Source organism: Rhinolophus ferrumequinum, chromosome 2, assembly GCF_004115265.2.
Source record: "Rhinolophus ferrumequinum isolate MPI-CBG mRhiFer1 chromosome 2, mRhiFer1_v1.p, whole genome shotgun sequence".
Classification (NCBI taxonomy): domain Eukaryota; kingdom Metazoa; phylum Chordata; class Mammalia; order Chiroptera; family Rhinolophidae; genus Rhinolophus; species Rhinolophus ferrumequinum.
The window spans coordinates 29,655,622-29,766,305 of NC_046285.1; the positions used below are offsets into that span (position 1 = coordinate 29,655,622).

The 110,684-nt window shown below is 39.3% G+C and overlaps 1 protein-coding gene across 7 annotated transcripts; it reads left to right on the forward strand.

The window, feature by feature from the left end:
- The first annotated feature begins 12,737 nt into the window (after positions 1 to 12,737).
- Positions 12,738 to 99,688, forward strand: TMEM45A (transmembrane protein 45A). Of its 7 annotated transcripts, none has more exons than XM_033121956.1 (7): positions 12,738 to 13,047; positions 37,379 to 37,462; positions 79,243 to 79,437; positions 80,709 to 80,921; positions 82,364 to 82,548; positions 86,811 to 86,956; positions 96,070 to 96,565. In XM_033121956.1, exons 2-7 carry the CDS (start codon positions 37,444 to 37,446, stop codon positions 96,218 to 96,220), a joined length of 909 nt encoding a protein of 302 aa, XP_032977847.1. In that variant the 5' UTR covers positions 12,738 to 13,047; positions 37,379 to 37,443; the 3' UTR covers positions 96,221 to 96,565. The 7 variants fall into 7 exon arrangements, with proteins under 7 accessions (XP_032977847.1, XP_032977869.1, XP_032977846.1 ...); XM_033121955.1 differs by lacking the exon at positions 12,738 to 13,047 and adding an exon at positions 37,027 to 37,170; XM_033121996.1 differs by lacking the exons at positions 12,738 to 13,047; positions 96,070 to 96,565 and adding exons at positions 37,028 to 37,170; positions 99,157 to 99,688.
- The last annotated feature ends 10,996 nt before the right edge of the window (positions 99,689 to 110,684 follow it).

The following is a 110,684-nucleotide window of genomic DNA, read 5'->3' on the forward strand; positions in this document are numbered from 1 at the left end:
GTTCTCTTCTCTCTTTCTTCTCCTTCTTGTATGCCCATTATTCTTATATTGCTTTTTCTGATGGAGTCAGAAAGTTCTTGTAGAGTTCTTTCATTTCTTTTAAATCTCAAGTCTCTTTCTTCTTCCATCTGTGTAATTTCCAGGTTTCTATCTTTGATGTCACTGATTCTTTCCTCCATCTGGTCAACTCTACTACCTAAGCTGGCTATTTCATTCTTAATTTCTTCTATTGAGTTCTTCATCTCCAGAAATTCTATTTGGTTCTTTCTTAAAATTTCAATCTCTTTCGTAAAATGCTCATGTTGTTCTTTGATTGCGTTTCTGAGTTCATTAAACTGCCTTTCTGTGCTTTCTTGCATCTCGTTGAATTTTTTCAGAACTGCAATCTTGAATTCTCTGTCATTTAAGTCACATATTTCCATATCTTTAAGTTCCTTTTCTGGAGACTTTTCACTTTCTTTCTGAGCTGTCTTGTTGCCTTGGTTATTCATGGCAATTACTGATTTATTATTTCTCTTCCTAGACATCTACAGGAGTGGCTTCTGCAACAGGTTGATAGGAAGAGGTCTTTCTTTTGTTTTCCAGTACTTGTTAGTAGAATGTTTTATTTTCTCTCCGACTGCAGCCTTTTTTTTCTCTCTCACACGGTAGTGCTATGTTTTCTCTGCACTATTCCAGCTTCTCACACAATGGGGGGATTCCCTGGGAGACCGGCTTCTCCTCTGTTAATAGTTCGCCTGGGTGACAGGGCGCAGTGTCTGTGTGGGTATGCGGAGAGCTTTTGAAGTTACAAAGCTCTTCCTGCACCAGATTCAGAGCCCGTATGTTGCAGCAGTTCTGTTTACTACTGCAGGGATCCGCCCAGATAGGTGGGGCCAGGGGTGTGGTGAGTTGTCAGAGGTGGCCCAGAGCAAAGGCGGCAACCACCACCACAGCCTGTCCTGCTTCCACAGCTCTCTCCACTTTGTGGGAACTAGTTGGGCTACGAATCTGTGTCTGTGGTCCACAGTTCTCAGAACAGCAAATATTCTGTTCTTTTGATCTGACATTGCTACTGTTCTGCTTCTAGCACCGGGTAGGTGGGGGCGGAGCGAGCTCTGGGAGGGTAAGGAGGGGGCGACTAGTCTCAGTGCCTAAGGTTTCCATTCTCTGCTGGCAGTGAGGGCTTAAACCATCGTTTTCAGCCTTCTTCCCTCAGTCTTTTCTCCGAGGTCTCTGCTCTGAGCGTTGGGTTCAGCCGTGTTATATGCTGTCCCCTCAGCCCTGTGGGCCACAAGCGGAGCCCTAGCAGTCCCAGTTTTTCCCTCTCTGGCATCTGCCGTAGTTCCGGGATGCAGCGAGCTCGGGGCACTGAGCTAGGTCTGCGTACTGCACCTGCGCAGCTCCGTCTCCGCACTTCTCCCTTCCCTCCTCCCCCACTCACGCAATTCACCCACCTTTAGGTGAATTCAGTAGTGGGCCTCTTCGTCTTGCCTGTCTGCTGTGCAGGGAGTCCTTTGTGGAGTTATTGTTGTTTGATTAGTTGTAAATTCCAGGGGAGCTTTACAGAGGCTCACCTCACGCCGCCATTTTGCTGCCGTCTCTAACATCGTATTCTAACCTTGCATTACATAATTCTGTTTTGGCTGAATTCCTGCTGTAGCTTTGGAGCCAGTTATCATAGTAATTGGCTGAGCAGAGTTGTGTTCCATCTGCACATAGGGAGATGTGAGGGGGGAAAAAAACAACAATATGAACAGAGAAACTTCTATTTTTCCCAGCCTTTTGGCCCCAGCCTGTGCATACGCATGTGCCCAGCAGCTAGCAAGTGGTGTAAAACCCAGAGTGTAGCCACCTTATCTTGGCTGACGATCCCTGAGTCTCTCCCATGCTTACTGATTGCCAGGATCCATGTGTTCATTCAACAAAGATGTTTTGACGGCCTGCGCTGTGCTGGGGCTACAACAGTGAACAAAACAGATAAAAATCCTTGTCTTCCAGGAACTCACATTCCAGCGATAGAAGACAGATAGATAGTAAACGAAAATCTACACATCCCTGCCTCAGGGATAACTTGTTAAAAAAAAAAAAAAATTAGTGTGTCACTCTTTATCTTGAAGTCCTTGGCAGGCTCCTCATTATTTAAAGAATTAAATCAAAACCTTTTAGCATGATGTCAAACACCCATCCAGCTGGTTTTCAAACTTTAATGAAGAAAGACATTGTTTCAATCTCGCTTCCTCCCTTTGTTCTCCCTCCTCAGTGTTTTATGTACTATAGATCTTTCTTCACAGCTCATGTTTTCATTGCTATTGTGTAAATTGCCTTCGAGTGTTTTGGTGGAGGGATAAGTGCAAACAAATGAAAACTTTATAATGACTATTGTGTCTATTTGTTTAGATTTTCCGTTTGGGATGGGCACTGGTTAGCCATTCATTAAGGGGTAATAATGATGTACAGGTCATGAGCCGTTTCCATATGATTAAGGTGCCAACCAAGTACTTTCCCAGGAATCTCTCTTCTCATCTCTGAAATACATCTCCCACCTGTGATTAGTTAATGTGTTTAAAGGCGGCTCACTATGTTCTTATAAGCAAGTGGCTTACTTTCTCACCCCTCAATTTGCAAACATAGTAAGGTAATGACAAGTCAGTATTTCTGGGAAGTGCAGGAGTGAATAGAAAAAAACCCAACAACATGTTAAGGAGGGGGTATGACAGTAGCGAAATCGCAGGACTTTTAAAGATCACCTGATAAATAAATACTAGGGATATAATGTACACATGATGACTATAGGTACCGCTCCTGTATGATATATATGAAAACTGTTGAGAGTAAAACCTAAGAGTTCTCATTACAATAGAAAAAAAATTATCTTTTTTTCCCCAGTTCTTTTTATTATATCTATATGAGATGATGGATGTTAACTAAACTTATTGTGGTAATCATTTCACAATATATGTAAGTGAAACCTTTACACTGTATACCTGAAACACATACAGTGATGCATGTGAATTATATCTTAATAAAACTGGGAAAAAATAAAGATCATCTGATTCAAGACTATCACACTCAAATTCCTAGTCGAGGCAGGCACTCCTTTGGCAATGGGTCTGGCAGGTGTGCTTCAGACTCTTCTTGATGGCTGCCAGGGCTAGAAGGCAGCCTATTTCATTGTGTTGAAACTCTCATAGTTGATGCTGTTATTATCCTGCCATCCCTCTCCCCACCACCACAAAAAAGGTCCTTTCTCATCCTGAGCTGCAATCTCCCTTTTGTAAGAGCTCCAGCCACATGGAACTTGGTTTTTTTTCTTTCCCTCGAGTACCCTTCTGAATAGGTCTAGTCCCTCTCCTGAATGATGTCACTGCACTTCCTACAGGAGAGCACACATGCTCCCTGGTCTCATGGGGTTTCCTCAGGTGAAAATTCTGTGCCATCCATCATTTCTCGTGGAACCTGAGTTCCGCAGCCCCATCACCCTAAGTGCCTTCACTTGAACCTCTCTAGTTTGTCAATTTTCTGTGTAAAATATGGTATCCATAATAATAACTAGTAGGTGGTGCATAGTAAATGAAAATAAGAGGCTATTTACAATTCAAATTTGCAAATGTTTTAAAAAATTAATCCTTAGAGTTTGAGGAGGGTGAGATGTGATACTAAAAGTAAAAATTTGTTCAGCCTTTCTTGAAAGTACTTTGTGTCTTAAAAACATTAAAACTATCATTATTAGTTGACCTAGTAAATTTCCTTATAGGAATTTATTCTTAAGAAACAGTGGGGGTGGCTGGATGGCTCAGTTGTTTAAAGTGCTAGCTCTTAACAAGATTGCCGGTACGATTCCCACATGGGCCAGTCAACTGCACCCTCCACAATGAGATTGAAAACAACGACTTGACTTGGAGATGAGCTGTGCCCCCCACAACTAGATTGAAAAACAACGACTTGACATGGAGCTGATGGGTCCTGAAAAAACACACTGTTCCCCAATATTCCCCAGTTAAAAAAAACCACAAACACAAAAAGAAATAGTAATTGTGGCACAAAGTATTGGTGCTCAATGTTTTTATAGCATTATTTTATTTAAAAACACCATTTTAAAACAGTTTTACTATGATATAATTGTCATGTAATAAACTGCCCATATTACAGTGTACAATTGGATAATTTTTAAAATTTGTAATGAAATATACATAACATAAAATTGGCCAATTTAATAAATTTTGACACATGTATACACTCATGCTCCTCAGTAAGCCTTCCCTCTTTCTTCTTCCCATAACCCTCCTACACTGAGCCAGACAACCACGGATCTACTTTCTGTCACTATAAATTAATTTGCATTTTCTAGAAATTTGTAGACATGGAATCACACAGAATGAATTTTTTTTGTCTGACTTTTTTCACTCTGCCCTATTATTCTGAGATTCATCCATGTTGATTATTGCTGAGTAGTATTCTATGGAGGAGTATTCTATGGAGGTGCCACAATCTGTTTATGTCCTCACTTATTGATGGGCACTTGGGTTTTTTCTAGTTTTTGGTTATTACAAATAAAGTTTCTATATACATCATTAGTTGTATGTGGACATACGCTTTCATTCATTTAGGGATGGAATGGCTGGGCCATATGGTAAATTTATGTTTAGCTTTTTAAGAAACTATCAAACTATTTTCCAAAGTAGTTGTAGTATTTTACATCCCCCCGGCAGTATTCTAATTATCCCACATCCTTACCAACAGTTGTGGTCAATCTTTTTAATTTTAGCCATTCTAATAGGTATGTAGTGGTATCTCATTGTAGTTTCAATTTTCCATTTCCCAAATGACTGAACAAATATTGAACATCTTTTCAAATGCTTATTTGACATCAGTATATCTTTTTTTAATGAATTCTGTTCCAATATTTTGCCCATTTAAAAAAACTGGGTTGTATTTTGTTAATTTTTGATTTTTAAGAGTTCTTTATATTTTCTGGATATACGTTCTTATCAGATATGTGATGTGTTGGGGAAGTTGGGTAGGGTAGGGTCACGGTGAGTCAGCAGGGTAGAGCTTCAAAGCTCACCAGACCAATCAGATTCAGATTTGGCAGTAAGCGTAGGGGGTGGGCTCAACACAGGAAAGATGGCGCTTGCCTGCTGGCTGCACGGGAGGAGGACCTCCTTGCAGGGAATTGGTGACTGTCTTCCAGCTCTCAACCTGATGTAACACAACTCAGTCTGCTCCCTGTATGTCTCCAACACCCCCTGATTAAATGTCCCTCTGCGGGAGCCCAAAGTGAATGACTGGGAATGAGAAAGTCTGTGTGTGGGTCTTTTAAGAGAATGCCTGGGTTTCCCGCCGCCTTCCATCTCACCCGAATGGTCAGAATACCCACTGTTTTTCACAGCCAGATGTTGTGGGGACTCCTCTTTCCAGCACCAGTACTCTGGGCTGGGGAGACTGGTTTGCGGCAGGTGCCCCTAGCTTCTCCAGAGGGAACCTCCATGGCTGAGATTTCCCTCCTGGTTTTCAACCGCCGCAGGGAGGTTTGGGGCCTGTTTCACGTCTCCGCCCCTCCTACCAGCTTCACATAGCTTCTGTATATCCTTAATTATAAAACTTCCGTTCAGCTACACTACAGATAATTCTCCAGGTTCATTGTTCTATAATTTAGTTGTAATTTTAGTGTGTTCATGGAAGGAAGCAGGCACAATAAAACAAAATTATTTTTAAGTGTAATATACTACATGTTGATTTTTGAAAAATTAGAAGATAAGAAGCAGATAAAAATCACCCAAAACCCAATTACCTAGGCATACATGTGATGCATATTTTGGCAATGTTTTTCGAGTCTTTCTTTTCTAAACATTTTTTTCCATATTTATTTTGGAAGAAGCCTTAAATCCTTTAAGAAATTATATAATAAGCCACCATATTTCCTTCCTTTCCCTTCCTTCCTTCCTTTCTTTCTTCTTTACTATCCAATGGATGACAGGAGCTAGTAAATAAATGCTCCAGCCTTTAAGAGGACAATTATGGGAAACATTCTGTAGGATTCTTTTTTTAAAAAAAAAAAAAAAATTAAAAAAAAATTTTTTTTATTGGGGAACAGTGTTCCTCCAGGGCCCATCAGCTCCAAGTTGTTGTTCTTCAATCTAGTTGTGGAGGGCACAGCTCAGCTCCATGTCCAGTTGCCGTTGAGAGGTCGGGCTCTAAACAACTAAGCCATCCAGCCGCCACTACAGAAGCTCAGCTGCAGCTCGTTGTCTTCAATCTAGTTGTGGAGGGTGCAGCTCAGTGGCCCATGTGGGAATCGAACTGGCAACCCTGTTGTTCAGAGCTCGCACTCTAACCAGCTGAGCTATCTGGCCGCCCCTCTGTAGGATTCTTAAGTGGTCATTTGTGTATGCCAGTCCCTATGACCAACAATGATGTCCTTAGTAACAAAACCTATCAATGGCTATTCCTCCTTTCTTGTCTTGCTCTCTCTGCTCCCTTACTCCTGCTTTCTGGAATCACCTAGCAAGTGAACTATCTGCATCCAAGTTTTTACCCAGGCTCTGATTTTTTATTGGGAGGGAGGTGGGAAAGGAAACCCAAACTAAAGCACGCTACTGGAAATGATATGGAAAACTGATAAGTAAGATTGGCCTCTAGAATCAGATCACTTACTGATGCAATGACACCAAGGATCTCCTCGCTGTGGAAAAGGAGCAGTGATAATCTCTGGCACACCCTAGCATCACAATTACTCAGATTCTCAACTTTCATGCATTGGATGAGATATAAATGGAAGAGGAAACACTGGAACGCAACAGGGCCAGAAATAGTATTAAGAGACTAAATCACAAGAATTATAGAGTTGGCAGGCTTTTGTTAATTGCCTCAAATCCTCAAAGAAGAGACAGACAGGCTCAATTCAGCCAACCATTAACTTGATCCAAGCTATGAAAGCTAAAAGACCTCAAAGGCAGTGTTTAAAGAGACCCTCATTAATTGCAGGGATCAGGGTTCTGGTGATGAAAATCAAGTTTGAAATTTAGTAGAAAACATAGTAGAACTGTGAAGGAAAGTGAACAAGTAGCTTTGATATGTCTCCTATGCTAAAACCAGAGCCCTGACCAAGACGTGATACTCTGAGACCTGCAAGGGAGATATTTGAGTAGATATGCCAGAGAATCTTGAGCTCTCGATTTCCCTAAACACTTAGGTTGGCAGAATCAGTTGCCTTTTCTTTGTTAGAGGAGAGTAGTCTCATTTTGCCTGGTAACCATGAAAGACCCTCTGAGGTGGTTGCTTCACAGGGCACTGTTCATCCTTCTTAAAGTTTGCCCACTATATTTCACTACCTCTAAACAGATAGTCCAAGTGGAGAAATACAGTTCTGTCACCAAGATAAAATATCTTCTTTCCCCCAAAGAATTGTGGGACGCAGCTAAAATGAACTAGCAGAAACCAGCAGACTATATGTAAACACTGGAGTACATGGGGTGAAATATAAAACCAGATAGGGAAGAGTTTATTGACATGGTAGCACTCTTATGGCTTAGAATTTAATAACCTGGTGAGGACACTTGGAGTCTGTCTTAGTAGCCTGCTGGAATGCCTCCTTGAAGCTTAGGCAAGATTGATAGTAAAAGAGTTGGAAATGCCAGAACTACCTTGGCAGAGGATTGAGGAAGGGGTCAGAGGGCTCAACAATTTGAAATTAGAGTGGATTTATGATATGAGACAAGAGAACCCATCCCTTGATCACGTTATCCAACAGGGCCCAGAGGACACTCCATTGATTAAGGTATTAAGGAATTTACTAGTAAAGGGATGGGGCATTTGGTGTCTTTGAGCAGTGATGGCTGTTCACTGCAGGCTAGGGCTGATGGTAGGAGATGCTGCCATAGTCCTGGGCTCCCTAAAAGCAATAATAGGATTTCAGAATATGGGAGTGCAGGTGAGACAACTAATCTCAGATGCAAGAGTGGATTTAATGACTGTAAAGGGAAACAAGGTCAGAGTCACAACCACAGGGATGGGTGTTGATGGCTAATAGACAGGGTGCTCCTGTCAACAACTGTGGAGACGCTGAGATTTTACCTCCATGTCATCTAACAAGTTAGTCTGCCACAGTGTCATGGATGGTGACAAAGAACACGAGACTCCCAGGTCAGAGATAAAGGGCAGTGAATTACTCAGTAATGACAGCAGCCAAGGTATCATTTGAGCTGGTTCTCAGAACCCCAAATCATACAGAATGGGAGACAGTTGATGCTTGAACATATAGTGTGTTCCTGAGTTTAGAAAACCCTAATATTTTAGAGTGGCTTACAAGCACACTTTTCTAACCTCCGCCCTGGAAGGATACATTATCTGTATTATCAGACAAAAATGCCCTCTGTTCTGGAAGAAGACATTATTTCTATTTTCCAAGGCTGTTTGCTCTGCAAACATTCTTGAGAAGATAGACTGGAAGAAAGGCTGTCAGTTCTTCTGCTCACAAGACATGCAGAAGAAACCTGAGGCATCCATGGAGAATTGTCTCCCCAAAAATATACATCCCTTGTTTCTACATCTTCTTCAGTTGGAACATATTTTCCCATGAGTATGCCATGCCATCGCCCATCTGATTAATCTGATCAACAGGGGCTGGGATGAGATCTGTTTAATTTGGCTCAGACATCATTTAAATAAGGCTACGATCCACAGGACTTTGAGCAGCAGGATTGGCTGCAACAGTAACCTCAAACCCTCCTCCGTCTCCACCAGGGTCCTGGATTCAACCAGCAGAATATCCCATAAACCCCATAAACCATCAGGGTCTACCTTAGACAGCCAAGAGGCTTTCTCTTTACATTTCTGTGTTGACCTTTCCACTTGGCCCGAGGCCTTAATCTAGATTCAGCGGTATATATTTGCAATTGTACAGACTCTGCCTTGGCCCATAGGAGACAGTCTATCATCCCTACCAATCCTGGCCAGTGAGCTGAAGCTGACCTGAATGCCTTTGAGGACGAAAGTGGTATCATCGTTTCCTTCGGCTAAAGTAAAGAGTAAATTTTGCACCATCTTTTCTACTCGGATGACTCCTATTGTAGGGAAAATTGCTAGCAGGGTGTGCATAAGTACTGAGTCACTTATCCTTCTGGGAAGTTTCTCCAAGTAACCAAGGGTAGTCTTGTTGTTTCAAATCACAGAACTCCTCTGTGATTTGAAAGTTACTGAACTGCTAGTAGTGTTCGTTTAGACACTTGTAGATCTCTTATGACCATTCCAAAGAGGCTACTCACGGTATTTTGGGGAGGGAAACACATTAATGCTTGGCTTTCATTTCAAGAATTACCTTCCTGCTGGACACACATGGTGTCCCTGGAAAGACCAGGGTGTTGATAATTATTGGGGCTGCTCAGGGAAGTCTGTATCATTGAGGGTTGGGGGTCACAGATTGACAGTGCCTCCAATGTGGCCTCCTGACTAGCTGGGAAGCCTTATTTTTCCCAGTTAAATTAGAGTAATTGAGGTTATTCCTTGTTTTTGTAAAAACTACCTGAGGGTAGTCAGTCTAATCTGTCCTGTTTGTCCGATATTTGAGTGGCAATTTTCTCATCTCAAGGGATGACTGAGAATGGGAGTGAAGAAGACATTCAGAGGTGTTGACAGGTGTTCTGTGGGCAAGGTACAGAAGCTGGAGCTATCTTTTGCTGTTTCCAATAGACTTTTTGGTAAGGGAAAGGGGAATGGCTATCAAATTAAGGTCAGAGCTATTTGACAGGGAATGACAGACCCACAGTGTTATCTAAGATGCTTGCAACACTTTGGGAGAGTTGCATCAAGGCATTTTCCTTGGGAACAAGGAAAGGCTCCAGGGGCAGCTATGAAAGACAAAATATAATTAATGTTCCCCTACTCCTTCCTATGTCCCAGGGTTTGCGGTGTCCCTCCTCAGGTGCCAGGGTTATTGTTCTCTATTCACCTCTGTAAAATCAGTGTGTTCATTCCAGTAGCTATAAATGTACCTCTTTCCCAATCATATTCTATGCACACCCACATCTTTTTGTTTGTTTTCATACCCACATCTTTTGTCCAGAGGGTAAGGTATAAGAGGGACAAGCACATTTTAATGAAACTTACAGAGATCCCTTGTTCCCCATTTGGACCTGCACAAGCTACTGTAGGAGGACTTGGTGAGCAGTGTACTAAACTGTTCTTTATCCTTATGATCTAAGACTGTGTCAATCCAACAAGAGAAGGCAGCTGGCTGAGCCAGAATTAAGTTTGAATCCCTAGACTCCCTTTGGGTCAGGCTGCTGTGTGGAGGATGTACCAGCTCAGCTGGCCTAGTGTTGCCATTAGGGAAAAGAATAACTTCATGCCCCCAAATGGTCAAGGCGGAATTCCCAATTTTTAAAATACTTCTGTATAACGCTCTACACATTTCATCCAGAACACGACCCAGAAAGTCTGAGAGGCAATTATTCCTTTCTGGAGAGAGCTGCATTCAGTGACAAAACTGCTTTACTAAGTAGTGTGAACAAGGAGGAGGTGAGGGAGAGAGTCAGAAACATTTTTTTTTAAATTAAACTTTTAATTTTGAGATAATTATAGGTGCACATACAATTGTAAGAAATAATACAGAGAGATCTTAGGTACCCTTTAACTAGTCTTCTCCAATGGTAACATTTTGCAGGATTATAGTACACCATCTCAACAACAGTCCATGGATCCAGTCAAGCTACAGAATATTTCCCTCATCACGAGGATCCCTTATGTTGCCTTTTTATAGTCACACTCATTTCCCTCCCACTCCACCACCTTTCTAACCCCTGGCAACTATGAATCTGTTCTCCATTTCTATAATTTTGTCATTGCAAGGATGTTATATAAATAGAATAACAAAGTAGGTATGGAAAGCATCTAGTCTTTCACAGTACATGTAATGTTAGCTGTATGTTTTTTGTAGGTGCTCTTTGTCAAATTATGAAAATGTCTCTCTATTCCTATTTTTATGAGCATTTTTATGGTGCTGAATTTTGTCAAATGCTTGTTCTACATCAGTTGATATGTTTGCATGTGATTTTTATTCTGTAGGCTGTCAATATCATGTTATATTGATTGATTTTTGAATATTGAAGAAGCCTGTTATCCCTGGAAAAAAACCCACTCGGTTATGGTATGTAATTATTTTTATATATTGCTGAATTCTATTTGCTAATATTTTGTTAAGATTTTTCATGTCTATATTCAGGAGGGATATTGGTGAGCAGTTTTCATGTTTTGTTTTGTGTTTCTTTGGTTATACATCAGAGTAACACTGTCTTCACAAAGTGAATTGGGAACTAGTCTCTCTTATTTTCTGAAAAAGATTATTATGTGAAATTAGTGTTAATTCTTCTTTAAACATTTGGTAGAGTTCTACAGTGAAACCTATCTGGGCCTGGAGATTTATTTTTTGGATGTATTTAAAGTATGAATTAAATTTCCTTAATAGTTATAGGGGTATTCAAATTATTTATTTCATATTGAGTGAATTGTGGTAACTTGTGTTTTTCAAGGAACGGTCCATTTCATTTAAGTCATATTTATGTGTTGAGTTGTCTTATTTTCTTCTTGATGCCTGCAAGGTCTGTAGTGAGATCCTGGTTCGTCCCTCATTGGTAATTCGCGTTCTCTCTCTCTCTCTCTCTCTCTCTCTCTCTCTCTCTCTCTCTCTCTCTCTCGTCTCTTTTTGTCAGTTGTGCTAACTGCCAATTATATTGATCTTTTTAAAAACCTAGCTCCTTGTTTTCACTTTATTATAGTCTTGTGAGGGTAAAAGTCTAGTTTCTCCTCTTGGCCTCTGCTGGTGGGGATGTGGGCGGAGCCACAGTTTTTTTGTGTAGTGTTTGGCTGTGGTATAGCTATTATTATCTTAACTATCCAATGAATGTGCTCTTGCCATCTTAATATTTCATTGACGTCATATATCTGTAAACATCCTTAAGTTATAATGGCAATTAATTTGCAAATCAACCAACCAGTCAATCCTTCCACGATTTCCCCAGGATCAAAACATTTTTTACTGCACTGCTGTTTAAATTATCACAGAACCAACTAACATTTTTCCTTTTCCTACCACTACCACCACCCAACAACAAAAAACCCAAACCAACCAAAGCACTGTAACCAACCCTGCGCTTCTCCGCAGAAACAACCACCATCTAGTTAACAAGGAGTTCAAGGAAGGATTCATTAAGGCTTTTCTGCAACAAAAGAATACTGTCCTCAGGAACAGACTCTTTAATTTTAAAATTCGCTCCCTGGAGAAAGTGGGGAGAAGGAACTCCTGAAGCGTGTCCTGCCGGCCCTGTTGGAGCATGGGCATCCCGGAGCCCAAGTCCCTTCCCCTCGGCACCGCAGGGAATTTAAGCGAGCGCCAGGCGCGCCTTGATGTCATCCCAAGAAACGATTTAAATCATGCTGTTTAAACAAAACAGCCTAACTGCCTAAAAGGATGGATACAACACGGGCCTGGGTGCGGAGGGCCCCCTTTCGGCCCCGGGCCCCTCTAGGGCTTGAGGCCGCCAAGTGCCACATCAGCGCCCGCGCTGCACTTCCAGGTTCCTGAAGAGGATGGAGCGAGCTGGCCCGGCGGGCGGGGGCGGGCCCTAGGCCGGCTGGAGTGGCGGGCTGGCGGGCCACTAGGCGGCGAGCGAGGCGCCACGGCCACCAATCAGCTGGAGGTTTGGGTAGCCGCAGCTGCCGAGGTTTGTGCCCCGCGGGGAACCAGATGAGGCACATCTGGACAGCTGCGCTGAGGAAGTGTGCAGCCCCTTCGCGGGCCGGACTTCAGCTGAGCACGTCCCCCACGTCCTCTCCTGGCCACTTATTATTTATTCATTTCCCCGCAAAAGCAAACAAGGATCCAAGTTTTAAACTTTCCCTCCCTCCCCGCTAATGCGAGAGGGGGCCAGATCCTATCCAACACACAGTTTAAGTTTCATGGGGCTCTGGGATCAAAAGAACAGAAACAGCAACAACAAAAGCCCAGCCGCTGTCTCATTTAAAACTGGCAAAGCGGGGGAAATAAAGTGTTGAGTAAACAGACCGAGTTGGGTAAGTTTTGGATACGTGCTGTCTCTCGTATTTCCCCTGCTGTGATTACTATTCTGTCTTTTTGCTGTTTTCACTAGTTTTCTCTTCATCAGGGAAAGGAAAATATCTCTTGCTGCCACAAACTCCTCAGATCCTTGTCTTCCTTTTCTCCTGCTTTGCTAAGATTGTAATTTAATTTAACTTTTTGGTCATTTGTATGCCACTTTTAAAATTCCTGGTAATTGAAATTTAATGTCTATCCTGTTGTAAGACTCTCCTAACTTCAAAGTTGAACCTACCGATAAATTTATTTTTCTATTTTTTTTCTGGGAAAGAGTATACATTTGTAAAGCCGAAATCTTTATACATCCTCCGCTCTCTGACTGTTTTGATGGAAGATTGAGAAATTTACCGAGCTTAGTCACAGTTAACAAAACTTTTGCTTCTGTTACTAGGATGTTTAGTATTAGATTATTTAAAACCTCAATTACATAGGTAATTGCTGTTTCATTTAATTTGAATGTAGTTGTAACCCAAATGTATCTTTTCTATATTCTCCTACCCATAGTGGGAGTCCCAAATTCCTTTATGATTGCTAAAAAACACCTTAAACGTGTGACAAACAACTAACAGTGTGTATCAATAACATATACCGTAGTTATATATTAATCCTATAAATCTATCAAAATAATATTCAGAATGATTGTTAGATGTGTATGCTCGCAGTTACTTCTGGTATATATTTCAGGATTTAGAAATGGAAATTATGGCAAATATTGAGCTAGGTGAATGGCCTGAGGCCCATTCCATTTGAAACATCTATAGTTCTCTCTGTTTAAGCAACATTTTGGATTTGAGAATTTGTCATATATTATTAATGTCATGACAGATCTGGCCAGAATTGATCTATAATTTTTGGTTCAGAAAGCAGTAAGTGAGAATATTTGAAGCAGTAGGTACCATAATTGCAAGTTACAGAGCATGTTTTTGATTCAGAAAGGCAATGCATATAGTGGGTAGAACCATCAAAATGGTTTTCAGGGATGCAGGGTTAGAAGGAACAGTGTTGTAGAGAAACAATATACAGGGCCAGCTGGCTTGGTTTAATTCATAACCACACCGTTTGACATTGGGCAAGTTACTCAGCTCGTCTGTGCCTCAGTTTCCGCCTCTGTAATGTGGAGATAATAGCAGCACCTACCTTGTGGGGTTGTCTTGAGGACTGAGTGAGTTAACATATGTTAAACACTGAGAATAATTCTGGCACATAGTCAGTCTGTGCTGTTGTACTCACCCTTCATTGCCTTTCTAGTTTCCTCTGCTGCATGTCAGTTTCCCAGCCACCATTCTGACCTCTGTGCTAGCAACCAGTGTTTACTGAGAGCTGACCACTTGTTAGTGATGCACTAACAGTATAAAGCTGTAAAGGAGAGAGTCTTGCGAGGGGAGTGAACTAGAATTTATCAAATGCCTTAGAAAGATCTAGAAGGTTCTGGGAGTGCAGAGGATGGAAAGAGGGCATCTTATTGTAGGGTGGCTTCATGAAAGGGTTGGCATTTCTGGGAAAAGATTTTTCCAAACAGTTTTAATGAGGGGAAAGGTATCATAGAATAGCAGCTAGCAGGCATACTACAGTGTTTCCCCCAAAATAAGACCTACGCTGAAAATAAGCCCCAATTGAGATTGTCAGCCAGACAGATGCATTTAGTACATATGACGATGCTCCAGAAGAAGATGACATGACTGTATTTGAAGAAATGTAGATTGATGTACATGAAACAATAAGACATCCCCTGAAAATATGTCCTAATGCGTCTTTTGGAGCACAGATTAATATAAGACCCGGTCTTATTTTTGGGGAAATACGGTAGGAGGAAGGGAAAGCCTGGGGAAAGCACTGAGGATCTATCTTCCCGGGCATCGGGTTGTGATGCAGGATAATCGGTGAAGGTTAGTGGGAAGAGAGGTTGGAAAGATGGGAGAGGTGGGAGAGGATGGCATGGAGAGCCCAAAGGGGAAGGAGAGACTTGGCAGGTAGGTTGATGGGAAATGGCAAGCTGAACTGGCAGCGGTTACATGTGGCATTGTTTCTGGAATGATCAATCTCTGGAGTCTGGTCTCCACGTCTTGCCCAGCGTACTCTAGTCATTTGCTCCACTGCTTCTGTGACCTGTCTTCAAGCTGTGTGGGCAGAGCTGACCAATGAGTCTGGGCCCCACTTTTGGACTCATTCTGTGGTGGCTGTCTTGGAGCTCTGTTGAAATGGTCTGTCATTCTGGACTATTATTTTTGAGAAATAGGCCAGGTCCTAAAGTGTTTGATATGGATAATTGTTTCACCCCTCCCCTGTCCCCAAACGACACAGTGTTTGCAGAATAGCTGTTTCTTATTCTGCTGAGAGAATCGTCTATTCACATGTTAATACTTACAACTTCATAATTTACAATTATTGAAGGAGATAAGACTTTTAGTATATACCTAAGTGGAAAGTCAGTTTGGAGATCTCTTGCTTTTTCTTCCTCCAGGGCACTGAGCTGTGTCAGACAGAACCTGAGTCTGGCCCTGGTATGGCTGCTGACCACCTGTGTGACCTCAGGCAAGACACTGAGCCATTATGGCCCTCTTTGTGCCATCATCTGTAAAAGGATTTCTAAGGTCCCTTCTCCCTTGGATGATCTTTTATTCTTCTCCCTTCATCTCTGGGACAGTCTGTTGCTTACAGATGGCTATTTGATACATCTATGGCTAATGTTTTCTGACCACTTAATTCATGGCAGACATTGTTCTGAGTGCTTTACATGTCTTAGCACATGTAAACCTCTCAACAAACCTGTGAGAGTTGGTACCTATTAGGTGAGGAGACAGAGGCACAGGCAGATTAAGAAATTTGCCCAAGGTCACACAGTGGCAGATGCATACTTGGACAGTGTTATGCCAGAGCCCAAGCCTTAACCACTGGTCTACACTACCTTAGGTTTAATACAGCGGGGCTGCTCGTCTCGTTTGTGGTGGTGGTGGTATTCAAGAAGTTCATGGAAGGAGGATCATTAGAGGAACTGAGTTGGTAAAATTTCCCTGGAAGGGAAATTCCAACATGAGTCTTGTTTATGGGATGTGCTGCACATGGAGACAGAAGACGTTTTATTTATTAGGTGGAGCTCATTGCAGATAAGCACTCTGTCTTTTCATCTTGTTTGAACAGAACCACCATAGTCCCTGGACTTATAATAGACATTCAATAAAGGTCAGTTGAGGGTTTGTCTCCTTTGAAAAACTGAAACAGAGTGTTCGAGTCAAAAGTAATGGTTTCCCTTTTATTTATTTACCTGCTTTCTTCCCATTCTACAACTCTCTGTTAACCTTTGTTCGTAGTTTGGTTAATATCCTTCCAGTCCTTCTCCAAGAGTCAACTCACAGGTGTAGAACTAAACACAAATATAATTAAAAATATAAATGGGACCACAGTGTTTTTATTTTAAAAAACAGAGTGACTATGAAATGTTCCCAGGCCTGTGGAAAAATGGGGCAGATGCCAGGTACACATTCTACTCCTGGTTTTTGGACATTCTGTTTTCTTGTCCTATTTCTGGAGATGCTCTGGTTTGGGGATAAGAACTTCTCATGGTGAAGGACCAATGTAGGGCTATTTTAGGTGTCCCATTATTAATCATACCCAGTCTGGATTTCACATCTTTTAGGGAATTCATTATTGAAGTTTTTAATGTATTGAATTAACTTTAAAATATTATTTGGGGGCCGGCCCGGTGGCTCAGGTGGTTAGAGCTCCGTGCTCCTAACTCCGAAGGCTGCCGGTTCAATTCCCACATGGGCCAGTGGGCTCTCAACCACAAGGTTGCCAGTTTAATTCCTCGAGTCCCGCAAGGGATGGTGGGCTCCGCCCTCTGCAACTAAGATTGAACACGGAACCTTGAGCTGAGCTGCGCCCCAAATGGCTCAGTTGGTTGGAGCGCGTCCTCTCAACCACAAGGTTGCCGGTTCCACTCCCACAAGGGATGGTGGGCTGTGCCCCCTGCAACTAGAAAATGGCAACTGGACCTGGAGCTGAGCTGCGCCCTCCACAACTAAGACTGAAAGGACAACAACTTGAAGCTGAACGGCACCCTCCACAACTAAGATTGAAAGGACAACAACTTGACTTGGTAAAAAGTCCTGGAAGTACACACTGTTCCTCAATAAAGTTCTGTTCCCCCCAAAAAAAAATATTATTTGGAAAATATTTTCATTTGCTTTTTATCTCATTACTTTAATGTAGTCACTCTTTCTAGTATAACACACTAAGCACACAGACTTTGGAGTCAGAATGTGAGGGTTTCAATCCCAGATCTGCTTCTTACTAGTGTACCTTGAGCAAGTCACTTTTTCTTTGAGGCTTTATTATCTGTAAAATGGGCATATCAATAGGCATTAAATGAGAAAATAAATATAAATTATTTAGCATAGTGTCTGAATCACAGTAAAGCCTATACATGTTAGTATTTCATTTTTTTTAAAGTACAATTTATCAAACTTTTTCTTTTTTCCCCCCTTTCTTCTGCCTCCCCGCACCCCCACCCTTTCAGTTCAAGCTGTTGTTTCTCAGTCTAGTTGTGTAGGACACAGCTCCCTGGCCCATGCTGGTATTATGACCCTTGCTCTTCCCGGGGCTGAGGGAGTCTGTCACCAGTCATCTGTCGGCTGTACACAGCGGTTCACGGCAGCTCTCGCCGGCTGCCGGCCGCTTACGCTGGCTGTGGGCCACTCACGCTGGCTGCTGGTCACTCACACTGGCCACTAGCCGCTCACGGAGGCACTCGGTAGCCCACAGCAGCTCCAGCTGACCTCTGGCTGCTCACGGCAGCCCAGCTCCAGGGAGAGCTGTTGTTCACAATCTTAGCTGTAGAGGGCGCAGCTCACTGGCCCGTGTGGGAACCTAACCGGTAACCTCGGTGTTAGGAATATGGCGCTCCAACCACCTGAGACACCCGGGCTGGCTCTATTTCATTTTTTTTATTATGGTAAAATATAACGTAAAATTTGGCATTTTAACCATTTCTAATTGTATAGTTCAGTGGTATTAAATACATTCACACTGGTGTGCAATGATCACCACTATTCATTTTCAGAACTTTTTCATCAAACTTAAACTTCATGCTCATTAAATAATAACTCTATTATCCTTGCTGTCAGCCGTTGGCAACCACCAGTTTACTTTCTCTCTCTATGAATTTGACTACCATCGGTGCCTCATATAAGTGGAATTATACAACATTTGTCCTTTTATGACTGGTTTATTTCACTTACCATAGGTTTTCAATGTTCATCCATGTTGTAGCATGTGTCAGAATTTCATTATAGTCATACATCCCTTACAGATGGGGATCCATTCCGAAAAATGCTGGTTAGGCATTTTCGTTGTGTGAACATAGAGTGCACTTACACAAACCTAGGTGGTATGGCCCCCTATACACCTAGGCTAATACACATGGCATAGCCTAATGCTTCTAGGTGACAAGTCTGTACAGTATATTACTGTACTGAATACTGTAGGCAATTGTAACACAATGGTAAGGATTTGTGTATCTACACATAGAAAAGGAACACTAAAATGTGTGTGTGTACCCATGCATGTGCCAGAATGCCTCGTGGGGAGCAGGAGGAGGGCTGTGGAGGGAGGAGCCATCTGAGTGAGAGTAGAGCTCAGGAGGAGGGAGGGAGGAAGGGAGAGAGGGAAGGAAGAGAACGGGAGAGAAAGGGAGAGCAGCAATCAAGAGACCCAGAGAGAGAACACTTGAGATGAGAAATAATAAAAGGGAAAGGGGTGGAGGAGAGAGGGAGAGAGGGATAGGCCTGTGAGGAAAGAGCTAAAGAGAAACTGAGGAAGGGAAGTGAGTTTGTGTGCATGGGATGCGTGTGCACGTGAGTGCGGGGGGCTCCCCTTCTCCCCAGCCCTCTGCTGCTTTCGCACTAACTCCAGGCCCAGCTACGCAGTAGGCATGGGGCAGACAGGCAGGATGCTGAACCCCTCATTGATTTAAACCATCCAGAGCTAGCAGTAAGGTCAACATCTTCGTGGGGTCCAGCCTTTTCTTTCAGCATCACAAGTAAACTTTTTGCTTATACTCCTTTTACTCTTATGGGACCACTGTCGTATATGTGGTCCGTTGTTGACAGAAACATCATCATGTGGTGTGTGACTGTTTTTAAGGCTGAATAATATTCTATTGTGTGCATACACCACATTTTGTTTATCTGTTCATCTGCTGATGGACATTTGGGTTGTTTCCATCTGTGGTGGGTAATTTTTGTTTCAACTTGACGAGGCCACAATACCCAGATATTTGGTTCAATATTATTCTAGCTATTTTTGTGAAGTTATTTTTTAGATGAAATTAACATTTAAATTAGTAGACAGTTGAGTAAAGCAGATTATTCTCCATGATGTGGGTAGGCCTCATCCCACCATTTGAAGGCCTCAATACAAAAGGACTGACCTCCACTGAAGAAGAGGGAATTCTGCCAACAGACTGCCTTTGGACTTGAACTGCAGCACCAGTTCTTCCCTGGGTTTCCAGGTCGTTGGCCTGCCCTGAAGAGTTTGGACTTGCCAAACTCCAGTCACGTGAGCTAATTCCTAAAATCTCTCTCTCTCTCTCTCTCTCTCTCTCTCTCTCTCTCTCTCTCTCTCTGTATGTTTATCTTACGGTTCTATTTCTCTGGAGAATCTGACAAATACACTGTCTTTTGGCTATTGCGAATAATGCTGCTATGAACAGTGGTGTATAAATGTCTGTTGGAGTTCCTGCTTTCAGTTCTTTTGGGTACATACCCAGAAATGTAATTGCAGGATCATAAAGTAATTCAATTTTTCATTTTTTGAGGAACTGCTGTACTGTTTTTCATAGCAGCTGCACCATTTTACATTCCCTTTTGCAATGCACAAGTGTTCCAGTTTCTTCACATCCTTGCCAACACTTGCTATTGTTTTTGTTTTTTTAATAATAGCCGTCCTTGTGGGTATAAAGTGATATCTCATTGTGGTTTTGATTTGCATTTCCCTAATGATTAGTGATGGTGAGCATCTTTTCTTGAGCTTATTGGTCATTTGTATATCTTCTTTGAAGGAATGTCTATTCATCTTTTGCTCATTCTTAAGTCAGTTTCCTTTTTTATTTTGGTGTTCATTTTTGGTTATTGAATTGTAGGAGTTCTTCATATATTCTTAATATTAACTACTTATTAGTTATATGATTTGCAGATATTTTCTTCCATTACCTGGTTTGCCTTTTTAGTCTGTTGATTGTGTCCTTTGATACTCAAAATTTTTTATTTTAATGTAATCCAATTAATTTATTTTTTCTTTTGTTTCCTGTGGTTTCAGTGTTACACATCCAAGAAATCATTCCCAAATCAAATGTCATAAGGATTTTCTTCTAAGAGCTTTATAGTTTTAGTTCTGATGTTTAGTTTTTTTTTGTCTATTTTGATTTAACTTTTATATATATATGATGGAGATAAGGGCCCAACTTTATTCTTTTGCATGTGGATATTTAAGCAATTCACTTATCAATCATTATAATGTTCATCTCTATATAAACATCATTAGCATAGATATAGCCATAGTATAAAAACATTGATTCATTCTTGACTTATTTTTTAAATTCTATCTAAACTCCTATTTTTTTCCTCCTAGAATTACTCAAAATTTCTACTCTTTTGATTGTTAATAGTCCCAAGGAAGAAAGATTATCCCTGTGTTGAAAAGACATTTGTTGCTGATAGCTTTTCTTCCTTCCACCCTTCTTTCCTTCCTTCCTTCCATCCTTTCTTTCTTCCTAGCCCTCCTTATCTTTCTTTGGCTTTTAGAATGAAAATAGTAATCTATGTATGTTGAAAAAATTGAAACAGAGTGTATAGAGTCAAAAGCAATGGTTTCTCCTTTATTTACCTGCTTTCACCTATCCCATTAATCTCCCCAGAGGTATCCTTTGTTAATAGTTTAGCCTGTATCCTTCCAGACCTCCAAGAATCCACTTAAGTATAGATCTAAACATAAATATAATTTTAAAATGTAAATGAGACTATATTATATTTATTGTTCTGCCTTTGCTTTTTTTACTCAACAATATCTGTGCACATACAAATACATACACATATACATGTATAATATACATATTGCAACTTGTCAGTTGAAACATACAGATCTTTGTGAGTATATTTTGACATGGAGAATAGATAATGGAACTCAAATGGAAGAATGTTCTTTTGCTGTAGAAGACCAAACCACTTAGAGTAACAGTGGCATTGGGCTAAGCTTGTCAAGCCAAGCTTGTTTGCACTGTTTCCTCTCTATGGACTTTTAGCTTCTCTGTAAGTCATCTGACTGTTTCCATTCTCCTATGGCTTTCGGAGCTCCTGCCATGGACTCTGACAACTCAGCTGCCTCAGTGAAACATTGGAAGATGAGTCCTTTCTCATGCACCTGCCACCACTCTGACCAGCCTGGGCCCTTCTGGTACCATCAATTATTCTAAAGTGGAAAAGGTCCAGAGACAAATACTTCCTTTCTTCCTCACTGTCTAGAGCAAATGTTGCTATCCTCCATGGCTTTGTTTTTTCCCGTTTCTTATAAAAAGTGACCAGCACTTTCCATGGCAAGGAAGTGAGTGGTGTGTCCTTACCTTTCTCCATGTTGCCTAAAATTCTATAGCTTCTAAAATATATATACATTACTTTCCTGAATTCCCTTCAATACATGAGAAAATTGATTTTTAGAAAAGTAATATTATATGCCTAAGGAAATCGATGTTAAGAAAGGTAAATTTTGCTATTTGTCTAGTAAATGAGGAATATGAAAATTTACCTGATTGTAGTGTTCTTTTCATTAAACATTTCTGCAGCCTTCAAAAGACAGCACACTAAATATAATCAATAATGTAAAGATTTTGTAGGGTGTCAGATGGGCACTTGTCTCATTAGGGAGACCACTTCATGGATGGTGTAGATGCCTGTCCACTGTGCTGTACACCTGAAGCTGAAGCTGAATAATATTGTATGTCAACTATAATTTAATATGTATGTAGTCACGGGATGTGGAGTACAGCATAGGGAATAGAGTCAATGGAATTCAGAGGGGTAATAGATTGGGGAATGGGGTTATCACTTTGTGAGGGGTGTAAATGTCTAACTATTACCTTGTTTTGTACACCTGAAACCAATAATAATAATAATAATAATAATAATAATAATAATAATAATAAAAAACACAGCACACTAGCCTTGAGAATTCTAGTCTAGTACCATGTTACATAACTAATTGTGTAGCTAAATCACCTGGGGAGCTTTTAAAAAAAACATGCCTGCTCTTGTCCCGCTCCTGGAGGTTCTTTTTTCAATAGGTGTTGAAGGAGCCCAGGCATCTGTGAAAAGCTTCCAGGAGCAAGCTGATGCTTGGTCCAGATTTAGTCCAGATTTTGGCTGGAGTTTCCCAGCCAAAGGTAGAAACCCTTACAGGTAGTCTGGGATCCTTTATTCCCAATGCTCAGAACTGGCCCAAGCAGTCACAGTAGGAGAAAAGCTCTTCATGGGTCATAATTAAATGAAGAGGTGTGATGATGGATGTTAACCAGATTTATCATGGTGATTATTTCACAATATATACATATATTGAATCATTATGTTGTATATCTGAAATTACTATACTGTTATATGTCAACTATATCTCAGTTAAAAAACAGCAAAAAATAAATTGGATGGGAACCTCTTCTTCTTGGGGATGTTTACAGTGGTTCCTTTTTCATCGTATGGCCTCATTCCCATGAAAACTCACTTCTTTAAGCTGAAAAGTGAACTCTTTCTCACCAAATTATGTAGTGTTCCCATTAACTTCACTTTTCTCAGAGCCAAAGTACCCTCAGTGCTGTAGGTATTTCCTGGTAGTAACTTAGGTGTTTAAGAGGCATCTGAATTCTTTCCTAATGATCTGAAAGTATAATTAGTCTGTTTTATGACTTGAGTCAACAACGAGGGTGGCCAAACAGACCCAGTTCCTTGTGCAGAGAGACAGTGTCTGTCTCTGGCCTAGAGTCTACCACCTGTTACATTTTCAGTAAAAGGTATTATATTTAATTTTTCATAAATTTAATAGAAGAAAAAAAACAAGTGAAATGTAAGGAATTTCTGAATTTCAGGTGGTAAATGTTTTTTAGAGGGTCAATTTTTTAAAAATATGTTTTTTTAGTTTTTCAATTACAGTGGATATACAATATTATATTAGTTTCAGGGTTACAACATAGTGATTAGACATTTATATACATTACAAAGTGATCACCACAATAAGTCTACCATCTGACACTAATACATAGTTATTACAGTATTATTATTATATTATTGATTATATTCCTTATGCTATATCCTACATTCTCATGACTATTTCGTAGCTACCAATTTGTACTTCTTAACGCCCCCACGCCCTTCACCCATCTCTTCAAACCACCCATCTGACAACCATTAAAATGTTCTCTGTATCTACAAGTCTGTTTCTATTTTCATTGTTTGTTTATTTTGTTCTTTAGATTCCATATATAAGTGGCAATATAACATTTGTCTTTCTCTGTCTGACTTACTCCACTCAGTACAATAACCTCTAGGTCCATCTAAGGTTGTTGCAGATGGCAAGATTTCATTCCTTTTTATGGCTGGGTAATATTCCACTGTTTATATGTACCACCTCTTCTTTTCCATTCATCCATTGATGGACACCCAGATTGCCTCCATATCTTAGCTACTGTAAATAATGCTGCAATAAACATATATGGATGTACATGTCCCTTCAAAGTAGTGGTTTGGGTTTCTTCAGATAAATACCCAGAAGTGGGATTACTGGGACCTTCTTCGTCTCTTCTTATAGCTTTTATTTTAAAGTCTTTTTGTCTGATATAAGAACTGCTACTCTAGTTTTTTTGTTTATTTTCATTTCCATTTTCATGAAATACCTTTTTCCATTCCTTTACTTTCAGTCTGTGTGGGTCTTTGGATCTGAAGTGAATCTAGTATAGACAGTATATGAAAGGGTTTTGTTTTCTTATCCATTCAGACACCCTATGTCTTTTGTTTGGAATATTTCATCCATTTACATTTAAAGTAAATATTGATACATATATCGTTATTGCCATTTTGTTATTCACATTTTTTATCTTTCTTCTTTTTCTTCTTAAAGAAGTCCCCTTAATATTTCTTGTAATTCTGGTTTGGGGGTGATGAACTCCTTTAGATTTTTTCTTGTCTGGGGAGCTCCTTATCTCTCTTTCAATTTTAAATGATAGTTTTGCTGGATAGAGTAATCTTGTATATAGGTCCTTGCTTTCCATCACTTTGAATATTTTATGCCAATCCCTCTTGGCCTGCAAAGTTTCTGTTGAGAAATCAGCTAACAGTCTTATGGGAGCTCCCTTGTAAGTAGTTAACTGCCTTTCTCTTGCCGCTGATTCTCTTTTTGTCTTTAACCTTTGGTGTTTTAATTATGATGTGTCTTGGTATGGGCCTCTTTGAGTTCATCTTGTTTGGGACTCTGCACTTCCTGGGCTTGTATGTCTATTTCCTTCACCAGGTTAGGGTAATTTTCTGTCATTATTTTTTCAAATAGGTTTTCAATTCCGTGCTCTCTTTTCCTTCTGGTAGTCCTATGATGTGAATATTGGTACATTTGATGTCCCAGAGGCCCCATATACTGTCCTCAATTTTTTGGATTTCTGTTTCTTTTTGCTGTTCTGATTGGGTATTTCCTGTTACATTGTCTTCCAAATTGCTGATTTGAACCTCTGTTTCATGTAATCTATTGTTGATTCCCTCTAACGTATTCTTTATTTCAGTTATTGTATTCTTCATTTTGACTGGTTCTTTTCTATTTCCATTTTTATGTTGCTTATGTCTTTGTTGAAGTTTTTACTGAGATCATTGAGCATCCTTATTACCAGCATTTTGAACTCTTCATCTGGTAGAGTGCTTCTCTCCATTTTGTTTAATTCTTTTTCTGGAGCTTTGTTCTGTTCTTTCATTTGGGACGTGTTTCTTTGTCTCCCCTTTTTGGCTGCCTGCCCATGTTTGTTTCTATGTATTAGGTAGAGCTGCTATGTCTCACAGTCTTAGTAAAGTGACCTTATATAATAGGTGTGCTGTGAGGCCCAATGGCGCAGTCTCCCTGGTCACCTAGCTGGATGCTGCAAGTATGTCCCTTGTATGGGTTATGTGTGCCCTCTTGTTATAGTGGAGCCTTGGTTGCTGTTTGCACATCAATGGGTGGGAATGACCCTCAGGCTGATTGGCTGTGAGGACTGGCTGTAACTACAGTGGAGGAGCTGTTGTGCAGGGTTGCTATAAAGCAAGATTGGCTCTGCTGCCTGCCCAGTCTGCCCTTCACGTGTTTCATCTGTGGAGGTGGCCTGGTGGTGCTCCAGCTTGGTTTGAAGCTGGCCACCAGTTGTTCCGGCCCTGGGGCCTCTTGGGTGGGGCCCTGCTGCAGGCCAAGTTCAGCCTCTGCCTGTGCCCTGGCCCAGGCGACTTGGTATGAGCCACAGAGCGATCTGCAGATATCTCCCACTGGCGCTGGACTTGGAGGCTCTTTGGAAATGCTAAACTGTGAACTGAGGCTAGCTGCTGCTAGTGCCAGGCTTGGGGTTGCTCAGCAAGAGGTATGGGATACACTGAGGTGAGATGCTGCTTGTTTGGGGTTTGTGAACTTTTGAGAGACTTTAGGAAAGCCTGCAGCATGAGCTAAGACAGGCTGTTTGTATAGAAAAGCCACTGGAAGTGGCTTGGGTGGGTCCTCAAGTTAAATGGAGGGTGAGGTGGGGCTAATCTTCTGAGGCTAATGGATGACTCAGAATCAGAGGCCTTAGTGAGAAATAAGGGCTAAACCAAGGAGGCCAAGATCTGCTGACAGGTGTAAGGAAGTGGGCTAAGCCAGAGGCTAGAACCAGAAACCTTTGAAAACCAACAGGAGGATACAGGGAGTGAAGTCAGCAAGGTCCTGTTAAGGCTTTGACCAAGGATGAAGACGCAGAACTTGACTTCATTAGCAGAGGTTTGAGGTTGGGTCAGAGAGTGGTTTTCTGGGGTCATGCATGGACTTAAGGCTCCAGAGGTCCATAACTGAGCTCCAAGCTTTGACTCTGAGCTGTCTATTGTCCCTCTGAGAATTGGTTTTTAATTTAGTTATCAGGTGTGTTTCTCTGATGCATCACCAACCCAAAGTCCGGTCTGGTGCCCTACCTACCGGATATCTCTATTTAGATGCCTTGCTGCTAGGACAAACAAGAACAAACAAGTTTTCTTCAGATTGGCTGACATTCTTTCTTACTCTGCCTGTGCAGATATGTGATTTTTTATTCATATAACTTGTAAATCTCTTGGATGCTGGAAAATTGTTTTTTAAAATATTACATCCCAGATCAATTCTTGGGAAAGCTCCTACTTGAAGATGGTGACAAAATATTATTACTATCATTTGACAGAAATTTTACCTTCTTTAAGGGATTGGGACTAAAGGATCAGTCTTTGGGAAAATTGGAAGTCTTTTGTCTCTTAAAGGAGGTGTCTTAAAGTCACTTTTTTTTTTTTCCACCTAGAAAGGAGGCTTTTGATCAGAGGTCTTGGAAAACTACTTTTATTCCCAATATAACCGTAGTACGGATTGGTTAACCACACCTGGGAGGTAGGGATGGATGCTGGTTAGTGTTCTCATAGTCACCACGATGGTTCCCATGGCAGAAAGGATTCACTTGCATAATAATAATAATAATAACAGTAATAATAATAACAATAACAACAACAGCAGCAGAAGCAGCAGCAACACTAGATGGTAGATGGAGTAAGTTTATCACTATAATTTCCTTCAAATTAACATTGATTGGAGGAGGTTCTGTTCTTCTCTGGTGTTTTCCATGGAAAGAGAGAGAGATACCTGAGAGATTAAGAGAGAATGGGTAAGGGGCGGCCAGATGGCTCAGTTGGTTAGAGCGCGAGCTCTCAACAATAAGGTTGCTGGTTCAATTCCTGCATGGGTGGGCTGTGCCCCCTGCAACTGAAGACTGAAAATAGAGACTGGACTTGGAGCTGAGCTGTGCCCTCCACAACTCGATTGAAGGACAACTGCTTGGAGCTGATGGGCCCGGGAGAAACACACTATTCCCCAATATTCCCCAATTAATAACAAAACAAAACAAACAGAAAAAACAAACAAACAAGGGAAATTGGGCTTAAAAAAAAAAGAGAGAGAGAGAGAGCATTCTGCCTCTCTCTGATAAGCTCAGTACTGCCTTCTGTACTCTTGAACATATCTGGGGTCATCAGCCTACCAGGAAGAGGCAATCAAAACAAAGATGGTTTCCAGAAGAAGTGCACAGAACACTTGATGTAATCTTATTGTTGTTTTGTTAATTGTGATAAATGTTGTTTTACTTTCAACATTATTTTAAATTATTTATGCTCTACAGTGGTAATGAGTAAGAGAAGGTGGGGTGAGTGGATGAAATTGCTTCCGTGCCCTGATAAGTGGTTGCATTCTGATTGGTTCTCAGATGGGACTTGATTTTTTTCCACAAGAAGAGAATCAGCTTGACAATGTGATTTGTTAAGGGGGCAGGAACCTTTTACTTTATCTCAGTCTCAGTCTCATTTCCATGTCCCCAATTTTGTCTCTGCCCTTTATTCTCATTCCACTTCCCTCAAAACCCATGATTGCCCTTGTCAACAACTTTCTCCAGGTCTTCATTTACACAGAAAGCACACAGGATTCAGAAGAGGCTATTATAAGAAGTTTCCCTCTTCTTTTCTGTAGATCGTTTTTTTTGAGCTGGGAATAGAATTTATATATCACTCTAACGATCTTACTTCAATTTGTTTTTTTGAAATTAAAAGAATCCAATTTTTTTTTAACTTTTATTTATTTAAGTGTGTTTTTCCAGGACCCATCAGCTCCAAGTCAAGTAGTTGTTTCAATCTAGTTGTGGAGGGTGCAGCTCACAGTGGCCCATGTGGGGATCAAACCGGCAACCTTGTTGTTAAGAGCATTGCACTCTAACCAACTGAGCTAACCAGCTGCCCCCAAGAACCCAAGTTTTTGCTAGTGTCTTAAAAGAAGCAGTGTTTGAAAACTAGGAAAGAGTCAACTGAGAGAATGTTTTGATTTTGAGGTGTCCTGACACTGGCATGAAGTTAGTTCTTATGAAAACAAAAGATTGGGGCTATCACTGGAAAAGCACCTCCCACCCTCAGACAGTACAGCCCTAACATTTTATGGAAAATAGCATTTACTCTCACACTGAGCCCAGTTTTAGCCTCTGAATTTTCCTTTTGGCACGTTATCAATCACAGATGATACTGAATCATGAAGCGTATTGTCAAATTTGGGATGGAATGTTTTTAATGAGGAACTTGGTAAGCCCTGAAAAAGTAAATTTTCAGGAGAAGTCACAGGCTTGAAGCATATAATTTTTCCTTTATCGTTTGGCACCTCATACTTTAGTTTTCCATGTTTTAATTATGTTAAAAGATAAACTGAGGTATATTAAAATTTTTCAAAGTTTATTTGAGAAAAAAATATCTGTCCAAATCAGGCAGCATCCAATCTAGGAGATAGGAAGGAGCTCCAAGAAGCTGTTCAAAATGAAAGACTTTTATAGACAGAAGGGAATGGACACAAGGAAGTTAGACCAGACAAAAACAAAGGTTGATTATTACAAAACACTTTCCTTTATGGGAGGGAAGGGATCCATCAGGCAGATTACCTAACTGGTGCTGATCAGTCAATTCCTGATTGACTGGTTTAAGATTCTATTTCTTGAAGAGTCAAAACTGTAGTTAAGTCTTGGTTTGGTGATTGTGGGGCGGGGGGCGGGGGTGGCTTAGAACAAGCGACTCCATTTTGGATCTGTTGTCTTGCTTTGTAACCATTAACAAATGATACTTAGAGATAGCCTCTCCGCTACTTTCCCCACACCAAAGTTGAATGACGCCAGAAAGCATGTAATTTTACCATAGTTTTTCTCCAGGTCTCTATCACCCAGAGGACAAATTCCCTATCTGTAGGGACAGCTTTATGGGTATGCAACCTGTACAGTTGCACAGAGCCCAGTTTTAGAAGTGTCCCATGCTTGGTTTAATGCTCTGATGTCACTACTTTAAAATTCTCAACAATTTATAAACAAGGGGCCCCACATTTTCATTTTGCTCTGGGGTCTACATATCATGAGGCTGGTTCTGCCTCTACTCTTTCAGGGTCACTCAAGTGTAACAAGAGTGAGAAAATAAAATCAAGGGCCTGTTTCACCACCTTTCCCCAAGTTTATGTATCAAGATGAGCATCTAATGAAATTGATGCTGATTCTCTTGTCTTAATTGATTTAATATTTAAACTCTTTTTTTTAAAATTAAAGTTTATTGGGGTGACAATTATTAGTAAAGTTACATAGATTTCAGGTGTACAATTCTGTAGTACATTATCTATACCTCACATTGTGTGTTCACCACCCAGAGTCAGTTCTCTTTCCGTCACCATATATTAGACCCTGTTTACCCTCTTGAGAGCCCCCCGACCCCGGTTTAAACTCTTTTAACAGGAGGTTTTCAGAGATTTCTTTTCCCCTTCTAGAACAATTTCCATACTGATTTTAACTGTAGTTAAAAAGGTAATTCAGGTCTAGGCAACATGAAGGATTTTTTTTTATCTTTATTAAATTTATTGGGGTGACATTGGTTACTATTAATAAAATTATATAGGTTTCAAACAGTTGAAACCTATATAATCCATCATCTGTATATTGCATTGTGTGTTCACCACCCAGAGTCAGTTCTCCTTCAATCACCATATATTTGACCCCCTTTATCGTCTTCTATCAAGCTCCCTCCTCCCTTACCTTCTGGTAACCACTAAACTGTTGTCTGTGTCTATGAGTTTTTGTTTCTTTGATTGTTTATCTTGTTTCTTTCTTGTTTTCAGTTTTATATGCCACATATAAGTGAGGTCGTATGGTTCTCAACTTTTTCTGTCTGACTCACTTCGTTTAGCCTGATAATCTCAGCGTCCATCCATGTTGTCACAAGTGGCAGTACTTCATCTTTTCTTATGGCTGAGTAATATTCCATTGTTTGTATGTACTACAGCTTCTTTATCCAATTTTCTATAGAAGGACACTGGTTGTTTCCATGTCTTGGCCACCATGAATAATGCTGCAATGAACATAGGGATACATATATCTTTATGGATAAATGTTTTCAAAATTTTTAGTTATAGACCCAGAAGAGGGATTGCTGGGTCATATGGTAATTCTATTCTTAATTTTTTTGAGGAAGCTCCATAATCTTTTCCATAGTGGCAGTACCAATTTACATTCCCACCAACAGTGTATGAGGGTTCCTTTTTCTCCACAACCTCTCCAACACTAGCTATTGTTTGTTTTGTTCAGAATACCTATTCTAGCAAGTGTGAGGTGGTATCTCCTTGTGATTTTGATGTGCATTTCCCTAATAGCTAGTGAAGTTAAACACTTTTTCCATATATCTGTTGGCTGTTTGTATGTCTTCTTGGGAGAATGTCTGTTCAGGTCTTCTGCCCATTTTTTAATTGGACTGTTTGTGTTTATTTTTTTGTTGAGCTGTATGAGTTCTTTATATATTTTGGATATTAGCTCCTTATTGGAGGCATTGTTTGCAAATATCTTCTCCCATTCAGTTGGTTGCCTTTTTGTTTTGTTGATGGTTTCCTTTGCTGTGCATAAGCTTTTTAGTTTGATATAGTCCCATTCACTTATTTTTGCTTTTCCTTCCCTTGCCTTTAAGGTCAAATTCATAAATCCTCTCTGATCCCAAGGTCCATATGTTTAGTACTTATACTTTCTTCTATGCAATTTATTTTTTCAGGTCTTATGTTTAGGTCTTTGATCCATTTTGTGTATATGGTGACAGATAGCAGTGTAGTTTCATTCTTTTGCATGTGGCTTTTCAATTTTCCTAGCACCATTTATTGAAGAGGCTTTCTTTTCTCCATTGTGTGTTTTGGCTCCTTTGTTGAAAATTATTTGCCCATATTTATGTGAGTTTATTTCTGGGTTCTTAGTTCTCTTCCATTGGTCTGTATGTCTGTTTTTCTGCCAATACCATGCCGTTTTGATTATTATCGCTTTGTAGTATAAATTGATCAAGAAGTGTGATACCTCCAGCCTTTTTTTTTTCTCTTAGGATTGCTTTGGCTACTCAGGGTAGTTTGTGGTTCCACACAAATCTGATGATTTTTGGTTCCATTTCTGGAAAAAATGCTGTTGATATTTAGATGGAGATTACATGAAATCTGTATATTACTTTGGGTAATAAATATGGCCATTTTTAACTATGTTCATTCTTCCAATCCATGAACATGGAATATCTTTCCATTTCTTCGTGTCTTCTTCAATCTCTTTTAATGTCTTATGGTTTTCAGTTTATAGGTCCTTCACATCCTTGGAACTGTTTTTAAAAATTTTTTTCCTGAAATTTCATTTTTAGTATGTAGGAAGGCAATGGATTTTTATGCATTGAATTTGTATCCTTCAACTTTACTGAATTTGTTTATTGTTTCTAATAGTTTTTTGGTGGAGTCTTTAGGGTTTTCTATATAAAGAATCATGTCTTCTACAAAAAGTAACAATTTAACTTCTTCATTCCCAAGTTGGATGCCTTTTATTTCTTTCTCTTTCCTGATTGCTCTGGCTAGGACTTCCAACACTATGTTGAATAACAGTGGTGACAGGGGCATCCATGTCTTGTTCCTGATCTTAGAAGAAAAGCTTTCAGTTTTTCACCATTAAGTATGATATTAGCTGAGGGTTTGTCATATATGGTCCTTATTATGTTTAAGTACTTTCTTTCTATAACTATTTTATTACGTGTTTTAATCATAAATCGATGTGGTATCTTGTCAAATACTTTCTTCTGCATCTATTGATATAATCATATGATTTTTATCCTTTATTTTTGTTTAGTGGTGTATTACATTGATCAAGTTGTGTATATTGAACCATCTTCATGCTCCTGGAATGAACCCACTTGACCGTTATATATAATCTTTTTAATATATTGTTGTATTTGATTTGTTTGTATTTTGTTTAGGATTTTTGCGTCTGTATTCATCAGAGATATTGGTCTGTGCTTTTCTTTTCTTGTGTTATCCTTACCAAGTTTTGGTATCAGGGTAATATTGGCCTCATAAAACAAGTTAGGGAGTACTGTCTCTTCTTCAATTTTTTGGAAGAGTTTGAGTAGGATAGGTGCTAGATCCTCTTTGAAGGTTTGGTAGAATTCAGTAGTGAAGCCATCTGGTCCAGGACTTTTGCTTTTGGGGAGGTTTTGTATGATTGTTTCAATTTCTTTATGGTTAATAGGTGCATTTAGATGTTCTAGTTCTTCGTGATTCTGTCTAGGAATGTTATATATTTCAAAGAACTTTGCCATTTCTTCTAGGTTATTGAATTTGGTTGCATATAGTCCCTCATAATATTCTCATATAATTCTTTGTATGTCTATGGTATCTGTCGTAACTTCTCTTTCATTTCTGATTTTGTTTGTTTGTGTCTTTTCTCTTTTTTCTTAGTTTAGCTAAGAGTTTGTCAATTTTATTAATCTTTCCAAAGAAACAGCTCTTTGATACATTAATTTTTCCTATTGTCTTTGTTCTCTATTTCATTTAATTCTGCTCAAATTTTTCTTATTTCCTTTCTTCTGCTGACTTTGGGTTTCTTCTTTTCTGACTTTGTTCTTCTCTTTCTAGTTCTTTAAGATGTAATGTTAGGTTGTTCATTTGGGATTTTTCTTGTTTCTTAAGATAGGCCTGTAATGATATAAATTTTCTTCTTAATAGTAATTTTGCTGCATCCAAATAATTTTGACATGATGTGTTTTCATTCTCATTTGTTTCTGTGTATCTCCTGATCTCCCTTTTATTTCTTCTTTGACCCAGCCGTTCTTTAGTAGCATGTTGTTTAATCTCCACGTACTTGTGTTTTTTTCTGCTTTCCTTTTGCAGTTGATCTCCATTTTCAAAGCATTATGGTCGGAGAATATGCTTGGTATTATTTCAGTCTTCTTAAATTTGCTTAGGCTAGTTTTGTGTCCCTGCATATGGTCTATTCTTGAGAATGTTCCATGTACACTAGAAAAGAATGTATAGTTTGGTGTTCTAAGATGAAGGGCTCTATAGATGTCAATTATATCCATTTGGTCTACTGTGTCGTTTAAGGCTGATATTTCCATTGGGATTTTCTGTTTGGATGATCTATCTATCCCTAGCTGTCAATAGTATATTTAGGTCCCCTACTATAATTGTGTTTTTGTCAGTTTCTCCCTTTAGTTCTGTTAGTAGTTGCTTTGTATATTTTGGTGCTCTCTGATTGGAGCATATATATTGATAAGTGTTATGTCTTCTTATTGTATTGTCCCCTTTATCATTATGAAATGTCCATCTTTGTCTCTTGTTATCTTTTTTATCCTGAAGTCTGTTTCATCAGATGTAAGTATGGCTTCAACCACTTTTCTCTGGATGTCATTTGTTTGGAGTATCGCTTTCCACCCTTCCACTTTGAGTCTATACTTGTCCTCAGAGCTAAGATGTGTCTCTCGAAGGCAGCATATGGTTGGGTTTTGTTTTTTGATCCAATCTGCTACTCTGTGCATTTTTATTGGTGAGTTCAGTTCATTTAAATTTGGGGTAATTATTGATATCTGAAGATTTCCTATAGCCATTTTATCTTTTGCTTTCTGGTACTCAGTGTGTCCGTTGTTTCTTTGCTCTTGTGTTTTTATCTGTTATTTTAGTTTGGTAGTATTCTATGATTTTTTCCCTCTGTTTCCTCTTTTTTTGTTATGTTATGTGTCTCAGTTCTGGATTTTTTTTTTTAGTAGTTATGATTAAGTTTATGTAAAAGAAAGTTTCATATATACAGTAGTCCTTTTTCCTCAGCATGCATTTTATCTCCATTTCCCTTAACAAATTCAGATGTTTATCCTCTCCCCTTTTATGTTTTTGTTGTCACAAATTATCCTTATTTATGCCGTGAGTTTATTTCTAAGTGCAGTAGCAAGTTGTCGTCTTCTTTTCTCTCTTCTTTGTTTTTAAGTTTTTATCTCCTTTAACCTTTATTTTATGTTTAAGTGTATAATACCCCATTCTCTCCAGGGGTTGCCATTTTCTACTTCTATCTGTCTGTTAGTAATCTTGCTCATGGTTTTGTATCCTTTTGACTTTTTGTTTCAGGTGAATGGCCTCTTTCAGTATTTCCTGTAATTCAAGCCTTGTGGTAGAAAATTCCCTCAGCTTCTGTATGTCTGGAAAGGGTTTTATTCCCCCTTCGTATCCAAAAGATAACTTTGCTGGGTATATCATTCTTGGCTGGTAATTACTCTCTTAAAATAGTTTGAATATTTTATTCCTCTCCCTCCTGTGTTGTAGAGCTTCTGCTGAAAAATCTGATGATAATCTAATGGGCTTTCCTTTGTAGGTTACTGTCTTCTTTTCCCTGGGTGCCTTGAGAATTCTTTCTTTGTCAGTAAGTTTTGATAGCTTCAATATAATGTAACTTGGAGAAGACCTGTTAAGATTGAGGTAATTAGGTGTTCTGTTTGCTGCTTCGATTTGAGGATCCAATTTTTTCTGTATGTTTAGGATGTTATCATCGACTATTTGTATAGGCTCGCTGTGCCTTTCTTCCTCTCTTCTTTTTCTCCTGTACCCATTACTCTTATATTGTTCTTTCTGATGGTGTCATATAGTCCTTGTAGAGTTCTTTCACTTCTTTTAACTCTCAAGTCTCTCTCTCCTTTCATCTGTGTCATTTCCAGATTTCTATGTTTGATATCACGAATTCTTTCCTCCATGTGGTCAGTTCTGTTTCTTAAGCTGGCTATTTCATTCTTCATCTCTTTCATCGAATTATTCAGCTCTAGAATTTCTGTTTGGTTCTTTTAAAAAATTCCAGTTTTTTTGTAAAGCATTCACTTTGATTTTATTTGTGAGTTCATTATACTGCGTATTTGAGTTTTCTTGCATCTCGTTGAGGTTTTCAGAATTGCAATTTTGAATTCTCTGTCATGTAAGTCACATATTTCCATGTCTTTAAGTTTATTTTCTGGAGATTTTTTTATTTCTGAGCCCCCTTGTTACCTTGGTTATTCATGGTAATTGATGACTTTTTTATCTTCTTGCACATCTACAAGAATAAATTCTGCAGCAGGTTAATATGAAAAGGTCTTTCTTTTGTTATCCAGTAGGTAGTGCTGGAGATTTTTGTTTTCTCTCTCCTTGTTTCAGCTTCTCGCAATGGAAGGTTTCCTATGGAGGTGGAAATCGTCTCTTCTGTAACCAGGTCATCTCTGTCTCAGGGCACCACCCCCATAGGAGGATTGGTGGGTGATGGGGTCCTGAGCCCCAAAATACCAGTGCTGCCCTGCAGCTAGATGCAGAGCTGTGCACCTCAGTAGTCCTGGGTGTTCCTGCTTAGGATGAGCCTTGAAAGGTGGGAGTGGGCTGGGCTGGGAGAGGCAGCTGGTGTGTTTGTGGCTTTGTTCTTCTCCGAATCATGACAACTTCCAGACCACAGCTGCCTTGCCCCAGACCGTACCTACTCCTTTGTTGCTGGGATTAGCCGCAGTGTGCATCTGCTGCTCAGGAACTGCCTCTTCAGTTCTCAGGGCTGTAGATATTCTGCTCTTTAATCTGACACTGGTACAGTTTCTTCTAGGGCCTGCTGCTAACACTGGGAGTGTGCAGGTGAGGCGAGCTCTGGGAGGGTCGGGGGAAACAGCCAGGTTCTGTGTCTTTGTTTTCTGCCTGGCAGCGAGGGCTGTTAGACCACATTTGTAGTGCTCCGTATTTGGTCTTTGCCCTGAGGTCTCCGCCTCACTGGGTTCAGCCATGTTATACGCTGACCACTCAGGCAGGGATATTTGGGCCACAGAGAGTACACCTCATTCTCAATCCTCCCCTCTCCTGGGAGTGCAGTGAACTTCAGGAAGTGCCCTGCAGCCCCCATGTCTGCACTTCTCTCTTCCCTCCTCCGCTGTTTGTCCCGATTTGCCCACCTTCAGATGTTTTGATGACTGGATCTCTCAGACATGTTTGTGTGCTGTGTAGGGAGTCCTTTGTTGAATTATAGCTGTTCAATGTGTTGTAACTTCAAGGGGAGAGATCAAGGGGGACCCGTCACACCACCATGTTTCTGATGTCACCAGTACTTATCTTTTGAAAGAAGAGTTTTCTACAACTTCTTGGTTTACTATGTTTTATGGTACCTAGCGAGCACAACCTCACATTTCATAGGAGCTTGCCACACACACACACACACACACACACACACACACACACGCACACACACACTCCAGTAGGTCTTATTTTTTAAGAACAACCAAGAAATATTCTTATTGGCTGGTGGGTCTAAATGCTAAAACCAGCAGCAACGATTGCAAATATTCATCTCTGAGTTTCCTTAGGATTCATAGGTACAGCTCAGGTGAGGGGTGCAGACTAGTGCATTTATCTGCTTTCCTTGTGTAAGACTGGGTGTGAACAGGTTGGCTTGGTAGCTCGGTCCAGGCAAGAGAAGCAAAGTCATTGGTGGGCCATTCCCTGTGGGAGCCTTCTAATTTTGCTGTCTTTACACACGGGACAACCTAAGCTGGTTGGTTGAACAATTCCATACAAATGATAATCAAGAGGTGAAGTTGGTGAGAGTGGGAATAATTAGTGTGAATACTTAGTAGGTATTGGAAAAACACCTGCAGACGGTACTCAGTACTCCCGCCCTGATTGCACAGGACAGTGTCTTCTGCTAAGCTGAGAGCTTAGCAGAATGTCATGTCTCATGACATTAATTGCGGGGTGGTATGGGCCAGGTTTCTGTATATTGGGTGGAGGTGGAGGCTACTGGCTGTATATACAACGCCCAAGAAGAAACGTGAGTGGGAGGAAGGAAAAAGTTTTCTCTGGGCTGTTGCAAGGTTGATGCTGGTGTCATATGCTTGTCTTTTCTGAGCATTAAAGCAGCATCTGCCAGGATCGTTAGCTACTGAGCAGCACATTTTCAGTGTTCATGACCCCTGAGCAATTTGTGTGAGGTAAAAAGTGTGGTAAGTTTTAATATATATATATTTTTTCTTACTAGTTGCTTTTGGTGTGCATGTGGGCATGTATGTGTGTATAAAACGGACCGAAAGGTGTCAGGTTTCAGCCTGCTGATTTTTTTTTTTTATTCTGTTGGATAATTTTCAACATTAACTGAGAAACAAAGGCTTGGTTTTAGCATCTTCTTTTTTATCCCTTTTGCCCCAATTCTAGGTACTTGATCTACTGAGACCAAGAATGGTGAATGACTACTAGGAAGGGAGAATTAATCTGAAAAAATGTTCAAAGGTTTCAAAGGTTAGTTTATCTTTTCTAGAGTAATCTTTGGTGTGGAAAGAGCAAGAATTTTTGATTCATACAGACCTAGTTTGAATCCTGATTCTCCTATGTATTTGTGACACTGTGCAAATAACTTCATCTCTCTGAACTTCAGTGTTTTAAATTTGTGAAATGGGGGTAATTATGCCTGCTTCCAGGGTGGTATGGGTTTAATGAGATGTTAGCAAAGAGCCTAGTGCAGAGTCTATCGCATGGTAGAAACTCAGTAAATGTTGTGTTACCTTTAGTTTGTCAACTCTTACCCTAGCCCCCTTTCCTACTGTTGGAGTCATGGCCTGCCATTCTCGACTCCTATAATCATGAGTGTTTCCCCAGCCTGCCTATTGTGAGGTGTGGCTGATTGAGGCAAAGCTAAGACTAGCCTACTTCTAATGTTCTATGGATATTTCATTTCCTTCTATGTTAGGATCTAGCATTGTAGTTAAATAGGCAGAGTAGTTGTGGGAAGGTGTGTGTATACTGACCTATTTACTATATGCTAGGCACAGTTTTAAGCCCAGGGATTAAGCAGTAAAGAAAAATAGAAAAAAGAAATCCTGCACTCATGGAACTTTCATTCTAGTAAGGGGAGATGTAGTTAACAAAATAAGTCAGTAAATGATGGATGTGTTATGGGGAAAACAAAACAGGAAAGGGGGATGGGGTGTTGAAGCTGTTTGCAGTTTTAAATAAGGTGACCAAGGAAGGCCTCATTGAGAAAATATTTGAGCAAAAGCTTAGAGGAGGTTAGGGGGAAGAGAATTTCAAGCAGGAGGAGTAGCCAGTACAAAGATCTAAAGGTGGAGGGCATCTTGGCGTGTTCAAGGAGAAGCAGGGAGGCAAGTGTGGCTGGGAAGGAGTGGCTGAGAAGAGAGGATGAGGAGAGGAGGCTGGAGACGTGATGGGGAATAAATCACGTGGAGGGACACGTAGGCCCTTGTGAGGACCTGGGTCTGACTTACATTTCAGCAGGATAACACTAGCTCCTGTGTTGAGAATAGTCTGAAAGGGGCAAAGGCAGAAGCCGAGAGTCTAGTTAGAAGACCATTTTAATAACTCAGGTCTGTACCAAAGTGGTCGTGTGGGGGTGGGATCATGGAGAGGGTGGTGAGAAGTAGTCAGGCCCTGAGCATATTCTAGAGCCAATAAGATTTTCTGATGGATTGGATGTGGAAAGTAAGAGAAGGAGAGGAGTCGAGGACAACTCTAAAACTTTGGGTGTGAGTAACAGGGAGAACGTTGTCCTTAAGGGGGAAAAACTGTGGGTAGAGATCTGTGGGTCGAGGATATCAGGAGTTCTGTTTGGGACAGTTTTGAATTTGCAATGTATGTTAAACATCTGAGTGGAGATGCTGAGTGGGCCGTTGGCTATAGGAGTCTAGAATTCAGGGGAGAAGTCTGGGCTAAAGATGAAATCTTGGGTGTAGTGGGCATGTGGCATAGTATTTAACGCCGTGAAACAGGATGCGATCCCCCGGTACTGAGGGTACTGACGATAGAAAGACATGAAAAGAGTTCTAAACACTGAGCCTTAGGACATTCCAATTTTAAGAAGTTGAGAGATTAGGACTAACCAGAGAAAGAAGGAGGGGCTGGTGAAGAGGAAAAACAAGGGGGAATATTTTCCAGGGAGGAGACAATGATCAGCTCTATAAATTCTGCTCGTGGCTCAAGTAAGATTAGGGCAGAATTGGCCATTGAAGTTAGCAATGTGGGGGTCTTTGGTGACTGACAAGAGAGCTGGAATCACGGAGAACCAGTAAAAGAAGGAAAGAATGAGGTGGAAAAGATGAAGTTAGAGACCACTCAATTGCTGTCAGTTTTTCCCCACTCCCAATTCAGAATTTCCTAGCCCCTCAACTTCCCATTTTTCTCCTTCATCTTTATTTTATGTTACCAACACTATGAATTTTTGTAAGCAAACTTAAATTCTTTTGACATGGACTGGCATACATACAAGATGGGATGGTCCCCCAGATGGGTTTGTCTCCGGGTCTGTTGGGGTACAGGGTCCTTGATAACTGCCCTTCCTACTTGCTGGTGGAAATGTGGCCACATGCCTGGTCCCCAGAGGGGGTGCTCCCAGGTGCAGGTGTGTACATTACCTTAGCATGGGAGACACAGGCTCTTCCAGGAGGATGCAGTCAGGACATCTCCTAGTGTCCTCTCCTCTTGGCAAGGTCCCAAGAGTAACAGTGCTGTCTTGTTACAGAGAAGGGCAAACAGAACTCTTGAAATTGGGATAAACTAGAGGGATTTCAGAGGAGAGCAACAAAGTGAACAATGTGATGGTGCAAGGAGAGAAAAATCAGGGCCAGTGAGGAAGTCTCCTGAGCTGTGAATGTCCCCTTTAGGGTTATGACGATCCTTGTGGGCCTGCAGCGGGTGACCTACATTTCACAAGTGACTGTGGAATTTGGCAGGTATTTCAGGGAGGTTCTTTCTTGGGCCAGGGCCAGAGGATAACTCAGCTGGCTTGGCATAGCTGGCTTCCGTTGAGGTACCCAGAGAGCTCCCCTGCAGTGTGCTGGACACGATTTCCAGACAGTGCCTTCTTGTTATTACCAAGCAGCCGTGCCTGCTGCTTCCTTCACCTCCCTCCTTGTTGATTCACTGAGGCCTCTCCATTTTTGGCTCATAAAAACAAGGGTTGTTTGAGAGCACAGAATATGACATTTAGGCTGTGTGAAGATGCTCGTAGATGCCAGATAAAGGATAAATTGGTGGGCCCCCCTTTTTGATGCCCCTGCCAGGTGCTGGAAAGTGATACTGTCAGCTTTGTTGTTCACGTGGCTTTATATATTGGGCATCTACCTGCAGTGCCTTTAAAATAAATATTTTATTTTTTTAGAGCAGTTTTAGGTTCACAGCAAAATTGAGCAGAAAATATAGAGTTCCCATTACCCCCTGCCTTCACACATTTACAGCCTCCACCATTATCTACATGTTGCACCAGAGTGACACATTTTGACGAACCTACATTGATACATTATTGTAACTCAAAGTTCATAGTTTACATTACAGTTCTCTCTTGGTGTTGCACATACTATGGTTTCAGAAAATGTAGAATGATGACATGTACCCACGATTATAGTATCACATAGGATAGTTTCACTGCCCTAAAAATCCTCAGTTCTTTGCCTGTTCATTCTTCCCTGCTTCCTAACCTCTGGCAACCACTGATCTTTCTACTGTCGCCATCGTCTTGCCTTTTCTAGAATGTCATATAATTAGAATCCATTGTAGGTATACTTTTAAGATTGGCTTCTTGCATTTAGTAATATGCATTTAAGTTTCCTCCATGTTGTTTTGATATGTCTCCATAGCTCCTTTCTTTTTATCACTGAATAAAATTCCATTATATGATTGTATTTCACTTTATTTATTCATTCGTCTACTGAAGGACATCTTGGTCACTTCCAAATTTTGGCAATTATGAATAAAGCTACTATAAACATCTCTGCGTGGGTTTTTGCGTGGACGTAAGTTTTCACTTCCTTTGGATGAATACCATTGAGCATGATTGCTGGATCACATGATAAGACTATGATTAGTTTTGTAAGAAGCTGCCAAACTATTTTCCAAAGTAGCTGTACCACATTACATTCCCGTCAGCAGCGAATGTTAGTTCCTATTGCTTCACATCGTCACCAGCACTTGGAGTTGTCAGTGTTTCGGATTTTAGCTGTTATAATAGGTGTGTAGTGGTATCTCACTGTTGTTGTAACTTACAATTTCCTAACGACATAATGCTGAACATCTCTTCATATGCTTATTTGCCATCTGTGTACCTTATTTGGTGAGATGTTTATTCATGTCTTTTGCCCACTTTTTTATCCAGTTGTTTGTTTTCTTTTTTTATTGAGCTATAATGGACATATAACATTGTATTCGTTTTAGGTGTACAACAAAATGATTTGATAGATGTATATATTGTGAAATGATTACCATAATAAGTTTAGCGAACATCTATCACCATACATAGCTACAATTTTTTTTTGTGCTAAAAACTTTTAAGATGTAATTTCTTAGCAATTTGCAAATATACAATATTGTTAACTATAGTCACCATGCTGTCCATTACATCCCCAGGACTTATTTATTTTACAACTGGAAATTTGTACCTTTCGATCACCATTTCTCCTACCTCTCTCTACCCCTCTTGTGCTTGCCTCTGTGCTTGCTACCAATTTGTTTTCTTTGCCTGGGGGTTTGGTTTTATTTCGATTCCACATATAAGTGAGATCATAGAGTATGTGTCTGTCTGTCTGACTTATTTCACTTAGCATAATGGTCTCAAGGTCCATCCATGTCATTGTAAATGGCAGGATTTCTCTCTTTTTTATGGCTTAATAATATTCTATTGTGAATAACATACCACATTTTCTTTATCCATTCATCTGTCTATGGACACAGGTTGTTTCAATGTCTTGGTCATTGTAAATATTGCTGTAATGAACATGGGAGTGCAGATATCTTTTCAGGACAATGATTTTGTTTCCTTGAGATAAATACCCTGAAGAGGGATTGCTGGATCAAATGGTGATTCTATTTTTAGGTTTTTGAGAACCACCATACTGTTTTTCATAGTGGCTGCACCAATTTACATTCCCACCAACAGTGCACAAGGGTTCCCTTTTCTCCATATCCTTGCCAACACTTGTTATCTCTTGTCTTTTTTTATAATAACTACTTTAATAGGTGTGAGGTGATATTTCATTGTGGTTTTGATTTGCAGTTCCTTGATGGTTAGTAATGTTGAGTACCTTTTCATATTCCTGTTGGCCATCTTTATATCTTCTTTGGAAAAATGTCGATTCAGATTCTCTGCCCATTTTTAATTGGATTTTTGCTTTTTTTGCTATTGAGTTGTATGATTTCTTTATATAGTTTATAGTCACCATTTATCAGATATATGATTTGTAAATATTTTCTCCCATTGGGTAGGTTGTCTTTTTATTTTGTTGAGTTTCCTTGGTTGAACAGAAGCTTTTTGGTTTGATGTAGTCCCAGTTGTTTATTTTTTATTTTGTTGTCTGTGCTTTTGGTGTCAAATCCAAAATATCATTGCCAAGATATTGAGGAGCTTACCACTTATATTTTCTTGTATAAGTTTTATGGTTTCAGGTCATATGTTCATGTCTTTAATCCATTTTGAGTTGATTTTTGTGTATGGTGTAAAATAGTGGTTCAGTTCCATTCTTTTCTGTGTGGCTGTCCAGTTTTTCCAACACCATTTATTGAAGAGATTGTCCTTTCCCCATTGTATATTCTTGGCTTCTTTGTCGTAAATTAATTGACCATATTTGTGGTTTATTTCTGGGCTCTCTCTTTTGTTCCGTTGATCTATGTGTCTGTTTTTATTACTATATTATTTTGATTACTATGCTTTGTAGTATAGTTTGAAATCAGGGAGTATGCTACCTCCAGCTTTGTTCTTCTTTCTCAAGATTGCTTTGGCTATTTATGGTCTTTTGTGGTTTTACACAAATTTTAGGATTTTTGTTGTATTTCTGTGAAAAATGCCATTGGAAGTTTGAATCTGTAGATTGCTTTGGGTAGTATGGGCTTTTAAACAGCATTCTTCCAATTCATGAACATGAATTATATTTCCATTTATTTGTGTCTTCTTCAATTTCTTTCTGTTTTCTTATTATTGAGTTTTAAGAGTTCTTTTTATATTTTGGATAATAGTTCTTTATCAGACATATCTTTTGCAAATGTTTTCTCCATTGTCTTCTATTTCTCTTGACAGTGTCTTTTGCAGAACAAAAGTTTTGAATTGTAATAAATCTGACATCAATTATTTCTTTCATGGATCCTGCCTTTGGTGTTTTTCTAAAAAGTCATCGTCATACTGACGGTCACCTAGATTTTCGTCTGTATTGTCTTCTAGGAGTTTTATAGTTTTACATTGTACATTTAAGTCTATGATACATGTTGAGTTAACATTTGTGAAGGGTATAAAGTTTCTGTTTAGATTTATTTTTTTGCATGTGAATATCCAGTTGTTCCAACACCATTTGTTGAAAATACTATCTATTCTGCATTGTATTGCCTCTGATCTTTTGTAAAAGATCAGTTGATGTGTGTGTGAGTGTGCGTGTGCGTGTGTGTATGTGTGTGTGTGTGTGTGTGTGTGTGTGTGTGTGTGTGTGTATTTCTGGGCCTTCTATTCTGTTCCACTGATCTATATGTCTGTTCTTTTGCCAATCTTACACTGTCTTGATTACTGCAGCTTTATAGTAAATCTTGAGATCAGGTCCTCTGATTTTGTTTTCTTCGATATTGTGTTGGCTATATTGGGTCTGTGCCTTTCTACATACACTTTAAAATTAATTTGTTGACATCCACAAAAGTAACTTGCTGAGATTTTGATTGAGATTACATTGAATCTACTATAAATCAAATTGGAAAGAACTGATGTCTTGACAATACTGAGTCTTTCTACTCATGAACATGTTATATCGCTCCATTTATTTAGTTCTGTGATTTCTTTCATCAATGGTTTACTGTTTTCCTCATGTAGATCTTGTATGTATTTTATTAGATTTTTATCTAAGTACTTCATTATTTTTTGATACATATGTAAATGGCATTTTTAAAGTTCATACTGCACTTGTTCATGCTGGTATATAGGAAAACAATGGACTTTTGCACATTAACTATGCATAATGAAACCATGCTATAATTGCTTATTAGTTCCAGGAGTTCATTTGTTGATTCTTTCAGATTTTCTACAAAGATGATCATGTCATCTGTGAACAAAAACAGTTTTATTTCTTCCTTCCCGATGGTTACCTTTTATTTCACTTTCTTATCTTACTGTAATTAGTTAAGACTTCAAGTACGAGAAAGGTTGTGTGTCACACATTGCTTATGGTACATCAATTTCCATCAGATAAAAACATTATGGTGTGTCCTTATCCACCTTATTCACTGAATCTGGCACTGTGCAACTTCTGGTTCTTTCCAAAGTCAAAATGACCATGAAAGGTAAACGTTTTAAATTGACTCAGGACATCGAGGCTGCTAACAGTGCAACTGAAAATACGAAAGAGGACTTCCAGAACTGCTTCAGAAAGTGGCAATAATGATAGGATGAGTGTGTTCGAAGCAAGGGGAAATATTTTGAGGGGGATTAATGGCAATGTGTCTTTTACTGTAATAAGTTCTTTAAATTTAAACATTCACTGTATTTTGTGATCACACCTCATATGCTTTTTCTGCATCTGTTGATATGATTTTGTGATTTTTCTTTAATCTATAGTGATGAATCCCTTTAACTGATTTTTGAATGTTGAACCAGCTTTGCACACCTGGGATAAATCCCATTTTGTTGTGGTATATAATTATTTTTATACGTTGTTGTGAGTTTTTTTGCTAATAATTTGCTGAGGAGTTTTGCATCCGTGTTGCTGAGATATATTGGTCTGTAGTTCTGTTTTCCTGAAATGTCTGTCTGGTTTTGCTGTTAGGGTAATGCTAGCCTCATAGAATAAGGAGGTATTCCCTTTGCTTCTATCTTCTGGAAGGGATTGTAGAGAATTAGTAAAATTTCTTTCTTAAATGTTTGGTAAAATTCACCAATGAACCCACCAGAGCCTTGTGCTTTCTGTTTTAGAAGGTTATTAAGTACTTACTCAATTTCTTTAATAGATATAAGAGGTGTGATCAAAAACTATGGTGAATGTTTAAATTAAAAAAATTATTACAGTAAAAGACATATTGCCATTAACTCCCCTGTAAGTACTCCCCCTTGCTTCGAACACAGTTATCCCATTGTTCTTGCTACTTTCTGACGCAGTTCTGGAAGTTCTCTTTCATGTCTTCAGTTGCACTATCGTGGCTAACTCAGTGTCCTGAGTCGATTCAAAATGTTTACGTTTGATGGTCATTTTGACTTTGGGCAAGAGCCAGCAGTTGCCTGGTGCCAGATCCAGTGAATAAAGTGGATGAGGACACACCATAATGTTTCTATTTGACAGAAATTGCTGTATCAGAAGTGATGTGTGACACAGAGCCTTTCATTTTGATCACAAAATATAGTGAATGCTGCTGCTGAGTGCCATCCAACAGAAAGGCAGGGACCTTCAATAGGGAAGTGGCTATCGAAGCATAATAACCGTGTGTGACAAGTTTCAACTTGTTTGGTGCAGCCAATTGGGTTAAGCTATGGTTGAGAGAAGGTGTGTTTTAAAGTGTGCCGTAAATCATTCTCCATCATGACAACGCTCCATGTTGCACATCACTTCTGGTATATGGCAATTTCTGTCAAATAAAAATATTATGGTGTGTCCTCATCCACCTTATTCACTGCATCTGGCAATGTGCGACTTCTGGCTCTTCCCCAAAGTCAAAGTGATTCAGAACATCGAGGTAGCCATGACAGCACAACTAAAGTCACTCATGAAAGAGGACTTCCAGAACTGCTTCAGAAAGTGGCAAGAACAATGAGAAAAGTGTGTTCAAAGCAAGGGGGAGTATTTTGAAGGGGATTAATGGCAGTGTGTCTTTTACTGTAAGAAACTTTTAAAATTTAAGCATTCACCATATTGTTTGATCACACCTCATAGGCCTATTCAAATTGTTGTATGTGAGATTGGTCAGTGGTGTCTTTCAAGGAATTGGTTCATTTCATCTAGGTGGTCAAATCTGTAGGTATAGAGTTTTTCATAGTATTTCTTTATTACCTTTTAATGTTCGTGGGAACTTTAATGATATCCCATCTTTCATTTCTGATGTTAGTAATTTGTGTCTTCTCTCTTTTTTCCTTAGTCTGGTTACAGGCTTATCAATTTTATTGATTTTTTTTTTTTTTAAAGAACAAGCTTTTGGTTTTGTTGATTTTTCTCCATTGATTTCTTCTTTTCATTTTCATTTATTTATGTCCTAATGCTTATTATTTCTTTTTTATCTGCTTACTTTGGATTTAATTTGTTCTTCTTTTTCTAGTTTCCTAGGTGGAAGCTTAAATTATTCATTGTAGATCTTTCCTCTTTCTTAAGTATATATACTCAGTGCTATAAATTTTGTACTACACTGTTTTTGCTCTAATCCACAAATTTCTTTTTGTTTTGTTTTATAAGAGATATAAACAATATATTTGTAAATAATATGAATGCAATATAATTGAAATAAAAAATAAAAAATACTAATCAAATTCAAATCAAGAGGAAAAGTACTAATCAAATTCAAATCAATGTGCTTATATCATTATCAAGCAAAGTGAACTTTAAGGCGAGAAGCATTACTCAAGATAAACAGAGAGATAAAAACGTATTTCAATTCATCAGGAATATATAACAAATGCAGAGCCTGAATGCAGCCAAAAACATAGCCTCAAAATACATAAAGCAAAAACTGACAGACCTAAAAGTAGAAATAGAAAAATATGTAATTATAATGGAAGATTTTAACACAATATTCTCAATAATAGTCTAATCCACAAATTTTGATAAGTTATATATTTTTATTTTCATTTAGCCCAAAATATTTCAAAATTTCTCTCAAGATTTTTTCTTTGTCCCATGTGTTACCCAGAATTGTATTGTTTAATCTCCATGTATTTTGGGATGTTCTGGTTATCTTTCTATTATTGATTTCTAGTTTAATTCCACTGTGGTCTGAGAGCATATATTGTATGATTTCCATTCTTTTAAATTTGTTAAGGTGTTTTTTCTGGTCCAGAATGTGACCTATTTTGGTGGCTGTTTCATGTGAGCCTGAGAAAAACGTGTATTCTGCTGTTGTTGCATGAGGTAGTCTATTGATGTCAATTATATCCAGTTGATTGATGATGCTATTGAGTTCAACTATGTCTTTACTTATTTTCTGCCTGCCGGATCTGTCCATTTCTCATAGAGGGTGTGAAAGTTTCCAAGTAGAGTTGTGGATTCATCTATTTCTCCTTGCAATTTTATCAGTTTTTGCCTCATGTATTTTGATGCTCTGTTTTTAGGACTATGTACATTAAAAATTTTTATATCTTCTTGGGGAAGTGACCCCTTTATCATCATGCAATGCCCCTCCTTATTCTTGATAACTTTGATTGCTCTGAAGTCTGCTCTGTCTAAAATTCATATAGCTACTGACACTTTTTTTTGATTAGTGTTAGCATATCTTTCTGTATCCCTTTAGTTTCAATCTATTTGTATCTTTAAAGTGATTTTCTTGTAAATAACATATAGTTGGATCTTTTTTACTCCATTCTGACAAACTTGTCTTTTAATTGGCATTTGGACCACTGACGTTTAAAGTGATTATTGATACAGTTGGATTAATATCTACCATATTTGTTACTGTTTTCTATTTATTGCCTTTATTCTTTCTTCCTACTTTTGTCTTCTGCTCTTTTGATGCATTTTGTGGTTTTACTTGCAATTTTTCTTTTTTTTTTTTACGTAACTACCTGCCCTGAGACACACACATTCCCCAGGTACCTCCAACTCTGTGCAGCTTGATGTGAACCAAGGTGGGGCTGGGCCACTGGTTTCAGTCTTTTCCCTGCATCGCTTGGAGAAGCAAGAACACACGGGCTATCAAACTGACTTCATCCTTTTGGACAGTAGAAGCCTGTGCTTTCCCCATTTCCTGTCCTTAAGACAATGGCAGCAGAGTATCTCATTACCAAGAAAAACTCACTTTTCCTGTCTTGGCCTAGGAGGTGGAGGAATAATGGGAAGCAAAAAAGTTGAGGTCATCATGGTGTCACTGCCAGCCTGGGACTGGAGGCAGCCTTTGCAGTATCAGGGTAAGATTCACATCAAGGAGACACCCTAATTCTTCCTTAGCCCATGATGGATGATGAGTGAGTGAACATTTTACTAGCTTTTGGGAACGAAGATATTTGCCTTCCAATCATTTCCAAATATTGGAGAACTATTTCAGAAGTTGGGAGCAAAGTTTAGAGAGTACATATCAGTGAAGGCCCTGGATGACTTTAGTTTGGGATTTAGTAAAGCTTGAATTCCTCTTGCATGTGCTCAGCTCCCCACAGGTAGTGTTGCACAGAAGGAGTGCAGGTGACATCTGGATCTTTGGCTGAGTCTGGGTGTGGTGGGGATTAGCTTTAGTTTCTCCTTTTTGGTGTTTGCCACACCCAGGCAGGGTGGCAAACATCTCAGATATTTACATCTCAGATGTTAGCTTCTCCTTGGCTAGAGCTCTTAATGTGCCACGGTAGCTTTAGCACGTACACACACACCCTTGGGGCTGTCTGCTCCATATCACCTTGTGCCAGCTGGCTTCTCCAGCCCACTTAGGTCACAGAAGAGTGATAACAGCTGGAGCCACTCTGACAGGTGGGACTGGTCTTACACATGTTTAGAGTGACTAGACCTTCCTTGCCACATTCAGCTCCTGCCTTCCTCCTACACTCCGACCCCAATACAGCTCTGGGCCCATTTGCTGTGACTGTGAAGTATATTTCTGACCAGCTTAGTAATGTGGGGAGAGGTGTTTGTTTTGGTTTCCAATTGAGTAGAAGTTTAATAGAAGCCATGCTTTTCTGATACCTCTAGTGCTCTCTCAGGTAGCATTGTGGTTCTCTGGTTATGTGCATGCCCGCCTCTGTCCAAGACTGAGTTCATATCTATGCTTGGAAAGGCAAAGGCAAACAGTGGCAGAAGAGTAAATGTTGAGTATGGGAGTAATGGCCCCAGTTTCACTAACAATGACAACCCCTTCCCTCTCATTTTCCAGCTTGTCTATGAGGTTATAATGATGGAATGCATGAGAAATTCTGTCAGACTTTCTAATTCCTAAGGAGTAATTTCTCCCTGGGCCAGCCCCTGCCAGGGAGGGAGGTGGGGAGGTGCCAGGCACGGCCGTAGGGCTGACTCTGGCCCCTGGTCTGCCTCTCGTGACCAGGAAATATGGGCTATTTGAGGGATGTAGTGTCACCTGCCTTGATTTGTTTGTTTTTCAGGAGTGTGTTGAGGACCTGGGCCTTCGCCTTGTGTGTTACTGTTACCTACTTTTTTAAAATGGTACAAAACCCTAGTGTTCCATCTTCTATCTGAATTCACAGAAGCACAAACAAGTAGGCTGGCCTGGGTCTGTACTTACATTTGTGAGCTCACAATCCTGCAAGGCTATTGGGCCAGATCCTACTTACCATGGTATCTGTGCTTTCTGCCCACTTGGCTCTGTCAAAACAAAAGCCTTTTCAAAAGTCTTATATCTCTGGTGCTGCTCATTCATTTCTTATAGTTTACCTCAGTGCTTTCCAACATTTTCCATGTCACAATGTACGTAGAACCTGGCACTGTGTAGATGCGAAGGCTCATTCCCAGACAACAGTCCAGGAGGGTCAGGCTTCCTCAGGCCTTGGCCCCCACTTAGCCTCATCGGCCTGCTTCTGGGACGGAGGGAATTTGTATGTTCCTCTGACACACCTGTACCCACCAGGGGCACATCAGTGTGCTGTATCAGAGGTTAGAAGCTCTGGCCCAAGACTCACTACAGATCACAATCCCAGGATACAGCCAAGAGGCCCCTCTATAAAGATCTCTCTAAGTATTCCCTCTAAGAGACTGAACATCTTTGCCCAGGGCATGGTGAGTTAGGGAGAACTAAGTTGTTGTGGTCCTGCCTTTTGCTCAGTATAGTTACCACCATCTGCCCTTCCAGGGGGAGACAGATACCAACAACTGCACGTCCTCTGTCCCCTCCAGGTCACTGTTCCCCGGGCTCCTTGGCTCTGTGGCCAAATTCTCATGCTTAGCATGCTTCGTACCCACCACATTCCTAAGTATTTCACAACTTGCACACATTCCTGACCTCCTGGGGAGTACCAGCTTTGCTACATTTTCTGCACAGCTTAGAACATTGCTTCTTACGAAATGGTTGGAGGCATCACAGGGTACACTGCTGGTGCTGTCTGCTCTTGTCACTGTGGTCCACACCTTGACAACTGGTCTGAGTGAGATGCAGCTATTGCAAGAGTACTCTATCCTCTTAACTCTTTGGACTGTGTGGTACTGGGTATTGCTTCTTACACTTAAACAAGACTATGAGCATGGCCATCACACATCCATTAAGTTATCAACTCGTTTAACAACTCATTCAATAAAGTCTAGGCAACGGGGACATAAAGGACATATGTAGTTTTGACTTTCCAGAAGCTCACAGTCCAGTGAGGGAGACCCTAGGTGTATAATGATGATATGCATGAAAAATTCCTCGAGAACGCCTTGGGAACACAGAAAAGGGGACCCTCACACTTGGAGAGGGGGTCAGGGAGATTCCTTGGCTGAAATGAGATGACTGCTGAATTGAATTTTTTCCATCTCTTTTTCCTTCTTTTTTTCTTGAACTGAGTCGTGTAGGATGTGTATTAATTAGGCAAAGAAGGGAAGGGTTCCAGGCAGCGGGAAGACGATACAGAACTAAGGAGGAATGTTAGAAAGATTAGCATACTTGGGGAACTTCAGTATATCTGTGTCTATATCTCTATGTCTATGTCTATGTATTTGTTTGTTTATTTGTTTTGGTCATAGCAGAGTCCTAATGGACAGCAGCAAATGAGATAAGGGTGCCTCTAAACAATGTATGGAGGAGGAAGGGGAGACTCCCATGTTAGCCTGCAGTGGTCACATCATACTTTTGAAATGAGATTGTCTGTGAGATTCCAAACGATATCTTATAGGAGCCCTGCGAGGTTTCAGCTGGAGGAGAGAGAGATTTCAAAGCAGTCTGGCTTGACCAGACTTGTTATGTTGCCTTCGTGGGTGCAGGCAGCACCATTGAGAAAGGGAGACTGCATTCTCAGTCTCGCTTTCACTCACGAGACAAGTGATCTTGGGCAACAGGTTACATGATGTCTTCAAACCAATGTCCTCATTTATAGAGATGGTTCTCATAATGCCCACCTAACCATTTTTCCCATTCCCACCCTCCCTTTTTCATGAATCAGCTGTTCAGGAAGTAAGTAATACACGTCAAACATCTTGCAAGGATCTGCATTGTTCGCTATGGCAGCCAGTAGCCACATAGGGCGATGGGACACTTGACCTGTGGCTCGTCCCAGCTGAGATGTGCTAAAAGTGTAAAACACAGAAGCTGAAGACTTTTTACAAAGAAACAGGAACGTAAACTATTTCATTAACGATTTTTTTTCTATAGACCACCTGTTTAAATGATAACGTTTTGGATTATTTGGTTAAAAGAAATATAGTATTAAATTAATGTCACCTGTTTCTTCTTCTTCTTCTTCTTCTTCTTCTTCTTCTTCTTCTTCTTCTTCTTCTTCTTCTTCTTCTTCTTCTTCTTCTTCTTCTTCTTCTTAAATGTGGCTAATGGAAATTGCAAATTACAAATGTGGCTCACGTTGTATTTCCATGAGACCTCACGTTTGGGGATGCAATGGTGAAAAGAAAAACGGACTTTGTGGATCTTATCGTCTGGTGGGGGGAGGCAGGAAACCACAGCCGACAGCAACAACAACAAGAGGAAATAAAAATAAATTTCAACTATCCGAATACGGAAGACCACACTGTACTAAATACGGTGAATACACCGTACGTATGGGGAGGAAAAGGGGAGGACCCAATTAGGATGGTCTCAGAGGTCTCTCTGAGGAAGAGACGTTGTGCTGGGTCGGCAGGGAGGCCTCCCTACATAGTTTCCCAGCAAAGGTGGGAATAGAGCATTCCAGGCAGAGGAAACAGACTGCCAGTCAGTATTTATCGAGTCTGCCAAACACCCAGGGCAATGAGGGAAAGCTCTGGGGCTGCCAGACGCAAGAAGTCTCCCAGACTCCTTGGAGTTTGTGGTCTGGTGAGGAGACAGAGGGGGCAGGTTCCTGAGTGTGCAGGGCTGAGGCGACGAATGGCTCTGGGAATGTCTTTCCTGCTCTCTTCTCTCCTGCTGAGACCTTCGTGGACCATAGTCGTGGCTATATAGATCGCCAGCGCCAGTCAGTTCTTCTTCCTGTGTAGGTCTTTCTCACCTTCGTCCTTTTGCTCTGTTCCCACTACTCTGTTCTGACTCAGACTCATCATCTCAGAAATGAGTGTCTGCAAGTGCCTTTTAACCAGTTTCCTAGCCTCCAGCCTCTTGCTGCCTTTGATATCTTCTGTGCACGGCTGCCAAATTAAGCTTCCTGAAATACCATTTAGACCATGTAACTTCCTAGCTTTACAACTTTTACTAGCTTCCTGACACTGGCAGAAGAGCTGTGTGCCAGGAGCTGCAGCACCTCTCTCCCTCTTCACTGTAATGACATCGTTCCCGGAGAAGCATGACCTACAGCAGGATTGGCAACCTCTTCAGCTGACGGTGAATCTTTGAAGCCTCACCTCTAGCCCTCTTCCCTTATTTCTGCTCCTGCCCTGGGTCGCCCTCTGGGCCAGGCCTGCTGGAGTCCTCATTGCCCTTCAAACACCAAGTTGCATTGCCTCCCCGGGAAGAGCAAGAGCATATGAGTAGGAGCGTGGGTTCCTGAGTCAGCCAGACTAGGTTCGAATCTCAGCTCTGCCATTTAGCTGGCTGTGAGAACCCTTTTAATAATTATTTATCTTTTCTAAGCTTTAATTTCCTCCTCTGTTAATACCAGGAGGCTAAGAGTAATTTGTCTCCCTGGGAGATGGGCAGATAAAATGACACACTGTAGGTAAAGCATTTTTGCAGGTGCTTAGTCCATAGTGAGGCCTTAATCCATGGGCATTGTTTAAATGAATGGTAAGCCGTACACGTGATGATGAAGAGCAATGCTTCCAGAATCCTCTGGTCCTGCTTTCATTTTGCATCCCCCGTGCCAGTTAGCAGTCCAACTTTTGTATACCTTTGGTGCTGGCCAGAGCCCTGGATGGGGACACTGAATAGTGGTGTCAAAGACCTGGACAGGACCTCAAGAGGCAATTCCATGTAGGACCCCCAAGGTCCCTCAGTGTGTCCAAGTAAATCCAGAGGAGTGAGTTGAAAAACTGCCGTCAGCCTTTGCGGGGCTCGTTGTTTTTCTTGCACAGCAGTCTCCAGTTGTTTTTGTTTTTTTTTCCTACCAAAGTCCTGTTATTGCTGGTTTTTCACTTGCTTTGGGCTACTCTCATTTAGATGTCTTTTTTGATTTCTGTCAGTGAGGAACAGTGAAAAAGGCTTGAAGCCAGAAATGTGGGACACTGGGGTTTTAAGACATAACTCAGCTGTGAAAGTTTGGGTGAGTAATAGCCTCACTCCTTCCTGTCTTCCTGATCATACTCCTTAAGCACCGCTGTAGAATTAATCAGATATTGGACTTTGAAGGGTTAAAAGTCTCACACAAATTTAAGGTGCTGTTATTAGCCAGTCTTTCCTAACTTTTTTTTGGCTGGGACTTGGTATAAGACCCACTGTTAAAATGACTAGGAAACTTGGGGTCTTCTCATAGGAAACATTTTTTTTAGACAGCACTGCAGGTAGACTTAAGGTCAGTTAGCCATAAAGAACTCTATTATTTTAAATGGAAGAAAGAAATAAAGAAATCATCTTCCCAAACAGTTCTAGATTTTCGTAATTTTTTTTTTTAAGTCCATTAGTTTTGGATTGGAACAGACTACTGGTCACAACTCAAACAAATTAAGTTATAAAGAACACACTGTACTTCAGAGTGCCCTGAGTGATTAAGCAGGGTCTTTTTCAAACTAGAAAGCTTTAAGAAGGTTTTGATTTAAGGTTGACTTTTATATTTGCAGCCAAAGACAGAAAGTGAATTAATGTGGCTAGAATAATGTTCCTTAATTTTTTTAGACCAACACATAAAAATCTTATATCATCTGTTAATGTCAGTGTTTTAAAATACAAAATGTAAAATGCATAAATATAATTTAAAATTATATATATATTACATATATATATATATATATTATATATATACACACACGTACATATATGTGTGCTTTCTGGGGCATCATCTACATCGGACATCACTGAAAAACAAACTTCATCTTCCTTTTCATTTATCTCTTTGGAAGATGCAGTACTCAGAAGCTTGTCAACCTGGCCTAGAGGTTGTGCACCATAAGTATTTGTAAAGTGAGAATAAATGAAAGCAAATAAAAAAGTAAGTTTCCAACAACTCCTTTATGGAGATCAAAATGTCTGTAAATTACCCAATCTAAATCACTATAGTATTAAAGACTTAAATGTTAGACCTGAAACTATAAAACTCCCAGAAGAAAACATAGGCAGTAAACTCTTTGACATTTCTCATAGCAGTATCTTTTTGGATATATATCCTTGAGCAAGGAAAACAAAGAAAAATAAACAAATGGGACCACATCCAACTAAAAAGTTTTTGCACAGCGGAGAAAACCGTCAACAAAACAAAAAGACAATCTACTGAATGGAAGAAGATATTTGCAAATGATATATATGATAAAGGATTAATAACCAAAATACATAAAGAACTCACACAACTTAAACACCAAAAAACAAAAAATCCAATTAAAAAGTGAGCAGAGGACCTTAACAGACATTTCTCCTAAGATGACATACAGATGGCCAATAGACATATGAAAGATACTCAATGTCACTAATCATCAGACAAATGCAAATGAAAACAAGTTAGGTATCACCTGACACCTGTTCATCAATAAATCAACAAATAACAAGTGCTGGTGAGGATGCGGAGAAAAGGCAATCGTCGTGCACTGTTCGTGGGATTGTAAATTAGTGCAGTCACTATGGAAAACAGTATGAAGAGTCCTCAAAAAAATTGAAAATAGAACTACCTTATGACCCAGAAATTCCACTTCTGGGTTGTTTATCTGTAGAAATCCAAAACACTAATTCGAAAACATATATGCGCCCCTATATTCACTGCTGCATTACTAGTAATAGCCAAGGTATAGAAGCAAACTAGATGTCCATCAATACATGAATGGGTAAAGAAGATGGTATGCACACACACACACCACACACTGGAATATTATTCAGCAATAAAAAAGAATGAAATCTTGCCATTTGTGACAACATGGATGGACCTAGAGGGTATTACATTAAGTGAAATAAGTCAGACAGAGAAAGACAAATGCCATATGATTTCATTTACAAGTATATGTGGAATCAAATAAAACAAAATAAGTGAATAAACAAAACAAAACAGAAACAGACCCATAGATACACGGAACAAGCTGATGGTTGCCAAAGGAGAGGGAGTGGAGGACTGGGAATACAAAATATGTATATAAATTCTTACTCACATGGAACTGATATTCTAGTGGTGGGACAAGGCATGAACGATACATGAAGTAGGAGAATATATAGTATGGCAGATGGAGAAAAGTGCTGAGAAGAGTGCTGAGGGTGGGAGTGTGTTTAGAGTTTTAAGTATGGTAATAAAATAAGGAGGGCTTCACTGAAAGCTGACATTTAAAAAATAAAATTAAATAGATAGAAGATAGATAGATAGATAGACAGATAGATAGATAACTGTAGCATTTGCTTACGGGAAAAGGAACAGAACTCCAACAGGAATTCAAAAGCTGTCTTGACTATTAGGTCCTCATGTAGCGTGGTGCCAAAAAAAATGTATACACACGACTTGTGTTCATCTTTTGTTATCGGTATATATTAAGTATTACAATTTTAATAGTTTTTTTTTCCTTTCTTAAAATGTGTACACATATTTTTGGTTCCCTCTGTATATGTGTTAAGTCTGTGTGAAGAACAAGGTGAACATAGTGTCCCTCACACTTGGCCAACCTTGTGACAGTCCTTACTTTGGGCCCCAAGACTTTCCTATCTTATTTTACTTGCTCAGAACCAATTTTCAAAAGAACCAGTAAAGAACCAATGATTCAGTGGCTCTGATGTCGGGAGGCTGGGACTCTTGAAGAAGTTGGAAGAAACATTGGAAATCATCCCTGACCAGTGGTTGCAACGTTATTAAATATAAGAATGACCCACTTTTAACATCAGAGGATTTCTAGGTTCCCTCCCTACCATATCCCACAATTGGATTGTGGCTATACTTTCAGTATCTGTTGATTTAGAAAAAAAGACATACCCACACGAATTCAGGTGGCCTCTTACAATGAAATTTTGGCCCAGGCATCCTCAGTTTACTTGATGAAGCCACCAACTTTTTTAGACTAAATTTCTCATTGTATAAATAAGGTACAGGCGCATTTGTGGTTAAGAAATAGTCAGGGTGCAATTCAGAAAAGCACAGATGTTTAAATAGAGATTTGGGAATATTTAGAAGTTACAACCAAGTCAACTTGAGATCTCTTACTCAAAGAAACTTGTCAACCTCTGGCTAATGGATTTCATTCTTGGGGAGAAAGAAATATTCTTGGTTTTCTCTTATTTTCATGTGGCACTTCAGTGTCAGTTTCTTTACTAACTTTACGAGTATTGCTTGAGAAACCTCCACATTGAGCTGTTGCAATGTTCTTTACCTCAGGGAAATGCCTTCCTGGGTTGCCAGAGGAAACAAAGGATGCTCATTATTTGAATTTCAAATAAGGCATGCAATGTATAGGACATAGCTATGCTAAAAATATTTATCTGACATTCAGTTTTCACTAGCGTTCTGTACTTTTGTTGTTGTTGCTAAATGTGGCAAATCAACCTCCAGATGTTTAAAATGGTACCAAGTACTAGAGGGCAGGAACTGGAAACATGGGTGCCATTCTTGCACAGCTGTCAACCTTGGTTACTGACACAATTTCTGGAGTCCTTTCCGCTTTCTGTCAAAGGAAGGCTCTTTGTGTATGGTTTTCTCAGGGACACTTGCTGTTCTTCCTGGACACATAGTCCAACTCAGACACAGGCAGCTGAGGCAGCAGTTACTCATCCTCTTTATTCCCTTTGTTTATTCTCATTTACCTTGAGGTTTTGTCGTGAACTTGTATACCTGACCTTCTGTGAGGTCAGGTCAGAAGACAGGTGGAGATTTCTGTGAGATGAAGTAACGCCTTTCATGGTCAAATCAGGGGACAGGAGAGGAGGAAGGCAGGAATGAGACCTCAACTCACTCGGACCTCTCATTTTCCCATATAGGGGTCAGAGCATTTCCCATGGAGCATAGTGAGCTGAAAAAAATCCACTTTTTCTTGTCTGAACTTGAATTTAAATGAGGCTGGAGTTTAGATGCCTTTGCCTCATTTTTTTTCTCACACAGTTTCTGTCTCCCTTTATAAATTAGATTCAGAAGTTAAGCTGGCATTAGATTTTTTTTTCAGTTTTAAAATTTATAAGATAGGATATCCTAGGATTTTTCTCACTCCATTTGTAAAATCAATCAATTTATTCCCAAAACATGTGAAATACTATGACAAAGCCAAAGAAATAGCTCATTTGAACGAATATTCACATTGAAATTCTGTAAAAGAATGACATTTGTGACATGTCTTAAAGGTTGGAGTGTTTTGCTGTCTAGGAGGTTGGAAGGAAAGCACCGCAAATTAGGGTGCTTGTTGGATGGGATTTTGTTTCCTGCCCAGAAATGGGATTTTGAAGGTTCATTTTACAAAGCTGTATGATGGTGAATGCCAGTGTCTACATGCCTCCCCCAAGAAGGACCTCAAATATTTGGTTGGTAGGGTGTGAATATTTGAAATCAGAGGATATGAAAATGCCAAAAAAATGGAGCAGTTAGTGGTAGACTCTAATGATTAACAGAAGAAAATATGGGCTAGAAGATGATAGCACATGAGTTGGCTTAAGAGTAGGCATTGCTTTGATTCATGCATGAAATATATTTGAGTGCAAGCTTGGTGCTTGGATAAGTAAAGAGCTCTGGCTAGTGAGAAGAGATGGAGAGTAAAAGTGTGACAGAAGTGTGGTGATAAAAGGATGTGCTGTGGGGCCAGAGAAGGTGCAGTCTAAAATAGACTGGAAGTTCAAGGTGAAGAGAAGAGTCACCTCCAAGGCCAGGCCCTTCCAGCTTTAATTTCTCCCTTGTGAATATCGGGGTCGCAGCCTGGGTTTTCTCAGGACAGCTTTGATTTCCAATGTGCTGTTCTATCATCAGACCCTTGACAGAAAAACCAGCTTTCTTCCATTTCTTTTGGCTTGGCTCTTCCATTTCTTTTTTACCCTTCCCAACTTTTTAAATGGAAAATTTAAAAATAGAGAGAATAGTATAATGCAGCCATTACCTAGTTTCAACAATTACTAACTCATGGCCAATATGGTTTATCTATTTCCCTATCTACTGCTCCTCTCCCCTATATAAGTTTCGTAGTAGTCAGGGTTCTCCAGAGAAACAGAACAAAGCAGGTGTGTGTGTGTGTGTGTGTGTGTGTGTGTGTGTTTGTAAATACATGGAGAGATTTATTTGTTTGTTTGTTTATTTGTTTATTTATTTATTTAGGGACTTCGTTCTTGAGATGATGAGGGTTAGCAGGTCTGAAATCTGTAGAGCAGGCCAGCAGGCTGGAGACGCAGGGAAGAGTTGATTTCTCAGTTTCTATTGGGAAGACAATATGGAGGCAGAATTACTTCTTCCTTGGGGCACTTCAGTTTACTCGTAAGGCCTTCAAAAGATTAGATACCCACCCTCACCTCCCACCCATGTGGAGGATAATTTGCTTTGCTCACTATCTACTGATTTAAGTTTTGATCACATATAAAAAAATATCTTCACAGCAACTGGTGTTTGACCAAAAACTGGGTACCATGGGCTGAGCCAATCTGACGTATAAAATTAACCAGTATCATTTTGAAACTAATCTAAGTCATCATATTATTTGGTTCATAATATTTCAGTATATATCTCTAAACAATAAGGATTCTTTTACAAAACTTAAAGTCTAAAATTATCATTACCCCTATGAAATTAAAAATCCTGAATTATTTTTGTTTGAATTAAGATTCAAATAAAGGCCACACCAAATAAAGTCAATTATAGATATGACTCAGGAGTCTCTATTGATATACAGGTTCTCCTTTCCTCTCTGTTTTTCTTAGAATTTATCTGTTGAAAAACTAGTTCGTCCTTTAGAATTTTACATCCTCTGGATTTTACTAGTTGCATCCCCAGGTCATGTAACATGCTCCTCTGCTCCTATATTTTCTATAAATTGGTAATCTAGAGAGTTGGAGTACACACAGTTTCAATTTTTTCCCCCCCCAATACTTCAGACCCATTTTGTTGGTCGTCCCTTCTGGATGTCCGCAATCTTTGTTTATCAATGCCTGAATTTACTAATTCATTAGGGTTTGTAAAGTTCTAAATTATATAATTTCTTCTGCATTTACTAGCTGAAATACTTATACCAAGAGGAATTTTCCCTCATTAACTATTTGGGTACAGTTTTTCCAAATTCTTTATCCCAGTGTTTCCCAAGTTGAAGATACATTCCTAGGTGTCTGCTCATGTTCTTGGGGGCATGGAGGCAGGTCAGGAAGCTTTCTATTATAATCATCTAACTCTGCATTTTCCTCTCAACAGTAACTGAGAAATAAGCATATTCTAGAGGATGTGGATGAGCGTCTTGTATCGGAGTTCAGCCAATGATCTCAGTGCTGGAGCTTATGTTTGTTGTTAGGATCATGACAGAGGCGAACAGCACTGCTTTAATTATCAAGGGCTGAGGAGTAAAGAAGATGGGCTTAATATGCCAGGCAACATTTCAGTGGCGTTCAGTTTGAATAGAGAATGGAGTCAATTTGGGGGACACATAATATACAGACTCTGGACCAGAAAGAAAATAGGCTGTAGCTGTCAGTGCCCTAGTCATGCTGGGATAGGTGATTTATTTTAGCAAAAATCATTGTCTGCTATATTTGATTTGTATTACTTTATTTGGTTTGTATTGGTTTTATAGTTTCATTTATGTTTAATTTATAAATTGCTTTTATTTTTATAGTTGTCCAAAGATATATGCATTTTTTATTTCAGAAAATTTATAGTAAGAACAATTTAAGTCCACATACTGGCTCTGAAAAAAATGTTTTCCTTTTCAAAGGTCTGCACACAATTTGAGTTTGAGAAGAACTGCTTTATCCCATCTGGCTTTCATAGGGCTATTAGCTAATCCCACATTCAGTGTAATTTGTCCCGTGGAGTGCCCTCTTGCAGAGGGTATTTGCAGTCTAATGGTGTGTGCTGGAGACCAACCCCCAGGAACACTCAAAGAGAAAAAGTTGTGCTGAGGAAAGGGAGGTGGGGGCCTCCTGTCCTCTCTGACATCATCTCAAACCACAGCTTCTTCCTGGGGATCGTTCTCTGGTGCCTTGTCAGTTCTGGTAAATGGAGAATCTTAAGCCTTCTCCATGTTTGGTAAACCTACACATTACCAAAACAACTCTTTGGAAAGGTAAAAAGTAAGAAAAAGCCGCCCAAAGCAGTCTTCTCCGACTTAAGGTGCTGATGAGTTACCTGGGGATCTTGTTAAAATGCAGACTTTGACTCCATACGTAGGGGGTGGGTCCAGAGAAGCTGCATTTCCAACCCTCCCAGGTGAGGCTGCTGGCCCATACGCCATACGCAGAGTAATTATTTTGTCTTTATGTCACGATCACCTTACTTGATTCTTCTTAGATAATGTGTAGAAAGCTCCTACTATGGTATTTGATACAGAGTCAGGATTCAGTAAATGTTCTTGATTCTTGTTCTGGCTGTTACAATTCACTTTGGAGGCATGGAGAAAGGTAGAAGCGATGGAAAGAGGATGGGGGCTTAGAGGTGGACAGACTGGAGTCAGGATCCCAGTTTTACCCTTTATAAGCTGTTTGACCTGGGCAAGTTAGCCCCTCAGGGCTCTATCCTGTTCATGTAAAACGGGGAGGAAAATACCACCTTATGGAATTGAGAGGACTCTATAAACTCCCAGAGAGGTGGATACTCTACAAATGCCATTTTTCTTCCTTTTTCCCTTTTGGATGTAGACGTGGTGTTGAATCTTGTTTCTGTCATGGTACTATTGCGAGTCATGTTATCATCTTTACGAAATGCACTTCTTTATTGTTTTCTTTAAAATGGGGGTAATACTTCTGAGCATTAAATTGGTGTATGCAAAATCTGTTGACACTATTGGACGGCTCTTAGCAGTCCTCCCATTTGCACAGCTCACCACACCTTTCCTACCCGCAGTGTCAGCCTTTCTGATGGTTTCTTCTTACTCACTCATGTAATTTTTACACACGCCAGCATGAGGCGATCTGCAGCTCTGCTCCTAATGCGGCCCTTCCCGTGGGTGAGCACTCCCAGAGCCCATCACAACCAGACAGGCAGGGGAGACCATGCTTAGTTGCCTCCTAATCCCACTGTTCACACCCTAGACACACACAAATCATTTTGCGTTCCTGCCTGAGTTGGAATGAAACACGCCCCTGGAGAGCTTTGAGGCATTTAAAATAAAAACAACCTGTAACATTTATGCAGTATCTATTATGGGACAAGAATTTAGCTTGTATTATGTCAGCTTATCCTTAGCTTTGTCTAGAAGAGGAAACTGAGGCAAAGTTCAATAATTGTGACTCAGGTTAGCACACAGTGGCGGAGCTGACCTTTGTATGCAATGAGTCCGATTGCAGAAGCTGGGCTCTTATTCCCCTAGGGGGAATTTTAGAATGCCTGGGCTAACCTAGACTAACTGCAGCAAAATCTCTAGGAATTGGGGTCTAGCTTGGGTTTTTTTTTTTTTTTTTTTTTTTAAAGATTTTATTGGGGAAGTGGAGCAGAACTTTATTGGGGAACAGTGTGTACTTCCAGGCCTTTTTTCCAAGTCAAGTTGTTGTCCTTTCACTCTTAGTTGTGGAGGGCGCAGCTCAGCTCCAGGTCCAGTTGCCGTTTTCTAGTTGCAGGAGGCACAGCCCACCATCCCTTGCGGGTGTCGAACCAGCAACCTTGTGCTTGACAGCCCAGGCTCCAACCAACTGAGCCATCTGGGAGCTCAGCGGCAGCTCAGCTCAAGGTGCCGTATTCAATCTTAGTTGCAGGGGGTGCTGCCCACCATTCCTTGCGGGACTCGAGGAATCGAACTGACAACCTTGTGGTTGAGAGCCCACTGGCCCATGTGGGGAATCCAACCGGCAGTCTTCGGAGTTAGGAGCACGAAGCTCCAACCGCCTGAGCCACCGGGCCGGCCCCTGGGTTGTTTTTTATGAGCTCTTCAAGGGATTCTGTGGTGCAACCAGGATTGAGAAGTAGATAACACTATGCTCTGGAGTCTCCCTCAACGACTTGGAACCCGAGAGTCTGTAGACGGCTCCCATGACTATTCCTGTTCTCTTCTTTCCCCACCTGTCAGTGATTTAAAAAAAATTTTATTTTTATGATTGTTAGAGGCTCTCCTTCTAACTGACATTCCTAAGGAGGTGTGGTGAGCTGAATAACGGTCTCCCAAAGATGTCCATATCCTAATCTCCAGAAACCGAGACTATGTTACCGTACATGCCTAGGGGAGGCAAAACTTGACCTCTACCCGTGTTATGTTTTCAGCTGGGACTCTTTAACAAAAAGACAAATTAACAAGAGAAAAACAAACTGGTTTTTTTTTTTTTTTCAAATGCTCGCAGTACATATCATGTGGGATAAACCTCAACAAAACGTAACTCAAAGCAGAGACTCATAATTCCAGTTTATATAACATCTTCAGTAAAGAACTGCACATTTGCAGGAAAATAGTTTTAGGCTTCCAAGGATAGCAAACTGTGGGAAGGTAAATACATGGCGAAGGACTAAGGAGTAAGGTTTGCTTGCAGATTCCTCTGATGCCATCTCTGGGCTGGTAAGACTGTCTCCTGTAAAAGGAGAATTTATATCCTGACTTTAGGCAGAAAAGGGGAGGGTGGACAGAGCTTTCCTGCATTCACTGCTTTTTAATAGCCTTCAGCTCAAAATAATTTTTATGTCAATGAGACATATTTTGGGGTGACATATTCTGGTTTACTTCACATGGTAAAAGGGATTTTGAAGATTTGATTAAGTTAAGGATTTGGGGATGGAAAGATTACTCTGGATTATCTGAGTTGGCCCAATATAATCACAAGGATCCTTGTTCATGTAAGAGGGAGGCAGGAGGAGCAGAAGGCCACGTAGCAACAGAAGAATGAGTGATTTGAAGAGACTGTGCTATTGACCGTGAGGATGGAGGAAGCATCCAGGAGTCAAGGCATGCAGGCAGCCTCCAGAAGTTGGAAAAGGCCAGGAAATGGATCTCCCCCTCCTGCCTCTGGAGGGAGCAGAGCATGTCCCTGTTAAAGCATTGGTTTCACTCCTGTGAAACCCATTTCAGACTTCTGAGCTCCAGAACTGTAAGCTACTAAATTTGTGTTGTCATTTGTTAGAGCAGCCACAGGAAACTAAAAGCAGAGGTATTTGGGATATATACCTCAGAGGTATATACCTCAGAGATTTGGGTTCCTTTTCTCCCTTCTACCACTTACTGGTTATGGATATTCAGGCAAGACACCAGAGGTCTCAAACTCAGCTGCCTCGTCTATGAAATGGAACCAATACAACGGATGTATTTGAGGGCAGGACTAGGCAGATGGCTTTATTGGCTTCACAGAGGCGGTCCCTGCCATAGCCTTGCTCCTTCCGCTCAGCCCAGCTCCACCCACTTCCACAGGGGTGGAAGCTCAGCATTTCCAAAGGGGAACCACTGTCGCTGGTCCCCCACGTGGAGCCTGAGACCTCTCACATTGGCCTGGGTTATTTTCTCCATAGCTGAAATTATCTTGTTTCTTTCTTTACTTGTCATAGGTACTTTCCAAAATCAGGAATCATTATTTCCTAGATGGGGATTTTAAAAAATAATAATAATAATAATTAAAATAAACAGAAAGACATAAATTTTCCAACACCAAAGGACTGAGAGACCAAAGAATTATCCTGCTGGTTTTCTCCTCTAAGCAAAAATGCACATTAGTCAGATATCACTCTACTGTTTCAGCTTAGCTTATGGGGTTTGTTTTCTCGCAAGCTAGATATGAACATGATTTTTCGTCCTTGCCATCACTCCCGCTATGTGATGGTAGCATTATGCCCACACTGGCCATATTTTTCAAAATGGGGAGATGTTCCAGATAGACCTTTGTGTGCTTGCACCCAGGAAAAATATAATCGGCAGTGATGACATCCAATGACAAGTCCTTAACTTCATATATGTCATATGTAATACCAGGCCCCTCTTTGCCCTTAGTAGTAAGATTAAACAGAAAACTTACAACATTTTTTATGTAAAAGATCATGGGAATTTTGCAAACATTTTTCCAAATGATGTTTTGTTTCTTTTATTAGTTGCAATAATGTAACTTTATCTTTCTGGAAAAGGTACTACACACAATCTTGGTTGGACTTACTTTGATATAATAGTTAACAGCTAAATTTGTTACATGTCTCTTTTTCACAAGAGAAAAGAAAACAAAGTCTTTTTTTTTTTAATTAAGGGGATTTGACCAAGGGCCTTCGAAACCAGTACTTCTTAATTGGGGAAGGAAATGTGATTTTGCCCCTTGGGGATATTTGCCAATATCTGTAGACACTTTTGATGGTTGCAACCGGAGTAAAAGTACTGCCAGAATTGAGTATGTAGAAGCCAGGGATGTCCCACAAAGCACAGTACAGCCCCACAAATGATCAGGCCTGAAATGTTAACAGTGCTGCTGTTGAGAAATTCTACCCTAGAAAAGTGTTTCTCAAACTCTAATGTGCGAATGAATCACCTGGGAATCTGGTTAAAATGAGGATTCCGATTCGAGCTCATGTCCCCGGTGGACACAACTGTACCTGACAGATTGTAGTTATTTAATAAATATTTGTTGAAAGCATGGGTGAATAGATGAATGATGGAATGAATGAATGAACAGGCAACCAAGAGCACTAGTTATCATTTCCATACATATCTCTAATCAACTGTAGAGGCACTTATTCCAAAGAAAACCGAATTTCCTCTCAACAAAGCCAGATATTTTCCACAAGCCTTTCCCAGGGAAGCACAGTCATCCTCAGGTTAGAAATGACCTCCTTTTTCTGATGTCTCGCACTGTCCCTTCTGTCACAGGGTGAGGTTCAATGATTAATTATTCTGTGGTTGCCAAGGCTGCGCGTGTGTTAGATGGATACAGTGGAAAAAATATGGAGGCCCCAAACCTGGTCCCACACCTGAGCCTGCCCCAAGAGCAAAGGATCCAGATCGAATCATATTTATGTGTGTGTTGGCAGCAGGAGGGAAGGAGGAAGTAGAGAACCAGATTAGGTTTTTTGAATATAACCAGGTTAGACTGCATTTCGTGGAGTAGCCTGCTGGGGAAAAGACATCCACCAGTGGGCGCTATGGAGCTGAGGGTGGGGAGAACTGCATGCTTGTGTAGTCTGTAAGCCTGTAAACTTCAGGAACTCAGAGATTTATTAGCCTTATCTGGCAAATCATTCCCTTTTCCCTTATTCTTGGCTCTCTGGGCTTCTACTGATTACCGTCTGCCTACCACCCCTCCACACACAGAAATCCAAACCAAGCCAAAATATGAACTTTGATCTAGAAGTGCCTTTCTTTCCCAAGATGGTCCGCGCGTGCTCTTGGAGGCCATTTGCTTAGGATCCAGATGCATCTCTGCTGATAATTGGTTGTGGTAGAGAGAAGGGAGAAAAGGAAGGGGAGAGCAAGATGTAGGAAGGTGGGTAAAGATAGGTGAGGCAGCCAAGGCCATGGAAACTGAGTTACCGATGTTATCTATAGACAAGACAAAGAGTCATCCATCCAGATGTCTTTGTCAACAGAGTTCCTGACCGCAGCACTCCCCTGTGAGAAGAGAAGGTGTGATGTAAATGCAGGTGTCAGCACTGTTAATTCGAGTATGGTCACTGCACTTTGGTTATACGTTGCTTAGTAAGCTCTTGGGGGCCATGGGGTGCCTGTGCCTCTTTCCTGAGCCAGAATGACGTAGCTTTCTCTTCTGGGCAGACAGCGGGTAGTGGAATACTGAGTTTGGGTCATGTCTTTGTGGCAGCAGTTGATCAAGGCTAATGAATGTTCTGCATCTTCCCTGGGATCTCCAAGGCATTCAAGTTTGCTGTGAGGCAGGGTTCACAGGGAGTGATATTTGTCTGTCACCAGAATGGGTTTCTAAAGGTTGAAAGAGTCCACTTTTCTGGACATCTTTAGATAGAAACTGGATTCTTGTATTATGGAATGGTTTAAAGGGTTCAATGCATATCTGTGTTATATCCTTTCTTTGCTCAAAACATTTAGTTGTTTCTTATTGTATTGTCCATAGAATAAAGTTTCAATTTCGTAACCTGGCAGTTACGGTCCTCTGTGATCTGGCTCTAAACCACCTTTCCGGGTTTTGTTTTTTAAAGAAATTAAAAAACAAAAACCAAAAATAATCCCTTGAAAACCAGCAAACTAGAAATAGAGGGAAGCGTCTTTAATTTGACACAGAATAGTGACACAAAACCTAACTAACCAGCTAACACTATACTTAATGGTAAGAAACTAGATGCTTTCCCCCTAGGACTGGAAGCAAGGCAAGAATGCCTCCTTTCACCACTCTTATTCAATCTTATACTGGAAGTCTTATGTAATGCAAAGATAAGAACAGGAAATAGAAAATATACAGATTGGGAGGAAGAACCAAAACTGTCTTTGCTCAAACATGACATGGTTATATATGTATAAAATTCCTAAGAATCAACAACAACAACAAAAACCTCCTGGAGCCAAAAAGTTATTATGGTAAGGTTGTAGGTAGGATACAAGATTATGTGAAAGTCAACTGCTCTCCTATAGACCAGCAATGAACAATTGGAGTTTGAAATTAAAAATGTAACACTAATCACATCAGCATTAAAGAAAATAAGATAGAAGAAATACTTAGGTATAAGTTTAACAAAATATGTGTAAGATCTAGATAAGGAAAACTACAAACCTCTGGTGAAAGAAATCAAAGAAAATCTACATAAGTGGAGAGACATTCTATGTTTATGAATAGGAAGAATAAATATTGTTAGAATGTCAGTTCTCCCCAACTTGATCTATAGATTCAGTGCAATCCCAATCAAAACCCTAGCAAGTTGTTTTTGTGGATACTGACAAACTGATTCTAAAGTTTACATGGAAGGGCAAGACCCAGAATAGCCAACACAATATTGAAGAAAAACTTCAGAAGACTGACAGTATGCAACTTGAAGAATTACTATGAAGCTACAGTAATCAAGAGAGTGCAGTATTAATGAAAGAAAAGACATATGGATTAGTGAAACAGAATAGAGAGCCCATAAATAGAACTATATAAACATAGTCAACTGATTTTTGACAAAGGGTCAAAAGCAATTCTATACAGAGAAAGGATACAAATGGTGCTGTAAAAACTGTGTATTCATATGCAAAAAAAACAAACAAAAAAGGATCTAGACACAGTTCTTGTATCTTTCACAAAAAAATAACTCAAAAGGGATCATAGAACTAAATGTAAAATACAAAGCTATAAACCTTCTAGGAGAAAACATAGGAGAAAATTAAGGTGACCTTGGGTATGATGATGAGTTTTTAGATACAACATCAACTACACAAACCATGAGAGAAAAAATGTGTAAGTTATGCTACATTATAATGACACACTTCTAGTCTGTGAAAGAAACTTTTAAGATAATCAAAGACAAGCCACAAACTGGGAGAAAATATTTGCAAATCGTATATCTGATAAAGGACTGATACCCAAAATATACAAAGAACTCCTAAAAATGAACAATAAGAAAACAAATAATCCAATTAAAAAAATTAGCAAAAGGTCTGGACAGACACCTCTCCAAAGAAGATATACAGATGGCAAATTATCATACATCACCAGGGAGCAACAAAATAAAACAACAATAAAATGTCGCTATACACCTACTAGAATGGCTCAAATCCAGAACACTGACGACACCAAAATGTAGAGAGGATATGGAGCAACAGGAACTCTCTCTTGTTTGTTGCTGGTGGGAATACAAAATGGTACAGCCTCTTTGGAAAACAGTTTGACGGCTTCTTACAAAACTAATCATAGTCTTAATATATGATCCAGGATTGTGCTTCTGTGTATTTACTCAAATGAGTTAGGAACTTATGTCCACACAAAAATCTGTGCGTGAATATTAATAGCAGCTTTATTCATAATTGCCAAAACTTGAAAGCAACCAAGATGTCCTCCAATAGGTGAATGGATTAAAAAACTCGGTAGTGCTTGCATACAATGAAATATTATTCAGAATATATATATATTCTTTATATATATATAAAGAAATGAACTATCAAGCCACAAAAAGATATGGAGGAAATTTAGATGCATATTGCTAAGTGAAAGGATTCAGTCTGAAAAGGCTACATACTGTATGATTCCAATTATATTACATTCTGGAAAAGGCAAAACTATGGTAAAAAGATTAGTGGTTGCCATGGGCTCAGGGGGAGGAAGGAACGAATGAATAGGTGAAGCACAGGAGATTTTTTTGTGGCATATTCTGTGTGATACAGTAATGATGGATACATGACATTATGCGTTTATCAAAACCTATAGAACTATAAAGCAAATTGTGAACTGTAACGTAAATTATGGACTTTAATTAATAATAATGTATCAAGATTGGTTCATAAATTGTAACAGATGTACCACAAGTGCAAGAATTTAATAATTAGGAAACTGTGAGCAGTGGGGAAAGAAAACATGGAACCTTGTAATTTCCGCTTAATTCCTGTAAACCTAAGACTTCTCTAATAATAAAGTCTATTAATTTAAAAATGTAATGAAAAGCAGAAAAAATAATATGGCAAACACTTGTGTTCCTACCAAACAGAACCGACATTTTATGTCATTTGCTTCAAGTTTTTCTTTCTTTTAAATAAAAGAAATAAAATATTACAATTGAATGTCTCTTGACATCCCTCAGTTCGATTCTTCTTTACCCTTGCCAAAGGAAACCACTATTATCAGTGCATATCCTCACTTTTATATCTTCATATTCATATATGTACATGAGCAATGAATAGTATTATTTTTCAGGGGTTTAAAAGTAATACATAAGTTGCGCCAAACTATGGTAGTGTTTTGCAGTGTGCATTTTTCATTCAACCTAATGCTTTAAAAATCTACCCCCATTGCTAAATATAGATATGATGCTTTTATTAAAAATGTTTTAAAGTGTAGTACATTCTATTGTATATATGTTACTTCATGTTGTTTTTGCATTTCTCTATTGATGGATGTTCAGCTTATGTTTAATTTTATGTTACTACAACCAGTACAGCAATGAACTATTTTTTTTTTACATATCCAAGAGAACATGTATGTGGGTTTTTCTAGGGTACATACTACAAATGGAATTGCTGGGTTGTGGGGCATGTGCACTTTCAACTCTTCTAGCGACTGTCAAATTGTTTGGCAAAGTAGTAATGTCAATTTACACTTCCAGTAGCATCTGAGGGTTCCCATTTCCTTACACTCTCAGCAACACTTGACATACTAGATCTTTTTAATTTTGACAATCTAATAGGTGAAAAATACCTCTGCTCTAACTTTAGTTTTCTTTGGTTTCTAGTGGAATTGAGCATCTTTTCATATGACTATTGCACATTAAGGTTTTGCTTTGCGTTGAATTGTCTGTTCTTTTTCTTTGCCCATAGTGGGGCGGGGAGCAGTTTTTCTTTTTCCAACTGATTCCTAGTTGAAAATGACGTTCTGGCTCCTCAGCCTTCTTCAGTTACATTTATTGCAAATATCTTCTCTGTCATGTGTCCTTGAACTTTAGTTATGGTATCATTGTGGTAGAGCTACTGTCGACACAAGGCAGTACGAATCTGTGTCATTCCTTATCAGCTGCGTGACCTTGGTCACTTTAGTTCCTCTCTAACTTTGCCTCAGTTTCTTCATCTGCAAAATTGGAATTATAATAGTATCTACTTCAGAGGTTTCTTGGGAAGATTAAATGAGTTAAAATGCAAAACCTTTGCCTGAATGGAGACTGATAAACAGAAAACAATCAATAAATGTTAGCTATACTTTTAACATACAGAAACTTTAAGATTTTGTTGTTGTTATACAAAATTGATTTAATTTTTTTTTTGCTTTTGTACATGATGTAATTTTATTTCCATAGCACATAAAATAGGAAAATGGGGTATTCATGGATGAACTAGTAGATCCACAAAGTTGTCAAGAATAAGCCTATTTCATGTTCACGGTTCCTTCCCTTGGATATGGATCTTATTCTCAGAATCTCAAATGGTTGTCAAAGCTCTAGCCATCACAATCAGGCTGCAAGAGAGAAGGAAGGGCTGAAAAAGTGTCTGTTCTCCTTTTTCAATAAACTTCACTGAAGTAGAATTTACATGCAATAAAATTCACCTGTAAATTTTAAGTGTGTAATTTGATGAGTTTTGACAAATGTATACATTTGTGTAATTATTTTTTATGTTCAATAGAGTATATAGCTTATTTCCACCACCTTGAAGATCTCCGTCATGCTCCTCAGTCGTGCTCCTTACTTCTAGACAACGGCTGAACTGTTTCCTAGCACCACAGTTTTGTGTTTTCTAGAATTTCACACACACGAATCTGTGCGGTATGTACTCTGGTGTCCTGTTTCTTTCATGTAGCATAATGCTTTTGAGAGTCATCCAGGTTTTTGTATCAGTAGTTTGTTCCTTTTTACTTAGAGATGTATCAGTTTGATTATTCACTAGTTGGTGGGCATTTGGGTTATTTCCAGGTTTGGGTTATTATAAAATAAAGCTACTATGAGCATCCATGTACAAATCTTTGTGTGGACATAACTTTAATTTCTCTTGGGTAAATACCTAGGTGGGTTGAATTGTAAGGGCACGTTTAACTTTTGAAAAATGACAAACTGCTTTCCAATGGAGCTGTCCCATTTTGTGCCCCCCCCCGCAGTCCAGTGGGTCCATGTCCTTACTGATACTTGGCATTTATTGTCAGTCTTTAAACAGCCATTTTAGCGGATGTGTCTTGGTATTTGTATTGTAATTAGCTTTTCCAAAATGACTAGGGGTGTTGAACATCTTTTCCTGTGCACCCTTGTCATTCCTATATAAAAGTTTTAATTTTTGGTGTCAAATTTATCAGTCCTTTCCTTCATTATCTTGCTTTTTGTATCTTGTTTAAAAAAAAATCCTTTCCTATCCCAAGGTCAGAAGACACTTTTGAAATATTTTCTTCTAAATAGTTTAAAAATTGGATTTCTCATAATTAGGTTTTTAATGCACCCAGAATTTAATGTGGTGTGAGGTAGAGATCTAGTTTAATTTTTATCTATAACTGGAGACTTAATTGTAAAAATAGATTTTTCCTCTTATTGGTAATTTATATTGTCATTTCTGCCACTTACCAACTTCTCATGTGTGTAGGGGTTCCAGCTGTAATTTCTTTTGTCTCCCACTGCTGTGGTAGGAGTGACTTCATCAACTCCTGTATGTTTCTGCCACCAGGAGTTTATTCATGCTGTTCCTTATGTTTGGAGTGCTCTTCTCAGCTCCACCTTTCAAAATCCTACTCATTCTTCAAGGTCTAGCTCAAATGGCCCTAAGAGACCCCGTCGTATGCCTCTCTGCCATCGCTGAATTAAATGAAGGGGCTCAGCACACCGCGGGTATTTTACTCCTTTACCATAAATCTAGCTCATCTCTTTCGTATCACAGTCTTATGTGTTTGTCTTCTTTATACTGACACACTGTAAACCTTTATATGTTGTAGTGGTAGACAGAATAATGTCCCCACCCTGCTGTGTTCTAATTCCTGGAACTTGTAATATATTACCTTACCTGGCAAAAGGGTCTTCAAAGGTGGTAAAATTAATGACCTTGAGATAAGATTATCCTGGCAGACCCAATTTAATCACATGTGCCCTTAAGATTGGAGAACATTTACCACCTGAGTTACAGCAGTGATAGAAAATGTTCACCTTGGAGTCTCCTATAACTTGAAGCAGATCCATATATATAATGAAGTACCCAGTTGTTGTTCATTGACTTGAACTTGTGATGCAGCATGAATCCTGGAACTACAGAATGACTTCTTTAGGTTCTTACCATATCACTGACTTCTCTAGCATCCAGATCTTTGTCAAATGAAGTCCTTGCAGGCTACTCAGCCCAGCCTTCCTTTTGTTGGCAGCCCTGTTCACGCTGACCTTGACTGCAGTACTGGTAAATAAATAGGCTACGTGTGCAGCTTCACCTCCTTTATACCCGCTGATAATTCAATGGGAGAAAGTCCCAGGAGGAGAAGCCCCTTTCTCCACAGGGTTTAACGTACTCAAAGGTGATCGATGAAGACTATTTGATGAAGCTCTTCACAAACATTTTCTATTTGTTGCCCTTATCTAGGGGAACAGATATGAGATTTTGAATAACATATATAAGGAACTTGGAATCTTAGCTCTGGTCTTTACTAACTCTGTGACTTAGAGTAGCTTAATAAATCTCTTGGAGTTTCAGTTTCCACACACCTGTGGTGGAAATAATACTTCCTTGAGTTGTCTCAAAGATAGAATGACTGGAACGTTATTAGCAGTAGTAGATGTTTAATGATTGCTAACTCCCTTCCCGTCTCAGGTACAACACTACTGAGAGAAACAATCCAGGCTTCTATTTCCTTTGAAGAGTTGGTTACAGGCAGGTGATGCAACATGACATTTGTTCATACTTTCTATTTGTTGGTTTTATTTCTTAAGAAATAAGTCAGGATTGCCTCGCCCTCTTTCATATTTTCAAGTTGAGAGTCCTATTTGTCATTCTGGATGTTTGATTAAGACTTGTCCATATGACATGGGTAACTTTAGTTATTTAAAGATTGGGAATAAGAGGCAAGGATATAGAAAACAGATCAAAATAAAATAATGTCTTAATATATGATAAAATAAAGTAACTAGAATGGCAGCGCTCAAGAGCAATTATTATCTTGTGACAGTCACACTATTATTCTGGCCTCAGGAGCAGCTGTTGAGCCACCCACCTCTGTCCAATATAAAGCCCGAGATGAGCAAACACATCAGGGTTTACGACATTGATGGGTGACAAATGGCCTCTGGGGTATGCTGATGAAGAGGTCACATTAAAATCTTAGCGTCTTAGTGCTGCTCTGCTTTTCTCCACATACTCTAAGCTTTTGGCTCTACAAACCTCAAGAATACATAAAAATCAACTCATGAGCGCTTGTTAAAAAGGCAGACTTCTGGGCCTCCCCCTTCTTATCAATTTGGAAGATCTGAAGTGGGGCCCAGGAGTCAGCATTTAACTCACCATTACAGCTGTTTGTGATATTGGTTGCCACCCAGGTCAAGGTTTCAGGGAGATGGGGTTCCAGACAGGAGCTCATCATTCATTGGTTATTTATGGAGTGCTAGTTAGCAAAGCATTATAAGGGAGATGGCCCTTGCTCACCAAGGGTGTAACAGTGAGTGGAAAAGTGAGACTTGCATACAAACAGGATAATAGCTGTTGGTTAGAGTCAGATACTTGCTTCTTCTGTGTTCCCATTTTGCTCTGTGCAAGCTTCATATTGGTTTAGAATAGTTTATGTATTGATCTCTCTACCAGATTGAATATTCCTTTAAGGATCAGTGAGTTTCATTATTGACTTACAGCAATTTTGTTCCATCATCTTTTCTTATTCCTATAACTTTGGTTTTGGTCATGACTCCAACCCTGACACTTGCCGCAATCTCTTGCTTGAGGCACTGTATGTTAGGAAATGGTTTGTTTTTATAGATTTATCGAACATGGTCTATTATGTTACTGCTGCGATAGTCATTCCCTTTGTCTTATGTTCATCTTCATGGCCTGGAAGAGAGCTAGCAAAGCTCACACATGCTCCACTGGCTTTGATTCTCACAGTAGGTTGTACATGACTGAGGCTAGTAGTCATGTGGGTGGGATGACAAAGCGAATCTCGTTGGGAAATCTTCTATGACACAAGTTTAGACAGGAAGGTGTGATGTTCAAAAGGGTGTGGTCTGTAGAGTCACATTTATGCAGGCATTCTGACATTCTGAAGACTTAGCTGCTCGACTTCATGCTGAAAGTTATGAGAACCTTGATTTAGTCTCCAAGGAAGAAGTTTTAGATTTAGACCAATCAATACCTGCTTTTCCTTCTTGAGACCAGAACCATTGTAAATACTTGGAAGAAGAGAATTGAGTGGACTTGACACTGAAGGAAGGGTGAAGGTAAGGATAGTTTAACACTGAAAATTCTTTCAAAATGGTTGAAATTTGGGAGAGAAAATGCTGGTACAGAATGATGGAGAATCAGAAATATTTAAAGCAAATCTGCTTGTATATGCTTTGCTTTGAGTGTTAAGCCAAATAGTAAAGTGAAGCTCAAGAAATCGTTGAAATTGGTTTAGTGTATTGGAATTTACAAATGTATATTGACTGTGTCTCATAAGTCATTAATTGAAATTTAGGAATACTTTATTTTGGTGGTGGCTCAAAAAGAAATTTTAGTTTAAGGTTTTCCCCATGGTATTCATTTTCTATTGAAGTTAGCTATGTGATTGAGATTCCACCAAGAACACTATAGAGTGTCTTTCTCTGGCCTATTCTGAGTGCTTTCCTCTTTCTGTGCATAGGCCGGCTCTGTGGTTTATGCGGCTGTAACACTGAGAATTAACACCTGACACCTCATTTAGGTCTTGGGATTTGCCCAATATTATCTGTAAGTGATAGTTTTAAAATATTTCTCTTTTGTGTGGTGTGTGTGTGTGTGTGTGTGTGTGTGTGTGTGTGTGTCTTGGGGGATAGTCAGCAAAAAGGGGTCAATAAGAGTATTACGTAGGAGTCTTTTGCTCAGAGGACGATGTTTGGTGCCATTAGGTGCAGAGGGTTTTTTTTTTGGATGGGGGAAGCATATGAATTTTTAGGATGAACTGCAGCGGAAGCCAGTGGTGAATCTTGCCTTTTTTAGGCCTGGGTAGACCACTTTCACTTTGTGAGATTAGAAGTGGTGACATGAGGCAGAGAGGATATTGAGGAAGGACCTTTTTGTTTCCTACCCTGAAGATTTTCCCTGGGGTTTCTGCTGATTGTCTGGTAGGTATGTGCTGCTTTGTGGGTGAGAAAAGCCTTGTGTTCACCTTCCAAGTGCACTGTTCTTGCGATTACTCAAACTCAGGAGTATTTTGCATTTATAAGCAGTGAGAGTTGCATCTGCAGGCAATAATAAAGCCGGGGACAAAAAATAGATTTATGGATAATGGTGTTGTAGGAGATGACAGAGAAGCGATATTTGAAATTTTGGGCAATTGTTTTCCTCTCCACAATGGAAGTGGAGTAAAACGAATGCCATTTTCATTGCCAGGAGCCAATGGGTTTGTGGGGTTGCTTAGCCAGGCAACAATAGCAAACCTGCTTTGCCTTAGTTTGGTTTGGGCCTTTTAATCAGTGAATGATTGGAACCATCAGATTGTTTTAGATTAAGAGCCTAGAGATACAGAAGTTCTATAACTGAAGCAGGAACAAGGACTCGTTTTTTTTCCCCCTACTCTGATCACCTCTTATGCTTCTTCAAAACCCTTCAACTACTGTCCCTTGCCTCCCTGTCACATTCCAATGGCTGAGCTGAGATATACTGGTCCGCTCAGCCACTGGGGCAGCAGGAACATGTCAGCTGTTCATGGACGTGGGTCAGGAAGTTTATTTGACTCATAGCTACACATTTTGGAAGAGCCCCAAATTTAAATTTTCATGTTATCTTCAACATAAGCGATACATTTTACATGTGTTGAATATATTTATTAGGTAAACCTAAACATTTAAAAACAACCACAGTTTTTGTAATTCTGTTTTGGCATTTTCCTCCTTTTTTAATATACCAGGAGCCTCTAACCTCTGACAGTCCCCAGGTGCCTGCTCCATAGCCTCTCATAATATAGTCATGGACATAGAAGCGCATGAATAGGACAGACCTTCAATAACTAGTCACACAAAGAATTAATTACAGTGAGAACTGGGTAGCTTGAGACGACGTAAGAGGGCCTCTTTGCTGTCTGGGCCATCAGGGAGAATTCCCCAAGCAGACAAAATCGAAAGGGCTAGGGGAAGATAGAGGCAATAGATCTCAATGACTAGTTTTTAGGGACATAGGTGGACTCGAGGGTGATTTTCATATTTTGGATTTGGATAAGTCGGTGAATGGTGGTGGTGTTAACCAAAATAGGTAACTGGGGGAAAATTATTCTCTGGCAGTGGGTGGGTGGATACTATGATTAGTTCAATTTTGCGGTTTGTTGAGTATGAGTGGGCTTTGAGACCTCAGAGTGGAGGTATTTATAAATATATGATCCTATATTATAAGAAGGGCTTAGTTACTCTTATTAATTTAGAAGGTCATAGTGTATTAGGCACTATCCAGGTCCAATGTGGGAGTAGAAAAAATAGATTTATGGTCCCTGCTTTCAAGAAGCTTATTTTCAAGGTGCAGTCAAAGAATTAAATAACCACAGAAGATTCTAGTAACCCTGTAAAACAATAGCAGGAAAAATGTTATGGTCTGTACATGAATAATGGCCAAGAGAATTATATAGATGTTTCTTGCTTTTCGGCAGTTAGTATCTGAGTAAAATTACTCATCTGGGATTACTTTTGTTTTAATTTGGCAATTTGAGGTAGGTTGAGGATAACATGAGTTTTTTAATAGCACTGTGGGTTAGTTGCTTTGGAGTAACTTGTTTCAATTTTACGATGTAGGTACTGTTATTTGTCTCATTTTACAGAGGAGAAACCTGAGGCACTTACAGATTTATTAACTTGCCTTAAGTCATGTAGCTAGTAAATGGTCAAGTTGGGATTCCTATTTAGTCAGTCTGAATCCAAAGCCCCTTCTTCTGTTTTTAAAAATCCTATTATTTTCACTAAATATATCTCCTATCATTTAAGTTGTTTGAACATTTATTTTTAGTGGCTACAAAACTTACTTAATCATTGTTCTAATTTTTGACATATATTTGGTGTTTAATTTGGTGCCTATATTTATAGTTATATTTTTAGTATACATTCCTGGAAGTGGGTTTCCTGTACCAGGGAATATAAAACGTTTAAGGCTCCTTAAAACATATCATTTTTTTTTCCCCAGAGAAGTTCAAATAGTTTCCTGTCTGGATATATTTTTCAATCCTACATAGAAATATTTTTCAACCCCATAGGGTTTCCTAAGCCAAGACAAACAGGCGAACTCAGTAACACTATGAGGGGGATGGTGGTTAGGATAATAAAGAATCACAGAATATTAGAGCAGGCATTATCGAGGCCAACTCCTTCTTTTATTAATTAAGAACTAAGGCTCAGAGAGATTAAGTGACATGCCCCAAACCATTCCACTAATTAAAGTCAGAGTTAGGGCAAGAACCTGCACTTCCGTAGCACGATGCGATACATTGAGTTAGAGTCTCTCGGATGGTTTAGATGATTCAGGGCTGTGTTGAAATGTCCATCTGGGGTCTCGACTAGATATGTGAGGAACTTTTATCCTCTAAGTCAGCTTCACAGTTCCCCCTTGAAATCTCACAGTTGTGTCAGAGGGCTGTGTAAGTAAGCCAAATGGATCTGCCCTGAATTGAGAGGCCTAGTACCCCCCAAGGAGATAAAGAAGTCTGCCTGGCTAGGGAAACACTAAAACCCCCTTTAGTGGTAAGATCCACAAGGATGATTGTGACCTTTCTCTTCATTATTCCATTGAAGGTACAATACATTTGAACAAGGGGCTGCTCACATAATTCAAAACTCAGTTAACTCAAGACTAATTTTCTATAGCACTGACCAAAAATGGAGGACATGTCTTGTCTAACCACTTAGGCTGTACACCTGAAACTAATACAAAATAATATTGAATGTCGACTGTAATTGAAAAATAAAAAAGGAGGACATTTCTATTTATTATTGCGCCAACATGTAGCAATCATAAACAGAATTTACAGTTGAATTGGCTTGGTATCTATCTGGGTTACCAGCTGGGTTAAGCTGTTAAGCCTCAATATTTCAATGACTTAACCCAATCAAAGGTTGTTTCTTGCAAAATCTGAAGCAGGCTGGTTGGCCATCCTCTGTGTTGCAGACATGCCGTGTCAAGGTTGCCACAGCAGGGGAAAAGAGTCATGTGTGCTCTCAACTGACTCAGCCTGAAAGTGATACATGCCACAGTCTGTTGGCCAGAACTAGAAACATGGTTTTGATTGAACTGGAGGACAGACTGGGGACAGACATGGTTTTGATTGAACTGGAGAACAGACTGAGGACAGACAGATATTTGATGAGCACTAATGGTCTCTTCCACTTGAATCTTGATACTGTGAAAATACCTACTTAAAAAAAGTTGTAGGCAGTTTTATATCATCTCAAGTTTTAAACATAAAAGTAAAGCTTTCATATTACTTTCCTTCAAATATGCTTAAAGTCTAACTGTACGGTATAGTACATACTATCATTTTAAGAAATCCTTTTGGGCTTCCTGTTAAAAACAATGAAACTTTTAATAGTTATGACATTTAGGGAAGTTATTTGACTTCTCTAAACTTGTATCCCAATTGAAAATGGGATTTAATTCCTCATTTATAGGTATGTTGTAAAAATTACCGTAGAGATCTCATGGAAAACACTTAACACAGTGCTTAGAATAAGGTAAGTGTTCAAAGAATGTGAATTTTTCTTTGTATTGGTATTATTAATGTTATAGTAAAACTCCTACAGTTGACAGTAATATCATTTTACCATTTCCCCTGAATCAGTGGTGTATCCATAATTATCAGAAAATAGTGTACTTTATGGGAACAAGCGATGTTTGTCTAAGTTCTGGAAATGGAATGTCTTCATCTTCTATATGTTCTTATCTTAGTAACCATGGGGAGCTTCAAAGGCCATGCCCTCCCCGGAACCTTCTTTTTCATCATGGGTACTTGGTGGGCTATAAAGAGCATTCTGAAGTATACCTGCAGAAAGCAGAAGCGGACTTCCTACCTGGTTTCCAAAGCATTATTCTATCGAATTGAAATTTTAGAGGGAATCATAATAATCGGCATGGCTCTAACTGGTGAGTGGACTATTTCTGAATTCTGTTTTCTCCTTTTTTCACATGCAAAGAGAGGATTTAATATCAAATCAATAAATGGCTAAAATGAATTTTTTATTTAGAAATATCTCTGAACATATATTCTAGTTGTAATTTTTATCTGATACAATTGTTAGAAAGTGATACTTTATATACAAAGACCTGTTCCTTAATGAGTTAGTCATAATAATTAACTTGCCTGTCCAAAGCAGGTGAATTTCCTTTATAGAATTAGCTGGAGCCTCTGAAATAATTTTATATCAATTATTCTGATGCCTGAAAGAGTGAAGTCTATCAGAAACCATTTTTCAAAATAACACCAAATAATCAAGTAATTATGGGAAAGCTTCAATAATAAATCACTGCTGATAGGCTGTACAAAATTCAGGCCGAAGAAGACTTGCATTCATCCTTTTTGTATGATTTCTAAATTGCAGAGGGAGGTTAGGTCAGACGACTTCTAAGGCCTTTCCATTGACTATAAGAGTCTGTGAAATTGTTGTGTTTTTAGAGTTTCCCTTCAGTCTGTCCTTTATGAAGAGCAAAATTTCCTAAATTTTCCTTTGGATTTTTTCATGCTTAATTCATGGCAATAGGTCTTTGCTATCTATGGTCATCAAATTATAGAGCAACCATTTCCAAAGAGAGAAATTTCCTTGCCAAATCCTATAGATGAGCAAATAAAGCAGCATCTTTAAGATCGTTTAACTGTTGGTGTAGCTGACTAGACAATATGCTATAACTGTCTGTGCTTTCTCAGTTATACTTAATTGGGGAAAAGCTGAAATCTAGCATTTTTATTGGGAACCAAGTGAAACTCCCTACTTTGTGGCAGCTACCCAGAGATATAGTGTGTAAGAAGTCATCAGCCTCTATGGGACTCATCTTACAAATCCCAAACCCAAATCATTCAAGATATATTTAGTCATGAAATTAAAATAGGAACTAAGATCATTCGTGGAACTGACTATGGAACTAAGTGGAACTTAGATCATCAGCTTTAATGATCTGAATAGCTGTTTAACTAAATTGGTTCTCTTTGATTAAAAGTGGTTATCTAAACTAGTATTCGAACCTCTAAGACCAGCCTAAAGCACCAGCGTTTACCCGTGAGGGAATAGCTCAGAAAGAGGAATCAGTGTTATAGAATGATATTAGGTCAGACTAAGCAGGGGGCTAATCCTCCGGCATCTTCCTGTTTTCTTCATAAAGTGATGGAGAGGTTTGCTAAAACTTTAATTGTTCCTCTACAGGTATAGTTGGGGAGCAGTTCATTGTTGGAGGGCCCCACCTGTCCTTATATAACTATAAAGCAGGCCAGTGGGTCCAACTCCTGAGCTGGCATCATTGCACCATGTATTTCTTCTTTGGGCTGATGGGAATGACAAACATCTTATGTACCACCATCAGTTCACTGCCTGCTTCTTTAACCAAGTTAATGATGGCAAATGCTTTATTTGTGGAGGGTAAGTATGAGTGAGTATTTTTCTGTCCCTTTCACTATTATAGGGCATTTGTCTAGCCCTTTATAATAATATTCCTTTAGTGTCCTGGTGCAGCCTTGATCTACAGGGTTACCTATTTGGGCCACAGGGAACTATTCAGTGTCCTAGGCGGGATGCCAAAGATTTTCCTTCCCTACTGACTCATTTAGTAAAACTGAACAAGAACAGTCATTCAAAGTGTTTTATTCACATTTTACAACTGCTTCCTTTTACATAGCTGGTCTTGAAGAACCAGTTACCATGGTGGTTAATCTCTGGGCTATCCTGAGATTATAATTATTTCTGTTTTTAACAAGTGAAACTGAGCTCAGAATAGTGAACCATGAATATACTGAAATATAGAGACACAGCAGAGGTGCTTTCGGCACCTACTTATTAATTAACCTTTTTCATATTGAAATAGTAAAACTCCACCATTACATGATAAGTTGGGTGCAAAAAATTCAGTCACTTAAAAATATGAGGTCCTGTTTTTGAGAGATTCATGAAAACAACATTTTTTTTGGTTCAGCCGCTCTCCCCGTTACTGTATAGGGAAACACTGAAATCAAGTGTTCAATGATTTGCTTTCCTTTATTGCACTTGTAAGAAATAGATTGATTATGGAACTAAAAAAGCCCCAAATTATTAGGAGGCAGTTGTTTCCTAACTGTCCACCTTGCCTCTTACGTGTGAAGATGAGAACTTCTGCCAACCCCTCCTTGAGAACAAGGGCTCGGTCAAAGACATGCACCAGCAACCATAGTACGAGTCTCATGATCTCACGGTGTTATGAAATTCGGAACGAACATCTTTTCATTGTCATCTAAATGAAAAGGAAGAAGCTGAAGCTGGAATCTGTCCGTGGGATTAAAAACTGTAGTTAGTTTCTACATCTTGGGACCTTCCAGCGCATCTTGTCATGTGCCTCTAATTCCACTCCTAGGATTTGTGTATACCTGTCTTCCTCCATTGGACTGAATTCCTTAAGATGAGGCTTTGTCTCACTCATCTGTGTACTCACTCTCACTCCTGCTCCTCACCCCATCATGCTTAGTATTCAGCTTCCTAAGCTGCTTTGAAATATAGTTGCAAATGTCATGATGTGTTAGAGGAGAGAATAAAGGCTGCGGAAGGGAAAAACAGTGTTAGGTTTCAAAGATTCCATTCTAAAGAGGTAGGATGACTCCAAAAAATGCCATTGTTGTGGGAAGCAGTGGACAAGTGTGTGTATGTGTAAAATGTTTTGGACAGATGTATGTATGGGTAAAATTCCATGGAGAAAGAGAGAGAGAGAGAGAGAGAAAGAGAGAGAGAGAGAGAGATAGAGAGAGAGAGAGAGAGAGAGAGAGAGAGAGAGAGAGAGAGAAGAGAGAAAGAAACAGTGATTTCATTGAAAAAGACTATTTTACCCCCTCCATCAGCTTTTATTTTCTACAACCACACTCATGGCCGGGAAATGCTGGACATCTTCGTGCACCAGCTGCTGGTCTTGGTCATCTTATTGACAGGACTCATTACCTTCCTGGAGCTCTTCGCACGCAGCAACTTAATTCTGGAGCTTCTGCGATCAAGCTTTATCTTGCTTCAGGGGAACTGGTTCTGGCAGGTGAGTTGGCACCTCCAGTTACTGTACCTATTGTCTCTCTCCTGGTATCCTTCTCTCTTTGTTTGGTGGGCCATTTTGCTCTAGAACCCAGAGACTTCCTTCTGATGTGCTGCCTGTAGTGGAAATGTGGGGCTTGAGAGGTGATGCTTCCTGGAGCGGCCCAGCGGCCCTGAGAGGAATGTTGACAGAGCAGCAGGGCAGGAAGTGGGGTGTGTACAACTTCATTACACATCTGAACATCCACTATGTAGGAAGTCTGAGTTGGTACTTTTAGTTGGAAGCAGTTGTAAGATGCTAAAGCAATTTACGGCCTAACGGGTAGTAAACTCAAGAAATCTATGAAAGGCAAGAAATGGAGGAAACTATTATTTATTAAGAAACAACTCTGTGTCAGCCACTGCACTTTTACACACACATTGTTTCATTCTGTCCTCACAACAACTTGGAAGTTAGGTATTAACATTCCCAATATATACTGATAAGGAAACCCAGAGAGACCACGTTACTTTCCCAGGATCACACAATAATGAAATGAGAATCTAAATGCGGGTTGTCTGACCCCAAATCCCAGGTTCTTTCCATTTTACTCCCTAACCTGTGTGTGTTGTTGAAAAACTGGGTTCCAATCAGTGAACATATAGAGAATGAAGAATCATAATCTATATATAGATGTAAAGAAAGTCTAGGATGAAAGTTGAATGTGATTTAACCAGGGAAGACTTCTTAGAAGACTTTTTCAATCACCAGAAAACAGGGATTTGGGATGATGAGGTTATGTCAGGGTTTTGCATTGTAGCTGAGGAGTGATAAGACGGTCTTGGCAGATGAAGGGGGAGACACATCCTGGTCAAAATAGGGGGTAGGGAATATGTGATGGTAGAATATGTGATAGAGTGATGGTCGGGTTTGATTCCAGTGGAACTAAAAGGGTTCTTCTTAAGGTCGGGGGTGTGGGGGAGCAGAAAGCCTGTTGGAGCAGAGGCTAGTAAGGAGGGGCTACATTTAAGGGTTGTTTTGAAGGAAAAATAATAAAGAAAAAAACAACAAATATCTTATAATAGATGACTTAAAACAATGAAAATTTGTTCTTTCACTGTTCTGGAAGCCAGAAGTCCAAAAATCAAGCTGTCAGTGGGTTGTTCACTTCTTGGGGGCCCAGAGGGAGAATCTGTCCCATGCTGCTCTCCTAGCTGGTTGTCAGCAATCGTTCGTGTTCCTTGGCTTGTGGCAACATAACCCCAGTCACTGCTTCCAGAGTCACACCTCTGTTTCTGTGTACCTGTGTCTTCACATGGCCTTCTTGTAAGAACACAAAGCATTGGATTTAGGGCCAATTCTAACCCAGTATGACTTCATCTTGATGACATCTGCAAAGCCCCTATTTCCAAATAAGGTCACATTCACAGGTACTGGGGCTTAGGACTTCAACACGCCTTTTTGGAGGATACAATTTAACTCACAACTACTAATCCTTACCTCTGGAAAGTAAGCAAATCACTCTCCAAGATGGGGTGGATGGGTTGTATATCTGCGTTAAATTGGGGAAACTTTGGTGGAACTGATAGGTGGGAACTGAGGAGTAAGTTCATAGTTCATTACACTTCCCCTTCCTAAAAGGCCCTTTGTTGGCACAGAATTTCTCTGTCACCTTCTATGAGTTGCTGTGAGAACAGAGCATGAGAAGCAGGTTCTCACGGTCCTGACACCCAGCTTAAATGACTGGGTCCCTTGAATTGAGAGTTGACTGCATGACTTTCGTTTTCTTCTTGTTATTTCTGAACAGTGAGCAGAGAGGATCTAGAATTTCTTGCTTTCTTCCAGGTCTTTCAGAGATCTGGGCTCTGGTCGTTTTTGTCCCCAAATTGAGCTTTCCCAGCAGTATAGAAAAAGAGTATTACAAAACACCAACATGTCTAAGCAGCAGGCAAACAAGCGGAGTGGCGTTCTCCTCCTGCAGTCTCTAAATACTGTGGGCTCAGATCTCTAATTTGATGTCTCCTATGTCTTATGCCAGTAGTTCCAATGCCTCATCCCCTTAGAATGTTGCCATGTCCTCATGCAGAGGCCTCACTGTTGGTGGGTGGGGCACAGCAGCAATGAAGCCAATGTCTGCAACCGTTTGGGGATGGAGGGGCAGATCACGCATTACTTAGTTTTCTTAACTCTAACACAGAGACAAGTGTATTTTATCTCCTAGGCTGTAGAGAAGGGCAGGAAGAAGTTATAAAGTACCTTACTAATTTCAACTAATATGATATTTTGGAAAAATGTCATGTCTATAACACTGGTTGATAAATAAAATTCATAGCACCAGCACAAAAATAAAAACTCTCTGTCTTGCTTCACTGGGTCAGGCAAGTAACCTGAATGATGAATCAATGGAGAGTCCATTCTTTCGTCCATCCATCCATCCATCCATCCATCCATCCATCCATCCATCCATCCATCCATCCTTCCATCAGATTTTATTTTTTATTGGGGTAAAATTTACATAAAATTAACCATTTTGAAGTATACAATTCAGTGGCAATTCACAGTGTTGTGCAACTATCATCTCTATTTAGTTCTAAAACATTTTCATTACCCCAAAAGGAAAACCCCAGAGCCATTATGCAGCCACTTCCTTTTTCCCTCTCCTTCCAGCCCCTGGTAACCACTAATCTGCTTTCTGTTTCTATGGATTTACCTGTTCTGGATATTTCATGTAAACAGAATCACATAGTATATGACCTTTTATGTCTGGCTTTTTCCCCTTAACATAATGTTTTCAAGGTTCATCCATGTTGTATCATGCATTAGTCCAATGTATCTATTTTTTCTTTAGTTGATTGTACTTTTGATGTTATGTATAAGAAATCATTATCAAATCTCAGGTCATGAAGCTTTGCTCCTATATTTTATTTTAAGAGTTTTATGGTTTCAGTTCTCATATTTAGGTCTTTGATCCACTTTGAGTTAATTTTTGTATGTGGTGTAAGGTAAGTGTTTAAATTTATTCTTTCACATGAGCATATCCAGTTGTCTCAGGACCATGTGTTGACCATTTCCTCATTGAATAGCCTTCGCACTCTTGTCAAAACCAAGTTGCTACAGATATATGGGCTAATTTATAGACTGTCAATTCTATTTCATTGATTTATATGTCTATGATTATGTCAAAACCACATTGTTTTGATTACTGTATGTGGTATTGTAATAAATTTTGAAATCAGTCAGTGTAAGACAATGTTGTTTTTCTTTTTCAAGGTTGTTTTGGTTAATCTGAGTGTCTTATAATTTCATATGGATTTTAGGATCAGCTTTTCATTGCTATAAGAAGGCAATGGAAATTGAGGTTTTGATAGGGATTACATGAATCTGTAGGTTGCCTTCGGTGTCATTACCATTGTAACAATATTAAACCTTCCAGTCCATGAGCATGAGATGTATTTCCATTTATTTAGATCTTTCCACAATGTTTTGTAGTTTTCAGTGTAAAAGTCTTGAACCTCCTCCATTAAATTTATTCCTAAATGTTTTATTCTTTTCAATGCTATTGTAAGTGGAATTGTTTTCTTAATTTTGGGGTGGTTTATTGTATATGTATGAAAATACAACTGACTTTTATGTGTTGATCTAGGATCCTGTAAATATGCTGAATTCATTGTTAGCTCTAATAGTTTTTTTGTGGATTCTTTAGGATTTTCTATATATAAGATCATATCATCTGTGAATATAGTTTTACTTCTTCCTTTGCAGTCTAGATGCCCTTTATTTATTTATTTATTTTTCTTGCCTAATTGTTCTGACTATAATTTCTAATATAATGTTGAATAGAAGTGGTGAAATCAGACACCCTTGTCTTATCTGATGTTAGGGGAAAAGCTTTTAGTCTTTCACTATTGAATATAATGTTAGCTGTGGGCAATTATTTATTTTGAAAGCTTTTGTACTCTAATATTGAAGTAATTGAGTGAAACTGAGCAACTTAGAAACCTAGCACATTCTCTGAAAGCCCACCAATCCCCAGAGATGATTATTATTCATATTTTGAAATCGGTTTTTAAATGTCCTTAAAATTTTTTTTCCTCAAAAATATGACCTACTAGATACTGTCTATATTACTAAAACAGGCAGTAAAATCTGATGTCTTAACTGTAGCATTTCAGATAATGGGAGTTATCTTAGTTACCATTAATCTTGGAACCAAGCATTTTGAAATGCACCATCTTTGGAGAAGTGGCTGGTTATTCTAATATGTGCTTTTTTGTTTTATATTACAGATTGGTTTTGTCCTTTATCCTCCCAGTGGAGGTCCTGCATGGGATGCAACGAATCATGACAACATTATGTTTCTCACCATATGCTTTTGTTGGCATTATGCATTGACCTTTATCATCATTGGAATGATTTATGCCTTTGTTACCTGGTAAGTTAGTGATTTTTGTTCATGAAAGTTCTATTCCTTGCTATATGATCAACAAGCCTTGATAGTATTGAACTTAAAATTCAAAGGGGGATTTCATTCCTTAGCAGTGCACAAGATAGGGTAATATAGCAGAAAATTCTCTGCACACAGAAATTCCCAGTGAAAAGAATAAATGCTGGTTTAAAGTTAGAATAGCTCAGCAGTGTCTCTGCTGTGCCTCTGACCTATGCGTCACCCTTCAACTGTCTCTTCTGTGCCTCCATGCCTTTGCATATGCTGTTTCCTTTTCTGAATGGTCCTCTCCACACCTGTAGTGAGTGAGCCCTCCGTTTGCATACGTCCACATCAGTTATAGCATTTTACAACTGCTATAACTGCTTGGTGTCATTTTTTGACAAACATGTATGTCTCCTATTAAATTTAGGTACCTGGTAAATTTGACATTTACTCTAAATATTTCTAAAAATAAGCTTCAGTTAAATAATGCATACTTTTATAAGGACTCTGATATATTACATGATGGGTGAGGAGCAGTATAGCCGATTGATGAAAACACCTATTCCTAGCTCTGCTGTTATCTGTTGTATGTCTTTGGGAAAATTATGTAGCCGCATTACGTCTCAGTTTTGTTGTTTGCAAAGTGGGAATAGTAATAGAATCTAAAAAAGATCATATATTTAAACTGCTTAGGCCATAATAAGAGCTCAGTGAAAGTGACTCTTCTTTTTATTTTTTAATTAAATTTATCAGGTTGACATTGGTTAGTAAAATTCTATAGGTTTTAAGTGTACATTTCTGTAATACATTACTACATATTTGACCCCCTTTTTCCTCTTCTACCAGCCCTCCTCCCACCTTGCCCTCTGGTAATCACTAAACTGTTGTCTTTGTCTATGAGTTGTTTTTTTGTTTTGTTTTTGTTTTTTCATTATTTATTTATTTTTTAAATTAAAGTTTATTGGGGTGACAATTGTTAGTAAGGTTACATAGATTTCAGGTGTACAATTCTATAAAACATCATCTATGCATCACATTGTGTGTTCACCACCCAGAGTCAATTCTCTTTCCATCACCATTTATTTGATCCCCTTTACCCTCACTTACCAATCCCTCTCCCCTTACCATCTGATAACCACTAAGCTATTGTCTGTGTCTATGAGTTTTTGTTTTCTTGTTTGTTAGTCTTGTTTCTTTGTTGCTTTCAGTTTTATATCTCATATATGAGTGAAGTCCTATGGCTTTTGACTTTTTCTGTCTGACTTATTTTGCTTGGTGTGATAATCTCAAGATCCATCTATGTTGTCGCAAATGGCACTATTTCATCTTTTCTTATGGCCAAGTAATATTCCATTGTATATATGTGCCACAACTTCTTTATCCAATCATCTATCGAAGGACATGTTGGTTGTTTCCACGTCTTGACCACCATGAATAATGCTGCAGTAAACATCGGGGCACATATATCTTTACAGATAAATGTTTTCAGATTTTTTGGGTAGATACCCAGAAGAGGGATTGCTGGGTTACATGATAATTCTATTCTTAATTTTTTGAGGAGCCTCCATACTGTTTTACACGTACCAATGGACGTTCCCACTGATAGTGTTTGAGAGTTTCTTTTTCTCCACAGCCTCTTCAACACTTGTTATCATTTGTCTTGTTGATGATAGCCATTCTAGTAGGTGTGATGTGATATCTCATTGTGGTTTTGATTTGCATTTCCTTAATAGCTAGTGAAGTTAAGCATTTTTTCATATATCTGTTGACTGTTTGTATATCTTCTTGGGAGAAGTGTCTGTTCAGGTCTCCTGCCCCTTTTTTAATTGGACTGTTTGTTTTTTGTTGCTGTTGTTGAGCTGTATAAGTTCTTTATATATTTTGGATATTAGCCCCTTATTGAAAGTGTTTGCAAATATCTTCTCCCATTCATTGGTTGCCTCTTTGTTTTGTTGATGGTTTCTTTTGCTGTGCAGTAGCTTTTTAGTTTGATATAGTCCCATTCATTTATTTTTGCTTTTACTTCCCTTGCCTTTGAGGTCAAATTCATAAAATCCTCTTTGAAACAAAGGTCCATAAATATAGTATCTATGCTTTCTTGTATGCAATTTATTGTTTCAGGTCTTATGTTCATTTTGAGTTAATTTTGGTATATGGTGACAGCAGTCTAATTTCATTGTTTTGCATGTGGATTTCCAATTTTCCCAGCACCATTTATTGAAGAGGCTTTCTTTTCTTCATTGTATGTTTTTGGCTCCTTTGTCAAAAATTATCTGCCCATGAATATGTGGGCTTATTTCTGGCTTTTCAATTCTATTCCATTGGTCTGTGTGTCTGTTTTTCTGCCAATACCATGCTGTTTTGATTATTATCACTTTGTAGTACAAATTAAAATCAGGGAGTGTGATACCTCCAGTGTTGTTCTTTTTTCTTAGAATTGCTTTGGCTATTCGGTGTCTTTTGTGATTCCATACAAATTTGATGATTTTTTGTTCTATTTCTTTAAAAAATGCCATTGGGATTTTGATGGGGATTGCAAGAAATCTATATATTGCTTTTCTGGGTAATATAGCCATTTTAACTATGTTCATTTTTCCAATCCATGTTCATGGATTATCTTTCCATTTCTTTGTGTCTTTTTCAGTTTCTAAAAATAATGTCTTATAGTTTTCAGTGTATAGGTCCTTCACATCCTTTAAGTTTATTCCTAGGTATTTTATTCTTTTAGTTGCAATTGCAAAAGGAATTGTTTTGTTCTTTCATTTCTTTTTCTGAAATTTCATTGTTAGTATGTAGGAAGGCAATGGATTTTTGTACTTTGATTTTATATCCTGCAACTTTACTGAATTTGTTTATTGTTTCTAATAGTTTTTTTTTTTTTGGTGGAGTCTTTAGAGTTTTTTATATAAAGAATCATGTCATCTGTAAAAAGTGACAATTTAAGTTCTTCATTCCCTATTTGAATGCCCTTATTTCTTTCTCTTGCCTGATTGTTCTGGCAAGGACTTCCAAACCTATGTTGAATAACAGTGGTGATAGGGACATTCCTGTTTTATTTCTGATCTTAGAAGAAAAGCTTTCAGTTTTTCACCATTAAGTATGATATTAGCTGAGGATTTGTCATATATGGCCTTTATTACGGTGAGGTACTTTCCTTCTATACCTACTTTATTAAGTGTTTTAATCATAAATGGATGTTTTATCATGTCAAATGCTTTTTTCCTGTATCTATTGATATAATCATAAAATTTTTTCTTTTATTTTGTTTATGTGGTGTATCACATTGATTGAGTTGCATGTGTTGAACCATTCTTGTGTTCCTGTAATGAACCCCACTTGATCGTGATGTATAATCTTTTTAATGTATTGTTGTATTTGATTTGCTAGTGTTTTGTTTATAATTTTTGCATCTGTATTCATCAGACATATTGGTCTCTAGTTTTCTTTTTTTGTGTTATAGTTGCCTGGTTTTCGTATCAGGGTGATGTTGGCCTTATAAAATAAGTTAGGAAATATTGCTTCTAGTTTAATTTTTTGAAAGTATTTGAGGAGGACAAATATTAAATCCTCTTTGAATGTTGGGTAGAGTTCACTAGTAAAGACATTTGGTTTTGGACTTTTGCTTTTGCAGAGGTTTTGGATGATTGTTTCAATTTCCTTACTATCGATTGGTCTATTTAGATTTTCAAGTTCGTGATTCAGTCTAGGAAGGCTATATATTTCTAAGAACTTGTCCATTTCTTCTAGGTTATTGAATTTGGTGGCATATAGTCCTTCATAGTATTCACATTTGATGCTTTGTATTTCTGTGGCATCTGTGATCTTCCCCTTTTCATTTCTGATTTTGTTTATTTGTGCCTTTTCTCCTTTTACCTCACTGAGTCCAGCCAAGAGTTTGTCAATTTTATTAATCTTTTCAAAGAACTAGATCTTTATTGCATTAATTTTTTCTGTTGTCTTTCTGTTCTCTATTTCATTTAGTTATGCTCTAATTTTTATTATTTCCTTCCTTCTGCTGACTTTGTGTTTCATTTGTTCTTCATTTTCTAGTTCTTTAAGATGTAACGTTAGGTTGTTTATTTGGTATTTTTCTTGTTTCTTGATAGGCCTGTAATGACATAAATTTCCCCTAATACTGCTTTCACTGCATCCCAATAATTTTGATACAATGTATTTTCATTCTCATTTGTTTCTATGTATCTTCTGATATGTCCTTTTATTTCTTCTTTGACCCCATTGTTCTTTAATAGCATGTTGTTTAATCTCCATGTATTTGAGGTTTTTCAGACTTTCTTTTTGCAGTTGGTCTCCAATTTCAAGGCATTGTGGTCAGAGAATATGCTCGATATGATTTCAGTCTTCTTAAATTTGCTGAGGTTTTTTTTTTTTTTTAAAAGAATTTATTGGGGAAGGGGAACAGTGTGTACTTCCAGGACTTTTTATTACAAGTTAAGTTGTCCTTTCAATCTTAGTTGTGGAGGGTGCCGTTCAGCTTCAAGTTGTTGTCCTTTCAGTCTTAGTTGTGGAGCGCGCAGCTCACCTCCAGGTCCACTTGCCATTGCTAGTTGCAGGGGGCACAGCCCACCATCCCTTGCGGGAGTCGAGGTATCGAACTGGCAGCCTTGTGGTTGAGAGCCCACTGGCCCATGTGGGAATTGAACCGGCAGCCTTTGGAGTTAGGAGCATGGGGCTCTAACCGACTGAGCCACCGGTCCGGCCCCCTGCTGAGGTGATTTTTATGTCACAACATATGATCTATCCTTGAGAATGTTCCATGTACACTAGAAAAGAATGCATAGTCTCATGTTCTAGGATGAAGTGCTCTGTAAATGTCAATTATGTCCATTTGGTCTAATGTGTCATTTAAGGCTGCTATTTCCTTACTGATTTTCTCTTTGGATGATCTATCCCTAGCTGCCAATGGCATATTTAGGTTCTTTACTATAATTGTGTTTTTGTCAGTTTCTCCCTTTAGTTCTGTTAGTAACTGCTTTATATATTTTGGTGCTCCATGATTGAGAGTATATATACTGATAAGTGTTATGTCTTCTTGTTGTATTGTCTCCTTTATCATTATGATAAATGTCCATCTTTATCTCTTGTTACATTTTTTATCCTGAAGTCTGTTTTGTGAAATTAAGTATGAGTACACCCACTTTACTCTGGATTCCATTTGCGTAGAGTATCGATTTCCACCCTTTCAGTTTGAGTATGTATTTGTCCTATTAGCTGAGATGTGTCTTTTGGAAGCAGCATATGGTTGGGTATTGTTTTTTGATCCAATCTGTTACTCTGCATTTCTATTGGTGAGTTCAGTCAATTTACATTTAGGATGATTACTGATATATGAGATTTCCTATAGTCATTTCATGTTTTGTTTTATTGTAGCTTGGTGTCTCTATTATTTATTTCTTTGCCTTTGTGTTTCTGTTATTTTAGTTTGATGGTATTCTATGATTTTCCCTCTCTGTTTCCTCTTTTTTTATGTTATGTGTCTCCGTTCTGGATTTTTTTTGTTTTTTTTAGTGGTTACCATTAAGTTTATGTAAAAGAAAGTTTCCTATATATAGTGGTCCTTTTTCTTCAGCATGTTTCTCATCTCCATTCCCTTTTGCTAGTTCAGACCTTTACTTTCTCCCCTTTTATGTTTTTGTTGTCACAAATTATCCCTATTAATGCTCTGATTTGATTTCTGTGTTGTAGTAGCAAATTGTCTTCTCTCTTTCTTTTTCTTTATGTTTTTATGTTCTTTACCCTTTGTATTATGTTTAAGTGTGTAGTCCTCTATTTTGTGTAGGGGTTGCCATTTTCTGCTTCTGTCTGTTAGTAATCTTGCTCATGGTTTTGTATCCTTTTGACTTTGTTTTAGGTCAAAGAGCCTCTTTCAGTATTTCCTGTAATGCAGGCCTTGTGGTGGAAAATTCCCTCAGTTTCTGTATGTCTGGAAAGGGCTTTATTCCTTTTTCATATTAAAAGATAACTTTGCTGGATATAGTATTCTTGTCTGGTAATGTCTCTCTTTCAATAGTTTGAGTATTTGACTCCACTCCTTTCTGTCTTGTAGAGTTTCTGTTGAAAAATCTGATGATAATCTAATGGTTACCATCTTCTTTTCCCTGGCTGCCTTGATAATTCTTTCTCATTAAATTTTGACAGCTTCAATACAATGTGCCTTGGAGAAGGCTTATTGAGATTGAAGTAATTGGATGTTCTGTTTGCTTCTTGGATTTAAGGATCCAGTCTTTCCATGGTTTTGGAAAGTTCTCGTTGACTATTTGCTTGAATAGACTCTCTCTTCTCTCTCTCTTCTCCTTCTAGTATAACCATTATTCATATCCATCTTTCTCCTGGAGTCAGACAGTTCTTGTAGAGTTCTTTCATTTCTTTTAACTCTCAAGTCTCTCTCTCTCTCTCTCTCTCTCTCTCTCTCTCTCTCTCTCTCTCTCTCCATCTGTGTCATTCCCAGATTTCTCTCTTCAATATTACTAATTCATTCCTCCATCTGGTCAGCTCTATTTCATAAGTTGGCTATTTCATTCTTCATCTCTTTTATTGAGTTCTTCAGCTCCAGAATTTCCATTTTTAAAATTTCTATCACTTTAGTAAAATATACATTTTGTTCATTGATTTTATTTCTGAGCTGCCTTGTTACCATGGTTATTCGTGGCAATTAATGGATTTGTCTTCCTGGGCATCTACAGGAGTGGATTCTGCAGCAGGTTGATATGAAGAGGTCTTTCATTTGCTTTCTCATAGGTGTTGCTGGAATGTTTTATTTTCTCTTATGCGGCAGTATTCTATTTTCTCTTGTGCTGCTCCATTTTCTGGTGTGGTGGTAGGTTTTCCTGGGAGGCAGGCTTCTTCTCTGTGATCAGGTCTCCTAGGACTCAGGGCACTGCCCCCATGGGAGGATGTGGTGGGTGATGTGTTTATGAGCCTCTGAAACCCCAATGCTGCCCCTGCAGCCCAGTGCAGAGCTTATGTGTCTCAGCAGTCCTGGATGCCTCCCCCAGGGATCAGCCATGAAAGGTGGGGGTGGGGTGGGCTGGGAGTGGTAGCAGGTGTGTTTGTGGCTCCAAGCAATGTCAACTTCCAGCCCATAGCTGTCTCGTCCCTATAGTTCTTTCTGTCATCAGAATTAGCTGCACTGTGTGTCTGCTGCTCCAGGACTGTCTCTCCTGTTCTCAGGGCTGTAGATATTCTGCTTTTTAGTGCAACACTGCTACATTTATTTCTGGGGCCTACTGCTAACACTAGGAGTGTGTGGGGGAGGTGAACTCTGGAAGGGTCGGGGGAGGCGGCCAGGCTCTGTGTCTTTGTTTTCTCTCTGGCAGTGAGGGGTTAAATTGTAGTTCTCACCCTTCAGGATTTGGTCTTTGCCCAGACTTCTCTGCCCCGATCTTGGGTTCTGCTGTGTTATGTGCTGGTCCCTCAGGCAGGAATGCTCAGGGCCACAGAGAGTGCACCTGCATTCTCAGTCCTCCCTTCTCTTGGAAGCACTGTGAGCTCCGGGCTGCATCCTGCAGCACCCCCATCTCTGTACCTTCCATTTCCCCCCGCCCTTGTTTGCCCCAATTAGCTCACCTGCAGATGTTTTGATGTGCAGCTCTCTCAGATGTGTTTGCATATTGCGTAGGATATCCTTCGTTGAATTATAGCTGTTCAATTTGTTGTAGCTTCCAGGAGAGATTTCAAGGAGCAGCCCTCGTTCTGCCATGTTTCTGACACCAGTCTTCTTTTGTTGTTATTCTTGTTCTTTTTCTTATTCTTCTTGTTCTCCTTTTCTTCCTTCTTCTGTACCAAAAATGCATCAGTGTAGACCATGTGGGGAGAGACAGTCAATTTAAATACAATGCAATAAGTGGAAATAGTAGAAGAACAAAGCACTATTGTAGCTCAGAGGAGGCCTCCTCACAATTGAGAATTAAGCTGCAGTTTGAGGGCTGGCCTGGTGGCTCAGGTGGTTGAAGCTCTGCGCTCCTAATGCCGAAGGCTGCCGGTTCGATTCCCACATGGGCCAGTGACCCTCAGCCATAAGGTTGCTGGTTCGATTCCTCGACTCCCACAAGGGATGGTGGTTTCTGCCCCCTGCAACTAAGATTGAACACGGCACCTTGAGCTGAGCTGCCACTGAGCTCCCGACTGGCTCAGTTGGTTGGAGTGCATCCTCTCAACCACAAGGTTGCCAATTCGACTCCTGCAAGGGATGGTGGGCTGCGCTCCCTGTAACTAACAACGGCGACTGGACCTGGAGCTGAGCTGCGCCCTCCACAACTAAGACTGAAAGGACAACAACTTGACTTGGAAAAAGTCGTGGAAGTACACACTGTTCCCCAATAAAGTCCTGTTCCCTTTCCCCAATAAAACAAAAAAAGAGAGAGAGAGAATCTTAAAAAAAAAAAAAAAAAAAAAAAAAAAAGCTGCAGTTTGAAGGATGAGTAGGACTAGAAAGGAGTGAGTACAGTTTCTATTTCGAAGGTAGCTAATGCCAATCCACAGTTGACCTGGCTGATCCCAACTACTAGGCATGTAGACTCCCTCACCTAATCCTTCAGACTTCAACACTGATCAAAATGTTCTTTATCTCCAATCTTTATTACAATGGCCGTGGGTTTACTGAGCACTTGCCATGTTCCTAGTGCCATATTAATTTTAATTAATTTAAATATTCATATATTCATAGTGACTACTATATTGGACAGTACACCACCAGGTTCTCTAGATTCCTAGAATTCAGTAGCTGCTTGTAGGCCGAGTGGGCTCTCAGCCTCTGCCAAACCTAGCTGTCTACTCTTCTTCCTAGACTTGGGCCCCAGGTCACGTCTTCTGTACTTCTTTGAGTTTCACTGCTGAAGCAGAATTGGTGCTGGTTCTCTGAGTGAGGAAATCACGAAGGAAATGGCTCCCAGGTGTTTCTGCTAGGCTCTGGGTCAGCCCACTTTGACTTAGAGTTGTCTCTTTCTGGAGGTTTATGTGCGTTGGGTGCTGGGAAATTCTGCTTTCTCATTAATTGATTTCTATTAGTCCTCTTCCATTTCCCCAAAGCATGTGCATGAGCTGGTTGTTAAGGTTGGCTCTGCTATTGAGTGAAACGTGGCTTCTTCCTCTTGTTCTAGGCGGACATCTGGGCCTCATCTCCTTAGGGGCTGGGCAGTCTCCAAGACCAAAGCCAACATTCAGGGAGCCCCTCCACTGCATGGCAGCTCCCTGCCAGAGCGAAAAGAAGACTACTGTCTCTTCTTGTTTCAAAAACCTTCAGACCCCTAATGAAGTTGTTATCTACTTACAGTTCTCTAGAAACCAGAAACTCCATGTTTATTTTTCAACCTCTGCCCCCCCAGCCCCGCCCTTAACGTTGTGACCACGTAGTTCCCTCTACCTAGTGTGTCCAAATTAAATGTCCATCTCTTCTATGAAAACTTCTGCGATTATTCTAGCTCTGGCTCATCTTCCTTCGTGAGTTTTTATAGTACTTTAGTCTCTACCACACCTTTTAACAATTCTGATCTATCTTGTGATGTTTGTTATTAGCCTCTTAGTCTCATCCGTTACCTAGATTGTATTGTCTTGAGGAAAAGACCCTTTTCATATTTCTCACAGATCTTGGCACATTGTCCAAATATAGTTGATACTCAATAAACACTTATTTGCTGTTTTAATAGATCTGTTTCAGAGTTACTTGAATATAGGCTTCATTTGTTTGGCAATCATGTTTTTTTTTATGCGTTTTAGTTTTTTTCTCATATTGCTATTGAAAACGTAAGATCAGGAACTCATGTTCTGACATGTTTTGATACGAACTTAAGCAATAGCTTAAAAAATGTCATTAAGATTCAGTATTGATTTTCAGTGAGTTCACATCGTAGGTAATTCAGTCCTGTAATTATAAAAAGCTTTGAAAAATGTCTGTCAGGGTTTGACTGTGCAGTGGTTTATGACTCAATGACGGGTGATGGCTTTTGAAGCCATCATTATATCAGAATTGCTTTGACATAGCACAAAGGTCACCATGAAAGCAAAATGGAGTTATGGAACCAATGCCCCAAAAATCTGAAAAATGAAGCTATTTTCCCCAGTTTTCCAGAACAGTGATTCAAAGATTGTCTCATCCAGTCCTGTGCCTGCAGTCTTGATTATGACAGCTCATAGGAGAGACAAATCTGTTTGGAAATCTTATTACTTGTTTTACTGTATTTAAATACCGCTGTTGCACAAAACTATTTCAGAAGCCCCTCTCTATGGGTGGAGAAATATTGCCCATTTTCAGGTTGGTTTTCCAAGTGATGATTCATGTGCACCATTCTGAAGAACAAAATAGAGATAACAAAATTCCAGGCATATAATAGTTTGCCTTATGGAAATTTGATTTTCAGTTGATACTGAAAGTACATCCAGAGTTTCAGCTTTGTTCTTTCTCTTATTAATTGAGAAGAACATATGGGAACAAAAGCCTTGATACACCCTAACCTTATTTCCCTGGACTTGCATCATTCCAGGAACTAGCAATTATTTGCACTTCCTCTTATTACTCCACCTTCAATGAATCTTCCCCCAGTAGCTATTTCTGCGTGTGTCAATACCTAGAGCTACAGGGTGCAGACAGAACCTGTTTAAGGTGTCTGAACATCCCTCATCTTTGTAGCTTGTAGTAATAGCAGATACAATCCAGAGAGGAGGAATGGGAAACAGGAGGAATCACTAGGGTCTGTGTTAACAATTAATTTGTAATAAGTAGCAGTGTCTTTGTTTTATTTTCCACAAGGGTTATCAGGAATGAATCCAATGAATGAATGAATTAACCCATTTTATTTAGCATGCATTGAAGCGGTACGATGTGGAAATAACTGTGTGGATTTTAAAAAAAAGACACAAATACTGTCCCAGACTTTAACTTATTTAAGACTATTAGCCTTTCATGAGAACAGTGCCTTGAAGAATTGAAGACATTGGATGCAACAGCAATAGTCAAATAATAATCAAGACAAATGATTTTGAGTGGTTTTCCTTAGCTCTTGGTGAGTCAACAGATGTTACAGAATACTGCTCAGTTGTGTATTGGAGGAGTTAATGCTGACTGGAAGTGACTGAAAAATTATACGTTATTTACGAATAGGTGAGCGATACGAATTTCTGGCAGATTGCTCCAAAGGCCGTTAATTCATCAACTGTGTGTTGAGCCATTATTAGGTACTAGGCGTTGTCTCTGGCTGGGGTTAGGGCAGTAAATAAGATGAGGTCTCTGCTCTTATAAAACTTATATTCCAGTGGGATGCAGAGCACAAGTAAAGGCATTACATATTGATAGTGGCAGACCAGATCTTCATGGGAAAGAGAATAAAGGCAGAAAATGAGCATGAAGATGTAGATAGTCTGGTGAACTTTTTCATAAAAGGAGAGTGATTTTGGTCATTTGGTTTATCAACTTTGCTTGCATATTCCTATGTATTTCTGGAAGATAATATGTTTTATTGATATGATCACAGTAAAATGTCTTCACAAATAATCACACACAGAAAAAGCTTTTTCTAGCTCTTATTACAACAAAGAAGGGGAGAGCCTGCTGGGTTTCTGCCACTAGAAAGCTTCTCATCTTCCAATGTCAAAAATTATAATTGCAGCTTCCTGCAATCCTACAGATTCTCTTAATCTGTGAAGATAGTCACAAGGGTAGAGGGTTCTTCTAAGTTTTTAATTCATTATGAACCATCACCTGCATTTGAGCGGCCTGTGGCCTGTAAAAAAGCACCCTTCTGAAGGTGCAAGTAGGGGCTGCAATACATCCTAGACTTGATATGGGGAAAGAGACGCCTGTCCTTTCAGGAGAGGGCTCCTACTTACAATATACAGCTAAGTGCAGACTTGGAGAAGCTCTGCTGAGCTTGGTTTCACCCAGGATTTCTACAGCCCAGAGAGTCTCTTGTTTGTTTTAGAAATGATAAAAGTTATGAATAATTAGGCATCTTCTGTGCCTAATTAAATATTCCTGTTATACATTCAAAAGCTATATTGTATATATTGTATCTGTTTACCCTGCTTTAATCCAAAAAAAAAAATTCAGGTAGGTCCAAAGACAAACAAAAGTGATTTTTTTTTTGGAGGGGGGGGTGCCTCTCCTATTTGCACAAATGACTTGTTGTACTACAAATATATATTGCTCTGGGTTCTTGAACACCATAACGTGAGGTGTCTTTCATTCTCCTCAGGTTGGTTAAATCTCGAGTTAACAGGTTCTGCCCCTCAGAAGCTGGACTCTTGAAAAATGCTGAACGAGAACAAGAATCAGAAGAAGAGATGTGATTTTGATGGGCATCTAGTCTTTCTGGGTGAACTTTTTCTTTTCCTTTTTATTTTATTTTATTACATTATCTTTGTTCATGGTTTTGTTTCTTGACCTTTTGTTTGGAGAACAACTGACTGAGGATGATTCTTGGTGTACTGTTTGTATTTCCAATTTTGTTGAAGTATTTGATTTTAAATGTTTTATTTTTCAGTTTGAAAATACTTTGGATAAGTTCATCTTGCACGTCAGTCTTAGTATGCAGGGCCTAGTCTGACTCTTCTCAGGTCATCTAAAATTTGATGCCAGTGCTACGAAAACATTTATTTTATTTGCTTTATAGATAAGCGGAAGATTCCTGGGCTCCCTACAACTTGTAACTTGTTAAACATGGAATTACACTTGTTTATCTTAATGTTGCAGTGAGAAATAAATGAATACATGAACCTTGTTTCAGACACCTCAAATCTTTGTTTTTGTTATTCAACTGCACTTCACTCTTACATCACGAAGAAGCTGTGTGACATTGAAATTCCTCTTTTTCTGTAGCACCTGAGTTCTCCCCTGGGAAAAAGAAGCCCGAAGTCATCCTGAGTTGTGCACTCTTTCAGAGAAGATAAAAGAGATGATCTCCAGGACATGTAGTTGCAAAGCCATAAGAGCCTGGGAAAGGAGAGTTATGATGTTATCTGTAGAGTAAGAAGTCATAAACAGTGTTAGCATGGCCACCATACCATCTCCTCTGCTGAAATAGATAAGGGGTTAAAACAAGGAATCGCCTTTTATGGAAAACCTGGGTCAAACGTCAGAGCCATACATAATCTGTGGGCTAAGTAGACCCCAGTGGAGAGTCAAGTAATCTTGTTTCTAATTCTGGCTCTACTACTAAGCAGCCTCTACAGCTTAAGCTTCTAATAAGAGAGAGCTTATTGTTCTCTCTAAAATAAGGGAATTGAATTGGATGAATCATGGGGTGCTTTCTGGATGTCACATTTTATAAATCTAAGGCCTCTGAGACAAAATTGGAGCATGGAGAATAGCTAATTTTGTACAACGTTAGTTAGAAAGGCCAGTCTCTGCTGTGACAGAAAAGGTTAGGTGCGGTTTAAGGATTCTTGAGGGGTGAGTCAGATATGGAGGGAAGGAGTCACCCTCGTGGGCAGCTGGGGATGAAATGTGGGCAATTAAATACTGAAGGCTCCCTGGCATTCCAGAAACACTGCTAAATCCAGAAGGCTGTCCCAGTCTGCTATTACCATAGTGACACTGACGAGGGAGGTGAGTGGATTGTTTAGGCCAAAGAACTGAACACATTTATTTTTAAATGTAAGGTTTGAAAACAATTGATGTGGGTACCTAAAGGTCTATCTTGAACAGTAAAACTTACTGCATTTCTAGCATGTAAAATACCCGCACGTCACGGTCTTCAGGTGACCATAGCCTTCTGCCCCATGCATGTCCTGTATCTTAGGGGTCTCTTGTAGTCTAGCAAGTTTCTATGACTTAGGCAACTTTGTGTTTCAAAAGAAAGAGCTGGCAGCTGCAGTTACAGGAAAATGACATTGCTGGTAGCTAGGCCCGAGCAGGAACTCTAGGAATAATTATATGAACCAGATTAAGCCTGGAATTTTGAAAACTGATAAGGGCTAATAGTCTAGCTATCTTTATGAGAGAACAGAAACGTCCATTCTTCCAGTCTTTGCACAGAGAGAATACGAGTGAGATACAAGCCCATGAGTTCTCAGGGGAGGAATATTAGGTCCGGGTCTAAGTCCACAGTCTGGGGCAATCTGCTTCTAGTCCCTGATATGAGCAATAATTTGAATACCATTATTGTAATTTTATGGAAACCTTTACCAAGGAAGGTGTTGGGGGAAGGTACCCTCCCTTACTGTTATCTGTGTTTTATCTCAACTCTTCCCCAAACCTGGGGTCTCAACGCCTGAGCTTTTCCCAACCTCATCTTCGTGGGTATCCCGTACTTCATTGGATGGTATTTCATGGTATTTCAAAGGAAAGAAAGTCTTTAAATAACTCAGTGCAAAATCAGCCATGGCTGTTGATGTGATACCGACTCCTCAGCGATTTCTGTGCCCTCCAGTTTCTTTTGCTCGGGAGACTACAGCCTCTGATTGCACTAACTTCTAGCTCATTGCTGAGATGGAAAGTGGCGTCAAGGTCTTGATGTGCTCCTTACAATCATTTTGTCACTAAAAGGCTCATCAATCAAGGCTGTATTGATTGTACTCAGATCTTGGATGTGGATGAATGAGTAGTGTAGGAGTCACCGGGGGCCATAGGAACAATGAAAATAGCAAGAAATACTGAGAAGTGAGGCATTCTCCCAAAACACAAGAAGTCAATAGATAAAAAGTATGAAAGGAAAGTTTGCACACTTGGAGACTAGATCCAGAAATTCTATATTCTGACTAATGTGAATTCTAGATGGAGAAAATTGAGAGAATAGAGGGCAGGCATGTAATATTAGAGAAGAAGTTCCCTTAAATAAATGACAGTAAAGGGAGATTTTTGCTTTAAGCGTGGAGAGACATGCAGTGCGTAGAATGATTGGGTTTCGGGACTAAACCAGTAAAAATGAGAAAAAATTCATCCTTTCCTATAGTTTTAAGTTCAATTTATGCATAGTATTATTCTATTTTTAATTCTAGCAAATTTTAACACTCAGTTTTAAGAAGATTTTAATGTTTGGGCATAATTTTAAACTTAGATCATTAGATTTCCCTTTAAGCCTCTTAAATTGTATTTATGAATTAAATACTTTTGATATCCTTCTTACTACTTCAGTGAACTGTCAAATATTCCCAAGTTAAATTTTTCTCAGAAATCTAATTTATTAAACTTATAAACGTAGTGGCAATTGAGTTTTTTTCAATGTTCCAATACTACATATAAACTTAGTGAGAATTCAACTGTTTAAATATATTTCCTTCTAAGTGTAAAGACTTCTGAACTTGATGGAATCCTGCACATTTATTGTTATATATTTCCTATCTGGTAAGACTACTCAATTTTTACAGATATTAAGGTAGTATCCTAATAAATCCTACACTCTTTTAAAGATAATTCAACTAACAGATCTAATATTGAAGTTAGTATTTCTTAACCTTTAATGCCTTAAAGCAAGGATGGCAAATCCTTGTTCAATGCATCGTATGAGTAGTAAGAGGAATTATTATGATTAACACAAAATGTTAAAATGGAGGCAAGAAAGTGCTTCTTACTTGATTTCTGTCATGAACTCAGGCTATTTTGCCTATTCTCAAATGTCTTAAAGAGAGGATTAAAGATTTTTAGTGAGACGGTAAGAGTACAGCCCAATATAATCTTCCACTGGATGATTTGTGTCTGAAGCCAGAATACATACAGACTCTAAAACATGCAGGAATGAGCTCGCCCAAGTCATCAAGGGGCTTAGCAATTTAGAATGGAACAATTCTTCCGTCTGCTCAGAAATTGACCCAGCTTCCCTTAGCCTCGCAGATCAATTCTAAATTAATTAGCATTGTACTCAAAATAAAATGAGTTCGATTGAGTGTATTTCAATATATAGGCATGCTGTCATATTGTTCAACACAACCCTTGTTCTCTGTTCCCCCAAACATATTTATTTTAATTTCCACATTGTATTAGCGACCCTCCATTCCCTTCTACTTGCAGCTTAGCTTCTGGAGATTCTTTAAGGCCCAGTTCAAAACTTTTCTACTGCGTCATACCACGGTCTTCTGTCTATAAATTCCTACAGCACAGAGCCCAGAGTAGCGTTGAATCATGTGCTGTTCAGTCCTCTAATTATCTATACATAAATTCTTCCTTCTTACTATATTAGAATTCCCTAAAGACAGCCATACTTCTTTTGTTCCTACTGCAGCACCTAAGAAATCCTCAACCTGTAGCATTGGAAAGTGAGCTATAGGAGCAGAAAGAAGAGAGAAAATCCAAGGCAAAGTCTGTCTGTAGGTGAGGACTCTGAGACTAGAGCGTTAGTGATTTGTCCCTGTCAAGACTCAATTCGTGGCCAAGCCCATCACGGGATATAAGTTTCCTGACACCAGAAGTGAGGGCTCTTTCCATCTCAGAGGTCATACTACTGCATAGTGAATGGCTCAGCTCCTTGTTAGATGGACCTGCCTTATTCTAAAGACCATCTGTTCGCACCTCTTCTCCCCACACAGGTATCCCATTGAGAGGGGAGACTTTGGCTTCTGTTTGAATATCTCTGGTGATTTAATTCTAGTCAGAAACTGTCTTAGTCAGTTTGGGCTGCTATGACAGAATACCATAGACTGGGTGGCTTAAACAACAAGCATTTGTTTCTTGCAGTCTGGAGTCAGGAAGTCCAAGACCAAGGCACCAGCAGATTTGGTGTCTGGTAAAGGCCTGCTTCCTGTTTTGCAGATTGCTGCCTTCTTATATCCGCACATGGTGGGGAGACAGATTCTCTCTCTCCAGTCTTTTTATAAGGTTGTTGATTCCATGACGAGAGCTCCACAGTGATGACCTAATTGCCTCCCAAGGCATGCACCTTCAAATACCATCACTGGGATAGAGGTTTGACATAAGTCTTAAGGGGACACAAACATCCAGCCTATGGCAGAGATACAAGAGAGCGATCACCAGGACAGAGATGATCAGGACACACCATTATTTCCAGCATATGATACCGTTCCCACCCAACCCCCAAGAAATGCATCTAAATTTGTTTCACATCTGATGTGCCTTCATTATGGATGAATGGCTGAGTACTGAAGACACCATGTAGTGCAAGACGTTAACTGCAGAAAAAAAACAAAACAAAAAACTACAGCAATGATGCTACCCTCTAGTGGCAACGCATGGAAACACACCTCATAGGCCAAAGTACCAAGTTCACATCCTAAAAGAAACTTTCTTAACCCAAACAAGTCAAAACACAAATGATGTTAGCGATAGAGTTTGGGTTACTTTAAAAAATCTTAGATTCTAATTTATTAGCACTATAACCCATTGTTATGGTGGAGAGACAGATTCTTTCTGTCCAGTCTCATCTTTATAAGGTTGTTAATTCTATCACGAGGGCTTCACAGTGATGGAGCCCTCCCCAATTCATATGTTGAAGTTCTAACCACCAATACCTCAGAATGTGACTTTCTATGAAAATAGAGTTGTTGTAGATGTAATTCGTTAAGATGAGGACATACTGCAGCAGGGTAGGCCCCAATTCAATACGACTGGTGTCCTTACAAAAAGGGGAAATTTGGACATAGACACACACAGGGAGAATGCCATGTGAACACAAAGGCACAGGTCAGGGTGCTGTGTCTACAAGTCAAGGAATGCCAAAGATGCCAGTAAACCACGGGAAGCTAAGCGAGAGGGCTGGAACAGATTCTTGCCTCACACCTTCAGAGGGCGCACCAATAACTTGATCTTAGACTTCTAGCCTCCAGAGCTGTGAGACATTAAATATCTGTCGTTTAAGCTCTATTTGTGGTACTTTGTTATAGTAGCCATGGAAAACTAATATGTTCATTACTCTAACATTAGTTTTAAGCTGAATGTTTCAGACTTCAACATAAGGTGTGCACTTGAGCTGGAAAAGGGCGTGCTGCAGTGAATATGGCAAATGCCAGGTATGAAGATATTATCTCTCCCAAGTTTTATTACTAGCCGTAAAATGTATTATCCTCATCGAGCAACCTGTTGAGAACTAGGCTTGGTTATACATTTATACGGTTTTATGGCCCCACACAGGTTGGCAATTTTCCTTCACTGGTCATTCCAACATTTCTCAGGTAGACATTTGTAGAGTGTCGACTAGTGACTCACGCATTGTTATCTTTCCTGTGCTCTAACTTTTTCTATGCCAGCTCTCTAACTATATCATAATCCCATGAGTATCACACACTATTTTTAAGCTTTCTGGGGAATTATGGGCCTTATTTGGAAAATGCAGTGTGTGTCACAAAATGGCCACTGTAATAGTCATGGTTCTCCAGAAACAGACTCCTGGGATAGATAGATAGATAGATAGATAGATAGATAGATAGATAGATAGATAGATAGATAGAGATTTGTTTTAATGAATTGGCTCATGTGATTTTGGACATTGGCAAGTCCAAAATCTGCAGAGTAGGCTTTCAAGCTCTTGAGAAGGCTGCTGAAAAGGCCGGCTGGGAAGAACTGGTGCTGCTGGCAGTCTGTTGGTAGAATTCCCTCTTCTTCAGTGGAGGTCAGTCTTTTTCTATTAAGGCCTTCAATTGCTTAGATGAGAGTAATCTGCTTTACTCAAAGTCTACAAATTTCAGTGTTCATCTGATCTAAAATAAATGCCTTCACAGAAACATGTAGAATAATGTTTGACCAGTCAAGTTGACACACAAGAGTAAAATTAAACATCAGAGCCCTCAATGGACTCTGCCTCTTTGAATTCATGCCTTTTTGTAGCCGCCTCTAACATTGAATCTGACTGGCTGTGTGATTTTCTTTGACCAATAGAATGTGGTAAAAGTGACCTGAGCAAGTTATGATCCTAGACCTTAATATGTCTTGCAACTTGCACTGTTGCCGTCTTGGAACTCAGCCTCCATGTAAAGAAGGCAAGGCTATTCTGTTGGGAAGGCTTCAGGGAGGACCCAGTCCCAGAGGAGAAAAAAACCATGAGGTAGAGAGAAGTCCAGCCAACTTGACCTTTCTAGTCCTTTCCACCGAGACCCCAAACATATGAGAAAGGCCACCTTGGATTCCTGAAGCTCCAGTCAAACTTCCAGGTGACTTGGCTAAATCATCATGTGGTATGAGTCCTACTCAAACTGCCTGATCATGAGCAAATAAATGGTGTTGTGTTTGAAGTCACCAAGTTTTGGAATGGTCTGCTAGGTAACGATAAATAACTGATATTTGCAGCAATGATTTCTGTAAAATAATTGTAATAAATGGGGAGATTTAGGATACAGAATCTATCGTGCTAAGGTATAAATAACAATGCTAGTTTGTGCAAGACATTGAAAATATCAACTCATCTTGCCTCAAATAAGCTTATGATTTCATACTTTCAGAAGGACTAGTGTTTACATGGGATTCAGTATTTCTTGGCTGAAGATCTTGTCTAGTTACTACAAATTTTGGGTTTGCCTTTCACCTGAATCAGGCTTTCTAGAAGAAAAAGAAGAAAATAAAATTATTTCCTACACGATGCTTCTTTACCTAACCATAGTTGGCCATTGCTGTCTTCTTTAGTCTTGACCCATCAGCTCAGATTTGGGAGATGTAAAAGGGTAGAAATAAAAGAGGAGAGAATGGGAAAAGGAAGACATAAGGGACAAGTCAGAAGAGAGAGAAAAAGGAATTGAGGTTCTCTGGAGCAAGATACAGAACTAAATTTAACACTAAAAAAGAATTTGAAGATTTCTTTCATCTTCTGGAGCACAAAGAGGTTAACTCAAGGTTACATTAATCAGAGTCCATGTATTTTCCATGGATACATATTTCAGTTTCATACGCAATAAACTTCTACTCGTGCTAAGTGAGTCACTTTTCACAAAAGGATGCTAATTTTCTCTCTCTGAAACAATCGGCTCTTGAGATCCTATCTGGAACACCTGGCTCTGGGGAGCGTGGGTGGCACCTGAAGAACAAACGTGTGCAGAGCAGAGGAAAGCAAGAAGGCACAAAGAAAGGTCAGTAATCTGGTGACTTTTTCTTGGCTCAGAAAAGCTTTTTATTTGAAGTTTAACAAACACAGAAAAAGGCAAAAATCCTAACTGAACAGTTCAGAGAATTACCACAAAATGAATGCACTTATAACCAAGAGCAGGTCGTTGCCTTGAACATGTCAGCACTCGGGGGCCTCTTGTGTCTCCCCAGTTGTGGACCCTTCACTCCTTCAAAAGAAAATAACTGTCGTTAATACTTAAAATAGAGTTTACCTGTTTATGACTTGAAATAAATTGAATCACAAAATTAAAATTTTTTGTGTCTGGCATCTTTCCCAGAAGATTTTGAGATTATGTAAATTGTTTCATGTAACTGTTGTTTGTTCAAGTGCTCACTAGTAGGCAATCCATTGCATTGCTGATTAACTTTTGAGTTGCTCCCAATGTTTGGCTGCCAAAAATAATTCAGGTCTGAACTTTCTTCTACATGTGTCTTGATATACATATGCATACATTTCATTGAAAATACCCTGAAGAATGTAACTACTCCGTCACAAGATGTGTTTCCAATTAACTTGAGGATATGCTGACTGCCACACGGCGTCCCAAGTGGCTGTACCCATATACACTGGCACCAGCCGTGTAGCAGAGTTTCCTCTTTCTGCAGCCTGGTCAGCTGTAGGCATAGTGAGCAGCTTAATCATCCCAGAGGTGTGTAATGATAACTCCTATAGAATTTATTGATCACTTTTGCACTCAATCATTATAGGGCTCTGTCTGTTCAAGTTTCTTACCCTTATTTCTATTGTGTTGTCTGTCTTTTTAAAAATTACCTGGCAGAGTTTTGGTTATTCTGCATGTGAGCCATTTTTCAATGTGTGTCCTATAAATATCTTCACTCCCTCTGTGGCTTGCCTCAGAAAAGCTTTTTAAATACCTTTCTCCCTGCCCTCCATTGGCTACTAGGTAGAAACAGAGGGTGGTAGGGTTGTACAGATATATAACAAGTGAATTCAAGGGTTTTTCTATTAGCAGTAGCTCAGAGTTTTCACTAATGAAGGGGTAGCAAATGCTACCGGGAGGTTTTCCAAGAGAAACTCAGAGGCTCATCTCTATGGTATAACAGGTGGGGCAGTTGACATTGGCCTTTGTCATCAGTGTCATGAGAGGTAAGGTAAGCAGGTTTCTGTGTACTTAACTCTCCATTGGGGTCACAGTCCAGATGGTAGGGAAATACGGACATGCCTCGAAGATATTGTGGGTTTGGTTCCAAACCACTGTAATAAAGCGAGTATGGCAATAGAGCAAGTCGAAATCTTTTTGCTGGTGGAGGGTCTTGCCTTCAGTTTGCATAAAATGCAATACCTGTGAAGTGCAATAAAGTGGAGTGCAATAAAACAAGGTATGCCTGTAAAAGGGATTTGAGGACTTCTTGACACTTCTGGGTATAAACCCATTCAAAATCTGGTTAAATAAATGAATGAGATAAAACAAAGAATAGTAGTGTCACAGATGACAAAAAATAGGCTCCTCATGAATTTTAGCATACTTATCTGAATATCTGGCAGTCTTTAAAAATTATTTTATTTATTTATTTATTTATTTATTTATTTATTTATTTATTTATTTATTTTTATTGGGGAACAGTGTGTTTTTCCAGGACCCATCAGCTCCAAATCAAGTCATTGTTTTTTCAATCTAGTTGTGGAGGGTGCAGCTCACTGGCCCATATGGGAATCGAACTGGCTACCTTGGTGTTATGAGCACTGCATTCTAACCAACTGAGCCAGCTGGTTGCCCATCTGGCAGTCTTTAAAGCCATAAGATTTCCCATAAACATTAACAAAGGAATGTCTTATTACACAAAAGAGCCAATTAATCTCTTGCTATTTGCTGGTTTACTGCAAACTTGATTCACCCCATTTGGGAGAACAGTGGTTACTAAAGGACTAGTTAAAACACAGATGGCTGGGTCCCATCCCCAGAGTTTCAGATTCAGTAGATTTCCTATTTTATTTAATTGATATACTTTGTTATGAGAATTATTGATTTTGATCCTCAAATTGTCCTTCATTTGGTAATGGGGAGTCACTTCATCCTGGATTCTGTGTCCATTTGAAAAGTACCCATCATTCCTTGAACACATCTTTGCTTTCTGTCATAAGATATTCTAGGCTCATCTTGGACTTTCCCTGCCTCAGTCTTGGAATTAGCCGTTTTCCCAAGGAGCCATGACCCTTTTAATGAAAAATTGTTTTTAGAAATGAAGATCTGGGCTCAAGGTGTTCTCATTGTGCTAATGGGTTATGAGTGCTTCCACGCCCTATGAGTGGCCAGAGTTAGAGAATATATGTATGTAAATATGTCATATATGTCATAAACGTGCACACACATAAATTATTATTTGTTAACACACTTTTGCATCCATGTTTACTTCTACCTTGTTTGTGTGTGTGTATATATATATATATATATATATATATATATAGTGTGTGTGTGTGTGTATATATATATATATAGAGAGAGTTTTGAAATATATATTATTTCTATATATATATTGAAAACCATGAGTTCATATTTATACATTCAACCAATTCCAATCCAATCCAACACTATAGTTTTTTTTTTAAAAGCACAATGGAAATTATTTAGTTCAAATATTAGAAATAAGCAATAATATCACACTCCGTTCTTTGAAATACTTGTCTTTTTGTAGTCATAAGTTTTCCTCTTTTGGATAGCAAGTTCATTACTGATTCATGCATTTGTCTGACAGCCATCTTCCCTGGAGAATAACTGTTTCCTTCAGAATTAACTGCGCATAGCTTTTCTTTCTGCATGTTTCTGACTACTTGTGTTCAAATTCTTATGGAATTCAAGTTTTCTTCCTTCCCATATTTTCTTCCTTCCCTTCTCCTAGAGTAAAGAACTTGGTTCCAATTACTCTTATATATTTACATGTTTGATTGCTCATCCTGTATATAACCAATCTCTGATCTTTACCTCCATTCCCACCCATGTGTCGACATCCTTCTCCCCTGCTTGGAGTCTGACTCCCTATTCTAGATCGCCACCCAGTGTGCCCACCCTCCTCAGTTACTATGGCTCTAACTTCCCACACCCACCACCTGTCCTTCTGACCCCTCTTGGTCTCTGAAGGAATGCCCTTCTCTCCCTCTCTGGCTTTGATTTCCCACATTGGCTGTCTCTCACCCGGACACAGTCCTCATCCCTCGGTTCTGATAGCTTATGCCAGGGCCCCTCTTCCCAATCATATGGGTGTCTTTTTTATTCTGCTTGGGGTCTGACATTTCATATCAAGTATTCCCCCTCTTTTCCCTCCTTTGTAGATTTCCTTTTTACCCCGTTGGGCTCTGACTGCCTAGAGCTCCTCTCTACCCCTACCACACACACCTACCTTGTTCTTCCTCAGCTAATAACTTTAGGACTGAGATTTTCACGAAGGGGAGACCTCAACTAGGTTATTTAAAATATGAAGAAACAGAAGTTCAGATACTTACGGAGCTTCTCCAGGGTCACAGAACAAATTAGAGACATTGTTAGCACAAATCCAGTTCTCCCTGAATTTAAGCTGTGTTTGAGCAGGGACCTTACCTCTCTTGTTCACTATTTTATCTGCAGGACCTAGCACAATGTCAGCATTGAGTAGAATGAATGAATAAATGAATTATTCCCTGTTCTCTTTCTTTTCTTCTTTGTCATCTTGACATATATGTGTGTATGAAAACTGATGACTTTATATATTTGTCTATAACAAGTAGAAATTCATGCCTTTATATAA

What these genes read in the sequence shown, in the direction of transcription:
- TMEM45A (XM_033121956.1), top strand. An exon ending in AATCGGCATGGCTCTAACTG is followed by an intron (nt 79,438 to 80,708) that starts GTGAGTGGACTA and finishes GTTCCTCTACAG; the next exon opens with GTATAGTTGGGGAGCAGTTC. An exon ending in AGGGGAACTGGTTCTGGCAG is followed by an intron (nt 82,549 to 86,810) that starts GTGAGTTGGCAC and finishes TTTATATTACAG; the next exon opens with ATTGGTTTTGTCCTTTATCC.